The sequence below is a fragment of the Motacilla alba genome, chromosome 2 (assembly GCF_015832195.1).
Source record: "Motacilla alba alba isolate MOTALB_02 chromosome 2, Motacilla_alba_V1.0_pri, whole genome shotgun sequence".
NCBI lineage: Eukaryota > Metazoa > Chordata > Aves > Passeriformes > Motacillidae > Motacilla > Motacilla alba.
This window is the reverse complement of record NC_052017.1, coordinates 55823755-55967933: the sequence shown is the minus strand read 5'-3', so window position 1 is coordinate 55967933 and position 144179 is coordinate 55823755. Positions and strand designations below refer to the sequence as shown.

Genomic DNA, 144179 nt, shown 5'->3' with positions numbered 1-144179 from the left:
ACACAGTAGCTTTGTGCCTGGACTTCTGGTATTTACAGGGCAACAGAAAAGAAGACAAAGAGTACTGTTTGAATACACAGGGAGGGGAACTCCAGGACAAATTCCTCACTCTTATTACTGGAATGAGAGAACAGACATTTGCACTCAATTAGCAATCCTATGAAATTCTTTAGTTTTGCTGCCATGGGTAGCAAACCTAGTAACCATGCAGTATAGGCTACAACAGTGGTCTGGGCCATCTTGAGGCTGAAAAGCCAGACTGTCACACAAGGAGAGCTGTATGTTTTACAGAAATCGTTATGAGACCTGAAGGGCTTCTCATAAAATGCCACATGAGCTGGGGCCATGAAACTGAATTTCAAGTTTCATTCTGAGAATGTTGGTTGTGGGGAAGCATCCTTTACACACAGCTGTAGGGGAGATGACAGCTTGTAGGACTAATAATAGTTGCGTTGGAAGCTTGTGATTTTGTTTGATGTTTCAAATGAAAAGACTAAGAAGACTAAGAGGGAAATAAAGACTGTACTGTTAGACCATAATTACTAATTATCACAGCATAATTACCGTGGAAGCAGCAGGACCAAGGCTCTGGGTTGCAGTCTACAGACACATGGTCTGGAGACTACAGTTACAGCTGAAAACCCGAAGGTGCCAAAAAAAATAGTGGTGTCTTTGTAGAGCTGAAGATCATGGTTGTTACTGGGTATGGAGGAGTAGCAGGCAAGGCAGAAGGCATAAAAAGGCTAGTGTTGCAAATTCTCTTGGCCCAGCAAAACATTGTTACAACAAAGACTACTGATTAGTTAAGGCTAAAAAAATCTGCATCTTGAAAGAGAGAGTTTATGGCAACTGTAAGTCCCAGAAGTGTCAACTGCTTTTCTGAGTCTGCTGGGCAGTGGACGTGTGTCCTTCTAGGAAAGGAGTTCCTGGAAGGAACACCCTGGATACAATGCTCATCTTATAGAATAGGGGGCTATACCCACAAGTTTACAATGACTATATGTCTGCCAGGAGAGTGTATGTCTGGCAGCATACACTATTTCTGAGGGGGTATTTAAAAGCTCAATTTTACTCTTATACCCAAATGTACCAGAAGAGGTAGAGCAGGAGGCATCTGTGGCAGATATACAGCAATGTGAATGGCACATCCAGGTGTTTGGAGCTAGGCAATATGTAGAAGAATACAGATTTGTACATTTAGGCTATCATTTAGGTGTCATTATTGGAATTATATGAAATATTTTAACCACTCATGCCATCTGTTCAAACCTGGTGATTATGTTCAGCTTCATCTTGAAGCTCTCAACATCCTCCGTATTCTTCCACTACTAATTTAAGCAATATGAAAGCAGAGAGAGTTTTAGACTGCATCAGTACCTCTCCTACAGAGTAAATGAGTTGTGGTTTTGATCAGATTTTCCTCTCTCAGGTTCTCTGTGGTCAGAGTGACCTTGAGAGTCCTTTTTCCCAGCCTGATGGTCGAAGGAAGAGTCAGAGTTCTTCGGCTCTGGTTCTCAAGGTTGTTTATTATTTCTTTATTTCTTATCTCTTACATTCTTTCTCTGGCCTGCCATGATCTGTTCAGCAGGTCAGTCTGAGGTACACTGCCTGCCTCCTGGGCTGGTGTTGTCTTTTATACTAAAAACTACGTGTACTATATTTATACTTATGTTCCAATACCTATCACCTATGTTAGACAGTCAGTCTGTACTCTAAACCAATCTAAAAGTGCCAACATCACCCAAATCATGAAGGTTAGAAGGAATAAAGAAGAAGGACAGGGCATGCCCAATTCCCTCCATCCTGGGACCTCAAACCTCCATTCTAAAAATCCCCAAAATTCTATTTTTCACCCTGTCACAACTACTGTTATGCTACTTACACTTTTGTGACTTGTAATTATTCATACAAAGTTGGTAATTTGCTCCATGGGCTAAGATCAAAATTCTAGATGTCTTTGGCTTCCTGCCAGGATCTCAGAGTCCCCTGCCAGGGGCTTGGGCCATCCAGGGCACCCAGAGGGGTGTCCTGGGTTCTGACATTCCTCTTGGCTATCATTACTATAAAGGAAGCTGGAAGTATAGGATGCAGGACTGTAGTTCATCTGCCACTTTAACCATAGACAAAAAGAGGTACTTTTTAATTGAGTTAATAATGGTAACAATAACCTTTGTTTTGCTGAGAGTCTCACAGGACTTAGAGAAGTGACAAATCTGATGTACACATGTAAATTTGTGCAAAAGAACTGCCTCACAAATTGGGGTCGACTGTGCATAGGATGGTCATATTGATTGATATCTCCTTGCCTGAAGCCCCACTGCATGTTATATCATAGTGGGGGGAAGTGTTGGGGTATTTTTAAGCCAAACAATCACCATAAATCTCCCAAGACCTCCTTCCTCCTTTCACATGATGAAAATTATCACAGGGTTATGGATGTCAGAAAGTCACTTAGGGCAGGAAATTTTTGTGCTGTATTTGTATTACAGGTGGTAACTGTCTCTGAAGACATATTGCCAGCTGTGCTTATCACATGACTCTGCAGCTAATGTAAATGTGACAGTACTTTGCCCAAGCTGCAGATTGATGTCTGGGAATGTTTGCAGAAGAACAAGGCCCTGGCTGTTAAAAAACAAACTGTTAATTTGGCTATGATTTTTTTTCATGAGAAATGAAAAAAGCAAGGAAAACATCAAAGATAAAAATGCTAAAAAAGTGAAACATATTATGGGTTGATCTGTAACCTAAACAAAACCTGTGCTTCGTTCCTGTGTCAAAATAAACGAGAGGCAGAGAAGTGCTATGTTTTTGATGACATAAAGTGTATGCAGAAAACTGGGACTTCCAACTCTTATTTAGTACCATTTACATCATACTCAAGTTCACACTATTCCCTACAATCTTATTAACCACTTTCCTCTTTCCATTCTTTGATATAATATGGAGATATTATTCCCTTAGTCTATAGACCACCCTGGCAAAATGTCTATAAAATATGTTTAAAATGTCTGTTGAATTAATTTAGTCCATTACTTTGGGCTCTATTTCTTGCTGCTTGTTACTGGGCACCAAAGCCAACTCAGGTCAAGTCACTGCTTCCTGTAAGGCTTTTCCTCCATTGTCTCAGGTGGTTTCTGCTGTACTAATTCCTGTACCACACAATTCAAATCATAGTTTACATCAATTTAAAAGTATATCCATTACAATCTCCATCCCTAGTCCTTTTGGGCCAGTTTATAGTGTTTTTAACATTGCCATGAACTCCTCCCCTTGTCCCCAGCCTGGCTAACAACAAAGGGTTCCCACAAGAGTCCGCTGTTAATGTAGTCCACCTCACAGTCCTGCATGTGCTGCAGGAGATAACTGCTTCACCATGATCTTCATCATGCGCTGTGAGGGAATTTCTGCTGCCCTTGCTCCAATGTGGGACCACACCCATGGGAGACAGTCCTTGAACTTCTCCAGTGTACGGCCTTTGCACAGGTTCCAGTTCTTCATTAACTCCTCCAGCAGGGTCCCCCATGAGGTCACAAGGCCTTGTCAGCAAACCTGCTCCAATCACAGCTTCTCATGGGGTACAGCCTTCTTCAGGCATTCACCTACTCAGGCATAGGGTCCTCCATGGGCTGCAGGTGGGTCTCTGCTCCATCTAGACTGATTCATGTCATAGTCTATTCAGCTGGAGTTCACACTGGAATTCCACCTGTCCAGTACAGCAACATAGAAACAGCAGCAACAACACCCTAGCCGTCTGCCAGCCCAGTATATCACTAAGGCTGTTATCAAAATGTTCCCAGGTACAATACTGGGAGATGATAAGCAGTACAGCAATACAGGAAGCAGCAAAAGCAAAAAACAACCATTAGTGAGCACTCGACTAATATACAGTCATGGAAGGGAGCCCCATGGCAAGCACAGAATCCTGCTGATTACCAGCTAAACAGCACTAATAGTTATAAATTCAATTTAGCACATCCCAGTCAAATTTGTCTTTATCTTAAACACCTTGTGCTTCACTGGGAGCCAAAAAGGACTGTTGTGGCTTAACCCCAGCCAGCAACCAAGCCCCACACAGCTGCTTACTCACTCCCCTACCAGGGAGATAAAGGAGGGAACTGGACAGGTAAAAGCTAGAAAACTCATGGGTTGACAAAAAGACATTTTAATATGGAAAGCAAAAGCCACCTACACAAGCAAAACCGTGGAAACCCAGAGCACTGGGAATATTACTCTGTCTGCTCTGGGGTGTCCTGATCCCCAAGGGAGCACTGACTTTGACCCTCATTCATGGAGAAATTTTCCTAGACTTCAAGATAGACTAGAATCCACAAAAGTGTGAAACAGATTTAGAGAGTAGTGTAGGTCTATCACTTGGTGAGAAATTTATGTTTGGGGATTTTTAGTATGTTGTGGATGGAAGCAAGATGGAGGGCACAGGATGTTGTCCTGGGTTTCTTCTTCATGCTTCTTCTTCCTTCTTCTTCATGGGTTTGGGTGGCATTTTGTAATTGGGCAGAAAAGTCCGCATTGCAGGCTCTTTGGGATCAGTATTTGGGTTAAATGGGAAAATAATCTAGGTGTCAGTTCTTAATTGGATAGTTTAGTCTTAAAAGAGCTTGTAACAAGAGACTGTTAGCCATTTTGTGCTTTCTAATGAAAAGCTATTTAACTCATGGTTGTGAGACTGTTTTACTGATAAGAAGTAATAAACACCTGAGTCCAAATATGAACTACCATCTCAAGTGTCTTCAATCCAGACCCAGAGAAACTGATACAAAACAAAACAAGTAATTAATTCACTGCTTCCCAAGGGCAGGAAGGTGTTCAGCCATCTCCAGGTGAGCAGGGTCCCATCATGCATAACAGTTACTTGGGAATACAAACATTATCATTCTGAACATCCCACTCTCCTCCTCCTTCCCCTACTTTATATACTAAGCATTATGTCATATGGTCTGGAATATCCCTTTGATCAGATTGGGTCACCTGTTCTGGCTATGTCTCCTCCCAATTTCCCATGCACTTCCAACTTCCTTGCCAGCATGTCAGTAAAAAAAGCAGAAAAGGCCTTGGCTCTGTGTGAGCACTGCTAAGCAATAACAAAAACATCTCTATTATCATCACTGTATTCAGCATAAATCTAAAACATAGTCCTATACCAGACACTGTGGAAAAAGTTAAGTCTATCCCAGACAAAGCAGCGCACAAGATGTGTGCTTTCATACTCATGTTAAAAGAAACTAGAGACGAGAAAGTGCTATGTTTGTAATGATATAAAGTGTATTCAGGGAAGTGGGATATATGTTCCAAATTATACTCTTTCAATGGAGTTAGCAACAGGACCACAGCAGGATGCTGTCCGCCCCTCTCTACCCCAGCTTTGAATCTGCTAAGAAACTTGCAAACTTCTTAGCCAGCACCAAAATGCCCATGGTCAGCATCTATACATTCTCCCAAAGTACGCATTTTTCTTCTGTTTTTCCATTGTATTGTGCAATGTGTCCTGTATCTTGCTGCCCCAGGAACTGCCACGATCATCCTGGCATCTTGGGTCAGGGTACACAGGATGTCTTGATCAGACCCAGAGGACTAGCCTCTTTGCATGGGGAAGAGCTTGCTTGGGGATTTCTTGGTGGTCTCCTAAGACTGGGGCATAGTCCTCTTGCATGTTCTAATTTGTTCTACACATTTCAGGAATACCAGAGGAAAGGCAACTCTACTCCCTGTCTTCCCTCCCCTCGCTTGGATCAATACTGCATCTGTTCCCTGGCTTGTCCAGGTTTTCCAGTGTCTCAGCTAGAGAGAAAGTCACTCATTTCTGTCCATTCAAGCCCAAATACATGCTATATAATTATGACAATTGGTTCCTCCCAGTCTAAATCTATGTAATCTTTCTTGTGCACACTTTATTTCACCTATGCTCTTTTATCCCATTGTAAGGCTATATCTTCTTCACAACGTTTGTGTTTAAATGGGGATCTTGCAGTGGTTTCCAAGCTAATTGTGCAATTTCTGACTCCTTTCCCTGATATGACTTGCCTGTTTCCCTGGGTTTGACAAGATGAACAACCGACTCTGACTAAAGAGGTATTTCAGACTCCTTATTCAAATCCTACAGGAATTATAACTAGATTAACTTTTCAGGTTGTGTATATACGCACTTTACACACTTCATATATTATAAATTATATACATATATATCAGGTGATGAAGTCTACAGTAATTTTATATATTTAAGCCCTTAATATTTAAAGGAAAAATGTATTCTTACAGGCAACAAAATGTGTAGAGTGAGAGTGACTTAAGACATTTTTTTTCTCTCCAGTTATATGTTTTTTTATGTAGCGGAGTTATGAGCTGAAAGTTAACACATCCTAGTTGAAAATGATGCATAATTTCCTTGACTGGGGCCATTTTCTTGGCTCTAAACCAGGTCATATTTCATGAAGAGTTACAAGGCTTTTCTCAGCCCACAGCCTTTTCATACAGTTTCCCAAATTTCCATTTAGAAGACAGCTCAAAGTGTAATGCTTTAAAGGATGCTACTCAAATTAGGACTTTCCTTTGCATTACAGCATAAGCTTTATTCCTATAAGGCAAAACTGGCTGATGTTGAGAGCTTATCTCTAAAGAAAAGCTGAGAGAACAGGTTGTTGTAGAGATGTAGACAGTTTTTCTAAAATCAATCAGCATTTCTTAGTTAGCTTGCAGCACACAGTCTCTAGATAAGTGTGATCAAAGTCCATATAGCAGGCACAACCTAAGTTATTTTCCTGGGATCCACCACAGTTGTATGTCACTGAATGACAATTAAATAAAAAAAAAAATAAATTCTAAAGGCCTGCTCTAGTTCCTATGTTCTGTGGTCACCAAAAGATGCCAATTCCCCACCAGTTGCTTCTCTGCTTCAAACCTGGGTGAAAAGTTTCCCTTGGTTTTTAGTTGGAAAGGTGCTATTTTATGTATACTTTACTTCCTCAGGCTATTCTGAGAGGTACTGTCCAACTATATTGCACTGGGTGACAGTATCCAACAGTATGGAGACACTGAGGCATGATTAAAAAAAAAATCCACAGAGATTATGTATTCCCAAATATTGTGAAAATTGTGATTTTTAATAAGCAGTAAATCTAATACAACTTTTTACACTTATTTAGTTGAACAAAATTCTATAAAGAGAATAAAGTTATGCTGGTTAGTATTTCAGCATGACAAGGTGTATCATAATTTTAGTCAATATTCAAATTTGAAGCTGTAACTGTAGCTATTGCAGTTTACAGGAAGATTAGCAGTTTTCTATTGATTTTCAAGATCATTATGTTGGCTAGCTTCCCATACATAAAAGATATTTGCTCTCTTTATTGAGAAATAATTGGTCAGAATGAGCTTGTTTGTATAGACTCACTTCACTTCAGACAAAGCAAAGAAGATCCTAATTATGCCCATGTCCTCTGAGGGTCCTCACTCAGCAGACATATTAAAGAATATGCGATTTAACAGTCACCAGACAGTTAATTAAAAAGAGAATGTGAAGAGCCTAGTTTTAGCATAATAACATGCTATTTGGAGTACTCCAGGAAGATTCCAAGTATTTATTGCCTAAAGGGATTCAACTATGCTATTTGCCATGTCCCAAAATAACATCCTTAATGAGTATGCAAGAAACTACTCCCCACCCTTTCTACTGAAAATGTAACACTCAGTGAGAGAACTCACTCTTCCAAGGAGTGCATATCAGTTTTACTGCTCAGTGATGAGGGCTCTCACCGGGCAGAGACTAGCATTGAGTTGAGCATAATTTCCCTTTGGAAGAAAAGCAGTGTAATTGGATTTTGCAGGGGTTTTTCTGCCAATTACTCTATGTCAGCAGAATAATAACTGTGTTAATATTAAAGCAAAGTAATATTAAAGCAAAAATATTATTACCTTCTACTGTGTCATCTTAGTGGTTTTACCTGCCACTCATATGAAAAAGTATTGTTCTTTAAGCAACTCTTTACATTTTAAAATTATGATTCTATGTTTTCCTCACTTATTTGGCATTATGAAACTAGTTTCATAATTCATTTAAATCTTGGCAATGATTAACCTACAGCGCTTATGTTGCAAGTCAGCTCAATTGTGTATGCTAGCAGATGCCATTGGAGGATGGACAGGGCATTCATTTCGTCAGAGAACAACTTCAAGAGATACAAGTGTTTTAAACACTTTCATTATGTTTTCCCTCCCTCAGTTTTCCCTCCCTCAGAGTAGTGGTTCCGCAATGATGAAGAGGAACAGGTATATGTGAAAGTTATGTTGGTGTAAGCAAATTTTTTTTCTACTTCAGTCTGTAGAGAGGTTTGCACTGCAGTCTTTTTTAGTCAGTAAAAGTGGTTTATTTTGTCACTTCTGTAACTAATGAAATTTGCTCCAGCTGGCAGAGACTCTGCAAGTGAGAAAAATTGACTATGTGTATTCTAAGGGTGCATCTCCATAGTTTTGGCATCTTCTCCACGCAACAACCTCTCAGCTCAAGGAGTAAGTGAAATGGTATATCAAGTGGACAGAGAGGGAAAGGATAGAAAAGTTAATTCTGCAAGTGAAGTTGAACAATGCAGCAAGAATGAACAGAAATTAGAGCTCACAGAGCTCTAAGACAGCAGAGCTGTTATAGGCACCATAACACAGGCTTAGCCTTTTTCATAGCGAGAGATGACTTTCATTCTGTTTTATCTCCAGGGAAGATAGAACCTGTTTTTATTAATATTCTATTAGTGTTTCCTATATCACATGGCAAACTACAGGAGCTAGGCTTCATGATGTCCCCATACCACACAATACTGACACAGTGATCCAAAAGTAGAAAAGAGAGAGTGGAAGTAGAGGCTGGAGGCAACAGATATTTTATCAAGATTTCTAGTTTCCTTCTATTTTTCTTCTTTGTTAAAAAGCAATTTCTGTTGCACTTAGTTGGTGTGGGCTAGTGGTTGCATTTTTACAAGATCAGAAAGAAGTAGTGTGTGAAGAACCTTTGGAGGTCATTTAGTGCAGCCTCTTACACTAAGGGCGAACTTCAAGAGTAGAGCAAGCTATTCAGGGTCTCATTCAGAAAAACATCAAGGAACACTCAGGCCTGTCTGCTCCCTTTGGGAGAAGAGCTAAACCACAGTAAAAAAAAGCTAGTACAGTAGGAGGTTTTCCAGCCACAGTTTCCACAGTGCCCAAATGAGACAAGCAGGCCAGCCTCTGGATAACAAAGCTCATGATGAAGCAGAGCTGTAATGGAACTTAAGGCAAATACATCCATACTATATATCACACAGAAACAGAAGGCCCAAGCCTAAATTTAAAGGGAGTTCCTAGATCCAGGGACAGAGAATGTGAAGGTAGAAGTGTCTCAGGTGAGGCTGGTCAGTGCAACTTTGGCCAATTAGTACATTTAGGGTCTTTGAGAACATATCACAAAGACAGAGAAGGATAGAAACAATACCTTTCTTTGCTAGGTTTCCTCTTAAATGAGGATACTAAATCACATAAGATCGCTCTCCAAATAGAGGAAATTCAGCTCTGCTGGATGGAACAAATCAATCTGAAGTCGCAAAAGAAATTTGCCTACTGTGGCCCTTTCAATGATCCTGCTGGACAATTAAGCAACATCATAGGGCATTCCTGGAATTAAAATACATAATGTGGTTTCTTTGCATCTATTTTGTCTGTAATTTCTAGTCATTCACTGTTGGTACTGGTCCTTGAGACAATCTTTATTCTTCACTTTTTGGAAAGTTTGTCAGCTTCTCTGCCAGCTATTTTGCACTTCTGTTGACCACTGTAAGTTACTGTCTAGAAAGGCAGAATGCCTATTCCAGGTGCCAGTGTCAAAGAGGCCCATGAACACACCTTTTTGCTTTGTTCTTTATCCATCTCATCTTTAAAATAGATATATGCAGGTTTTCATAAAGTAAACAGAAGCCACAAATTTAGGAAATGCAGCTATCTGTCACAGCACCTTAATAGTCTACCCAACCTCATGGACTAAAAAGCACCACAAACTATCACCATGTAAACTTATTACAGGCTCAACTCTGTGTGAGGATTTCTACAAAGCTCAGCCATGAGTTTTTCCCTTTAGCAAACCAATACAACTCTTGAGTTTCACTCTTTTTACAGAAGCCACAGGGGTTTACTGAAAGAGGAAATTGTCATGCAAAGGCTGCCCATGAGCCAATAGCATTACTCTGCTAGCAACTCAAGTACAACCAAGTATGGGCATTTAATGAAAAGTGGCTCATTAAAGGATTACAAAGCAAATCTCAATCTCGTTAGAAACCTGTGTGGTGATATCAGCACATGCTCTGGTGTATCATTCCTCAGTAAACATGCTATATTGTAAATATATGTGCCACCCCCTCTAGTTTCCTCTGCCTTTTGTTAGCAAAGATTTATATATCTGCTGAATGGAAGAATAGTTGTTGAATCCAGTTGTGTTTTACTTATAAAAATAAGTAAAAAATACTTGCCGCTAATTTTGCAAATATTGTTCAATAACTATACATACACAGGTTTTGATTTTGTGATGGTATCATAACATGCTTCATATTGTAGTGGATACAACATCCTAAATAACCCATCAAAGGATCCTCCACTGTTCTCTTGTCAATGTATTTATTATTTATCAAAGAGTCAACCACGCTGCTTGATGTTATCATTTCAGTAGCATTCCACCCTCATAGCAGTTTGTGCTTGACTATCAGCATGCTCTAATCCTGGAAGACTGAACCAATTTCTTTAATAATGGAGAGGTTATACAGTGTTTCTGGATCTGCTGCTGGGTATTCCATCTTCACAAAGCGGTGTGAATATACCACTATGCTCTTGTTCAACCTGCCTAAAAAGTAACAGTGAATTGACTGTGTTGGCAATGACTAATTTCATCAGTTTTTCATAGAAATCTATTTCCATGTGCTCTGAATGCAAGACAGATATGCAATCTGATACTTTGCTTCAGGTGTGTCTTAATCACCATAGATATGAAAAGGCACTGCAGCATCTCTGCATGCCTTAGGCATGAACACTTGGGCAATTGACACTCTGTAGCACTCACAAAGTTAGTCCATTGCAATGTGTTAAGATGAACTGTGTTCTAGAAGACAGAAATAACAGACTGTAAGGAGTCTGGTAGTGGGAGGTTATGATGCCACTCTTTTCACATTGAGGAGGCACAAATATGTAACAAACTAAGTCTTAAAACAGTATCACTTGGCATGGTGCACGGGACTCCGAAAAACACTTGTTAGACAGGAAATAAAAAGCACAATGCAGCTGGCTTGCATTTTTGTCATAGTAATAAACATTAATTCCTGAAGAATCCGGAAGATCTGGCAAATGTCAAACTAAAAAGGTATCAGACTCAATTTGGGTTACACTGTATTCTTTTTGGAGTTACTGCTTCCCAAGATGAATTTTCACCTCTTGTAGTCCTGAACCTCAGATGTATTTATGACTGCATTATAAAGCGTTTATCTCTTCAATTCATATTACAAACATTTTCTGCCATTACTTACTGCAATCATTTGTGAACCACAGACTTTATTAGAAAATCTAAATGGCAGATGAAAAATGGGTCGGAGGAAATCCTAATCCTAATCTTCCTTGCTCCCTGTGTTTTATGTTTTTTCTGCTTCTGCTAAGAAGCTTGAGATCTTCCAGAAACAAGTTTTGAAATACATGGGAAGTATATGCAGTTAATTCCATAGAAATTACCAAGCAATTTTCCATTGGTACTAAATCAAATGCCTTGGCTATTTCTTATGTGGACTGTAACACTTTAACTGTTCATACACATTATCTTGTCCCCAAAATATACAGATCATTATCATATTTCCTCAAAAAAAAAATTATCATTAAGTTAGTTAGCTCAACTTTCCTCAGCCACTCTTTTTCTTCTTTTTAAGTATTGATGATTGTAGTTATGATATTTTATGAAAATCCTTTTGTCAGGATTTTCTTCTCCTGAGAAGCTGAGGGCCTCAGCTTCAAGATGTAAACAAATTACTACCTGCTGCTGTGGAATGCAACAGGTTCTTTCTTGATTGGTCGATGTTAGATGTTTCTACTTAATAACCAATCAAGGAGGCAGCTGGCTCAGACTCTCTGGGAGTCACAAGCCTTTGTTATTCACTCCTTTCTATTCCTGTCTTTCTTTCTGATGCTTCTTTCTCTCTGTTCTTTTAGTAGATTTTTAGTGTAGTTCTTTTAAATATAATATATATCATAATATAATAAACCAGCCTTCTGAAACATGGAGTCAAGATTTTTCCAACTCTTCACCCTTGTCCTAGCTGCCCTGAAGACCACAATGACTCAATACTGACAAGGACAGTCATTCCCTCTCTTGGAATTTTCCCAATTTCCTGAGATTTCTAAAGACTCTGAGGTATTTAAAAATGCAACATTCCTGAGTCCAAGAAGTCAATGGCTAGTTTATTTTCAGTTTCACATGCCTAAACTGCATTAGTCCCAATGATGTGAAAATTTGTAATATTAGAGATTTTTTTCACTCATATAGACTGTTAAGCATTCTTCTTTCCTGCTTTGCAATTTCTGACTCTACATTTATCTTTGACAATAAATATATTTTTTTCCTTTCTAGTGATTTACTTCTAATATCTTGATAACATCAAAGACAGTACCAGTTTTTAAGGTGTTGGTGTCTTAGTGACATCAGTAACTTCCTTAGACAGATGTCTGGTTTTAAATCACAACCTTATTGTTAGCATTAATTTTTATCCTTTTATTCTTGGTATATAAACTAGTTTCCTGTACAGATCTTCATGTGGTCCAGTTTTTAGTTTCTTTATGGACCGTATTTTAGAAAGTTTATCAAAATCCATTTTTGTTAACAAGAGGAATGGCTTCTAAAGGTCCATCTGGATATTTCTGTTTGAATTGGTGCTGTCCTGCTGCATTCTTACCTTTCCAAACAGAAAGACAGTAATGGTGCAGAGCTCTGTGTTTTCAGTTAAAATTAACTTTAACATTAAAAGTGCCCCAAAACATCCTTACCTCTGCAGATAACATTAATATTGGAGATCTGCTGTCATTAGCAATGAAACTATTCCAGTTGCTTTTTTAAGCTTGGAAAAAGGCTGAGGGAGGATGAAGAAACTCTTTTTTTCATGCAGCCTCTATTCTTGTTACTGTAGTGACACCATGATTTGAATGGGAAGCCCATTACCGCATATCAAAATGTTACAATGCATGTCTCCGTGCCCTTGCTGCCCAACTGTGAAAAATGACCAGATAATAATGGCTTTCACATTTATGTATTAGCTTATGCATATTGTTAGTGATTATAAGTATTTAGAAATAGTGTCAATTATAACTTTTTAGCTGCTTGTTAATATAATCTATCAGTTAATATAATCTATCATCTTAAGTATGCACTGTGTTGCTCATAGAAATAGTAGTGTAATGAATATAATATCTATGTATCACTTATGGAAATAATGTGTGGTGAATATATGGTATTATAGACCTTAGTAAAACAGAAGATATACAAAAAAGGCTTTTGTGTGACTAAAAATAATGTAAGGCTATCCACTTGGACCAATGTGTCCATGTGATAAGATAACCGTGACTCAAACCAGAGCACCGGAGGATAATTAGTGAATACCAAGCTAAATTTAAGGAGGACATACTAAATCCTTATCAGAGGATGTGAAACAGCAGGATGAAGACACAAGAAGAACTAAAATATATTGATCTGACACACAGGATGTAATGCATATAAGCTGGAGTGTGAAGAAGTCAAACAAAGGAGTTCCCAACACATCAGAAAGTACACAAGAATGTTTGAAAAACACATGAAATACATGAATATGCATGTATCTCAGCAATGTTACAGTATAAAGGCAACATTGTCTGTATACACTGGTGTGATCTTTGGCTGTTGGCTAGGAGCACCCCAGTGCTGGAAATATTGTCCTTTTTATCCTATTATTAAACTTTTAAATATTCTAAGCAATGAATTCTGGCTTTCACAATTTGGAGGTTTCACCAAGATATACCTCAAGTCTCTGTGGCTCTGGGGGTCTGGGGCAGGAGGAACCCCGCTTAAAATTACAGCGGCCCACCTGGGCTTTTTCTGCTGCTATGATAGACCTCAGGTTAACACTTGGTTGGTAGGATAAAAAGGACAAAAAGAGAAAGGGGAGTAAAACTCTCGAAGAAATCACGGCAACTACTAAATCAGTGCATGAAGAACCTAGACGAGTGAGTATATCACAAAAAGGGGATCACGAAAAATCTGGGAGTCTGGGTGCATGTGCGTGAGATGTGGACAGTGCAGTCCCCGATCTGCCACATGAGTGTGGAATCTTTTTAACTGTGTTTCTGTCTCCCCGCAAGGGGCCCAGCCTGTGACAAGACAATGCGAATGTCGGAGGCTGAGATCCTGGAATAAGGGAAACTTTAAGCACTTTAGGGTTAAAACAGGGATTAAGGGGTTGAAGAGGAGAGGAATATCCTGTAATTTTGACTGCAGAAATCCTATTTCCGAGGTAGTACTGCACTCGACTCATGTCCGACAGCCTATAGGAATCTAGGTTATAATGGGGGGTCAGGATAATTAAAAAGTTAACATAGAGCCTTCAAAGGCAAGGGGCAAGGCCTAGGCCCCAATATATCCTTGAGACATGACTGATTTGGCTGATCTGGAGTGTTTAGCTGCTAAGTAGAGAAACACAGCCTGAGAGATTGAGAAATTGATTAGGTCTGCTTGACAACAAGGCTTTTGAGAACCTTGTAGCAGGACCTTTGAAGTTTGTTTATGTATTGGGGTTTTTATAAAAAAGTTTTAAGTTAGGGGAATCTTAGAAGAGTTTAAGACGATTTTAAAGCAAAGGGCATTGTGTAACTAATTAGCATTGGTACAGGAATATCAGAACCTAACTCAACAATAAGAATATGTTATTATGGTGTAAATGTGTGTGAGATGTATGTGTATGTCCCTCATTTTGTGTGACTCGCTGGAGAAAGGCAGAGTGCTTGTTGTATTGTTTTATAATAAAATTTTTGTGTCATTTCAATGAGTGCAATTTTGTGTTTGAGTTGTGGACCTGGGTGTGAGCCTTGGATCTTGTGTGAGTGTAAAACCTGTCATAAGAGGTGGCATTGTACCACCTCTTGCAGGAGTGCCTGGTGTCAGGAGTGCCATAGGGCAGAATTGAGAACCAGATTTCAGGCAATAAATGTCTTAATTTCTATAGGACATGAAGAAGTGGGTAGCCCAAGGATAGGAGAAGCCTAGAGTAAAGCAGAAGCTGAGTCACAACAGGCAGAGATCATTAAAGTAGTGTGTGGAAGACAGTATATAGTTCCTAGGATTTGGACTTAATCCAAGGAGAACTGGGAAAAAAACTGTAAAGAGTGTGTAGTTAGATTCACTTGGAAGCTAAGAAAGAAGGCCACCAGGGTGGTGCAGGAGGTGCTGAGACAAACGAATCAGAATGGGATACAAAGCAAGCAAAAAGAAAACACCCATGGATATACCACCCCATAGTCCCTTTGGTATAAAGGTGGCACAGTGGGAGCAGAACCCTGACACAAAGAATAACAATAAGCTCAAAATGATACATTATTGTATGATTTAGTGAACTAAAGAAGAAATAATATCAGACCATTTATTCTGGCCCCTACATGGGTCTTTTGAAAGGGAAATATGCCAAGCCTTAAATACTTATGTAAATGACATGAAAGCTGTCAGCCAAGGAGAAAAGGATTATGCCACTTGCTCAGGGAAGGTAAACTCTCTGGGAGAGGTGAAGGTGTTTAAATTAGAAGAAGACAAGAAGAGGGACCCCTTAGACTGTCTTCCCCCCCCATATCTGTCAACACCTAATGCACCCCCTCAGCCCCCTGTTGGCCCTAGTCAGAATACCTGGGGAAGAGCTGCTCAGCAGGATGAATTAAAAAAGGAAGACCAAGCAACATCACTATACCCCCTCCGGGAAGTTCCACTGGGAGGGACAACAAGGGGGGATTGGGTTTGTCATTGTCCCACTCAATTCCTCCAAAGTAAGAGCATTCAAAAAGGAATTGAGAGGTCTACTTGAAGACCCTATTGGATTAGCAGAACAAGTAGACCAGTTTTTAGGGCCTAATATTTATATGTGGGAAGAAACACAATTTATACTAAACCTTTTATTTACATTTGAAGAAAGATAGATGATTCGAGCTGCTAGTATGTGAATGTGGGAGAGAGAACATGTAAACGGACACCCTGGGGAGGATAAAATGCCACTACAGCACAGGATGTGGGACCATAATGACCCCAGGGGAAGGCAAAACATGGAAGAATACAGAGCATTGATTATCAGGGGAATCAGGGAAACAGCTCCCCGTAATCAGAATGCCCACACAGCATTTGCAGAGCAACAAAAAAAGGATGAAACCCGAACTGAATGGCTGTAGAGGTTAAAAAGTAATATGAGGCAGTACTCAAGAATGGATACTGATAATTAGACAGGACAAATGCTGCTAAAAGTGACCTTTGACACATATGCCTGGCCGGATATAAGAAAGAAGCTAGAAGGATTAGAGGATTGGCAAGACAGAGGGTGGAATGACCTGCTAAAAGAAACCCAAAAGGTATATATACGAAGAGATGAAGAAAAAGAAAAGGCAAAGGCTAAGCTAATGGCAGCTGCTATTGCTGAAGGAAACCACCGGGCAAAGACTCATTCCTATAGGGAGGTGAGACCCCAATGAGGCCACAGCAAGGTGGGCTAGGATGGGCAAAGACTCACTCCTACAGAGAGGTGAGGCCCCAGTCAGGCCACAGCAAGGGGGGCTGGGAGAAAATTAAGGGGAATAGAGCTCCCTTGGGGAGAGGCCCTAGAAGGGAAAAAGGGAATTTAATAATCAGGGCCCAATCTGCCATTTTTGCAAGAAAATTGGACACTTAGGATGAAACTGCCCACAGAGAGAAAAGGATCTGAAAGTTTTCAAGGAGGTTCAAGAAATAGACGAGTAGGGGGGTCAGGGGCTCTCTCTCCAGGGGGCAAAATACCAACAGGAGGCCTTAATAACTTTAAAAGTAGGCCCCCAGGAGGAGGAATTCGAGTTTTTAGTGGATACAGGGGAGGAGAGGACATGTGTGTGTAAAATCCCAACAGGGTATGAGAAAAGCCAAGATACAATTCAAGTAGTAGGGGCAAAAGGGGAAGGATTTAGAGAGCCAGTCAAAAAACATGGTATTTGAAGGAACCAACAAGATAGGAATGGGGGATGTCTCATTTGTACCACGGGCAGGATGTAATCTGCTGGGAAGGAACTTGAAAGTACAGTTAGGCATAGGAGTCCTTCCAGAGGGGGATAAAATGGGAATTTTATCAGGTTAAAAGAGGAGGATGAAAAGCAAATTGAAGTAGCTTGGGCCAAACCTGGAAATAAGGGTAAGTTAAACATAACCCCTATAGTAGTTTAACCCCAAGAAAGGATACAGCAATATCCACTCTATCTCAAAGGAAGAAAAAGGTTGAAAACTGTAAATCATGAATTAATCAAAGATGAAACTTTGGAGTTGTGCATGTCTCCCCTCAATACCCCCATATTACCAGTAAAAAAATCAAATGGGACATGCAGGCTCATCCAAGACCTGAGAGAAGTAAACAAAAAAACTATAGAATGATATCCAGTAGTACCAAATCCCTATACATTGTTAAGTAGAATTCCTCCATCACACTGATGGTTCAGTTGAGATAGATCTCAAAGATGCCTTTGGGCCTGTCCCCTCGCAGAGGAAAGCAGAAATATATTTGCTTTCAAATGGGAAAATCCTGATACAGGGAGAGGACTAAATTGCCCCAAGGACTTACTGAATCCCCTAATTTATTTGGACAAGGCCTAGAAGAGGTACTGCAATATTTCCCCATAATACTGGAGGTAAAACTTATCTAGTATGTTGATGACTTACTTCTCTCAGGGAAGAATGAGGAAAAGGTCAGAGAATGCACCATATCATTACTAAACTTTTTGGAGAACCAGGGGCTTTAGATATAAAAAGAAAAGCTTCAATTTGTAGAGAATGAAGTAAAATACTTAGTACTTACTCATTAGTAAAATAATGAGCCTGGGGAGCTAGCTTATTAAATCCTGAAAGGATCGCAGCAATAACTTCACTTCCCCAACCAAAAAGTAAAAAGGAAATCAGAAAATTATTGGAGTTGTTAGGATATTGTACAATTTGGATTGAAGGATACACTCAAGCTGTTAAATTCCTATATGAAATACTGGTAAAGGAAGAGATTACGTGGGAAAAAGATGAGCAGAGATTTGAAAGTTTAAAACAGAAGTTAACTAGGGTCCCTGCTTTAAGTCTTCCTGAACTAGATAAGGCTTTTTACCTATTTGTAGATGTGGAAAATGGGGTAGCCCATGGAGTTCTAGCCCAAGAATGCAGGGGGTCCAAGAGACCAGTAGCATATCTATCAAAATTGTTAGACCCTGTAGTAGAGGGTGGCTAACCTGTATCCAGGCAGTAGCCTCCATTGTCTTATTAGTAGAAGAAAGTAGACTTTTGGGGGGAAATTAAAAGCGCACACCCCACATACAGTTAGAAATATTCTGAACAAGAAAGCTGAAAAGTGGTTCACTGCTTCTTGAGTGCTAAAACATGAAGCAATTTTGATAAAGATGACTTAGAACTAATTACAGATAAGCACTTCAATCCTGCCCAGTTTTTTTTATGGGGAACTAGTAGAAAAACTAGTGCATGATTGCTTAGAAGTGACTAACTACCAGAACAAAGTGAGAGAGGATTTGACAGACCACCTCCATCAGGGGGCGAAACAATTATACATCGACAGATCCTCGAGGGTGATTCAGGGGATGAGAATGTCAGGATAGTTATAGTAGGTGAAGGATTAGTGACCACAGAAAAGAGAAGGCTACCCCCCAGTTGGTCAGCTCAAGCATGTGAATTCTAAGTCTTGAAATGAGCCCTCGAGATATTGACACAAGGGAGGGGGACTGTATATACTGACTCCAAGTACGCCTTTGGGGTAGTGCATACATTTGGGAAAATATGGGAAGAAAGAGGATTGTTAAATTCTAACGGGAAAGAACTAATTCATGAAAGACTCATCTCAGATGTTTTAGAGGCCTTACAGTTGCCAGAGGAAATTGCTATTGTGCATATTCAGGGGTATCAGAAAGGGACCACTTCAGAAATAAGAGGGAATAACTTAGCAGATTTAGAAGCTAAAAATACAGCCGAGGCCAGGGAAGACAAAGTGATGATGGTACTAACTCCTACTGGAGAAATTCAGGACGTACCAGTATTCAGTATAACCGAAGAAGAGGCTCTCCTTAGAATAGGAGCAAAAAAGGACAATGAAGGGAAGTGGGTGTTATCTGATGGGAGCTTTTAAAGAAACCATTGGCCAGGAAAATATTAGAAATGCATGACAAAACTCACTGGGGTACCCAAGCACTGAGTGATCAGTTCTTGAGAAACTGGGGCTGCATAGGAATTTATGGAATAGCTAAACAAGTAACTGAAAAATGTGCAATATCCCAGAAGGTAAACAGAAAAGTCATGAGGAAATCTTGCCAAGGAGGGTGAGAATTAGCCTTATGACCTTTTCAAAGCATCTGAGTAGATTTCACTGAACTCCCCCAGGTGAAACGGTGGAAATTTTTGTTGGTAATAGTAGATCATTTAACCCATTGGGTAGAGGGGGTGCCAGTAGTTAAAGCTACTGCCAATGTGGTATGCAAAACTCTTCTAGAATTAATCATTCCCCGGTATGGAATGGTAAATCACATTGACTCAGATAGAGGGACACATTTTACTTCAAAAATACTACAGTAATCTTTAGGTATAAAGTGGGAATTACATACTCCATGGCATCCACAGAGTTCAGGGTGGGTTGAAAGGATGAATCAAACTCTCAAGAGAACTCTAACAAAGTTTACGATTGAAGCCCAAATGTCAAGGATCAAGTGCCTACCCCTAGCCTTGTTAAGAGTTAGAGCATAGTCTAGAACAGACTTAAAAGTTTCACCTTCTGAATTTATGTTTGGTCTTCCCTTTTTGACTTCATCCAATAGCATGGCCACTTATGAGGAAGGGGAGGATGGTGTCAAGAAATATGTCCTGTCCATAGCACAAACTTTAGAGGAACTCTGGGAAAAGGGAAGAATCCTTCAGACTGCTGCCCTAGATTTCAAAATTCATAGTGTTATTCCTGGGGACTGGGGAATGGTAAAATCATGGAAAGACCAACCTTTAACCCCCAACTGGGAAGGACCTTTTCAGGTGCTTCTAACCACTGAAGCAGCTGTATGAACTGCAGAACAAGGATGGACTCACGCTAGCAGGATAAAAGGACCAGTAAGGGAACCCTGTGACTGGAAAGTTGTCACTTCCACAGAAGGACTGAAAATGACTTTAAAATGGAATGCACAAGCTCAATGTGGTAAGTAAACCATGAGCAACCACTCATCAATAGAGACCGGGAGGGAGTTCCCCATGAGCTTTATCGATTCTTTTGTATTCCCAAAGGCCAGAAGCTTTCCAAACTCCAGGGCAGTGGTTTGCTATCTCCCCAATTGAGGGTATCAGGTAAATACAAACTAACAAACACCGGGTGTATAGGTGAGCCTAGAATTTTCACTTTTGCCTGTGACTGCAGAAGTACAATCATTAGCCTTCTCTGCTGAGACACCTCCCAGATTTATTCCTGACCACATACCCTGCTTAAAGCACCCTGGAATGAGACACTCAAGTTGGGTACAATGTCAGTGTGAAAATTGTGGCCAGCTCTGGCACTGTAGCTCACCCAGGCAGCAAGCATGTTACAAAATTTGTCAAGATAAAGGGAAAAGTTCCAACACTAATGGAGGGCGGGTACCAATTCTAACACTTTGTTGTGGAGTTGAGTGGATGATCCCTGATATTCACAAGCTATTAGAAGCTGAGTGGGAGGCTGTAGTAAATCAAAAACAGAGACCATATTTTGAATGCAGGCAACTACTTTATATGATGGGGAGATAATAAGACCCTATTCCGAGAGTGAACTTAATAAGGGCTGACTATTTAAGGAACTACAGAGAATCACAGTATGAGAAAAGCAGGTGACATAGGTAATTTTGGGTTAAGGAGACCAGAAGGCAAGACCAGATAAACCACTATTCTTGCCACCACTCACGTCCACATGCTGGGGGCAGCAACCTCATCAGGCATGGTAGGTGAGGGTACACATTATACTGGGCTTCTGTAACTCCTTATTAGTCATGTCACCTTTGGGAATTCGGATGATCCCTGCCACAAATGCTATAGACCACTATACCATGGGAAAACCCAAAGTTCTTGCTTTAGCTTTCATACCTTCATTAGCCACCACCACTATAAATCCTCTCATGTAGACACCTGCATACAAAGTGACCAAATGTATAAAGTTACCAAAACTGTAGGGTCAAACCAGGGGTGCCCATGAGGAGACAAATGGGTTTGTTTCCCCATTCTTGAGTCAAACCCGAGAATGGAAAAGGATCGAGATTTGATACAAGGTTGAATATGGGAATGAATAAGGATAAACAAACAAAGAAAACAGACACAGCAACCCACCACTCCAAAGCCAACTCCACGTGGAGGTTTATACACAAAACTCAGACAACAACTGGAAAATGAAATAGAAATACCAAAGTTAGGGGAAAACGTCTTTGTAGATCTGGGAGAAAGGATCAGCAGGGAGCTAAATGTTACCAGCTGCTGGGTTTGTGGGGGAGCTTTAACATCTGAAGAATGGTGGTAGAAGGGTAGTAGCCTAGGCCCAGTTGAACTTCTCAAATGGAACAGAACCAAAATAAGAGGGGAAAATTGGACAGAGGGGTGGATATTAAGTTCAGAAATAATTGGAGAGGAGTGCCTCTGGCCTATGGGAAGGGAATTTTCAGACAATGTAGGACAGACCTCTTGTAAAAGATATAAAGTTTATAATGGAACTTTCACATGGTGGATCCCTGGACCAATATCCGAATATTGGACCCAGGAGAGGAAAAAAGAATTGTAAATATGAAAAGGAAAATAAACTTTTCCAGTGCAATGACTCTGGGAAAAATCCCTATTATGGGATCCCTGAAATATCTAAATTTTGGGAAAATATGAATAACCAAAGGAACAAATACTGGAAAGCACCAGATAGCTTATTTTGGATATGTGGGAAATGGGCTTATTCAGAACTTCCTCCCCTATGGAAAGGAAGTTGCACTCTGGGAATTATACAACCAGGATTTTTCCTGTTGCCAAGCCAAGATGGGGCTGATCTGAGAATACTGGTGTACAATGCCCTAAAAAGAAAGAAGAGAGAACTAATTGGAGAAATTATGGGATACCAAAAGTGGGGTGATGAAGAGTGGCCACCTGAATGGATAATACAGACATATGGTCCAGCTACCTGGGCATAAGATGGGAGTTGGAGATATCGAACCCCAATTTGTATGTTGGATTGCATCATAAGACAACAAGCAGTTGTAGAAATCATATCTAATGAAACAGCAGGGGCCATGGAATTAATAATCAAACAGCAAAGGCAAACCAGAGCCGCAGTGCATCAAAATCGGTTAGCACTAGACTATTTGTTAACTGAAGAGGGAGGGCTTTGCAGAAAGTTTAACACATCTGATTGGTGTCTACAAACTGATGATAATGGGGATGCAGTTTTGGATATAGCCAGAAACATCTGGAAAATAGCCCATCTGCCAGTCCAAAAATGGGAATCTATAATGAATAAATGATAATTGGAAGAATTTTTTTTATATATACTGGTGGAAGAGGGCTGGATTTGTAGTGCTATGCAGAATAACAGGTCTAATCTTTCTTCCATGTTTGATCCCATGCTTTATTCAATTAATCACTTATGTAGTCCAAGACATGCAAATAATGACAGTAACCACCAATCCAAAGTTGGGAACCACAGGATGAAAGCAGAAAATTATGGTATTGAGAAAAGAAAAAGATGATGAAAACAAGGCATCTATGAAAAGTATCAGTATGCCAAAAGTGCAGAAGTGCAAAAGTTGTAGCTCAAGCCAAATACACTAAGAAAAAAAAATGGGGAAGGATTGTGAATTCTGTTTTTCAGTAAATTCTGTTTTTCACACCAATCATCTCTACATCTGCCAGCTCACTGCCACCTTTGACGGCCAGAATAATTTTGCCTACCCCCTTCTCTGAAGACATTTATGCTGTGGGACAGACTGTAGCGTTACATATACATCTTCCATCCCAATGAAGTATAGGAGCCATAAAACTACCAGTCCTCTTCCAAAAGACACAGATACAGAATGAATGAATAGTCTTTCTGATTTATTCTAGCACTTTGGTAGAAGAACAAGAAACAAGAAAAATGCCCTTGGCTTCTAAATCTGTTTTCCCTATTTTTGGAGTGGAGATGCTACAACCTCCTTTGAGATGGAAGTTGGAGGTAACCAAGAGCTATATCTCGTCACTAGTGCTACATCATTAATATTTAATGTTATAGATGAACAGCCCAATTATGCTGAATTAAATAATTTCGCAAGAGCCAAATTACGGGGCAACAAAAATATAATCTATTTAGCGGATTGGATCGTAAATTTTGCCAGCCACGAATCAAAGGAACAGGGCTGAGCCCGGGTCTCGACTCTGGGCAAACGCAGCTCTGACCCCCTGGCACATCAAAACTGGTGAGTTCACAAAGTCCATCCAAGTGAGTCCAGTTTTTATACTCTTTTTCTTGCCTGAAGCTACTTTTCCTTTGTCCTTTTCTTTGTTTGACGAGCTTTTCGATGTTTCTCCGTGTTGAAGAATCCTATCAGATGGGTAAACAGTGCCAAAGAATCCAGAGTCTTCTGGAATATTCATGTAGTCCTCTTGTTGGCTGTAGACTTCTGTCTCTTGCTCTGATAGTGCAGTCGCAGAATACATATTGCACATCCAAGAACACATACATGTGTAATGGAGTTTACAGGAATCCCCTTTTACATGCTAGTTACATTTTACAGGAATCCTTTTTACATGCTGGTAGGTTTACAGGAATTCAGAATACACATAACTCAGTTTATGGGAACTACCTGGTCTCTGGTTTATCGATGATGGCTAAGGGCCATGATGGCTCCGATGTTCCTGAGATCTGCTTGGAACTTCTACAGGAGAAGTTCCTCTTTACTTGCTAATTAGAGATTCTATTCAGTGGACACCTGTGTGAGCCACATGCTGATGAGGAAACCGATGTCTCAATTCCTGTGTAGGATTTTTAGGATTCCAAGTGCCACTGTCATGTTAAACCCCGAAACATAACTTTAATCTATATATATTTTGTATATCCCTTTTAGTGTTATATTTCATTTTTGCACGAATTTTAATATATCTATAACATTTAATTTGATACACTGCTCATCCACTGACCCTGAATCTGCTTCACTGCTGGTCAGAGTTTAAATGCTGACTCTGGCCTGAATCCCAGCACCTTCACCTGCCTACTGCAAACCATGGCTGCTGCATAGGGGAGCAGATTTCTGGGAGCCATCTTTTATGTCCTGGTAGTCCAAAGGCACACAGTGAACTTTCTCCACTCGTCCAAAAAGTGATCATAAATCCCCTGCCTAGGACTTCTGGATAGCATCATCCCTTCAGTGATCTGGAGGATTAAGGTCCTACAGCCTGGCTCTGGTTTCGTTTGGAAGGCAGTTTCTGTCTGGTGGGATCAGAGGAGCAGCAGCCTGGTGGTCTTAGCGCTGCAAGGATAACTGTAAGCTAAGGTTTGAGGAAGAGGGGATGCCCCAGGGCCTGTGCCCCTCCCTTCGGAGTTACGGTCGCAGCGCCATCAGTCAAGAGTTGAGGGGGAAGTGGCGCGGTGCCGGCCACCGCCCCCCCCGCTGCGTGAGGAAATGGTTCTCACGTGAGGGAGGCGGCAGCGCCCGGCTCACCCTGTCCGCTGCCCTAGGAGGAGGCGCCAGCGAGTCTGGGGCCGGCTGCAGCATGCCAACGAGCTTCACGGTGGTGCCGGTGGAGGCGCAGGGCGAGGAGCGGCAGCGGGGTGGGCAGCAGCGAGAGGAGGAAGATGAAGGCGACGAGAGGGACCGGGGCACTGGTGAGAGAGTGGCGAAGCGCTGGTGGTGAACGCGTAAAGAGAGCGTAGGCTCTTTGCGTGCGGAGGAGCGGGTCTGTGGCGGGCCGGCGGGCCGACGGAGAGTCCCCGAATACTGTGGAGGGGCCGCATCGCCTTTCTGCAGCGAGCGATGCCGGGGCTACCTGTCCAGGTGTAGAAGTGCGCTTCGCGAAAGGGCGAAAGTCTGGCGCCTGGGGTGGCTAAGAGCCTGTTTGTCTTTGTTTCCATTAGTCAGCGCCGCTGGCCGAAAGGAGGAAGTATCATGGGCGGCTCCAGCCAGGGGAGCAGAGCAGCCCGCGGTCGGGCGCGGCGCCTGCCCGGGGCGGTGTGGGGCGGTCAGTCCGACTCCCGTCTGCGACGGGAAGCGGGCGGAAGCAGCGCCGTCCACGGCGGTTTAACAAACGGGGAAAATACGTAGAATCAATCGTTTAGATTGGAAGAGACCTTGAAGATTAGATCATCAAATCCAACCATTAGGCTGTCTTAAAAGCTAACTGCTGTTGGAGCACACTGGAGAGAGTGTTAAGAGGCAAGATTCAGACCGTACAGAAGAGCACAATTTTACCTGCCTTGCTCCAGGCGTTTGTCCAGCTACGTGCTTTTGCATCAGACATAGCCTCTAGGGTTAAAGTAGGTGTTTGCTACGAGATGCCGTCGCGTTCGGAGCCTTGCTACTTGCTAGGCCTTGTTCCTGAAGCCTCCTGGGGGAGCAGAATCAAACAGGAGGTGGAGCTCGCATCGTGAGTGAGGGTCTGCTCAGGACAGCCCCTTATGCAGTGGCAGTAGTATTTCCTTGCCAGCGTTGCTGGGGAAATGAGTGATTCTTCACTTGCATGACAAGGCACTGCTGGGAAAGCAGTAATTCTTGTGTCTCTTAACACTTCCTTTTTCTGAAGCGTGTTGCAGCAGCAATGCCAAGTATGGTGTGTGAATCACTGCTAGCACTTCGAGAGCTAGTTCACATCTTGCACTTTATTCTGGATGCTTTATTCTGTAAAGGTTTGGGTGGGGGGATTAACTTTGTTAGATGACACAAGGTGAATAAATGGGGGTTTGTAAAAGGCATCTTATTTTTGTGGTACAGGTGACAGATAAATAAGGCTAATTCTGTATGATGTGGGATATGAATGTAAAGAGATAAAAACAGATATTTGACAAACTTAATATATTTACATTATTTTAGGAAGCTAATATAGTAAACCACCAAGCTGATACAGTTGGGTTATTTTCTTCCAAAGCTTTCTACTCTAAAATCTTACTTAGCCATTAAAGATATATAATACATATACTTGCCTTTCCCTTAGTATATTCAAATGATCACTAGGTATTCTAATAACTGCCTCTTCTTTTTCCAAACTAAATGCGATAGAAAAACCAAAACAATATAAGCTGTGACAGTTTAACGGTTTGTTTCTGACAATAAGCAACAACAACAAACAACTGTTTCTGTGACATCTGTTTGTACTAGATGGATGACTAGTAGTACAGCATTCATCGGGACAAATTTTGGTAGAAGAGCTAGTCAGAGAGGCATGGTGTATGGTGTTTACTCAGATGGCATGTCAAAATATTGAGTATATATACAGGCAAAGTTAGACAGGATTTGTTAAACTGCATGTATATATGAAGTACCTGAAAGGCTTGGAACATTTTTAAATCATGGGAAGGTGAGAGGAAGAGTGGAACTGCTACTTTCACAGTGGTTTATCACAATCCTAAAGGCCAGAGATTAAAAAAAAAAAAGTGATTTGCTAGTGTTACACTTGCAAGATATATTTAAATACTGTTATGGATCTGTATCAGTCAAGTGGATGAATTTATGTATGACTTCCTGTGTGTTTGTAAAATTGGAAGTTTAGAGCAAAACACTGAATAGGGAAGGCATTGATTTGTATATAAATTATAGGCAAAGAGCTCTGACTTCATGAAGATATTAAATGCTACCCTCTGACAGAGAGTTTTGGGAAGTGAAAGATGTACTACTTACTGTTGCTTTGGGTATTGTATGAAATTGTTAAGTTAATGCTCTATAATCAAATAATTGTTCTTGAGTTATTCTTCTGAAAACAAAAGAATTCTGAAATGTTCGTACTGCTAAAAGCTGCTGTAGTTAAGTCCATCTAAAAGCTTGCTGCTCAGAGAAGGACTCCTTGCCCTTCTCACTGCTCCAGCCTTGAGAAAAAGGCTAAGAAGTAAATGATTTCTTTCCTTATCCTCCTCTGTGCCTGGGTTTGCTTCCTTTTTCCTGCGCTTGACCATCAGACGCTTCACTAGTCTGGTTCAGCGTGCTAAACTGTGAGTAAACTAAACTGCTGCAGAGGTAAAAATCATGCTTCCCGTGTTTTTGGGTTGAGGTGAGTACTGCAGAAAGTGAGAATGGCTAGGGTTGTGTCAAGGTGAGAGGTGGGTGTCCTGGTTAAGGGCAAATTTGGGAGAGAACCGCCCCAAAGAGGCTCCTCTAGAAAAGCAGATTCAATTGCACCCCGCCCCCCCCCCCGACCCCCCCAACTGGTTTGGGAGAAAAACCTCCTTGGAGAAAAGTGGAAAAAACTGTATTAAACAATAAAACCTAAACAATATTAAACAATAAAACCTCTTGCTGCTCCAAAGAAGGTGACAAATTCTGAAAAAGTCCCCTCCCCGAGTTGCAGCTTGGCTCACTCAGTCTCTTATCTGTCCCTCTGGTGCTGGAAATGCCCGGCCCAGGGCTGGCCCTGTGAGCCACAGGTGTGAGCTGCCGGTGCTCTGCTGGGTGTTCGGTCCAGAGCAGGTTTAAACAGGTCCAAAGAAAAGGGAAAAAACCACAGTCCAGGGAACTCCTCTGCCTCAGCTAGCTAAAACTAACTAAAACAAAGGAGAGCTATGTCCCACTGTCTGTCCATCTGCAGACAACACAGTCCAGGAGCAGGAATGTGGAGGAGTGAGAGCAGTGTCTGAAAACAAGCTGCGTGCTTCTTCTCTCCCCGCTCCACTCTCTGGAACAAGTCTTAAAGGTGCAAAACTTATTATTCACCATAAACAGAACAGGACGATTTGGGATAAAAGCATCATATAGTCAACCTAGGACAGTGGGTAAAGCTGAGAGCAGAGGTGAATGTAAAAAAGAGGAGAATGGGAACTTCCTATTTGACTTATCGTTAGCCTATATAGCTCAACATGGTTTCTTGTTCTAGTTGTTTAGAAATCTAGCATGTTGTCAGTTTTGATTGAATTGTCTGTCTTAAAAACCAAGTAGTTTTTCCTTGACTGCACTAGTACCCTTTTTTTAAAAAACCCCAACCTACCAAATACATGGAAACCTGACAAACCTGTCCCATCAAATTCTGTGCTAATTTTTTTGAGGCAATCTGCTGTATGCTGTCTAGTCATTAGATCAACAGTATAGTAGTTTTGATTTTTATTAGCAAGGCACTTATCAATTAGTGCACAATTTTGTGCATTTATCCCCTTTCACACATTCTTACCTGATAATCATCTGTGTGGTAAAGGAATAACCTGGGATATTCTTGTTCTATGATCTGCACTCCTTCTTAGTAATCTGAAATTCCATAGCTTTGTATTTTCTGACTATATGATACTTTGATGTATGTGAAAGGAGGAGAAGACATTTGTGACTCCCTATGGGGCTGGACTGTAGCACAGTAGTACTTCAGAAAAGGCAGAATACTTCAAGTTAATGTGGTTAAGGGTGCAGCCTGCTGACTCAAATTCACAAAGTAGCAGAAAGAAGATGTGCCTGTGTCTTTTAATGTGTTTATAATATACTACAAAGAAAGGGTAGTCAGGAGATAGTAAATGGTTGAAGAGGAGTAGAAAATATGAGTCTGCAGACTATAAGGTATGAAGTTTTATAAGAAATTCTGGGCTTGATTTGTTTTGGGTGTTTTGTTTTTTTTCTTCACACATAGTTGTAGTGACTGTGTAGACAGACCTGCACACATTTTGTGAAGTTGATCAGTTTTATGTTCCTTAGGAGCTCTGTTTATCAGGTGTTTCAAGGCATTGCTAGTATTTTTAGCATCCTGTCACAATAGGACATGAAGTGACGACATGGACACTGCTGCTCTCCAGGTGAACAAAAAACAGGGACCTTTATTTTCTGACTCAAACATTTATAGTTTTCCAACAGTGACAGTGGTTTGCAGGGTGACAGTGCCGCCTCTCCAATGACACTGGACAGACCAACAGTCCATCAATTCTCTCCTCCTCCATAAAAGAATGCAAAACATCAGTTATTTACAGAATTGTGTGTGAGAAAGTTTGTTACAAGAATACAAAGATCAGAAGGCTTAGCAAAGTCTTAAAAAATCAAGGCGACAGCATCCCATAGTATTATTTACCTTTAAGCAGTTTCTTATTTAGAAACTAATGTGAGAACTAACTCCTGCAAATTGTTTTAAAATTGAAGACCCTCAAATACAAGGAATAGCAATAAAAAACCTGATCATCTACAAAGAAGCCATCATATAACTAATGAAGCATGGATGCTGTGAATTTCTGTAAAATGTTATTTATTGGAAAACCAGGGAATAGTCAACACAGCTCTGTGTGTGTGTATATATATGTGCAATGGAGGAAGATAGTTAATCTCACTGAGAAGTCCAGTGTATTTTCAGTCAGCTCTTCAACCTTAACAGCCACAGTTGACCATGCTTGCAGCATAGATGTTATGATCAGAGAAAAGTAGATTTTAGATGTTATTCAAATATTTGATCCCAGGAACTAGTCTGTTCCTATCACTGGCATCCATTTAACAGAATTGGAACACTTTTTATGAGTTTAAGGCTGGTACAATATGTGTAATACATTCATGCATAAACTAGAAAACAGTGACATATTTAATTTGAAAGAGAATGAACAAATTATGCTGCCAGTCTAAAAAGAAACCTTTATAATTTAAAAATATTTGTTTTTAAAAAGAGCTTACAAAATTACTAGAACTATATTTTAAAGTGTTTATCGGCTACATCTTAAGTAGAATAAATGCCAACAATTTCTACATAAAATCAGTGTTTAAAAACTAACTGACTTGCTTAAGGTCTGCTAATACATACAGATATCTTTTGGTGTGTAAAAGGTTTTTTAATAGTAGATAGGTCTTTGGAATAGGTTAATACTACTTGTTGCTAATCTCTACTGGTCTGTTTAGTGGATATATTTTTAAGTGAATTTATTTGATAGAAATAAAACTTTTAAAGTACTTATTAGATAGGGACTTGGGATGTTTCAGTGACCTGATCCTTCCCATATCACTAAGCAGGGTGTTTATTGCTGACAAAAATCCTTCAGCTTAATTCTCTTCAGAGAGTTCTGTGACTGTCATGTAGTTCGTATCACGTGCATGCCTCATGCTGCCTGAAGCCTTAATGACTTGTTTCAGGATTAATCCAATGCTAGTAAGAAACAGGATTTGAGGTCTTACACTAAGCTGGGAGGAAGGAACTGTCAGTTTCCTGTTTCAATTCTTGATACCTGAAGAATCATCAGAGGAGACTGACTTAATTTTCCTTAATCATGAGTGAGCAAGATTATGAAGAAAACGGGCCAAATCCAAGTGAGTCTCTTTACAAGACAATACTGTGGTTCTAATGTCTTTCTTACTGAAATAGGAGGTTCCTGTGCTTCCAGCCATATTTTAATGAATTTATAAAGAGCTTTTGCAGTGTTTTCATTAGAACTAAGTTGTGCTTGATGAAAATAGTAGCCTAAGTAAAGAAAAATCTAAGATTTAGCAATGTTGATAACATAGGTGATGGGTGCAATATTAGAATCATCCATTATGTAAAGAGGTTTATTTACACACTTTGTTCTGCATATCACTATAACATATAAATTGTGCTAATCATTAATAAAAATACTGCAAGAAATTTGTGATGTAGTAAATATATTTAGACATTAAATTACTAGAAAGAACCCAATAACATGAAACTTTGAGTTAGATTGCACTGAATTCTTAAGCCAATGTGACACAAAAATTGAGGCAAAGTGTGTTCAAACAAGTTTATGGATGCCTTTTTCATAATTTGCATTATAGCAAGATAGTGGCTTTTAAAAATTTTACTGTATTGTAGAACTCCAAGGTGGCTTTTAAAAACTTGACTATGTTTTAGAGCTCTAAGGAGTCCTCCAATATGTGGATTTGGATTAGAAGTGTTAAGACATCTAATTTATAAGATGCTATGACCTCTTTAGTTGCCTGCCAATCAAAAACTTGAACATACAGGAAGGAAATATGTATGATAGAGAAGATAGAATTACAGGTTTTGCCACAGGCAGCTTTCTTGGATGCGATGGTCATATACATCAGTTTTATTTACTTTTAAACTTTATGTATTTTTACCTTAAAAAGTTTTGTTACAGTAGCATTAAATGTTTTCTGTCGCTTGTGCCAACAGGATCTCATTTTCATACTCTCAGTTTGCAGTGACTTGTTCTTAATGTGACCAAATACTATCTGAATGAAAATGTTACTATTGTTTTTATTTAAAACTGTTACATTTCACCTGTATATGGCTAACCAGAACCTACCTCAAGGTACATGGACTGTGATTAAGAGTTGCCCTTTTTAAACTGTGAAGAGTTAGGACTTTTTTGTTAAGGGTTATTCCCCAACTGCAGTTCTGCTTTAGATAACAACATATAAAATTAGCAATTTCTAGTGGGAATCAAAGCTTTTCTAGTTTAACACATGTACTTGTTTGGAGAACAGTTATACATTATCATAGCCGAGCTACAGTATTTAAGGTCATGTTGTTCAAAAGTTTATGTAATTCTCACTCCTTTGAACAACACCTGTGCTCTTTTACCATATGAAAGCTATCTACCTTTATTTTTCAGATAGATGTTAAACTCTTACAGCATGTCAGGAGATAAAGGTGCTTGCTTTTTTGGACAAAACATGTTTGAATACAAAGGTAAACAGGACCATTAGGAGCATTACTTGGATATGAATCATGATGGCAGACATAGTGTGGGACAGTGAGGAAGCAGTGAATCTGGAAAGGATTTAGGGGTCAGACTGGAATAGAATATCATGAGCTTGGTTTAATGTTGTGGTAAAGAGGGCTAGCCTTATCCTTGGAGTAGAGGTGACGATTATACTTCTGTAAATAGCATTGACTGAGACTGGTGTTACAATGCTGTATTTAATTTTCAGAGTTTGATTTTTTTTTTTTTTTGGTTTTGTGTAACTTAAAACCTGTACAGAACGTTTCCATAAAAATAATTTGAAAGTTAGAAAAATGTTTTAGGAACTTTTTTGATTTTTCAATAGATAGGTTGAGATGATTTGAATAAGTATAGTTACTTTCACAGAGAGAAATTACTTGAAGTTGTTAAATTTGGAAGCAGTTACTAGGATGTTATACCTAGAAGTTTGAAATAACCAAATTTAAATAGAAATATGGAACAATTTGAGATTTTTTCAGTATTAAAAAATCCTTAAGCTTTACATAAATTAATAGGGTTTTTTCTTATTTCAGTTCTGAAAACATCAAGAGATGCACTGCTTGAATTTCAATATGATTTTTTTTAAGTTATAGAGCTTAGTGATCAAATGAAATTCATGAGCCTGCAGAAAGATGGGAAATTAGATTAGATAGTCAAATATTTTTGTTCTAATCTCTTGAACAGGCATTGCAGTGCAAGTTTAGGATCACTTAAATGATTGTTTCCTTGTCTACCTCGAGCCTTTCTCTGCCACTTTCTCTATAACAAGACAGCTGTAACATACATTTTTAATACTCTACTACTTGTGATTCAGGAGTGGGGAAGGAAGCAGAGGTGGAATTGTCATGAATGCTAAGGAAGTTGTTTCTGTTTGAGTAATTGCTCATTCCTACACTGATTGTCTCTGATGACAGCATATGCATTTATGTTCAATAGTTCAATTCCTGTGAGGAGCAGTAGTATATGGGGATGCAGAGGGGTGAGTAATAAGCATGAGAGGGGAATTGCAAAATTGTTACGGTTTGAAGTGACTTCTGGAGATCATGTAGTCCAGCCCCTTAATAAGAGGGCCACCTTATTGGTGAAGGTGGCATCTGCATGCTTAACCTCTACTGTTGGGTTCTGGTTTACACTGTATAAAATGGGCCAGTTTGGATCAGCTTAGAAATTTTCATCCGTTAACATACCTTAAAAGTAATCTACATGTTGGTGTTTGTGAGGATCACTACTCTGAAACTTCTAAAGAATATGAATTTGCATACCGTGCTGCCTTTTGTGTCTGTGACCAGCACTGAATTGTGATGCGCAAAAATTTTTACCTAAGATTTGTTTGGTGTGGGGAAGTGTTAATAAAAAATCATCTGATGACATTGTCAGAACATGTAAAGCTAGAACAGCTCTGGTATAGTTTGTGATAATTTTTGTGGGTTACACTGCATTGGCATTTGGGGGACTGGTGTGTATGGCCACAATGCAAATTGTGATGATCTGCATCAACACAATGAATATTACCTTGAGACATATCTCCTACCTTCTCTACTTGTAGCTTTATGTCTTGTTTACAAAAGAAAATGTCGTTGCAGCTAATTTCCATTCAGATATAATCACTCATCACAGTGCTTGAGTATCTGTAGAAATCAAGAGTAGGGTTTTTTGCATGTCCCATCAACATAGCAAATACCACACAGGCTTTTAGGAAAGGTATATTAGTGTGAGAGACAACTGCTCACTTTAAAAATTTAAAAAGGCTTATTAAACTTTAACAAAAATACAACAGAAGGACTAAATAAAGAAAAAGTTGCCGTGCTGGAAACTGCCTTCATGGCTGCCTACCATGTGGCCAGTTCATCTTCAAGATGGGTGCCCCGTCTTTAATACCCCTGGGGGTTGCATCATCCAGGCCTGGCCCCTCCCAAAGTCTGTCAGTCAGCTCTTCTTTGCTGTTTATTGGTGGAGACTGCTTTTTGTAACTTGATTGGAAGGTCAGGTGTTGTCATGCCATGCCCCCTTAGCAACAAGTGTTTCTGTTCTCAACTGCCCCATGTAAAGGGCACATGTGCACGCCTTCCTTCTGCCTGTCCTAGACAACCCAGGCTGTCTGATGGCAACAATACAGAGTAGGGAGAACAGAGGTCATCTAAACTACAATAACATAACTATAGGTTAACAAAGCTTCTCTTAATTTTCACACAATATTAATCTCCTAATTTCAAGAGCCAATCATCTCATTATCTATCTATAACAATTAGTTATGGCTTTAGTTTGTCTACTGGTCCAGCAGTAAGCACAGAATTGTGCTAGGCTATATGAACATTCTGTATCAGATTAAAAATTGTTATAATAATTTTGAAAGTAGGTACAAGGGTAGAAAGATAATTTTTAAAACTTAGGCTGTGATGACTTAGTTGAGTGACATGGAGTATGACGTCAACAGGCAAATTTTTTCTGTGTCAGAAGACACATGAAACATACCATAAGCAGACCCAAATAAGGTGTATTTTGGTTATTCTATTTTGCCTTTTTTGTGGTCCAAAATGAAATACTAGTCTAGATTTAAGATTTTTGCCTGTAAAACCTCATAAACTGAGATACTTTCAGAAATCAAGCAACAGAAAGTAAAGATTTTTGGAGTGCTTCGATTGCCAAAACTGGATTTCAGAAGAAATGCAGCTTAATGATATGTCTGAAACTACATTGGAAGTTCTAATTTTTATTTTATGCTTCACTCAGCTCACACTTGAGAAGTGTTTAAGCAGACATAATTTCAAAGAGACCTAAGGAAAAGGTAACTTGCTTGTCAAGCATTGGAATGGGCTGCCCAAGGAAGTGTCTGAGTCACTGTCCCTGGTGGTGTTTGAAATATGTGTAGGTGTGGTGCTTAAGGACACTGTTTAGTGGTGAGTTTGGCAGTGTTTAATGTGTGGTTGGGCTCAAGGCTCTTTTCCAACCTACATGATTCTGTGATTTGACTATCTTAAAGCTTCCTCATAGAGTTCAAGGGGATAAGGTTAAGATAAACCATAGATGACTTAAGACTTAATAGTGAAATGAAGTACTTACTTCTTTTGTGTTCCATGTTACCTCAGTAGAACTAACTGAAATAGCTTTTTCTATTGTCCACTTGATGCATGAGGGCAAGATTTACAGCATTTGTGCAAAGTGTTAATCGTGTCTTAATTTAGTTCTGGTTTTCTTATGAATCATTTCTTTTCTATTAAATCTTCTTTTGAAGAAAGAATGAGCTAAAGATTGAAATAGTTTGTTTGGTTAATTTCACCACAGATGTTTGTGTGTTGAGATTCTGAAACTAGTTCTTTCTGCTGAATGGTGTAATACATGTCAATTTGACTTACATGTTAATAAAATTTACTGTATATCTAGACATAATAAATAAGCATGCTTCAAAAGGTGGTGGTTTTTAATTTGAAATAAAGGTGATTTTGTTGACAGCAATGATGAAAACTCAAAGGTGTTCATAGGTGTTTTAATGAATATATTAACAAAAAGAGGACCAAGGAAAATCTATCCTTTATTGGATGTGAAGGGTAACATTGTAACAATGGATGAGGAAATCTGAGGTGCCTTTTTTGCCTCAGTCTTCAACAGAAAGACCAGTTATCCTCATGGTAACCATCCCTTGGAGCTGATAGAAAGAGATGGGGAGCAGAACTGACCCCCTATGATCGAGAAAAAGTAGTCAGTGATCCATTGAGCCACTTAGACACTCACAAGTGTATGGGGCTGGATGGAGCCCACTAGAGTGTACTGGGGGAGCTGGCAGAAGAGCTTGCCAAGGTGTTCTCTGTCATTATTGTTAGTCCTGATAAACTGGGGACGTTCCAGACAACTTGAAGTTAGCCACTATGATACATGTATGAGGTTCAGTAAGGCAAAGTGCCAGGTCATGCATGACAGCCCCATGCAACTTTGCAGGCTGGGAGAAGAGTGGCTTGAAATTGGCTCATCAAAATAGGACCTCAGAGTGCAGGTCAACCGCAGATTGAATGGCCAGTGGTGTGCCCAGGTGGACAAGAAGGCCAATGGCATCCTGGCCTCTATTGAAAATACCGTGGCCAGCAGGACTAGGGAAGTGATTGTTGCTCTGTACTTTGCACTGTTGAGGCCACACCTTGAGTTTTGTGTCCAGTTTTGGGCCCCTCTCTTCAAGAAAGATATTGAGTTGCTGAGTGTCCAGAGAAGGGCAGTGAAACTGGCAAAAGGTCTGGAGCACAGGTCTGATGACAAGTGGCTGAGGGAGCTGGGGTCATTCAGCCTGAAGAAAAGGAAGCTCTAGAGGTACCTTATCACCCTCTATAACTACCTGGAAGGAGTTGTAGTAGGGTAGGGGTTGGCCTCTTCTCCCAGGCAACTGGCAGTATCGCTAGAGGAAATGGACCAAACTACACCAGGGGAGGCTCAGGCTGGACGTGACGAAGAATTTTTTTACTGAAAAGTTGGTTAAACATTGGAATGGACTGGCCAGGGGGGTGGTAAAGCCACCATCCTTGGGGTTCAAGAAATGTCTGCATGTTGCACTTAGTACTATATTAAGTTGGCATGGTAGTGTTCAGTCAAAGTTTGGACTTTATCTTAGGGCTCTTTTCCAGCCTTAAGGCTTTTATGATTCTATGGTCCTTATGATTTTGTGATAATTGTAGAAGTAGTCAACAAACTGCAGATGACAGAGTACTTGTCAGTTTGCTTTTTGGGTCACTTTTTCAGTGTTGATTCTCTTTCAAGTGAAGCTAAAATAATATTTGGCATGATCAGCATTACCTATCAAATTGCTGTGCCAAACATACACAAATACAAAAAGAGAACTGTGTTAGAAAAACAGGAGTCTATTGCAGTCTGTCACTGCCAGACTGTTTTGAAGACTATCATGAGAAGGCTTTAAAATAGGCAGAATATTGGTTGTAAGCACTGAAATAGGTTTCCTGTTCTTCAGATCCTAAGTTCTGTATTTTCCCATTTGAAGCCTGTTAGGTGCGTTTAATAAGACATGTTTGTTAGAGATGCTGTGCTCTTTTTCATATTGGAGTAAAGCCAAGTAACTCTGTTCAGAAATAGAAATACATAAAGGACAGTTTCACGATTCTCCTACCTACAATTTAAAATACTATGTAGTGCTGAGATACTGATTTTTATGTCCAGAACTGGTTAGTGAAAACTCTAGTCTTCACCTTCAGAATTATGAATACTGATTGACATTATTTTTTTGCTACCCTTTTTGGTGTTTAGATTAATGATACCCACTGAAGGAGTAACTCCAGTGACATTATCCTCTATATGAATGCAAAACAATAATTGAAATTTCCCAGCTCACTTTTTGAAGAGTAATCCTTTCTGAAGGGATTGGAAGTACCCTGAAAGGAGTACTAATATTTAGTTAATAATTACAGGTACCAGATGTCAGTTGGTGAGAAAGTCAATAGAAGTGTGGTTCCAGCAAGACACTAAAATCAAGCAACCTTATTTTTATTTTAACTTGGGAACGTACCTTTTAATGAATGGCTTATAAAAACTTCAGCAGAAATAACGGGGTGATTTCAGGAATGGAGCTAAAAGAAAAACAATGTTCCAAAAATCTTGGAAACAAAATGCAGTGTCTTAAGCAGGAAATCCTAGTGCTCATATGCTTTAACAAAATGGTAAGAGAAATCAGGATGTATTTGTTTCAGGGCAGAGTTGCACTTTTGTTGTCTGTGAAAAAGCTAATTGAATCTTTCTCTTAAGTATAGTGGGGCCCATAAATGCCAATTTCTCAGATAATCTTGTGCAAAACCAGCATGTTCTATATACTGCAAAACATCTTAAGGTATTAGTTCATGAGGGAGATTCTTTTGTGTTGACAGTGTTCCTTCTGCTGACCTTGCAAATTAACCTTTGTTGGAAGAGGGGCACCTAACCAGGCTGTCGGACTTGAAGTAGTGGGAGACCAAATATACACTGTAGAGAAACAGAAAAATGAAAGTTGGAGGATGTGGATAGAAGGAGATATATTGGATGTGTGAATTCATCACCATTTCTTCTCTGGACTGAGGAACTAATTTTAGAGCCCTAATTTTTAGGACAGCTGTTATCTTCTGTGTCTCTTATGATAGTATGTGGTTTCTATGTCATGATACCAATAACTATAGCGATACTGTGCAGAGTGGTAGGAAATTAGTGGTGGGAAATCCATAGTCCTTCTTATGTTTGAGGGACTGAGATATATTTCTGTCTGGTTTACAACCAAGATAATATGATGTGCTGAGACTAGTGTACACATTTGCCAGAGCTTTCTTCTGGGATTTCATGTAGGGAGCAGAGGGAGGAGACAGGGGAAAAGAGTACAGCTTGTTCTCCAACTGTTCCTTAATTCTGTAGTGAAGGGATTGTAGGTGCTATTGCTGTAATCGGTGCATATAAGGACAAAAGGGCGCACAGGCAAAGTGGTGCAGGCAAGGACTTGAGATTATTTGGAAGTGTTGTGACAGTGTTGTGACAGTATCAGCATGTAATAGTTTTGGTAGTTTGTGGGCTGAAAGGCAGTGAAAGTAATGCTGTATTTTTTGAGAGGTGTGCCAGAGCAGGTCAGTAGAGCTACAGGTTAATGCAATTTATATTTCAGTAAGAAATAGATTAAGTATAATACGTCATGGAAGGGTCCCCACAACCTTTACAAAGTAATTCCTTTTGCATTGCATTTCATAAATTCCTGCCTCAACTACTGGAGATTTTTTGAGGGAGTCAGTGAAGTAACAAAAAGGTTAGCTGGACGATTATTTTATTCTATACTCATAACCTTTATATGTAGTTCAATTATCAAGTGTTTTTAAGGAAGCTAGAAAGGGTAGGGGAGAAATAAGTATGTGTGTTAAAGAGTAATAGTTAAGAGATGGAACACTATACCAAGATTAGACTGTTAAACTAAATCTCCTTAAATGTTTAACATCCACATGTCTGAGATGAAAACTGGGTTTGCAGCAACCTATGGTGTTATTTAGACCCAGCTCTTAACAGAGTCTTCTGACTATTCCTTTTATAGTATAATGTATCTTTTTTTGCCCTCTTGTTTGTAATTGTGTTACTTTTCCACTAGGGGATGGGATTGCCAGGGAAAGTAGTCCATTTATTAACTGTGCAGAATTGGGCAGAGGAAACATGTATGAAGGAAAGAATATGGCTCTCTTTGAGGTAAGTTAAATACTCCAAAAACATATTTTACCTTTAATGGAGATGAGCAATAACCTGTTTTCTTTCTGTCTTAAAATTTAGTGGGGCGGGGGAAATGAGTTTTAATAACTTTTTCATAGTTTGATTCCTGCTAATAGTCCATTTCAGTGGATTTGAATGGTATATAGGCAAGAACAGTAAATATTTGTGTCCATTAATGTGAAGATATGAAATAAGTCTTTGTGCATTTAAATTTTTTGGGCTAGGATCTAGACATTGTTAGACAAAGCTACTGGAAGTTAAATCTATTTTTTAAAGAAAGCAGTATTCAGTTTTAAAAGGATTAGCAAAATAATTTGTTCAACAGGGGAATTACAGAGTTTTTGTTAAGCAGCAAAGCTATAAAATGAATTTACAAGCCATGATTTAGTTGTACTGTCCAACTACAATGTAGAGCACACCATAGCAATTTCTAATGTAAATATCTCTTTTATAATGGATGTTTCATACATTTTTAATCAACTGAATTATTACAATCAAATTACTGAAAAAAGTGTATTAATTGAGTACTTTTAAGGGCCACTTTTGCAATTAAGTACTATTTCTAGTAAAAACCTTAGTTGCTCTGCTCTAGCAGCATCAACTAGTCTTGCTCTGATGCTTGCTGTTAACAAAAACAAGGTGCTTCCAACATTGTTTAGCCACCTTACTGTTGCATTCTTCTCAGTATTTACTTGTTGTTCTCTTACATTTCTCTCTTCTTCCTTTCAAATATCTTTGCACAGAGGACATGGTCTTTCATCTCACTTGTGCAGGACCCAAATTATGTATATTTACTATTTTTTCCCTGTTTTAGAGAAAATTTTGCTAAGGATCAAAGTAATGTTGATCATATAATTGTCCTTTTGTCATGTATGCAGTATCTTAGTATTTTTTTGACAGGAATGATGGTATTAAAGTTTTGTCATTGAATTTTTCTCCTTCAAACTCTATTCCATAAAGCCATTTCCAAAACTTTATGTGGTTCAAATTAGTTGCTATATTCCTCAATGATGATAATTTGGACATAGCTGCTTTTTGTCCCAGATCTGTTATTTTGAAACTTGGCTTACATTAAATCAACTGATATAAAACCATTATTTTTACATACCTGAAGTTATAGATATTGCTGTTAACAGTATCGTGTTGAAAGCCTTTTAGTGACTTCATCACTGCTGGTGTTGTTGAGGTGAAATTTTTTGATACTATGTATGTATCAGAGTAAGTTTCCTATAATCTTGTTTTTCTCATGTTTTCAGATGTGAGAGTTGTATAAACTGTTAAAAAGAAGTTCGACTATTATGACCATTATCATTACCTAATCTTCCAGGCAGAGATACTTCTTGTCTGTGTTTGTTGCCCTGATCTCTTCTTTCCAATGTTCAGTTTTTTGTATTTAATTGAATTCTCTTGGATCCATTTTTCTTGCAATTATTGTGTTGTATATTCTTCTGGATTGTATGATTTGTTTTAGCATGCTTTTGTTTTGTAGCAGTAAAGAAAGATGGGCTGACTTCTGTGTCAGGTGCTATTACATATGTCCAATTATATGTAGTATGCATATGTGTGGGTATTTTCAACAAGTTAACACTCTGTAAGTAGTATGCCTGGTGTAAGATAAAATATGTAAGCCTGCAGCTCCAGACTTCAGAGAGCTACTTAAGTACTTTAGTGCTTGAGAAATCATTTGAAGTCACTTTCTAAACACAAGCAAGATGCTGGAAAAACACCCTAATGACTCAACCCTACCAGTACAATCCACTAAAGACTGTGCTGTGATAAAAATAGATTTTTAAAATCACAGTGGAATTTCTCTAGATTTTCCTTATATTCGAGCTGTGTATTGTAAGGTAGCATAAAAATATTAAAGAAATGGTGCAACATAGCCATGTAGAGTTAAACTTCCAGAAATAATAGAACTTTCTTGTTGATTGAAAGCTGACTGGTATTCTGTCATGCTGATTTTTTTATTTGGCTGAATCAGGGCTGACCTGTTGAGTATGTTTGAAGCAGTATCATAAAATGATGACTTAAAAAGAAAATTTATTTATTAAATGCAGTATTCTTCAAAATCCAACAGGAAGAAATGGATAGTAACCCCATGGTGTCATCTCTTCTGAATAAACTAGCAAATTACACTAATCTGACTCAAGGAGTGGTGGAACATGAAGCAGATGAAGACAGCAAACGAAAGGAAGTCAAGGTATTTAGATTTCTAATAATTTATTGAGATAAAGCTACCTGTAAGAGGTGCATTTTTCAACCTGAAAAGAGAATATGTGGACACCTAAAAATGGGAGTGAGGTTTGTAATAACATGTTTAGAACTGAAGCATTTGCAGCAGGACTTGTGTTAATTTGATGTTCTTGTTAGCATGTTTTAGCAAAACTCTGCTGTAAAACCCCTAGGAAAAATATGTGCAAAGCTAGGATCTGAAACATGGAGTATACCCAGTATTTTCTTCCTTTCTTTTCTTCTTCCTTGTGAACTTGTGCAAGCATCAGTACCTGTTACCTAACTCTAGTAAGCGTACAGTAGGACTTTTTGCAGGTTTAATAATATATTTTAACTGCCTAGGTTTTTAAATAGTTATATTAAGGTAAATTTGAGATGAAACATGTCACTCTTATAATTCTATAAGCATATTTGCACCTCTTAACATGGTAGTAGTTTTTTTGAGTAGCTGTCTTGGTTTTGTGTGTTGGAGTAAGTATTTTTAAAACTTAATGGATGCATTCCAAGAAAACACTTTGTTGCAAACATCAAAAATATTATCATATATATTTGGGGGAAGTCATACGCTCTGTTTGACACATTGCTAAATACACTTGCTAGAAGTGAACTGAATTCATCAAGGGCTGTTTGTCTACTGGATACCCAAAATGCGTATCTGTGTCTGTAGAAATGGAATGTATGCAATAGTTGGAGTCTGCAGTGGCATGTTGGATTGATCCCTCTGTTAGCAGAGGCTGATTTTGAAGGAGAAAGCTTGGATTAAAGCATGTGACCTGACAGAGTCAGAACCTATAGGCAAAGGAGGAATGATGAGCTGCTTGGTGAGCATGATGACTGAAACTAAGAAAATTAAGGTAGTTGCTGGGAGGACACAGTGCTGGGAGTCACCTGTCTTTGTGTAGGAGAAGGGTTCTGCTACTGAATTTATATGCTGAGCTATGAAGAAAAGAGGAGAAGTATGTGAGAATGAGAAAAAGGAAAATGAGCACAGAGCAGAAAAGATAGAGATGAAAATACATTTGGAAATAAGCTTAGAACAGCAGCTCATTTGACTGGAAGGGAACTTTTGAGTGGAAGTTGGTACCAGGACAGTGGGCAAGGGTCAGGGATAAAGTCCAGCTGTTTGTTTAACTTTTTGCTTATCCTGCATTTGTTCATGAGTGTGTTTTCTTTCTGTTTGTGTAGTTGTGCTTGATCTATATTTGTTTCGTCTCATCTGAAGATAAACTTCAGATGTGAGAAAAATAACACTGATCTTCTGTAACACTTCTGAAAAGTAACACTTTCCTTACTGTAACACTTTCTTCTGAAAAGTAACACTTTCCTTACTGTGAACCCTGTTGTTTGTTCAGCTGCTAGGTAGAGGTTTTTGTTAATGCAGCACCGCATTACCCCCTCTGGAGCTGACTATGAACAAATGAACATCATGTCCTCACTTGCACTTGATCTTGTTTCTCCTCCATGTGGTGGCCTGATAACACAATTTTTATGTATGTGCCTTAATTTAATTTCGGAAATAGTGATAGTTAAGTAGTAGCCTGTCAGAGAAGCATTTTTATTGGTGTGAGTGAGACAGTGGAGTTGATGCTGCACTTGGATATCGCCCAAGATGCTAAAAATAAAAAATATAGTCTAAATGGCATTCTATGGTTTCTTATAAATACTTGGAAATTTAGTGTTTTCTTAATATTTTTGATAACTTCTATAGCATCAATGATTGCTTATTTATTTATTTAAATCATTTGCCATTTTTCACAGCCCAAGTTGTGATTTAAGACCATCTTGTGTAACTGGAAAGCTACTATGTATAACTGTTGATTTTAACTAGAGTATTTCAAAGCCTGATTTCTCTTCATAAGTGTAGAAGACTGAAACTTCAGTGATGAAGCCTGAATGCTTTGTATGTGTCTTGACCTATGATGGTCACTAGCAAATAAAAAGTACACATATACTATGTTATGACAGGTTTTACAATTTTTGAAAAAAAGAGATTGTAGTCAGCTCTGCATTACTTCATGCTCTGTCTTAATACCTTGTCTGTCTTTTTTTAAAATTAAAATTTCTACTGAATATAATTTTTTTGTGCCAGCTGTGTGGCAATTTGTGATCAACTTTTTGAAGAATATAAATGATATTTTGGTTATGGCAGCAATTTATCTTTAACCTCTAACTTTAGCCTGTAACTGGTATTTCAGAAAAAGTTTGTAAAGTGTTATGATTAACAGATAAAGGGCCATCCTGTCCCTATCAAGGTGTCATCCTAATTCCTGTGGAACAGGAGAGTTTGTTATCACAAATAGTTTTCTCTTTTTTCAGGAATTTTTCTTTATAAATAGCCCGTGAATATTTGCAAAGCTGGACACTCCGAAGCTACCATTCAGTTTCACTTGGCATTTGTTCATGGAGCATTTGTGATAAGTGTTTGTGGAATAAAACACATTTTGTGTTCATGGATTTAAATTTTTTAATGCAAGAGAATTGATGTTCTCACTTTGTTTCCAGGGTCCACGAATGGGCACTTTTATTGGCGTATATCTTCCCTGTTTGCAAAACATCTTGGGAGTTATCCTTTTCCTGCGTTTAACATGGATTGTAGGAACAGCTGGAGTTCTTGAGTCTTTCATCATTGTGTTCATGTGTTGTGCTTGTGTAAGTTAACCTTATTTTATTTCTTTTTTAAACTCTTATCCAAATCCTCTGTTGAAAGAGTACTGACACCTTCTAATGTATGAGTGTCAGGGAAAAAATAACCATATTTAATCATACTGGTAAAACTGTACTGATATTTAACCAATATGGTTGAATTGAGAGAAATGGGTTATATATATAAGCAGTGAGTGTCACGTGTCAGTCTAACCTGTATAGACATTCTTTTGAGTTGATCAAAGTAAGCTTTTGATTGAAGTTTTATATGAGTTTTATTAAATCAGCCTTTAGCAAATATTTCATTATTTACTTATAATAAACTACAAATCAAACCCCCCAGCATTGCATCCAAAAAGTAATTTTTTAGAGTATGAGACCACTACTAGATGTTGTCATAATAATGTTACAATTAGTTTTCACTACTTTTTTTAATTCACATAATGAACATACTATTTTAAGTATATGCCATGGTCTGTATGCTTCCAGTTCTTTTTTAAAGACTGTGTCAAGTATAACTTCACTAAATGTTCTGCTGAAAAGTTGAGTTGCCTGGATATCCCAAATTAAACATCTTTGCAGGGGGAAAAAAAATCTAGTTCCATATGATTACTGTTTTGCCCAATCTTTAAAAAAAAAAACACCTCCAACACTGGTATTTTAAATTTCCTCTATTTCATCTTTCCACAGACTATGCTAACTGCAATTTCAATGAGTGCTATAGCAACAAATGGCGTAGTTCCAGGTAATGAAGAATTTTATCTTACATGGCAGATTCTTAAATAATGGAAATTTAAATCTGGGATAAGAAATTCTTACCATTCTCAAATATCAGAAGTAATGCTTTTGTATGAAATGCATTTTTTTCTTTTAATTGATTTTATAAATAACTTTTTAATGTGAGATGCAGTCTTTAAGACTGAGTCTTCTGGGAATTACAATCTACAGCACATCTTTGTCATTAGTCATTTGATCCTGTTTTAATCAAAGATAAGATGTTATAAATTGAATTAATGGAGACTGGTATTCACACAAAGCAAATTTCTTTACAAATAAGGGTACTACTTTTCTCTCTCCTGAATTTTCCTACATTCCAGCTAAACACTGGAGTTAGTTGTCTTGTTTTCTGCAAGAATAGAAACTGGTCTCATGGCAAAAATATTTCTCTGTAGAAATACTCTAGGTTCTGCCCATCTCCTTAAATTTTCAGGATAGATTGATACATTGATTCGGCTTCATAAAGCAAGAGGATTTTTTTTTTAGTTGCAAAATCAGTTAGCTCTTGAAGCTCTTATCCTTTTTAGTTTTGCGGCACAATAATTGATAGTTCTGGTGTTCAGATTTTGGCATGAGCTCTGAACTTAAACTGAAGTTGTTGGACTGTAATAAAAGTAAAAGCTATAATTTGTGTAGTATGTAGAATAATTGTATTATAAGTGTATTTCATGGATACAGTACCATATATGAAATAAAAAATCAATAGACAATTTTGTTTAAAATATTTGGGTTTTGGAGTTATTAAAATGGAGTTATTAAAATCAGTGCGCAGATAACTAACATGTTCTGCTCTCTTCCCCCTCATATTTTTAAAGTTCATTGTAATGGTTTTGTTTAACATCTCCCACAGACTTTGAAGCCTGCAGTTCCTACATAAGATAGGTCTTAATTTTCACTTTTTTTGTTGTTGGTGCCAGTTTCTTATAGAAATTATGCTTGTCCTGGAATATATGGAGAAGGCAGAAAGCACAGATAAGAACCTAGGACTGAAGGAGATCTGAGCAGCGGGATCCTTTATTTTGCCTTTATATGCAAGAGCATTCATTATATTTAGTAAAAGGATTGGTGATGCAGCATAATATCTTTCTTAGTTTCTCATTCATTCATATTGAAAACACTGAAGTCTGTGGAACAGGCTGCCCAGGTGAATGGTGGAATCACCATCCTTGGAAGTGTTCAAAAAACAAGGAGATGTGGTGCTTAGGGACAGGGTGTAGTGGTGGATCCGATAGTGTTAGGTGAATGATAGGACTTAATGATCTTGGAGGTCTTTTCCAACTTTAATGATTCTATGAAAAACTGCTTCAGACTCTGCATATTGATATATCTTATTTAAAATTTTACACATCTTTCCTCTGTCTCTTTCTTCCCACAATCAGGACAAAAATAATGAATTTAAGAGCAGATGGAGAGGGAACCAGAGAGAAGAGTTTGCCTTGAGGGAGTTGGTTGACATTCTAAAAGAAAGAGATGAGCTTGAAATATAGAACCTTATTAAAAGGCAAATAGTGCAATGGAAATAGGATGGTGGTGGTGTAGTTTATGACTTAGAGAAAGCTGATGCTTACATATGGGAAATAAGAGTGAGAAGAATTGAAGAACTCAGGGTAAAAGTGAATATTATAGAAGTGGACAAGAAAAAGCAATTCCTACCCAACACTTTTAAACAGTACTAAAAAAATGTGATCTGAAGTGAAAGTGGCAATGGTTTAGTATACAGAAAATGAAAGAATCAGTAGAAAACAATCTGTTTTGTCCTTGTCTCATAAAGCAATTATTTTGGAAATTTATTGTTTGATGGGGAACAGCGTAAGGTTAGAAGCTAAAAATTCAATCATATCTATTTATACCTGTATATCCTTTTCTAATTTACTTCTGTTTAGCTTGTGGAGATTTTCCTCTTCTTTCTTTGGTCTTCACTTTCTGTTCCACAGACAATGCACATGGGGATATTAATCTTGAAATGTACATTCTAACTATCTAGATGGTACAGACATTGATTGACATGAGCATGTCAGTGGAGACACATGCAGTGGTTATCTTGATAATGTTGACTGAATGATTCAAATTTTTGTTCTCTACTGCCATCCTTAATCTGAAGTCCTGGAGGTGTGTTGTGTTTTTGTTTGTTTGTTTTGGTTTTTTATTTTTGTTTGGTTTTTGTTTTGTTTTGTTTTGTTAAATTCACAGCTGGAGGCTCTTACTACATGATTTCAAGATCTTTAGGGCCAGAGTTTGGTGGAGCAGTGGGACTTTGTTTCTACTTAGGCACAACCTTTGCAGGAGCAATGTACATTCTTGGTACCATTGAAATTTTATTGGTAAGTACTAGTCTCTGTTAAGACTAAATGTATTTGGGCTGTTTCCAGAAATTGCTGATGAATTTTCTTAATGGTCTAAAATGCATTGTAGTTTGGTGGTCGTTAATGTTTTGATGCTACATTTTCAGGATGTTGATATTTATTCCAACTCTACTTGTGACTATTTGAGGAAGTTAAATTCTTATCAGTAATACAAAAATAAATTAAATGCTATTTGATGTATGTTTATTTTATATAATGTGGGAACCAAGCAGAAATCTTCTCTTTCCAAATAATAGTTGGAAAGCATTACCAGGGTAACTCACTGCTGCTCAGTGAAAAGTTGTGGAGAACATGAAAGACATATCATGATGAGGCAATAATAATCCATCACACATGATGAGGCAATAATAATTTGTCACACTTCCTCATTTCCAAACTACTGGCTTTGAATTGTCATATATTTGCAAAGATGCTGTTGAAGTCTGCCTGTGTGGCAATGGCCCAGCTACTATTGCTTTGCTTCATCCAAGAGGGGCCAGTAATTGGTCATCAAATCAGAAACTGAAGATATGCACAGGGAATACTTAAAAATTCTTTCTTGTTACTTACTATGATCCATGTCAAATCCAGGCTTTTTTACATTTAAATTAGAGATAATATCCACTAATGCTTGTTGTCTGATCTATAGTAGTAACACAAGCACATGTTGAATTGTGGATTGAATTTGGTGCACTGTTCTCCCTATTAGAGGGTCACGCTGGGTTTGTGTTGCTAATACAAATGTACAGGATACAGCTACAGAATCTGAAGTAAAATGCTGCCCAGGATATCTGTCAAAGACCTCAGAATAGACCCCTGACATAGCCACAAGGCATGAGTGTTGCTTTTTTTTTCCTTCACTGGGGCATGGATTATTTGGAGAAACAGAAATCAGTCGTCTGCCTGTGCTTTTCCCTGGCAAAGGCTTTGAACAGCAGGGCAACAAAATCCACTAGAAAATCTTCTGGAATACCTCCATAGAGAGCCTGAAACTTTGGCAATGTCACAGTGTAGGGTTTTCTAACAATATATACTTTATCTGTAATAATTTTTTAGTTTGCTTTCTTTTTCTTCCATGATGATGTGACAATTTTCATATCTTCCAGCATTCTAGTAAATAGTAATTTACTAAACTTAAATTTAATCTAAGAAAATTCTGGTAAATAATTGTCTATGTCTATTTTTGGATTTTGTTTATAAATGCATCACGGTAGTCTCCTGTTCAAAGTTTCTTCCTGCCTTTAGAAATTATATCATTGAGCAGTTTTTTGGAAGGACTGGAGTTGCCTCAAGCCCTAATATTCAAGCCCTGGTAGCTGAGCAGAGAGGGGTGTTTTTAGGGTGCTAGAAGAAGGCATATCGATATTGTGTAGAGTAGTACACCGATGTCTCAGAACTACAGATCAGTTTGTCTTCTCACACGCATTTATCAGTATAAGTGCTATTAACAGTTTCCAACTTCTTTTCAGGTAGAACACACCAAAATTTAAGAAAGAAAGATCTGTAAGAGAATCTTGTTTAAAATTGCAGTAGTTTGAAAGGTCTAGTTTAGCACATGACTAAGCTTATTCACAATAATCTTAAATTGTGCTGTTGCAACTTTAGATTAAAATTTTATGAAGTATTATATAGGGTCCATGATACTGAAAACATTTTTAGTTTATTATACTTTTGTTTGATTCTTCATATTTTGTTTCAATCAACGGAAGTCCTGTTTATGGTTTGGATTTTTTCTTTTATTTTTGTCGTGTTCTACTTCCTTCCATCACCAAATTCCTTAGCCATTTTTCCCATTTGGCAGACATATGAATTTGAGGAGTGGAAGATCTTTAACAGGATATAAGAAGCTGGAGCAGAAGTTGTATCCTATTTTTAAACCTTGTTTTTCTTCACCCTCACCCTTTTCCTTCCTTTATCTCTACAGTTTCTCGATCCCCAGATTGTATGGCTAAACTTATTTGTGAAAGCAAAACTGGTATAGAAGGTTAGATTTTATAGTTGAAGTAAATGATTTAATAAAATGTTCATTGTTACATGTATGATAGTTGCCATATCTCTTGCAGACCTATATTTCTCCAAGTGCTGCTATATTTAAAGTGGCAGATGTTGGTGAAGAAACAGAGGCTATGCTGAACAATATGAGAGTCTATGGAACATGTATTGTCATTCTGATGGCCATAGTAGTTTTTGTGGGAGTAAAGTATGTCAACAAACTTGCACTGGTCTTCCTTGCCTGTGTGATTCTTTCCATCATTGCCATATATGCTGGAGTTATTAAGACTGCTTTTGACCCACCTCACTTTCCGTAAGTGCGATATCGAAGTTATGTGGGTTATTTAAAAGAAAAAGAAGTGTGGGGTGGGAATAGCTACTGTAACCATTTCATGTTTTAAGCCAAGTTTCAAAATACAAACACATTGGTTTCAGTGGTAGGTTTATGTAGTTTAAATACCAATGTGTTCATTTGTTATTCTGAGTTACATATCTGAAGATTTCTCTCATTTTTCATAAGTTATGGTAACTCAAGAAAATGTTCTCTGTTGCTTAAAATTTGGCTGTTATTTCATCCACACCCAAGGAGCAAGAAGGTACGTTTTGCTGACAGTAAATGTAACCGCTTTATCTAAAGATTTAAACTAAAAGCCTATAGAATAAAGTAAAAAGATCAAGAAACCATTGTAGCTATTAAGCAGAGTTATAAAAACCCCATAAATTTAAACTTTCTGTTATGAAGAAATTTTAGAAACTTCCATTTCTGCCTACTTAAAAATGATACATTGAAGTGTTTAAATTCACTTGTGTTTGTGAAGGCTTTCCCATTAATAAAATAAAATGTTATTGTTATGCATGACACATTGCTTCTCGATGTCCTTGATGTGCTTAATTCTTAGCTCAATAGGAGTTACTTCTTTACTCCAGTTATTAGCTGCATTTTACTTTACCCAGTTATATGAGTTGCACTTTTGTGCATATTTTTCTGTTGAAAGAGGAAACAAAATTACATTGCTTAAGACATGATCAGAATAGGCTGATAACTTCAATCTTGCGTGGCACTTCATAGTAAGAGTTATCCTTTGCTGTATGATTGTTACAAATTCAATATTACTTTGAAGTGTTGGTAATTACATTACAAATTGACCATTAGAGCAGTACTTGTGGATTGTTCTGTAACATTATTTTACATGTAATATGTAAAACGTTGACATATTTCTGAATAAAACTTATGTTTCTTACAGTAACTTCAGTGGGGAAATAGCAATATCTTTTTGTCACCTGTATAGGTAAAAAAGAGTGTGGATATGTAGCATAGGTAAGACTCATTACCAAGTCCCTGGAGACTTTATATATGGCTGCTACTGTAATATTATTGTACTGGGGGGAAAATATAAAAAGAGTTTGTTTTCTACTAAATATAATGGTTTACATTTTGAGTCTGCCTCAAAATGAGAAACTCAAGTATGGTTTTATGTGATGGTAAGACTGATCTGGTGGTGGTTGTTAAAAAAACCCAAACAAAAAGCTTCTACTTAGCTGGTTAGTTAGGTCATTATCACTAACTCTGTTAAGTTTGTCCATTGAGTAGATGGTAAAATAGTTTACCTCAAGATCTCCCAGTTGCATCAAACTGAGAGATGTTTCCATTGCTTGTATCATTTGACCCTGCTGCTATTGAGTCATCAAATCAGTAGCAATTAAAAAGAAAAATAAGCAAGGCAAGTGACAAGATGATCTCTTTAGCAACAGTGCTCTGTTAAATCTGCTCAAATTCCTTGAGATGCAATACCTTGAAACTGCGCTGGTGTATGTGCCTAACCGCCATGTTATATTTGATGTTCCTTCTTTTGTCTTCAAAGATCTGTATCATTCAATTTTAAAGCAAGCCTGGAATCTTAAACATCTTTTATATAGTTTAACAAAAAAATATACCTAGATCCTTAATGTTCTCTGCTGGTAGAAATTTGCTTTTGGCAGCTGTTCAGACTTTTCTAATTCTCTTTCATTCCTGAAAAAAAATTTGCTTCCCAACACATGATTCTTTAATTTGTACTCCCATCACTGTTGTTAAATTTTTCGGTTTAACCTTCCTGGCTTATTTCCTGCCTTTTGGATTGTAATGTTTTTGAGGATCCTCCAAAGTTTTCAGTTGCTTGAAAAGGAAGGGAGTGGTCTACTTGCTTAATCTCACTTTTATATTTTCTTCATCAGACTCATCTTTTAATTAAGTTTATAAAGTATTACTTAATTTTACTTCTTTCTTGTAGGACTGAATGCATCATAATTGCTGTTATTTAGTAGTCAAGCTGTTTAAATTGATTGTACTTTCTGAAGAACAAATCAGAAGGCAAAATAGCTGTCAATACCATAAAGAAGAAATATTTAATCCATATTTTAAAGACTATTGATGATAGTTTTAGATGTAGAAACTATATACTGTTTTAGTAGATGTAGTATAGGCCTTAAGATTGATAGTGTAAATAACAGGTTTCTGAAGAAGTCTAATGGACAAAAACTGGCTTAATTCACAGCCTTGTATTAAAGGAACACTGATTTTATTTTTCTTGTTTTTAGTATCTGTCTCCTTGGAAACCGTACATTGTCAAAACGCAGCTTTGATGTCTGTGCCAAATTTACTGAAAGCAATAATGAAACAAAGACTACACCTTTGTGGCACCTGTTCTGTGATAGTTCTTTGCTTAATGCTACATGTGATGACTACTTTAGTCTCAATAATGTAACAGAAATTCAAGGAATTCCAGGAATAATGAGTGGAGTTCTAACTGGTAAGTTGGGAAACACAGTGATTTAAAACATTTTGGACATTATTAATTTGGCCAATGGCTGGTCAGTAATATAGTGGTCTAGTCTGTCACTGTTTCTTTACCCCTAGTCTGTGTGAAAGATTGCTACCTTGAGCATGCTTCTTCCTATAAAAGAACCTGGTTTTAGAATCTTAGTATCAAGTGCTTTAGTTTGGGCGTAATTGGAGTTTTATAGGTACTCTTTCAAAAGCTACTGTTCAATCAAAAAGGTGATAAAGTGCTCATCATAGCTTTTTTTTAAATGTGTATGCCAAACACACATTTCAATATGCCATTCATTAATATCTTTTCAAACTCTCCGGAGGGAGAACTTGTTTCCAGTTCACAGGTGGTGCAGTGAGAATGAAGTTCTGTGGATTGTCCAATGTGTACAAGTTAGTGATTGAATTAGAGAAGAGCAGTCTACAAAGTGTATAGACTTTATTCTCTTTACAGATCTGTATGGTTGTGGCAGCTTGGAATTCAGATTGCATCAAGTCATAGAATTCATCTTAAATGTGTAATAATTTGTATTGTACACACACAAATAATGTTTCTGGAAATTAAATGGATACTCTCCTTTGCATTCCCTTAAAATAAAGTTTGATTTATATAAATAGGCTACATAGGGATACAAGACAGTCACTGCTGCCATAGTACTCTAGTTTAAAATATCACATATAAAGTGTACATATACATTAAAAGATACTGAGTGAAACAAAGGCTTCTCTGAATCTAAATTTGTGGTTTAAAAAAATAATTTTCTCATTGAAAAAGGAAATTATTTACTTGTTACAAGAAATGTAACTTAGAGTTGGTTCTGAGTTTTAGGATTTACCATATGCATATCTACAATTTTTTATGGATAAGTTTGCACTTCCTGCCCCAGCTCACAAGTTAGCTGTATGTAACATTTTTTTTTGCTACCCTGTAAGATTTAAATTGTTCTTTTACTTTTTGGAGGTTTCAGGACGAGTACTATTTTTTTCCTTTGTTCCATTCACTGTTTAATGTTTCATTCAACAAGCAATCCTGTATAAAAGTATATTTTGCTAATTTATTCTCACATAATGTTAAGATCTGTAAAGACCAGGAGTCTGCTGAAAGCTCATTGTGAGCAACATGCTTTTCGGTATTCACTGCTCTTTGCTTACCTGTAGTGCATTTCATCAATTCCATTATGTTTACTCACAAAATAGTGTTATTTTTTGTTTGGTTTTGGTTTTTTTTAAGTTCCTTGCAGTTGTTTTTCCTTCTACAACTTTGAATTAACTGAGAATTATCTAGCTAGCTCTCATCTTGGTGCTAGCTCCTATTTTTGGGCTTTTTGAGTGTTCTGGATAGCACTGGTTACATCCTGATGGTCATTCTTGTAGAACTTTCCTGGTGGCTCTTCTGATTTACAAAGCTGTATTTCCATTTACTTTTACCTGTTGTTTTCTGTCTTTGAACTGTTTTTTTTTAATCCATGTGAGGAGATTACCTCTTATCCACTGTCTAGTGTAGATTACTTGGGTGAGGAATATTTTGATGATGTGGGCAATATAGATGGACTGATCCAAGTGGATTGCCTTCATTTATGTTTCCCTCAAGGAATATGAATACTTCTGACAATTTTCTTTTGCAAAAGCTAAGTTGAGGCTTCCCCAGTTTTTCAAAATTAAAGAAAAACTGTGAATAACTACTAAGTTTTGTCAGAAATAAAAAAATAACTTCCCTGTTTATTGCCTCTATCAACTGCTATTGTTGCTATTGACTGTTCCTGTAGAGATGCTACTCATGAGTCCTTTGTTTCTGTGTCTCTCTGAACACTTTTAAATTAAAGAAACGGCCTTCCATTTGTCCTTGGATATCAATACTATTTCACATTAACCTCAGATATTTCAGTGTTCTTGGAGATTTCAGGCTGAGTACTACTTTTCCTGCTTTTGAAAATATGTGCTCTACTTCTGTTCACTGATTAACATTTCTCTGAACAAGAGCTACTCCATAACAATGGATTTCACTATCCTAGTTACATCTAATGCTAAAACTAGGTGTCTTACTTGCTGAGTGTGAGCACACATTCTGATACCTAGCATAAGCTTGAGCTCTCATGGCAGAGATTTCTCAAGGAGAGTTTTCTTCCACTTGATGAATTTTCTGCCTTGTGTGAAGACTTCAGAGCTGCAGGCTCTGCACATTTAAGTTTCTTGAGCTGTGACTGGGAATATTTAGATGCCATGACTGGGTGTCTCAGGACGTGTGCTAAGTCCTCACACCATCTATTGGGCACTCATATAGAGTAAGTATTCATCTCTTACATACCTTCTGTGAGTGTTGTCCAAGCAATAATAAATCATTCTGCAAGTGGCTGACTAAATAGGCCACTATAACCTTAACAGAAATTATACAGTTCTGCTACTAGCTTTATCAACATTATTCTGATGGTGGTAGCATGTTGGTCTGATACACTGAGCCTGTTCTTGTGTATGTACCCTAAATGTTAGCTGCTAGAGGAGCCTTAGCAATCAAGGAATGGTCCTAGAAGGGCCAAATATCTGGACTTTTCTGAAAAGTTATTCTTTTTTCTCACCCTTTCGAGGAGGGTGAGAAACTTTCTAGTCCACTTGGATTATCACTTTTGGGAAAATGAGCACAGGAAAGCTCTGTGTGACATGTTATGAAATAGGAAGGTGATTTCTATTCAAGAAAATATCTAATCCAATTTTACCCATGTGCTGGCATGAACACTTCCACAGTTAGGTTGTATGCATTGCAGTGCTCAGGTCATTGTCACTCCTGCGTCATGCTGAATAAAGGACACAAGTTGTTGAGTGTGTTATAAACGTAATTGCCAATTAAGCCAGATTAATAGTTTACGAGAGTCAAATTATTATAAAGTAACAAAGTATAAAATTTATTTCGTGTTTGAATTTCACAATTTAAGCAAGCCACGAATTAAAACGGACAGAGTCAAGCCTGGGACTTTGGCTCTGGGTGACACACACACTCAGCTCTGGGCCCCTGTCGCTCCAGAGTGGCTGTGGCATGATTTGCTTGAGTTTGAGTCCAGTTCTTATACTCTTTTTCTTGCTGAAGGCGAGGATGTCCTTTGTCCTTTTCATAATCAAGCGAGTTTCCAAAGCTGCTCTGGTCCAGGGATAATACTATCAGATGGAAGACAGTCCAGGTCCTGGTGTCTCGGGAATAATTCACGGGTTACTTGTTCCTTGCTAGATGAGTCCTTGATGACTGTGTTCACAATACACAAACCCATGTCCGGGAAGATATACAGTTTAAACAGTCTTTTACCGGTAGCTCTTTATACGTTAACGGATTTCCCAGAAACGGACTATAGGCTAAGTGAATTATCATCAAATATGCTATCTCTCTAGCTATCTGTGGCCAGGTGTGCCACAGATAGCTTATTCCTGACTTAGTCAAGATTCCCCAGTTCCTGTGCTGCTTCTGCCTTCTTCACATGTAAATGTAGCAGGACTGTGTGTGGTATGTGTGAGACAACAGCTTCTCCCAACCTCCGAGAGCTGCTATATCAATCTTTATTCGTTAGCTCTAGTAACTAGCCTGGACATGTTTCCCCTAGCAGTCTTTATATGTAGTTTTAAACCTCTAATATTCTTCTAATAAATCTGAGTTCTTATAGTAAAATCATATTTCATTATACTCATAATGATAATAACATCACACCCAGTACCTTTAATTGTATAATACTATTTTATCTACCTATGAATTTTTGACATATCTGTAACAATTGCTTATTAAGAATTTAAGTGCTTTTGATTGGCAATTCAAACTGTATTGGAATTTACCTATATTGCTGATGGGACATGCCTTGGCTTGCCTGGCCCCTGTGTCTGAACCAAATAGTGGCAGCGGTGGTGTTTCACCCTAGAGACACTACTGGCTAGCTGGGTGTTGCAGTTAGGCACGTGAGAACAAGTCCAGGCATGCTGTGCTCCGGTAGTGGCGGGATGGAGTTTTGCTCTCGCAGAGGTCTGCTCTTCAGGTTCCCTCTGACGGAGAAGCTTTAGGGCAAGGTGAAGAAAAGGAGTCAGTTCTGATAAAGGGTTTAAATCCAGAGTTTGTGTTGTAGACCACAGGCCTCTGAATGTAGCAACAGCTCTAACAGAACTCCCGCCTGCGTGGTCTGCTTGCCCTTTTACCTGGGGGACAGGGGGAAGGGACGGAGAGGAAACCCACCAACCCAGGTACAGGAGAGGAGGTCCCAAGGAGCAAAGGACACCTGGATTGTGCAATGCCCTCCCAAGGTGGAGGGCATCTTTTGAATCTGCCCAATCACTCAACGCCCTTCTGGAATTCCAGGATTGATAGACAGTGCTTAGCAGGGGTCAGGGTGGGGAAAGGAGAGGTGATTGACACACCTGGGGAAGGAATCTTCAGTGAGAAACCCAGGGTATCTGAGGCAAACTATGACATCACACCGCAACAAAACTGATTTTTGGATTTTCTTCTTATGTTTCACAGGGGGTAGATAGATGCTAATTTGGAGATGCTAATTTGCTAGGCTTATTTTACATCACTCATCAAACCTCTGCTAAAATTCCTGAAATTTAAAATTCTCGTTTCATTAACTTCATATGGCTTCAATCTTATCTCTAGATCAGTCTGTTACTCCTCTTCATTTGATTGTAGTAATACACATAGCATTCCTTAGCAAATAATACTTATTTTTAATCTTTATTCTGCTTTCTTTTCTCCTTCTCATACATACTTCCATATATGCTTACCAATTGTAAGTTTTTTTTAAAAAATCTGGGTATGAGTACCCTCTCTTTGGCCACTTATGGTTCAAAGTCCATCTTCTGTTGTGCTCAAGGTTACTTTTTGCTATTATAAAGGGTTAGAATACTGTACTTGAATTCCCTAGAGTTGTTCAGGATGTCTGAAAATCAGCTATTTAATCATCCTGGCAGTCCATGGGAATTGCTTATTTCCTTGCTATAAAATCCTTTGCCTTCTTGACAGGCCAGAAGAGTATCTACTTTGTTTTTTTCACATATAATAGGACACATTGTCTCATTTTCAAATAAGAATCAGTGTGGTCTGTTCTCACAGTCTTATCAACACAACCAGTGTTTTCCACAAATGTAAGCTCTCAAATTTATTCCTTGACCCATCACTTTTCAAACAAATATGCTTAGTTTGCTGGGGAATTTGAGCCATATTCTGCTGGGGGTTTTTTGCTTATCAGTGATCTTCTGGAGTCTGGTTATGCTGCTTTTGTCACCATATGGAAATCTTTTGCCATTGACAGCTGAATCCTGAACTGTTATGCAGGATTATTCTGTACAGGAGGTGTCAAAGAACTCAAATTCTACTGTTAAGTAGCATTTCTTTTTCATACTGCTCCTCAAAATACAAGAACAAGAAGTATTAGTGTATATACTAAGATTCCTTGAACCTGGAGATAAGTTTCCTTATTTTTTCACAATAGAACATCTGTGTGCCTGTGCAATGTTAAGTGTACACTCTACAAATACATTAGAATTTAATTCTATAACTATATTTTGCTTTAGAGGAAGAGAAAATTTTTCAGGACACATCTCACACGCTACTGCATTTTTACTAGAATGGACTGGAGTGTCCACCCATTAAAATTGGTATTAATCATACTGGGAAACGTCTGATTTTTGTGTAAGAAAAAGGTATCTGATTCCTAGGATTACTGCATTCTCACTAGTTGATATCTTGAAACAGAGAGATGACATTGATTTTGTTTTTTCCCCCACCTTCTAGATAATCTCTGGAGTGCCTATTCAGAAAAAGGATCAATCGTTGAGAAAAAAGATCAGCCATCAGTTGCTGGATCAGAAGAATCAAAAATGGGTGGACTTCCTTATGTTTTTACAGACATCACGACCTACTTCACAATGCTTGTAGGGATTTATTTCCCATCTGTGACAGGTAGACACAATTATTTTTCTTGCATAAGGATGTGTACTTATATCTGGGGAAAAATATTCATGTGAAATTTTTTCATTTTCATCAATCTTATAGGTGACTCATGCTGTTGCAAGTTTCTGTGTCTGAGGTTCTGTACCTAAAACCTTCTGGTACTAGGGAGACATAGATCGTGGCTGATGACTTTTGGAGTTATAGGACTTAAACAAGAAATCTGTTTAAGGGCCATTTCTATGTCTGCAAAGAAAGCAAAACCCTCATGTGTTACTAAATGTTTATTCAAAATAAGGTGCCTTTATAACACTTTAATCTTAAAGGCTTGAGAGAACAGTTTAATATTAAAATTATTCTTCCAGTGTCCAAGCTGCCTGGTTAACTGCCTGGGATTTGTTCACATGTCCAATATTTTGCCACATTAACTGTGTAGACTTTTTTGTTAAGCCCAGACTAGTTGTATTTCACTTGCCTCAGCTCATGCTTGAATGAAAAAAAAACAGACATGTTTTTCTTCAAAAGTCCCAGCTGAAGTAATTGTAATATCAAGTAACAGACTAGAACTCCAATAAGAAGTTGCTGCATTGTTTGCTAGTTTATTATGAAGTGGAATCATCCCTTTGTATTCAGTTTGAACCCCACTGCTCCCATTTCTTTACTTCAGACTCTTACCAACATTTCATCATATCTGAACCCATGGTTTTATTCCATGGAGTTTGACTATGTTTTTGCACTGGAACACCTTGACATTAGCTTCCATATTTTTGCTTCCAGTGGTCAGGTCAATTCTAGGAGAGATAGCAGAATTAGTTATTGTATAGGTTTCTTTCCGTCCTGTCACTGTAAGTGCTACAAAGTAATTCTGTTCTCTTTTTAGATTCACACGCATGTGATTTTTCTAACCATTATTTTTCTTGCCTGCTCCTTTCTTTTTTGCTTCTAAGGTTTTATTTGTTAGTTTACTGATTTGCTTGCTTACATTTGCTTGTTATTAAGTTGGTCTGTTTAGTAGAAAGTTAGTGCATTAGCTCATACTGGCTAAAATTGCTAAGTCCTTATTAATTTATAACATCCATCCCTAGTAGCAAAATTGCTCCTCTTTGTATTTCTTCATTGCAAGAATGATTTTGAGGTAATGCTTGAAAAATATTTTTTTTAATTTCTCTTTTTACTGACCTTTATAGGATTTGCTTACTCAAGTGAGTAGTAACACAGATCTCTGAATGAAATGAAGGTATAAATTGAGAATTTGTGTGGGATTATAATATGCTTCTGTAGCCTGCTCCATTGGTAATCCTTGAGTTAAATTTGGCTTAAAATTAAATGTTCTTATTTTCTTAGTTATTATCATGGAGTTATTATTATTGTTTTTATGACATTAATTTTGTTTCTTTTTAAGGTATTATGGCAGGTTCAAATAGATCTGGAGATCTAAAGGATGCTCAGAAATCTATTCCTACTGGAACAATTTTGGCTATTTCAACTACATCTTTTATTTGTATCCTTTATACTGTGGCTGTTTTCTTAGTCTACATTCTGTAGCTATAGCAGGTTTTTCACTGGAAAATCAATAGAGTTTCCTGAGTAGGAAATGAATGAAATCTAAACTGAAAAGAAATCTTTCATATTTGTCTAAAATACCAGTATAATTTATAAATATTATTAAAATATGTCAAATTTTATGAACAAATATATATATATATATCCTACTAATGCTTCAAATTCCAATATATAATTGATGGTTTTAGTCAAGTGGTCTGAAGGTTTTTAGCATTAGGCTTCAGTTGGCAGATTGTTGTCATACTCAGTACAACCAGATATTAAACCAACCAGTAATAGTAGTTGTCAGTCCTTCAAAACCTAGACGACACAAGTACTTGCTTATTTGTATGAGAAAATACCTGTTCTATTGCATGATATATGAGCTGGCTACTTCCAGTACTTCACAAATCACTGTGAAATACAGTCATAAAGAACACAAACTAAAAAATCGTAGCAGGGAACAACTGAGAAAAAAAACAAACAAAAAAGCAGCCAGGAAACACACACACATGCTGCATCGTCATGGACATTTTCATTTCATACCTTGGTGAAAAAAAGTGGGGTTTCCTTTATATGATTTTTTAGAGAGTAATCTTCCTTCAGTCTCAGTAACAGATCTCTCCTGTATAGTGTTATTTGGTGCCTGTATAGAAGGTGTAATATTAAGAGATAAGTAAGTAATATTCAGCTTCTAATATTACATGGAGTATATGTAATCATATGTTATATTAATAGGACTTATTAATGGCTCTTGTGTGAAATATCTATGTCATATATATTTCTTTTGCTTAGTTTAAAACTGCAGGGAAAGTGTGTCTGTTAAACTGAGATGGCTGTAAAAACTGGTCAGGTTATTAGACTGTATGCCGTCAAGAATCGGAAGCAGAATCTAAGATAAATGTTTGAAGTTGAACCAGCCTAACGAAATGTTCTTGATGAAGAAAATCATAATTAGTATTTGCAGAGCTGATGGATAAGGGGATATTACTTTGAGAGAAGTAATGGGTTTTTGAGGAACAAATTTAAAAATTTGACAGTTACATGACAAGGGGAGTTTGTAAGAAGACTGCAGTGCACCATCAGACCCATGATTTTCACTAGACATATGACTATTTTTTGTTTTAAAATCTCAGTAATACATCAGGAGTCATGTCTATTTTCAGCCATGTAATTGTCTGATTAATTTAAGGCATAATATGAAGAATGAAGGGAATAAATGTGATGGACATGAGTATGAAGAGAATCTCCATATTTTGATCAATTTCTCCACTAGGAGAAGTTGGTTAATATGAAACTTTTGTCAGGTTTCACAATTGTTTTCTTGCTGGTGTGTGGTTCTCTTTTCTACTGAGGCCCATGTTTGCTTATGGTGATAAAACAGTGTCATTGGGGTATTGTTTAAAAGGTGGTGAAATTGATGCTGAGACAACTTATTTCATAAGTCTAGAAGGAAAACCGTAAGTTAAAATCTGGATTCTAACCAAACTAATACAAGAAGCAGAAGGCGGTCCATGGAAGGCTTTTGACACTCTCTCACAGCATCCTCATGGGCAAACTCAAGAACTGTGGACAGTGAGGTGGATTGAGAAGTGGCTGACTGGCAAATCCCAGAGGGTCATGATCAGTGGCAGAGTCTAGTTGGACGCCTGTAACTAGTGGTGTCCCCTAGGGTTCTATATTGGACCAGTGGTATGCCCTTGTGGCCAAGAAGACCAGTGTAATCCTACAGGAATAAATAATGCACACTCCATTTTCTTCATGGTGGAAAAGCCATTTCTTTATTCACATAACTTCTTTTTATACAGTGTTACAGACCTCGTGTGTGACTCCAGTTGGTTAGTATCACTGGCCAGGGGTCTATGTACAAATCACGAACAGGATGGGACTGCTAAGGAATACGTCTCGAGCCATTTTATTATCCAGCATCAGTCTTATTACATGCTTATGACAATGGGAAGATGCCAGCAGCTCACATCCCAGGCAGCAGACAAAGAACTTCATGTTACAACTTACTTTAAAAGCTTTTTTGACCAATCACACAAAGCAAAAGCATATTGACAGTAGTTCTATCCAACCACTATAAGCACACGTACCTTCGGTTAAAAATGCTTGCTTATTTCAAATACAGTACCTGCTTGTAAGCCTTAAAACACAATGCACAGAGCTCCATTACTAAGCTTAGAACTTCCTAATGTCTTGCTAGATAGACTTTTCTGCAGCTTAGGGAGTTGTTCTATCCAAGCGTTAATACACAGACCATAGTTATATTTGTCCTTTTCTGCTTCTTATATAATTTTTCTGGTGACAACTCTTATGGCTAGTGCTTAGCTCTCTAATCGCAGTTCTGCTGTCTCTGAGGCCTATCTTTTGCAGCTTTCCCAAAACCCTCTGATTTTAAGGATTCCCACAAGTAGCTTTCTCGCCAATTACTTTATTGGTTAGTAACAAGTTGTTATCCTGTATTGACTGGTCACTGAAACCCCCGGTGTGTATGTGCAGGAAACGTTGCTTGTGAGAGATAGTTTTCATTTTTCTATCTAATGGTGTAAAAACAGTTTATACAGGTGCTAGTTGTTTTTCACCCAGAAATAGATTGTTATGTTAACAAACTGCTCACACCAGGATTGCTTTCACATGGGAATTTGTAAAGTGCTACCTTGACAAGGCCTGCCACTGATTCCAGGAGAGCAGGTCTGATCTTATGAGGCCTTTCTTTTATGATTTTTCTACCTTAATGCAACATAATCCTGGTTTGCATTAGGAGGAAGAGCATTGCCAGTAGGTCAAGGGAGATCATTCTGCCCCTCTACTCAGCCCTGGTGAGACTGCATTTGGACTGCTGTGTCCATTTCTGGGCTCCTCAGTACATGAGTGACATGGAGCCTCTGGAGGTCCAATGGAGGGCTATGAAGATGATAAAGGGATTGGAGCATCCCTCTTATGAGGAAAGGCTGAGGGAACTGGGACTGCTCAGCCTTAAGAAGAGACAACTGAGAGGGGACCTCATCAATGTATTTAAGTAACTAAAGTAGGGGTGCTAAGAAGATGGACCTGGGCTCTTGTCAGTGGTGTCAACCAACAGGACAAGAAGCAATGGGCAGAAACTGATGCACAGGAAATTCCACCTGAATATGAGGAAGAAGTTCTCTACTGTGCAAGTGATTGTGCACTGGAACAGATTGCCCAGAGAGCTTTTGGAGTCTCCGTCACTGGAGATATTCAGGAACTGTCTGGACACAATCCTGTGCATTGCACTCTGCTTGAGCAAGGAGGTTGGATCAGACTGTGGTTCCTTCCAACATTACTAGTTCTGTGATTCTGTGATTTTTACTTTACAGTGATATTGCTGCATCAGTGAAAATATCTGTTAGTTTTTTCTTCATGATAAATAAATAAATAAATAAAAGCCAAATCAAACTGCCTAGGAAATAGTAAATGAGTTCTGAAATAAGAAATTAAAGCAGAGCTAAACTCATATTTTTGACATTTACAGGGCAAGGGGGGAAGAGGGAATTTTGTAAGCTCTTAGCTGTCGTTAAGAGAAGGTTGCATTGTAGCAAGAACCTTGAGTCCATGAACTTTCATTTACTTTGCTGCCAGTTCTTATTTGGCTGAAATTCAGCTGAACAGTCAAGTGTGTGGATTTTCAGTCTGGTCTAAAAACTGTGTTCTGAGGCTTTTTTCATTATGATGGTCATATCTGCAATGGGGAAAAGTAGGTTGTACATTTTTCTGTTTCTTGCATCTCTTGAAGTTATTCCTATCCTGTGTTTAGTTGAAAAATAGGCATTAGAATTTGAACTAAGAATAAATGTGCAGTTACAGAAATCTTGTTATACAAGCACATTATGGGTTTTATCCTATAATTTTGAGGAGTGTGATTTCCCTTTTTTTTTTTCATCTGCTGAAAATAGTACGTAGTCGTACTTCCAAACTTGGGCATAAGCAAGCATTTGAACACTGACATATTATATTCACTTCATTGCTGTGTTTCTTGACCCTATTTTAAAAGCAGGTCTGAAAAGACAAAAAACATTTAATTTTCCTTAGTTTTTCTCTTCTCCTATTTCTGTAGACTTTTCCTTTTATTTAGAAAAAACTGAACTTATCAGGAAAAAATAATGGTGGTATCACAGTAGAGATAGCCTTAAAATTAATTTTAGCTGCTTACTAACAACAGTAAGATGAACTACAAGAACCTTACTTGCTTTTAAATCAAAACTGCAAGTTCGAAGGAGGGGGTAGGGTGGAATAACATTTTTGTAGTTTATTCAAATCATGCCTAAATTAACACAAAGTTAGGTAATCTAAAAAAAAAAGTGGAGGTGGTATTGGATGGGACACTCAGGACTGTAATGAGAGCACCTCTTCCTGACTTCTACCCACTTGTTTGCTCTAGTAAATTAGAAGTTGCATCAAGTTGCACAGTAGCCAGAAGATGTGGAAAATTCAAAATGGTTGTGTCTGGTAATTTCTCTATTTACTTATTGTATGTCAGTGTCACACTTTTAAAAGGAAATTTGTGAATTTGTGATTTGTGAATCTCCTGCTTATGCCCCAGGCTATCTCTCACAAGGATCCGTAAGATACAAATGTACATACTCGTGCTATTGTTTTAATTCAGAAACGTTTGCCAAGATATCTGATAATTGCTTCATATCTGCTCAGAGGCAGCACTTATTGTGATTATAATGTCTTCTTTAAAACAGCACAATAAAGAGAGATTGCTTGGTTGGGAAATCCTATGGTGCGTACTGTAACACAGTGTTTATTGTCAAAAAGTGCTGTTGTCCAAAAAGATTGAAATGTGGGTTTTGAAGCTATAGTAAAAGTTATTTGAATGCTTACTGATTCTTTTTTTGTTTTGTTTTAGTTATTTTTTTCCCTTTTCTTTCCTAAGGTTTGGAGAAGCAGTTAATGGAAATCTGGTGGTTGGTACACTGGCTTGGCCTTCTCCATGGGTTATTGTGATTGGTTCATTCTTTTCAACATGTGGTGCTGGTCTCCAGAGTCTCACTGGTGCACCCCGGCTATTGCAGGCCATTGCAAGAGATGGCATTGTACCGTTTATTCAAGTGAGATTTTTTTTTGTTCATGTAATTACAGTATTTTGAAAAAAAAAAATTGACGCCTTATTTCTGCTGTTCCTGTAGAATGTGAAGAAAAGATTTGGAGCTCAGTTCTATTTCTGTACAATAACAGATCAGGCTATTGTAGAACAAAGTGTGAGCTTCAATGTTTTTGTGCAGTGCAATTTAATTATATTTGATTTTACACATAAAAGTTAGTGGTTCCAAACTGAGAATGTAGTGTTCTATAAATGGAAATAAATGACTAAGAAGCAACTCATAACTGAACTTCTAGACTCTAGGCTGTGTTTACTGCTTGCATTTGTGAACAGAGTTATTTAATCTGACTATGGAACTGCATAAAACTTCTTATATTATGGAGATGAAATTCTAATTTTTATTCATTTTTGTAAGGTAAATTAAGTCAGTAAAGATGTAACAATAGAATTGTATCCCATGACTCCAAAGAGTCATGAAGATTTCTTCCAAGATCTCTGTGCATGTTTTAAGAAGTAAATCAGATTTTTCTCAAAGTAAGGGAGCTGGAAAACAGAAGATGATGAGAGAATTCTTGCTGGGCTGTTTCTGCAAAACCTAGACGACTGCACTTGAGTTAAAAATAAGTAAATAAAACTCCAAAAGTTTATACTGTCTGGAGAGCAAAGCTGTGATCGGTATGGTGAAGTTTGGAGTTTGAAAGCTTACCTCAAGACTTGCAAGACTCTCTGTAACAGGAAATAAATATGCCAAGTATGCTAGGGTGGAGGGACTGAGTAGTGGTGGAGTTTGACTTGTCAGGGGAAAGGGGCTGTAATGCAGTAAGTTTTAAGTTCTGGATAGTATAGAGAAAAAGAAACAAGAAAAATTTACTTTTGCCTGAAGCAAAAATTTGGTAGAGAAAAGGTGACATTATGATTATATGTCCCGAGAGTTAGACTTGAAAGGAATGAAGAATCAAAAGGAAAGATTTGTGGTTCAGGAAGTGAGAGAAAGAGAATTGAAGAGAAGCAGGATATTTAGAGAGGAATTTGACACTTCAGGATGCACTTGTTGTTTTGGAGTGATATGGTTACTGCATGGACAATCAAGAAAATGCAAGGAGATTATTATAGAAGCAAAACTATGACATATTTAAGAAAAAAAACCCAAAATACTTGAAACTGGAGTAGGAAAAAAAAGGTATTTTAATATAATAGTAGGGAAATTGATGGAGGACAGGAAGCTAAAAGAAGAGAACAGCATGGAGAATGAATGAGGTCTTAATTTCTTAATTGCTGTATTTGAATGGAGGGATATGGAGGAGAATAAATACCACTGGAACCTCAGGCATTCCATCTGTCACCAGTATGACTGTATAGAATTCTCCACAAAGGAAATTACCACATGCAAAATATTTTTGGTAGGGCTCTGTGCAGGATCATAGTCTTGTCTAATTTCTCTTTAAGGGTTAATATTATGTTGATAAGTACTGAATTGACGCCTAATTTCTATGTTACAAAAAGTACTGGCCTAAACTATATTAGCTTTTTACTAGGCATAAATCTCTTATGCATATGGTTTTTAATTTTCTTAAGAATATTTCAGTAAGAGCTGCCTTAGGACTTCAATGTTATGTAGTCATTGCTTACTTTAGTAAGCATATTTCATATTGGAAATGTGTGTTTTGCAATTTTAATTTTGGCTTTTCATAGGATAGACTGCATAATTTTCCTTTGTAACTAATACCTTTAGTTTGAGTTAGAACTAAATAAGTTAGTTCATGATTTGCACCATAGTTTATTACTGTATAATGAACAGCTTTCCCTAATCTTACTGTGAACTTGAATTGAACTAGATATTTGGTCATGGAAAAGCAAACGGAGAACCAACTTGGGCTCTGCTCCTCACTGTTGGTATTTGTGAAATAGGAATTTTGATAGCCTCATTGGACAGTGTAGCACCGATTCTTTCAATGTAAGTATGAGTGTGATGTTATATGTTCTTAAGTTAAATAGTGTTTTCTTTTAAAATTAACTAGGTAATTGTTTTTCTTTTTGAAATAATACACGTTACACTTCGTTTACTATCAAATTATATTCCTATTTGATCCTGGAGATAATATGAAACAATAAAATGTTTTGGCTGAACTAATTTCTAGGCACAAAGAAGTTTTTCCATGACAGAGGTCTGGAATGCTAATAAAAATACGTTCAACTTTTAAAAAACTTGGATTTTAAAATAATAATTACTGCTATTTTAGGTCAAGTGCATCTAACAGAGACAGACAAAATTCAGTCTTTTAGAATATGAATAGAATTTTTAAATTGATTTTGTACAGAACATGATACCATCTAAGCTACTATAGAAAAAGAAAAAATTTAACTCTGTCCCAGCCAAAAATAATACACTATGATTGTCAGTTATTTGCCACGTTTGTCTTCAAAATATGTGTTTGAGGCTCTATATTATAATAATATGATATTTTGAGGCCTAATACTCTGTAAGCAGTCTTAATATGTGTCTTGTGTTCTCTTGACCACTGTGAACATAGTATACAGAAAACTGTATAATAGTATACAGGAAACTGGACACCTTCCTTCCCTTTTTTGGATTGTGATTGTATTTTAATGCACATCTGTCTAGTATGTTTCTCATTAGAAAATGCTCTTTCCTTCTCAACAGGTTTTTCCTTATGTGCTATATGTTTGTGAATCTGGCTTGTGCAGTTCAGACACTTTTGCGAACTCCCAACTGGAGACCTCGTTTCAAGTATTACCACTGGTAGGGAATATTTCTTCATTCAGAAGAGTTAAAACGAACTATACAGCCCTAAATTGTTAATTTTATTGCAATAATAAAGCAAAATCTCCTTTCTGACTTAAATGAGTTATGATTCATGCACTCAATAAGAGCGATAATTTGTTTTCATGTTTTTAGAATAGCAGCATACTCACAACAGTGATCATGAAAATGTGTAGCCACAAGTAATATAGATGGTTTGGAAAAGGTTACAGGATAACATTTTATTCTGCTTAGAAGCCAAGAGATCCTCTGTGGGAAAATGAGGATGAAAAACCATGAAATCTCCCTTGTATATATACTTAAGGAGAACTGGTAAAAATGTTCAGGGAAGGTTAGGACAATTTTCATTTTGGTTATGCAAAAAATACACAAACCTAAAATTTGTACAGAAAAAAAGTCTCATTCAATATACATCAGTTGGTTCACTGATGATATGATGACTGGTTTTAAAATATGCTTTGGACATTGCATTTAATAACTGAAGTAAACCCTTTAAAAAGTGAGTAATAATACAGAAGGTGAAAGTGTGTTTTTTTGGTTTAATCTTTTTTAATGGGTTAAGAGTTTCAACATCTCAAACTAAGATTGGGAAAGTTCTTGATTGTTTTCTAACTGTATGTTAAAAGTACATAACTTAATTAAAAATAATTCTGTTGAGAAATTTTACTGCTGAAATAACCTTAAATACTAGAGCATTTAGTAGATAAACTGGCATGATTCTAGGATGTAAGAGTTACTTATGATTTTTCCTTTTAAAGAGTTGAGTGAAAAGAAAATGTTGCAGTTTTAGCTTTGAAAAAACTTGTTGAATCTGCTCTGCAGTTACATAGTAGTTTGACACCTGACCCTCCAAATACATTTGTCAACAATTCATTTTTCTGAGACATCAGTGAGGCAGCTGACTCACTGTGTGACTACTTCTAGCCAAAGTAGGTGTGGGAATGTTCAGCAGGAATTGGGATGCCATTTTCTTTTCTGAGTGAAAGTAGAGTCATAGATTAATTCAGGCATGAAAGAGCAGCTGTTGTTCTTTTACACAAACTACAAGACTGATGTCCTCAGAACTTGCAGAAAGTGAGCTTCATTGAGCTTGTAGAAAGCATTCCCTTAGTTTAAAATTGAACTCAGTGCACTAAAGTACCTAACTAAAGGTACCAAACCAAAGTTAACTATGTTGACACCCCATCAATATAGTCAAAGTTAGCTCTGATTTGGAAATTGGGTGAAAACTAATTTGGGAGGTTGTATATGACTAAAAATATACACAAAACTGTGAATTTTGAGATGATTTACAACTAAATTTGATAAATATGGGCAAACCAGGCATATAGACTTGAGTTTTGAAATGCTTTTGTAATTTTTTCAACTTACATTCTTTCTTCTTCGTAACCTTTCGAAGATTGTTTTCTGTATTCTACTGACTTGTGTTATTGGCCAAGAGACAGACCACAGCAGAAGTGAAGAACAGAACTGATGAGTCAAATTGAATTTAAACTAATCAACAGTTTTTGCTGGAAGTAACAGACTTGTTTTTCACTGTTTGAATTTTTTAGCTTAAATTCAAATCATCAGTAATATGTGATAATGTGTTTTGAAACTGAGCTTACTTGGAGGTACTGAAGTTTCAATACTGTATATACTACAAATGTAGTAAATCTATTGTTATATTTAATTTAGATGCATTATTTATTTCATGCAAAGGTTCTGAATGCAATTTTTTCATATAAGCTAAAATTAGGACAATGTATTTTTTATTTTATAATATCTAAAAAAAATAGCCTTTGAAGGTGAAAGGCCTTTCTGGAAGTTAAATAAAAATTACTTTGTGGAATATTTGCATGCCTATTTAAAAAAATGGAAAAAAATGGTTTCTTTTAGGACTCTTTCATTCCTGGGGATGAGTTTATGTCTTGCCTTGATGTTCATTTGCTCTTGGTACTATGCTTTGATTGCCATGCTAATCGCAGGATGTATATACAAATACATAGAATATAGAGGGTAAGACCATATATCTTATTTATTCTATATTTAATATCTTTACCATTCAGCAGAAAGCTCTTTTGTATAAAATAGATACAATTGAAGTAACAATGTTCAGAGTATTCTTTAAAGCAAGCTAAGATCCCATCTCTGTTAAGGGTTGTAAGTTTTCCGATTTGAATTTCTCTGGAAGATCTATTACATACTTTTCATCAGTGAGAACTGACGGAAGTAAGAACAAGCAAGTCTGGGAAACTCTTGCTGAAGAAGAGATGATGGTGTAAACTTTTGGTACTTCAGGAACATTACCTTTCAATGTCAAGCAGCAGCTATTACAAAACTGTAAATTATTATTATCTTGTGCAGAAGCTCAAACTCAGATTTTTGTGTTTGTGGACTTGATTACTTTCTAGACTTAATCTTTAAATTTCAGCATACTTTGCACTGAATGCATTTGTCAAGAGATAGTCATACCTGTAGGACATGCTGAGCAACTATGAGTCTTAAAGTGTTCATAAAAAAACTCCAAAAACAAAACCCAGCAAAGACCCCAATTAAACAACATATAGAAACACTACAGGTAATTATGATCAGTAAAGGTGCATGGTGTCCCTTTCTAAGGATAGATAACCTATGCTGAAAGAAAACAGTCATATCTTGGAGCAGGAAATTGAAGCTAGGCCACTGTTTTGATGAGTGATTAAGCACAGCTCTTAAGTGGATCAGCTGGTATAAACTGTCCCACCCTGTGGATCATCCATCTTTTAATATCTCCATTTCCAGATTAGAGGCTTTCCTGGTTTATAACATCTCCATTTACTGGGCTAATGATAAGGAAATTAATTTCCCAATTTTAATGAGGTAGTCAGATCAGATGGTAACAGAACAATTCAGTATGCATGTGTGTGTGTGTGTGTGTGTATATATATATATATATATGTTCATACAAAAAATTATTCATAAGTTCTACAAATGTTGGCACATGCCAGGACATTTACCTTGTTGAAGGAGATGCATTACTAGAGGTAGCTTAGTTCAGAGAAAATTCATGAGTAAAAATCAGAGGGAGGGAGGGTGGGCAAGGGAGATGGACCCTTTGCCATTATAGAATCCATTCTCCTGACCACTTTCAATATTCATATTCTATACTGGAATTAAAACAACTGGAAAATGCAGGGAGACTGAAAATGGACAAGAGAATGGATTGAGCTTTAGGCTTTCTGGGAGAGAAGGTGGGAATAAAAGAAAGTGGAGAAGGCCATAGTGGTGGTGTTGAGGGCAAGATAGGTTATACTAATCCATGTGAAGTCAAGTTTCACTTACTAATTTTGCTGCTTTAAAAGAATTCCTTTTAAGTATCCTTCATTTATTCATTCTAGTGCTAAAAAGCAACTTAAGTAGCTCTCACCATTACAAAAATGCTTCTGAAGTATAAATAAAATAGACCATAGTAAATACTTATAAATATGGAAAAAAATTACCTTGAAGGGGTCTGGTACTGCTTCACCTTGGTTAGTCTTCAATCTTGATTTAAGTCTACAAGACAAGGTTTTTTCATGCATTCATGCAAAAAGAGAGTCATCATTTTTTACATCCATTATCCCCCACATGAGAAAAAGTACATGATTTGTATAAATAAATGGGACCCTGTTAATTGAATCACTTTTGTATCCTGAAGAGCGGAAAAAGAATGGGGTGATGGAATCAGAGGACTGTCTCTGAATGCAGCTCGCTATGCTTTGCTTCGTGTTGAAGACGGTCCTCCTCACACCAAGAACTGGAGGTAGAGTCCTGTGTTTTTCAGCGTCACTTAATTCTTGAAATATGGAAATATATTTGAATACTGCTGGTAAGGCAGTGAAGTAAAGATAAATTGAGATCCACCTTTAAAATAATGTTTTAACTTGGGCATGGCAATGATGTCATTGAGATACTACTATTTTACTGAAACTGAATGTGACTTTTGGTCATCAACTTTGTGGCAAACTAACTCAAACTTAAATCCATATAGTGTTGACATGGTTTTCAAAAGTGCAGAAGAATTGTAATGTTTGATTATTTATAGATTTTTCAGATTCAAAGAAACAGTTACCCTTGAATCTCACTGTGTCTACAGAAGAAACACTGCAATACCATAAGTGCAAATATTTTTGTTTGTATATGTGTTCCCTCTGAAATACATTTTACAGATCTGCAGAGGACCCCTTTTTTTTAAATTCTTTTTTGTGGTATTCTTTTTATATAGCTTCTATCAATAGTAGCACTTTCAAAATTGCTTAGATGCCATTAAAACAAAATCTCACATTTTACTGTAATGGAGTTAGATGTCCACTACTATTTTTGCTATATATTTTTTTACTTGTTAAATTTAATTTTCCTCAAAGCCAACTTTAAAAGTCACTTAACATTTAAAAATGAAGGATGTTTGTATGTTGTCACTTCTGATGAATGTAATGTGATACTTTAATTCTAGTCACTGCTCAGTGATAGTATCATGGGATGCTTACACATGCAGTGTTCTGTTGTCCTTCAGTATAATGGCATTACTTTACCATTTTTCTTGGGACTGATGAACTTGGCATCTCAGAGATACCAATGTAATGTACTGTTGACAATCCTGTTGAATATTTGACTGCTTCAGTTCCAAAGGTGTATTTCTATTGTGTCAATACAATTGCTAGAACTGAATGATCTTGTTACATCTTAAACTGTGCTAATTTTGAGGTGGGAGGTATGATCCAACTTGTCATCAGTCTTTTGAATTTGTAGCAATGACAGGAAAATTATAAAATGTTGATTTGGGAAAAGTAAGTAGATTCAAGATTGATTAAAGGAAATAGAGTGCATCTAGTATGCAGTTGAAACTGAACTTTGGGTACTCTTGGTATGATTAAGGGGTTGACTGTCCTTTTGTAAGGACCTATGCAGGCAGAGGGGTGGGTCATTAGAGAACATAATGAGAATCCAGAAGGATAACTGCAAGTTATCCTTCTGTCCGTACCTGAATATGCCTGGTACAGGCATATTCAGAGCAGTGATACAAGACTGGGAAGCTGCTTTGGTAAAGAGGACCTGTGGTTCCCAGTAGATAGTAATCCAGCAGTGTGTCTTGGCAATGGCATGCTGGACAGGAGGACAAGTAGTACATTGAGAAGTAAATATATTGGGAGATATTTATTTTTGTTTAGCACTCATTAGAATACACTTAGAATATTTCTTCCATGTTTATGTACCATGATGTAGGAATGACAAACTCAAGTGGATACAACCACAGATGATGGCTGGAGCACAGGGGCATCTCTCTTGGGGGGAGGGGTTGAGGGACTATGGTTATTCAGCTTGGAGGAGGCTGAAGAGGAGCCTAAAAGTTAGTTATAACTAACTTATAAACATGCAAAACCTAAAAGAAGGTTACTAAGGAGATGAAGTCAGATTTCTTAGAGCAGATTAGGATAGGTGTCATGGTTTGAAAAGGAAGTGAGTTTTTTGGGAGGCTGTGGTCAAACCAATGGGTGCTCAGATTGGAATATTGGCACCTGGTGTGGCCACTGAGGACATGGATACGCCTCGGAGAACACAGGGCTTAAAAGCAGAGGACTCCCAGAGGAAAGCTCTCTCTGGGTTCCGGTGGGTGAAGAGGTCCGACCTCCCCTGCCCAGCTGGGGAGGGGGAGGGGGAAGCCATGTGGCCTGAGTGAGGTAGGCCGGAGCCTTGCACAGAGAAGGGGGGTGAAAGTCTCTGCAGGATGGAAGGGTGGACGGACAGTGAGAGGCATCAGGCAGCACCCCCCCCCCCCATCCCGGGAGAGAGAGAGAGACTGTCCCTGTGCTTTTGCCGCCTTGAAATTTGATATCCTGTGCCAGCAGCACAGCTGAAGAAGAAGGGGGGGTGCGGCGAGAAGATGCCTGGTAGCCAGCAGTCATGGGAATTCTGGGCAGACAGAGCCCAAGCTTTTAACTCTTTTCTTGGATGGTGAAAACCTTTCAAATACTGATCCTCCTGGACCTGAAGGGGAAGAGAGGAGGAAATAAAATTGAGGAAAATGGGCAAGTGTGACGAAAGTTTGTGCAAGTGAAGGATGTCAGAAGACCTTGGGAAGAATCCTACGTGGGAGGTGATGATGGAGTGGCCTATGGCTGGACTCTTTTCTTGTATAGCCATGGACAGACCCATTTTCTTCCTGTGACACACAGACTGCATTTAGGGGGAGGCAATGGCTTGGAGCCAAGAGAGGGCAGTGAAGAAGTGGTGTGAACAGAGATGGAGAGGAAGATCTCTGTTCTCAAGACCCCTCGGCCCCGGGGGGTGAAACTGCTGTCCCAAAACAGGGAGACTGTCACTTTTTTGGAACTGACCAAAGCATCCTTAAAAAGAGGAACCCTAAAAGCAGTTCTGGTCCATGCACAGTGGTGAGAGCACTGGTGTCATGGTTTGGCGCTGGCCCAATGCCAGTGCCCCCATGAAAACATATTCTCCCTGGTATCAGCTGTGAGATGCAATCAGAAACAGAGCAAATCAGGCCTCTACTTGTGAACAAAGGAAGGAAAAAAAACTTTATTATCATATAACTACAATAAAATGAACACACAGAGCAAAATGGAAACCTTTCAAATATTTCTCCTCCCCCCACTCAATTTCCCACAGCATAAAACAAAACCTTAGATTTTTACCAGTCCATCACCCTTCAAATAATCAACTCAGTCCATCTCCACCCTTCCGACAATCACCTCTCATTTCATCAAGGAGAGAGGAGTCCCTCTTGCACCACAGGCTTCCCCTGGAAACACAGCAGAGTCCAGTTGTGTTTCCACGTCACTCAGCAACACCTTCGTGACTTCTTCCTTCCATGTCCAGTGCTCTCACCACTGCACATGGATCAGGGCTGCTCTTAGGGTTCCCTTTTCAAGGATGCTTCGCCCAGTTCCAGGAGAAAACTACAGTCTCTCACCTTTTCGGGACACTAGTCCCCCCCAATATTTCACCCCCTGGGGCCGAGGGATCTCGAGAGCACCATCACCTCATCACCCGTCGTCTCCGCTCACATCAGTCCTTTGGCACCAAGCCATCGCCTCCCCCTAAAATGCAGTCTCTGTATTACAGGAAAGATTCTGTCCATGGCCATACAAGAAAAGTCCAGCCAAAAGCCACTCCATCATCTCCTCCCACCTAAAATTCTTCTCAACTTCTCTCGGTCCTTCTTCACCTTCACAACTTGCACCACACTTGCGCATTTCCTCCTACTTTATCCCCGTCTCTCTTCTCCTTCAACTCCCGGAGGATCAGCATTTGCAAGGTTTCCATCATCCCACAGAAGGGTTAAAATCACAGTCACTACTCGTCCCAAACTCCCAGGCTGGCTCTGCCGGGCACTCTTCTCGCCGCCCCCCCTTCTCCTTCTCGGCCAGGCCAGTGCTATCAAATTTCAAGGTAGCACTGGCACCTCTATCTCTCCCTCCTGAGAAAGGGGGGCTGCCCGATGCCTCGCAGAGTTCTTCCACCCTTCCATCTCTGTAGAGAACTCACTCTTGTCCTACAGGGGCCTTCACCTCCCGTCTCTGCCCAAGGCTCCAGCCTACCTCACTCCGGCCTCGTGGCCTCCCCTCCCCCGCCCAGCCCGCAGCTGGGCAGGGGAGGTCTGACCTCTCCATCCACCGGAACCAAGAGAGAGTTCTCCTGGGAGTTCCTTGCTTTTAACCCCTGTGTTCTCAGAGGCATATCCACATCCTCAATGGCCAAACCAGGTGCCAATATTCACATCTGAGCACCTATTGGTTTGACCACCACCACCTCCCAAAAACTCACTTCCTCTCAAACCACGACAACTGGACATGGAAGGAAGAGGTCACGATATGGTACAAGAGGTACTCCTTGATGAAATGAGAGTTGATTACCTGAAGGGTGGTGATGGACTGAGAATTGAATATCTGAGAGGTGGTAACCTGACTGGAAGTCCAAGGTGGTCTCACTGTATTGTGTTAGGAATTTGAGTGGGGGGTTGAGAAATTATTTGGAAGGTTTTCATTTTGAATTCTGTGTGTTCATATAGTTGTAAGTTAATAAAGTTTGTTTTTTTCCTTTATTCCTAAGTTGAAGCCTGCTTTGCTCTATTTCTGGTCACATCTCACAGCAGACACCAGGGAGAATATATTTTCATGGGGGCACTGGCATTGTGCCAGCACCAAACCATGACAATAGGAGAATAAGAGAACATGATAAAATAATTAAGCACTGAAGAGGTGACCCAGAGGTTTGTTTCTAGAGGTTTTCCAAATCTTAACTGAATGAAGCAGTAAACAATGTTCAGTGTTTAGTCATTTCAAGCAGCAGGTTGCACCAGAGGACATTGGAAGAGTGATTTTATAATTTTCTAGGGGAAACTGCTTTTTAAGGGAGCTTTTCAAAATGACATTGTGATGATTTATGTATTCCGTACCTGGAATACAGGTTTGTAATTGCAAATTATGGCTTACCTACTTAGGAGTTGGCTGTTTTCCATTGAGTTATGCAATTAATCTGCATTTTATTAATTTTTTATTTTAATTTTCCAGTTCTTCTAGTGAATATGTATGTGTGTGCACTAAACTTCTTTTCCCTTTGTTTGGCAGGCCTCAACTTTTGGTCTTGTTAAACTTGGATAATGAGCAATTAGTCAAACACCCTAGATTGCTTTCTTTTACCTCTCAGTTGAAGGCTGGTAAAGGACTGACTATTGTGGGTTCTGTGCTTCAGGGAATCTACTTAGATAAATGTACAGAAACGCAGAAAGCTGAAGAGGTATGTAAAAGAGAGCTTGCAAATACTTGTAATTTACATTAGTATTTAAATGTTGAATCTGGATAGCTCATATATTTAATAAGAACAGACTGTTGTAAAATGTTGAATAAAACATCTATTTTTGCTTTCAGCACAATCAGTGATTATATAAAAAGAATGGATTGGTGTATGTAGCAAAATGTTCTATAAAATTTTCTAATAGGATGAGGCAACACTGATACTTCCTAGCCTTTTTTTTTAATATTGAGAGTCCTGGGCTTACAATCAAATTACATTTAAAAAAAGGTAACACCCCCCTCCAAAAAAACCCCAAAAAACCAAAACAAACAAAAACCCCAAAAGCAACAACAAAAAAACCCACCAAAACCCAGCAAGCTTTAACAAATTACCTTATAAAAAAAACAACATATATTTAACAAAAAATTTAATGTTTAACTGACGAATGCAAATGTTTTGCACAGTGTCATCCTCATGATGTGATTTTCTACATCCTTCTAGAAATACATATGAGAATTAGGATTAGGAGTACTCTTTGCTGGAAAACTGAACAGGATCCTTTTTGGGATCCTTTATTTTATTTTTCTATTTACCATATCTCCAGAAATTGTAGGATAGGTAGGAAAAAATAGTAAGTGGTCATATAATTTAAAATTATATCCAACTATACCTACGAACACAAATAAATTTAGTTTCAAATCAATTTCTTTAATAGTAATACTTGTATTTACTTGCCTATGCAAACTCTCCTGTCTTTATAGAGTGGGGAAAGATTTGGAGAAAGTATCATGTTTCCTGTACTTTATTGAACTGTCCAAATGTAGGTTTTGATTGCCATTATGTCTTCCATATTGGTTAATTTCTGCAGTGGTGCTCAAAAGACTACCAGTTGATATGTCTACTGTTTTGATCCAAGTAGCCTTCAAAGCTGTGTAAAAACCCCTGTGATTTTTTCAGACCTGGTATCTCTTAAATAGATGAGCATTTAAAATCTTGAAATGGGCTAGCTAACATAGCTAACTGCTCATTTCCTCACAGTTTTCCTTTTTCTTCCTCTTGCTTTTCAGGCTTATCCATAGTGGTTTTTAAAATTACAAAGTATGCAGATAGATGACCTATTTGATATGGAAATATGAACAGGAAAAGGTTCCAAGAGACCAATTAACTTGAAAACAAGCTGAAAAGTCCAACCATGCTATATTGTGGAAGTAGTTGTTACTAAGCTGTTGCCATCAACATGTATGAGTAGAAAACAAGATGAAGAATACAAAACTAGGCCTATGAAATAAAACAGGAAAAAACCTTTGAACAGAGACTGTTTACCCACAAGAATTTGAAATGTTATTTGTAGACAGCCTAACTTAGCTGTTTTTCTGAGAGATGGAAAATGAATGAGTTTAAGGGAGGCCTAATCCATGAATTTTCTGGAAAGTCAGACCTGATGTTAAGATTTAGGAAACTATTGCTTTTAAAATGAAAATGAAGATGAATTGTAAAAGTTTCGGCATCTGGAGGCCTCATTGGTTCTGGAGAAATTAAACTAGAAAGTGTTTCTAGGAGACCTGTAGAAAATAAAAATTTTCTGTCTGTCATTAAAAAAACCCCATCTATTTAAACTGATAAACCCTCACAGATATTATTTGTACAGATATACTTGTTTTCTTTGTTAGCAAATTCTCTGAAGACTTTTTTCTCTTCTTACATGGAGTTTCTGATGTGAAGCTACACTGAGGCAGTGCCTGGCACTGTGTGATCTAATCTGTTCCTGATGATTTTTGACAAATTTCAGTTTTTTGTAAAATTCAAAATATTTATGTATTAGTTCTTCCTTCAGAAGCATGTTGATCTCCCTCTCAAGTCACTGATGATGATGGGGGGTTTTAAAGTTATTTAATCAGAAAATAATAATTGCCAAAGCTCATGTTCCCTGGTCAATCTTGATACTGGTTTGGATGCTTCTTTTAAATTACCTGGTTATGTGTCTTCATGTTTGTCAGTGACTAAATGGAGGAGAGCTATTCTGAAATTTAAGGGGTGTGGGATATTTAATCTGGTCAGTTTATCTTGTCATTATTTGGACAGTTCTTCCAAAGTTCTCCTGCACATCTGTTTTTCCATGTTGGGAGCTGATAAATAATCAGCCTCTTAATGTCAAAGGTATTTAGGGAACTTTGGCAGCCTCTTCTTTTTAAGTACTTGGCGTCACACTTCTAGACTCTTCCAATTCCAAAAGAAATGACTGATCATTCCAACCATATGTTGCTTTGTCAGTCAGTAGTTTTGACTTTACCTGAAGCAGTATTTCTTTATTTATCTATGTGGTTTTATTCATGTCCTGTTCATTCTTCTTTGGAAGTAAAAGGCTGAATAACTAAAATAATGAAAAAACTGTGTGTGGTGTCTTTTGGGGTGGTAGCAATTTGGGGTCTAGTTTTCATAGAATCATGTTCACTCTTTTGGAATTAGGGATTTCTTCATGTTGGTTTACATACATTGTTGATAAAGTTTTACTATTATTTAATGCTGTTACTCCTTCTGGTGTTAATTATCAGTGTTGATGGTTTGTATTTCCCTATGTGTAATTTTCCTATTGCAGAATGTTAAGGCCTTAATGGGTGTAGAAAAGACTAAAGGATTTTGCCAGATTGTGGTATCTCCTAACTTCAGAGATGGAATATCATATTTGATTCAGTCAGCTGGTCTAGGAGGGATGAAGCACAACACAGTCCTGATGGCATGGCCACAGTCATGGAAGCAGACAGAAAATCGTTTCTCATGGAAAAATTTTGTTGGTATGTGTTTATTGACTTTCTCATTTGTATTTGCAATTCGACTGTGTCACTAATGTATTTGCTGTGTGGAGGAAATGTGCTACTGAACATCTGGTAGACAATTGAATCTGTATCTGATTTAATCTGGAGTGGGTTTTCTCAGCCCTCTTCAACCACAGGTTTGCTTTTTCTTCTAAGCAGGTTGGTCACTAAAATCAGTGTCATGATTTAGTGTGGCGGTGTCTGAGAGTCCCAGGACGAGGGAAGAGATGAGAATCTTGACTCCATGTTTCGGAAGGCTGATTTATTATTTTATGGTATTATATTATATTAAAAATGCTATACTAAAACTATACTAAAAGAACAGAAGAAAGGATTTAATCAGAAAGCTAGAAAGGAATGAAAAAAAAATAACAAAAACTCTTGACTGGTCAGAGCCTCGATACAGATGGACCATGATTGGTCATCAAGTAAGAACAATCCACATAAGACCAATCAAAGATGCACCTGTTGGTAAACCATCTCCAGACCACATTCCACAGCCATCCGATAGTTACTGTTTACATTTCTTTTCTGAGGCTTCTCAGGAGAAAAAATCCTGGCAAAGGGATTTTCCTAAAATATGACAGTGACAGTTTAGGAATGTTAGGAATGTTAGGAATTTAGTGCTCCCAGTGAGACTTTCCAAATCATACTGCTGCTTGCTGCCCCCCTTCATCTTCCCCCACCCCCCCTTGGCTGGGTTGGAGAGAAAAACTGGAGGCACAAAAGGTAAAGACCACAGATTGATACAAGAACAATTTACTGGAAATGGCAATGAGTTAAGAAAATGAGCAGCAAGAGCAACAGTGTTAATAACAGAAAGTATACAAAAGAGAGTGATTCTCATGCAAAAATGTCCACCACGGAGCTTGACCCAACCACAGCCATGTCACTCCAACCACTCCCTCTGGCTCAGAACTGGTGCCACTCGGCCATTCCTTCTGGCTTTAAACCGGGCCCATGCTTATTCTACCAGAAGAAACCCCTTCTCCTTGGAAGAGACTGCCTTAGCCTAGCCCCTAGCAATGACCTTGAGTGGTATAGAGTAACCTCTGGGTCTTAGCCATGCCCCCTCCTGGCTGTTCCAAAAATTAACCGTGTCCTGGCCAAAAGCAAAACATTATTCACCCCATATTTTTTATATATATATATACAAACAGGTATCATTTCCACAGTTGATATCCATTCCTCAGAAATGTCTCTTGAGCCCATTTAGTCCATGACTGCTGGTTTTAAGTGTTTTCGAGAGCAGGAGGGCTGGTTGCAAGCTGCATCAGGAGCTCAAAACTGGTGCATCTGTTGTAGTCCATGCTCATTGTCCATGGTTAAGTCCACTTCTCCATCACAAGCCCATCACTGTGTTCCATCTCTTTTCCGATGACCTAAGATATCATTGGCCCACTGAGCCAGAAATAATTATAACAGCCTATGTTGCCACCTTCAGAGAGACTTCATTCTTGGCTGCCCAATGCACCTGTCCATTGTTGCAATGTACTTCAAAAGCCTGACTTTTGGGTAGGTGTGCATCTACATGGCCTGCTTTTACAGTCAACTTCTCTACCTAAGCAGCAATGTCCTGCCACAATTCAGCAGCCAAGGTGGCTTTACCTCTGTGTTGCCAGTAGGTCTTCAATAGTTCTAGCCATTCCCACAGAGCATTTGCTACTGTACACAAATCAGCGTGCAGCTAGAGTGTTGGCCATTTCTTTTGTTCAGTGATACTTTAAGTCAGCTGGATGCCATTCAGCTCCACAAACTGATTTGATCCACCTTGTCCCTCAATAGCTTCTGTGACTCACCACATAGGAGTCCATACAGCAGCCTTCTATTTTCCATGTATCCCTAAAATATGACAGGAACTATCAGTAAAGACAGCATAACACTTTCCTTTTTCAGGTAGCTGATTATATGGTGGGGCCTCCTCAGCATGTATCACCTTTTCCTCCTCTGATTTTAGTACAAAATTTTCACTTTTGGTCTGGTTTGTCATGACTTCCAAGATGCCTGTGTAATCAGGGTTTCCTGTTCAAGCTCACTCTGTGATCAACATGACCCATTTACTCCACATAACATCAGTATAGCATGATGTGTGGAAGGGATTTTCCCTTTGAACATCCAGCTCAGCACTGGCAGTTGGGATGCCAGGAGGAGCTGTGTTTTGGTGCTATTCACTTCTGAAGATGCTTGAACCTCTTTATAATAAGCTGTTATAATGCCGCTAGCCCTTTTTAAGGAGGATTGTAACAGGCATCAGATCCTGTGTATGCTAGATTCCTGAATCCTAGGAATCATTGTTGAGTCTCCCCAGGTACTGGGTTTTTTTGCCTGAAACTCCAGGAAGAACTAATCTTCCCAGCTGCGGTATAGAGCACATTTTTCACATCTTGTCCTGTCCTGACTTGCCCAGGGCTACTGCATGAACAGTCTTTTGTTTCATTTATTCAAAAGCCTTTTGTTGTTCAGGACTGCACTTAAAATCATTCTTCTTCTGAGTCATATAATAGAGAGAACTTCTGATTTGACTGTGTTCTGGAATATGCATCTTCCAAAAACCCACACTGCCTAGGAAAGCCTGTGCTTCCTTCCTGCTGGTTGGTGAGAACGTAGCTGCTGTTCTGTTGACCACATCCATGGTAATCTGATGATGTCCATGTTGCCATTTTATTCCTAAAATCTGAGTTTCCTGGGCAGGTCCCTTGACCTTACTTTGCTTTATGGCAAAACTGGCCTCCAAGATGATTTGGGTTATCTTCTCCCCTTTCTCAAAAACGTCTGCTGCATTGCCCCACTAGATGATGTAATCAATATATTCTAGGTGTTCTGGAACTTCACCCTTTTCCAGTGCAACCTTGCTTTCTTGTAGCAGTGACTATGTTCCATACTGGCAGAGCATGGGATATCTTGAGCTTTTCAAATCTGTCTGCAGTTTTGGACAGCCAAGGCATAGGCTATTAGGGAGGGAAAAAGATGATCTTCATATTGTTGTAGTCAGATAGTTGCCTGAAGCATTGTTTGTTCTCATTTCATTGACATCAGTCCCAATGAGTTGGCATACAATGATGGCACATGCTATACAAATTTCTCCCGTATGGATTGTGTACAATGGACCTCGTTTGGTTCTACAGAGGACTGTTTTTTATTTGAATCCCTATAGATTACCTTCAGCACAGCTAATTCTCTCATATTCTGGATACCTTTCTCCATGGTGTTCTACCTGCATGGGTGCAGTACTAGATCATCCTTGAGAAAATACCTTTCCTTCATGCTTGACAGGACTTGGCTCCAGAGGCTGAGAGTTTCTGTTTTCTTCCAGTCCCCTTGCCAATGCTGACATCTCAGGTCAGGGATCTCTTCACTACCATCTAGTTTCATATCACAGGCAGCAATATCTCAGTATCAGAGCAATTAAGTCAGTAGGGGCTCACCTGACTGGTGGCTGAAATTTTTTTTGCATATCTCACAGCTCACCTGGAGATAAGGACTGGGTGATTATCTCTGGCCCTGTTTGTTTGTCCTGATGCAAGGTCTCTCCTTCCTTTTCATCCTTCATTAAGTGAACTGATTTTGTCTTTGATTTCTTTTTCTATATAGAGGTGACTGCTACTGGCACAGGTTGTTCCTCTGATTCAGCTGCAGTTTGAGTGACCACAGTGCCTGTCAGTCTGCCTTCCTCCTCTTTCCCCTGAGACTAGTGTCTGGTATTGTGGAGTGTCCAATAAATAGTAGCCAAGGCCCAGCATGTTGCAAAACTTCACACCTCCCTGGAATTGCCACAGCATTTTTCTGTCAAGTATTCTGTTACTTTATCATGGTCCTGTAGTTGTTCAGGAGTGAAGTTCCAAACTACTGGAGCAGAATAATCCTTCAAAAGCCTGGCCCATTTTCTCCCACTTGCCATGTTACTCATGATTATACACCCTTGGGACAGATCTCTGAGCAAACTCCTAAGAAAACTCTTGTCACTCTAAACGTGGTGTAAATTGAGGAGACCTGGTAGACTTAGCACGAAGAATATGATTTCCTTAACATCCAAATGGAATTCAGAATTCTCTGAATATAACAGGCTGAAGGGGGTATAAAAGGCCAAGAAAAGGGGATGGAAAGCTGGGGAAAATTATCCTCCCCCATTCCCCCCACAGAGCGTGTATGGTTAGTAAACATGCAAAGGTAGTACCCAAGGTAAGAGTAGGAGAGCAACAGTCAATAGATATCCTAAATGATCATCATTGTCTTTGATGTTTTCATGTCATAAACTGACATCCCTCAGTATATCAGCAAAGAAATCCTGATCCTTCTTCCTACTCTGAAAAATATTCTGAGGAGCACATACAGGAACATATACAGGATTAGGTACCACTCCTACTTGAAGAGACCAAGCAACATTGCAACCAGTGGCTCCATACCTAAACCAAAAAATGCCCAGATCAAATTTGTTTCCAACCTGCTCTGGGCAGTCTGTTGTTATCTCAATCCACTGTGCCTCACCTCAGACACCAAATAAAGATTGTTGTGGCTCAGGAATTGTACTTCCCTAATTCAGTGTTCGCACTGGCACACTCCAAATCATGCTGCTGCTTGATCACTTTTCCTTTTTCCCTGAGGCTGGTTTGAGAGGAGGATTGGAGGCAAAGGTAAAGATCACAGATTAAGAACAATTTACTGGAAACAGCAACAATGTTAATAGCAAAAAGTGTACAAAAGAGAGAATGATGCATATGCAAAAATGCTCACCATGAAGCTCCACCTGATCGCAGTCATGCCACCTCAACCTCTCCCTCTGTCTTGGAACTGGTACCACCCAACCACTCCCTCCAGCTCAGAACCAGCACCATGCTTATTAGACCAGAAGGAACCCCTTCTCTTTGGAAGATAATCCCCCGCTTTCAGCAATGGCATTAAGTAGAGTAGAGTAACTTCTGGGTCCTAGCCACACCCCTCTTTGCTATTTAACAATTAGCCTTGGCCCAGCTGGAGCCAAGACACCTGGCATATTCCTCTTTTGCCTCAGCAGAATCTGGGAGGGTTTACTCTTTTGAATTTAAAACAAAAGCAAAATCTGTGCATGAAAGCTAGGAGTTCTTGATTAAATGTCTTGTTTTCCCTTACAGATACTGTACGAGAAACAACTTCAGCTCAACAAGCACTTTTGGTGGCTAAAAACATTGACTTATTTCCAACAAATCAAGAACGTTTTACTGAAGGAAATATAGATGTGTGGTGGATTGTTCATGATGGTGGTATGCTGATGTTGCTGCCTTTTCTCCTTCGACAGCACAAGGCAAGGACAACAAAAATGGCTGGGATTTAATCTTCTAGCACTAAATGGTTCTAAGCATGTCTAATTAAACACTCCTTCACCTTGTTCAAATTATGCATGGTAATAGCAATCACAGTGTTACAAACTGTTATTATATATCTTTTTGGTAGGTTTGGAGAAAATGTAAAATGCGTATCTTCACCGTTGCTCAAATGGATGATAATAGCATTCAAATGAAGAAGGACCTTCAGATGTTCTTGTACCACCTTAGACTAAATGCTCAAGTGGAAGTTGTTGAAATGGTTTGTTACTATATATTTTTAAGGTGCAACTGGGACTAAACTTGTGAAAACAGATTTAGCTTTTTTCAAATAAAGAGATACTAGCCCAAATACAGAAATTAAAAAATTGCAGTCTCACAAAAAATAAGAAGTTAAGCATCATTATCTTACCATGTTACAATGCTGCTGTATGTGGTGGTGAGTTTAATGGGTGTGTCAAGTAGAGTTTGAGATGTTTTATGTGTTAATTCTTACCTTATTGATGACTGCTAGTCCATTGAGCTGGTTCATTCAGAAGGAAAAGCTTGAATTTTTAGCAAGCAGTTAAATGGAAGGCTGAATGTGCTTAATCTAATAAGCTAAGACATATGGTATGAGACAGGATGAACTTGTCTGTGTCTCCAACTGCTGTAAGAATACCTCTCTGGAATAAGGAATCCCTAGGCTCAACTGAGAGTTGTTCTTAGCATCTCCAGCCTCAGCCAGTACTGAAAGCAGGAACTACAGTTTCACAAGTCAAGGTAGTGACAAAATGAAATTTTAATTTTTTCCTTTTCAAAATATGGGTCATAAACTGTTTAGGAGAAAGGACAAAAGCTATACTCTGTCTCGGCCCACTTTTTTTGGAAACTAAGGATGTAACTTCCAGTACTAAAAGGTGACTAGCATGATGTCCAAAGTAAGACTCATGGGGAAAAAAAAAACCCAACCAAAACTTTTACTCATTCTGAAGTGAGATGAAGATGAGTAAACTGGTTGAAAACTTCTACTATCACTAGTTTCTAGAATCACCAGAACTTATTAAAAGGTTTGTCGTGCTAATTATGCATAAAACAATTTAAAGAATTGTTTTAATTACTTAGGAAAAAAATTTGTGAAACTTGTGAAAAAATTTGTGAAACTTGTGAAAAAATTTACTGTTCTTTGCTTAGAGTACTAAATATGAAAGTCTCAAATGGTGTAGCATATACAGTTGAAAGAACACAGAGTTCCATGAAATGGCTCAGCCTTGGTTGAATTTTGAGCAGAAGACAGTATAGAAAGTTGTGCTTGTTTCAGCTGGGGTAGAGTTAATTTTCTTCATGGCAGCTGGTATGGGGCTGTGTTTTGGATATGTACTGAGCACAGGATTGATAATATCAGGATGTTGTTATTATTGTGAAGCAGAGCTTACACAGAACCAAGATCTTTTCTGTTTTTTGTACTGCCACACCAGCAAGGAAGTTGGGGGAGTTTGGGAGAAGACACAGTTGGGAGACGTGTCCCAAACTGACCAAAGGGCTGTTCCAGACCATATGACATCATGCTCAGTATATAAGTTGGGGAGAAGAGGGAAGAAGGGGGGAATGTTTGGAGTGATGCCGTTTGTCTTCTCAAGTAACCATTATACGTGATGGGGAACCTGCCCACGGGAAGCAGTGAATTAATTCCTTGTTTTGCTTGCTTGTGTGCACAATTTTGCTTTTCCTATTAAACTGTCTATCTTAGCCCATGAGTTCTCTAGCTTTTATCTTTCTGATTCTCTCCTAAATCCACTTGTGGGGGAGTTAGAGTCTGCATGGGCCTTGGTTGCTGGCTGGGGTTAAACTACTACAGAAATACAATTTATTTTTTTCTTCTGTGGGTAATATTTAATTCTGAGAATCTTCCAGAGGATAAGAGATATGTTACAAGTCTGTGACAATACAGGTGAACTGCTGAAAATTTTTATGTTGTATTTTAGTTCTCAGCCAGTATGAGAATGCATACCAGAATTTCATGCTATGGCAAGAAATGGCTTTGTTTATGAACATTTCTCACTGATGAAAGGATAATGTGTTATTTGTGCCTAACAGTTGCAGTTACATTTTTTAAGGAAACAAGGGTCAGCACATGTTCAGGTAGCAGCAACGCATACCCAGTTTAAATGAGTGCTTTCAACTCTCACTTCTGCAGCTCAGTTGGAACAGAATAGTGCAAAGTCTGTTCCAAGTACCTAAAATTCAGATAAAATCACTATAATATTGTTACAGTAGGATAGTTCACTGTATGAAATTGCTTTTTGGAGAGAAGTGATTGATCAATTATATGCTTAGGATTACTGTAATGCCATGAATACATCCACCAAATGAATACACGTATGAGAGATACACTATCTAAATGTTGTTCTTCTAAATAGTACTTACCTTCTGGTGTTACTAATGCCAATTTCTTTTGCAGTTTGAAAATGACATTTCTGCGTTCACATACGAGAAGACACTTATGATGGAACAGCGATCTCAGATGCTAAAACAGATGCAGCTGTCAAAGAATGAAAGAGAAAGGGAGGTAGGATCTTCAACTTGACAGGATGTTCCATGAAAAATCTGAAAGTACAATCTTCTGGCTGTAGCTTCTAATCAGTTTTTAACAAGTCAAAAACTTTCATAACTGCATTGTGTTTCTCTACAACCAGTTTTAACTTGCAAGGTTAGAGTTACGTGGGGATTTTTTTTTTAAATTAAACAAATTTTTAAGAGTTTTCTTGTTCTTGTTGAGTGCAAGTGTCGAATAGCAAAATATTTGAGCATCAGTGTGGAATACATTCAGAGCCTTTCCAAACTTGACATCAGTAGCTAAGATTCATGATTATGCAACTGGACTGATTATCTTTGATTGTGATTTGGTCTTAGAGTCATAGAATCATTTACGTTGAAAAAGACCTTTACGTCAAGTCTGACCACTAACTTAACGCTGCGAAGTCCACCACTAAACCACGTCCCTAAGTGCCATATCTACATGTTGTTTAAATACCTCCAGGGACTCAACTTCAGCCACCTCCCTGGACAGTCCATTCAAATGCTTGATAACTCTATCCATGAAGAAATTTTCCCTAATGTTCAATCTAAACATCCTCTGGTACTACTTAAGGCCATTTCCTCTTGTCACTTGTTACCAGGGAAAAGAGACCAATCCCCACCTCACTGCAACTCTCTTCCAGGTAGTTTAATAGAGTGAGAAAGTCCTTCCTAGTCTTCCATGCTAGAGAGCCCTCCCTCCTTCAGCCACTCCTCATATGACTTACAAATACACCATATTACACAATATGATACAAATATGTTCAAATCACACTGACTATGTTTTAGTTTCTGCATTATTTTGAATGTTTTATGAATCAACTTTTTTTTTTGAAACAAAAACTAGCCCAACAAATTATAATCCTAAAATATCAAGATGGAAATGCTGATTTTGCTGCTCCCCATCCTTACTGTTTTGCATATTGTAGCAAAGCTACATTTTCAGCTGTATTTTTATGATTATTCAGCTGTATTTTTATGATTATTTGTAACTTGCAAGTCCTTTCCTTTTGGCTTGTGCTTTTACTCCCTTATCTATTCTGCTAACTCATTCAGTATTATCAAGACTTTTTAGAGACATAGAAGATAGTGAATGCTCTGGCTTTGGCATCATATAAATTATTTCCATCCCATAGCAGACAAGAGGACTCTACTGTGTTTAATTGCTCATTTGTATAACAGCTAGATTATTTTTCTTATGGCTTTTCTTTTGTGGTGTTAATCATGCAAGTCCAAGCAGTTTGGGGTTTTTGTGTTTTTTTCCTTTTTGTCCTCTGTATTTATTTTTTCGTCTCACAGGATTTTTTTTAAGGTTCCTAAAGATGCCTGCTATTGTTACAGTTTATTGCTGTAAAATGTCTTTCTTATCCATGTCATGGTAATTTTCTTTCAATTTGAGCCAGCCTAACATCCTTCCAGTAAAAAAACCCAAACTTTTCTGTACAACTTATTCAGTCTTACTGTTTCTTTACTGAACAGTAGTATTTTTCCAGTGGAGTTTGAGTAATTTATCTGTTGTAGATTTTGAAGGATTTTGAAGGATTTAACTTCCGCATGATCAGTAGAAGCTATTGCTCTGTATTCTATAGCACATAAATTGCAGAGGAGATGAAAGAATTTTTTCTCAGTTCTGAGCTGGTTGGAATCTGGACTATATACTTCAGAGTACTGTTTGTTTGGAAGTTTTTATTTCCTTCTATTCCCTCTATATAATTTTCTTTCTTTATTACTCACTTTTATCTGAACTTAACCATCACCATTATAGCATCAGTTTCTTCCTTCATATCAGGCAGGGTAAAATCAGAGACATTCAAAACACCACTGAATTTATTTCAGGGTCTGAAGCAAAACCCTTGATAACTCCAGGAACCTCTAGTATTTACTGCTTTGTCCAAAAATAAAAGTCATATCCATCTATTGTTTCTGATTAAGATATCTAAATCTACCTTGTTCTTTTGTATTTTCATAAGAAAATGTGGTTTATTCAAGTGACTGCTGGAACCTGGGCTAACTCTTAGAACTCCAGGAATGGGGAACTGCCTCGGTATGGGGATTTACCAGAGGCAGAACCTTCACAATCACTTACTCAAGCCACAACAGAGACCAGGTAGAGGAGAAGGGAGAAGGCTCTCTGTCTTGATGTTCTACAAGAACAGTTTATTTTACGTGAAAGGAGCAGGACAAAAAGCCCCTAGCTCTTTTGTGCAAGGGGTTTTGTTCACATGCAGGTCAGGAGGTGGATACAAACAGCTAACCAATAGGGAATCATCAGGGGAGGAGTGAGGGGATTACATCAAGTGTCTGGGGCCAGTTGGGTGGATAAGATGGGTCACATGGGCCAATGGGGCTTTGAGGAGTCGGGGAATTCCAAAGGGGTGTTGCAGACAGGGATTGGCCCAAGGTTTAAGTGGCAGAGAAGGTTCGGGAATCGAGGGCTGGAATGCCTTGACAGGCAGGGGAAAGAGCTGGAACAAGGAGTGGGGAATGGTGTGAGGGCTAGCTTTGAGGGAGAGTAAAACCCAGAGGTAAACCAGGTTGGGGAGAACATGGGGGTATAACCGCATGAACCATTTAACAAGGAATAAATAAAATAAATTTGAACCGCAACAGTTTATTTATGTCTTCACTTCCTCTGGAGCTACAAGATTAGTGTATGCACTCAGAGTGCCTGGCCCATTCTTACTCTCATAATCTTTAATTAGCTGAGCCATTCTTTTCAATTCTTTGCTGACATCCAAAACATTTTTTTTATTAGTATCACTAGTTCAAATTAGCATTGCTTTTTGTTTTAATAGCTGACTCCAGGCATTCAAATATAACCTAGTATTCCAGTTTTGAATAGTGAGTGTAGTTTGGTTTCCTGTTACCACCAATATTAGTACTTTGACCTCACTTCTGTGCATGAAGTGCCTTCAAATGAGGCTTAGACCTTTCCAAAGCGGAGATTTTCGTTTTGTACAGTGTTTATTTGCTGTTTTAGTCCTAAGCATGCTTTTACCCCTGAGCAATCACCTTCATCCTCCCTTCTCCTGTCACTTTTTTAAAACAGAATTGATTTGGTCTTGCCTCTGGGTTTTCTTGTAGAACTGGGGATCGAGCACTCACCAGATTTTTGTTTACTTTTTTGGAAAACTTGGTCAATTTGTTTCTATTTGGGTATAAATAGAATATGTGCCTACAAAGCATAACACAGGCAACTTAGATGTAACTGGTAAACATTTATTTATTTGACTTAGTCAATAGTGCTACAAAGGGGAAAGAAAATATAGAGCCTCATTCCCTTTCTTGCTTCCATTTTTGGTGGTTGTTGGCTTCTTTCTTGGGTTAATCCTCACTAAGGACTCTTGGGCAAGGCAGTGATAATGGCACCTGTGAGAAGGTAATAATACTTTGTACCAACAAATTGTCTTGGGTTGTACTGTTAGGGAAGATTGGCAGAAATTTGGGTGCATGCAGGTAAGTGATGCACAGACAGATGACTCTTCAACTAATTAAATTTGAAAAGAGGGGTATTTATTGCAGTGCTGTCGACACATGTGGAATCATTTCCAAATACATGTGCAAGGAGTCGAAGACTCCTGCTCTCTATTTTGATCTGCTGGTCACAATCCAAGCTTCTCCTAACTGTTGATTATTCTTAAGGCAAGGTATTTCTATGGTCTCTGCTCCTTAGCAATTGCTACACCTATCCCTATCACTCCTATCTTCTCTTTCCTAATGTATTTGTTACTTTTTAACTAAGGTACTCAATTCTTGCCAACTATATTACTAACTTAGCTTCTTAACTAATTTTAAAATCTTAACTAAAATATGCAATCTTCTACTATCCCAAATATATTCCCACCTCACGCCTCAACTCATCTACAGTGTTCAGTTATCCTAAATACATTTCCAGCTGACCCCTTGATTCATGAGGAGCACAATTATAGTTTGTGAATGATTCAATTTTTAGGTTTTTACAGTTGAAAAGTAGCTCTCTCACATGCTTTAATTTTTTTCATGCTTTTGATTGTAATTGAATGAAAAATTTCACCTGAATATATACATAGATGAAAGGATGTGACCCTCAAAAACAAGTGAATATTTGAGCTTCCCGTTGAGACTGAAGGACTCAATTGGCTTCCTGTTTACACAAATGTCTGTAAAGGGACTTCATAACTAAACTAAACATTTAAAAATGGTCCCCCCTTTATCCAAGAGGAGGTAATCAGAGAACTGCTGAGCCACTTGGATTATTTATGGATATCCATGGTCCCATGGATATTCATAAATCCATGGGACAGATGGGATCCATTCCAGGGTGATGAGGGAGCTGGCAGATGAGCTTGCAAAGCCACTCTCCATCATTATCAGCAGTCCTGGCTCACTGACAAGGTTCCAGATGACTGGAAGCTGGCCAACGTGACGCCCATTCATAAAAAGGACGGGAAGGAGGATCCTGGTAATTATAGGCTGGTTAGGTTATAGAACAGTTTATACTGAGTCTCATCACACAGAACTTACAGGATGGCCAGGGTACCAGACCCAGCCAGCATGGGTTTAGGAGGGGTAGGTCATGTTTGACCAACCTGGTCTCCTTTTATGACCAAGTGACCCGCCTGGTGGATGTAGGAAAGGCTGTTGATGTTGTGTACCTGGACTTCAGCAAGGCCTTTGACACTGTCTCCCACAGCATAATCCTGGCACAGCTGGCAGCCCACAGCTTGGATAGGGGCACTCTTTGCTGGGTTAAGAACTGGCTGGATGGCCGGGCCCAGAGAGTGGTGGTGAACAGTGCTGCATCTGGCTGGTGGCCAGTCACCAGTGGTGTCCCTCAAGGATCTGTGCTGAGGCCAGTTCTGTTCAATATCTTCATTGATGACATGGATGAAGGGACTGAGTCTTTCATTAGTACATTTGCGGATGACACTAAGCTAGGAGCGTGTGTTGATCTGTTGGAAGGTAGGAGGGCTCTGCAGAGAGACTTGGAATGGTTGAATGGATGGGCAAAGTCCAATAGGATGAAGTTTATTAAATCCAAGTGCTGAGTTCTGCATTTTGGCCCCTGTAAATAACTTTCTGCAATGTTATAGGCTGGGGATGGTGTGGCTGGAGAGTGCTCATCGGTACTGGTTAACAGCTGGTTGAACATGAGCCAGCAGTGTGCCCTGGTGGCCAAGAAGGCCAGTGGTATCCTGGCCTGTATCAGGAATAGTGTGGCCAGCAGAACAGGGAGGTAAATTTCCCCTGTACTTGGCACTGGTGAGGCTGCATCCAGAGTGCTGTGTCCAGTTCTGGGCCCCTCAGCTTAGGAAGGACATTGAGATGCTTGAGCGCATCCAGAGGAGGGCAGCTAGGTTGGGGAGGGGCTTGGAACACAAGCCCTATGAGGAATGACTGAGGGAGCTGGGGTTGTTTAGCCTGGAGAAAAGGAGGCTCAGAGGTGACCTTGTCACTCTCTGCAACTCCCTGAAAGAGACTCCCTGGTCTCTTTCACCAGGCAGCAACTGCCAGTATGACAGGACGCAGTCTCAAGCTGCATCAAGGGAAATACAGATTGGATATTAGGAAAAAGTTTTTCATGGAAAGAATGATGAAGTTCTGGAATGGTCTGCCTGTGGAGGTGGTAAAGTCACCATCCCTGGATGTGTTTAAAGAAAGGCTGGATATGGCACTTGATGCCATGGTTTAGTTGAGGTGTTAGGGCATGGTCAATTGATCTTGAAGGTCTCTTCCAACCTAGTCATTCTGTGAATTCTGTGAAAAAGAGCCTTATGAGCTGATGCCACATCCCATCTATTAAAATGAAGAATAATATGATATCTGCTTTTTTTTTTCTGTAGACTTTATTTTTTTTGTCATTGGTAACCTTTTTGTCCCAGATTCAGAGCATCACAGATGAGTCTCAAGACTCAATTAGAAGAAAAAGCTACTCCAGTCCATTGTCCATTGTCCAAGATGCTCAGGCACTGCTGACTAATGATTATCAAGAGGAAGAGGTAGCTGGACTATGAGTAGACATATTTTCCATTGCAACACTTCAAGTACCATTATTGCAAACTGAACTACACATTAGCTACAATTTTTTCTAAATTAATTATGTTGCCTTGTATTTCTTGTCTTTAGATGATGCCTCTGTGACATGAACTATATTCTCTTTCTCACACATTTCTGACACTGCCTGTTTTCTTAAGAGCCAGAAGCAGGGTGTTACATTAATAAACATATTTCATGCTTTCACAAACCATTGACTTCCTTTATAGTTCCTCTGTTGAAGTACTGAAGATTCTTGGAGGCTGTATTGATATACTAGACCTTTTAAGGAGTACAAGCTATTTTTATTTGCAGGCTATTATTAACCCATATATGTCATTACTGTATTCTGTGGGGTGACATTGAAAGGAAATGGACTGATGTAATCAATGAGTTTAGTGTGCACTTGAAGTGTTGCTCATATATAAAATGTGTAGCCTAGTTTGTAGAAGTGCTGTATACCTTTGTACTACCCTTTCATCATGGAGTGAGAGAACAACCTGTTGTATTTCATTAATTGAATTTAGTATCAAAATAGCACTAACAAAAATGTGCTTGTGTTGTGTTTGCATTTTTATAAACATGTAATATAGGTCCAGAATTTCTCTTGGTCTCACTGTCTTTCTAAAATTGGCCAATTTTCTTCCATTGAAGCATAGTTGTACTGAACTCATCTTACAGTTCTTCCACTGAAATTTTAGTACATTGGATACTGCTGCATGGTATTTACAATATTGCTGCATGGTATTTACAATATTGGCATGTATTTGTTAGCTTTTTTGATTCCCATGATAGAACTGTATTCACAGTCACTTCTGGTTTGTGGTCTTGACTCATAATTTGATCATCTGTGAATGTAGGAAGACCATCACACTAAGAGATATTTATGTGAACCTCACAACTGAACTCCAGAATTTGGGAATCCTGAAGGATAGGGACTAGGAAATAATTTGGGGAGTATACCGAAGCTCAAAGGCATTTAAAACCGCATGCAGTTACAGTTTGTGAACCATTAGAGGAATTGCTTTTTTGAGAACAAAAGTAGACTTCTCATCTGCTTGGATTTTATTAATGGTTTTTATTGATCTGCAAGGAATTCTTGTATGTGGAGAGACCATGACTATGTCTAACATGTGAATTATTGAGGTTCCCAAATGGAACAGGAGCTTCAACTCATGATTTAACAAGTCTCTGAATAGCTTTCAGAACTATTAAATATCTTAAACAAAAAGCAAACAAACAAACAATCACAGGATAAAAGAAATACCACCTCCAAAATAGAAAATTTCTAAGCACAAAAAGAATCCTGCCCCCAATTGCCAATTCACTTGTAATTTTTAGAGTCTGAGATGTTGTATTTGATGGAAATAGAGAAGCCTATGGACAAAGTATTATGAGGGAAAGTAAGTAAATAATGTGTTAAATATTTAATCTTCTTTTCCTCCAAAGAAGCAAGGAGAATCGAAAATAGAAAACACAATATTCTTCCCACATGCATATGCGCTTTTTTGTTCTTGAAGTTGATTAGAGTTTCTACTTTTAAAAGGGAAGAGAAGACCCCTTCATAGCTACATTGGTTAGATTTGTTATGTAATATGCTCTTGTAGGCATAAATAATCTAAATCTATAACTAGACTTCAAATTAGCCAGTCCCATACTGGCATCAGAGATTCATGTTGTAGTTCAGCTAAAGGCATGTGAAATGGACAATGTTTACAACAGTAGCTGAGAAAATAACATAACTTTTGAACAATGAGAATACTGGCTTTAAAGTTTTTCATTGGCAAAACACCCTGATGCTAATGAAGTACTCTCTAGTGGAATTCAACCTCACTTTAGTTTGTTACAAAAGTATCATTCCATGGAAGATATAGTCTTGCAAATATAAACAAATATGAACATTTTTACTAGTAATTTCACTTCATGCTGAAGTCACAATAGTCTCATATTTGTTCACAAATTAAAGGTGCATTTTTCTTCAGCATCTTTGGTTCTTGCGCTGTGAAACTCCTTTTCAAAATTATAATAACATGTAATTTACAAATGCTGAATTTTGGCTGAATTTTGGGGTGATTATTTGTTTTGTGGCCAGGCTCAGCTGATCCATGATAAAAACACTGCCTCACGCTCTGCTCCAGCAGTTGAAGCAAGTGTGGCTGCTGCTGTGCCAGAGAAAGTGCAAATGACATGGACTAAAGAAAAGTTTGTAGCGGAAAAGCATAAAAACAAGGATTCCAATGTGTCTGGCTTTAAAGATATTTTCAACATGAAGCCGTGAGTATGCATGTGGTATTTGGAGCTTTTTATTTCATTGTGTGTATTTTAAAGGGGGGGGGGGGGGGGTCTAGTTTGTTGTTTTATCTGGGTTTTGCTTTTTAAGAGATTGTGTTTTATTTAAAATTGGATACAAAAATGAGCTTTTCATGCACTTTACTTAAATGACTTATAAAAATAGCATAGACTTGGGTGGAATGACTGTAAAGAGTAATTCACAAGAATCTTGTAAGTGAAGTTTAAATATGACAGCCTTTAAGCTGTTTACTCAACTTCTGGATTGTACCAGAAAGCGTAAGTGTTAAAAAGCTTAATGATAACTTTTTATTTCTTCCTGTGGGTGAAAAATTAGTGTATATGTCCTTGTATTTTTATTGTGTTTGGTATTAGAGGGAGTTCCAAAGAAGCAATAGTCTTTCAAGACATTAGCTTATGTTTTTGATTTCAGGTGCATGATTTTGTGTGTGGGGGGGTGTTTTCTTGGGAAGAGAGGGGAGTGGGGTGTTTTTGTTTGTTCTGATGGACATTCAGCCCTCATACTGTAAACTAAAGAAATACAAAACATGTGCAAATATGTATGTATTGCTATATTAAGTATTTCCTGTTTAAATATTCCTTAATGTCTTTTTCTTAAATAGATAAGAGCTACTCCCTGAGTCAAACCAATGTAGTAGACACAAAAACAATGATAGAGGAAAATCGGCTTGTTTGTTTCCTCATGTTGTGATTTTAAGCCTGCACATGCATCTTTTCTTAGTTCTGCAAGAAGACTGCACTTAGAAGCATAGCTTAAATTATTTTCTGCACATGACCAAACCAAAACTGATGTCAAGGGAAATCTTAATACCAAAATGAAACACATCTTAAATCTGGGACTTGTAGGCAATGTAGTTAGAAAGTGTATTTAAAATTAGTACCTTGAAGTCCTAAATCCTGAGTCCTAGATTTGCTTTGAGCTCTTTAGAAACAGCTTGCCTTCTGCTCGTTCCAAAAATTATTGTGCTCATGCTTTAAAGCATTGTCCTAGGCTACATTATACTCTAATTATTAGAGGGTTTTTAAATTTATATCTTTGAAACATTTCTTATTACTACTTTGGAATTGTGCAAAACACTGATTTCAGATATTATTATTTTAAGACTATTATGTATAGTTGGGTAGAAATTACGGCTCAAACTTGGTGTGTCTGTAGAGTATATTAATATTGTTGACTTTAAAATGTACTTGTTGGCTTAATTTTTTTTCCTATGCATTTGCTTCCCTTTCACATAGAGAATGGGAAAATCTGTAAGTCTAAATTTCACTTCACCTAAAAAACATAGGCTGGCTTCTCTGGTTCTTGTGATCTTATACATTATATGCATGCTTCTAAATTGTTATTTGCAATGCATGTATTTTTTTGTTCCTTGTTTAATATACTGTGATTTAGCGCATCACTGAAAAAATATCATTGTGGCTTTTTAATGTTCTCTTAAATATTATCAACTTTCTGTTCAAGGTAAGTCACAAAACATGTGTTATAGTTTCTGTAAGAATATAAAACTTAACAGGACTTCTCTGCACCAGCATAATATTTAGTGTTCTAATTAACTACATTAAAAAATGAATATATTTTTTTCTGGAAGAATAGCCTCCCATTGTGCTGTAACTACTTGGACAACAGGAAATATTTGCTCACAAAGGGAACTTTCATGTTTCATCAAAAGTCAGTTCTTGCCTGCCTTCTCCTAACCCCATGAATATGTAGAAATAACATAAGTTCGGACATACATTGGGTATGACAGCACACAAAAATGGAATACTACATCTCTTGAGTGGAACTCACTTGACTACTCTGCTTTTTTTTCAGAGTTCAGCATTTTCCTAATTTTATCTGCTTAACAAATTGAGCTTCTTATAAAAATTTTGGAAGCTTACTTTGTCTACCGTGTATAATTTCAGTTCTACCAGTGCTTGAAGGTTAAGTGATGTTAGCCTCAGTTCACATTTTACACTCCACAAGCCTTTATTTCAGTGCTGAATTTTTGCCCACTCTGTCACAAAGTTACACCCTGAATTTTATTTTAACAATGTTTCAGTTTCAATATTTATGCATCTCAGTTATACAGTTTTGCCACTCTTCATAGTTCTTTTTAGTCTTCTCAAAATGAAGTTCTGCTTCCAAAAAATGTAACTTTAAGCTTTCCTTTGTTCCATATATCGTTTTTGTACAGTTGGTTTTTGGGATAGCTGGCCACCGTGATAGAAAATCCCCCAGGAGGGACTGGTGAACTCAGTTTTAGAAATATCATTCTCTTATAGCAGGGAAAATGGGAGGTGACAGAGCATGAAGAATCAATTTAATTGATAGGGTTGGTTTCCACTGGTGACTAAATTTCAGGTCAAATGACTTTTAACTATTTATTTGGGGGGAAAAAAACCAAACAAACAAACCCCAAAACAAACCTACATTTAGGCAGCAGATCTTTTAGATAAATGGACTAAGATAGAATTTGAAAATTTTTGGTGAACTGTAGCATATGACTCATTTCCAGCCTTGGCTAACTCTACACACAGCTGTTTCTCAGGAACTGTAAGGAAACTGTTCTTTTGTTGTGAAAAACCACTGTACCATACAAAAGAGATACCAAAATAAGGACATTTTAAAAACTAGCAGTTTTTTCTTCTTGTGCACAGATTGACAACAATTATTTGTAGGTGAAACAAGGAAAAATATTAGGTAATGTTGATAATGTAAAGAGATAAGCTGTATTTCAGTTCACTACTTACTGCCATACTGTTACAACATAAGAAGTTAGTATTTTTTTAAAAATTCTGTGGTGTTTCTGAATTTTCTTTTCCAGCTGGTAGAATTTTGTAATGTTTCCAATGGAGCATGAGTAAAATGTTTTACTGTACAACATAAATATTGTGATCTTTCCATTGCATTCTTGTAATTTCATTGTTTCAAAATTCTTCTATAAATCCAGTTACTTTTTTATGTAAGTCAGTAAATGAGATTCTTAGTGGTTCTTGTCTGACCTGTAAGGTCTATTGAAACCAAGTTTTTGATTCATCTTGGTAAAAGATAATTGACAACTGGAAGATTTGTGCGTTTTGACAATTTACTTACAACTGCTTGAATTTCAGAGTTAAATGTTCTTGTCAAAGATACTGCATTTCATTTATTTTGAATATATACATATACTAGTATCCATGAAAATAGCTTGGTTTACATACTTATAATTTCAAATAAATATTGTATGATTCAATTGTGTAAGTGTTATAACAGTGCTTAAAAATGTTTCTTTGCATGCTAGGAATCAGTCAAATGTGAGAAGAATGCACACTGCTGTGAAGCTCAATGGAGTAGTGCTTAATAAATCACAGCATGCTCAGCTAGTTCTCCTGAATATGCCTGGACCTCCTAAAAACAGAAAAGGGGATGAAAACTGTATCCTCCACTGTATTGATTCCATATTTCTTGAAACTGAGAATTTAATTTTTTTGATTCTGCCATTACCTGTTGGGATAACCATTACTAAGTATGGTAAGCATAAGTCTGTCTATAAGAAAATTACATAAAGAGAATTAAAAAATAAAAGATAAAAAATCTTGATTGGGTGGGTGGTTTAGTGATACAAAGGATTTCCTTAATTTTGAAATCATTTTAAAGTTTCCTGTTCTTATCTTTTTTTGTGGGTGAGTAGGGCAAAACTAGGAATGTCCCCCTAGTTAGGCTTTACTTCCACTTGAATAACCCGGTAACAGGACAGTGAAGGGTGACACAGAAAAACTGATGAAATTGTTGAACTCTATTTTTGCATTGTATGTCAGACTTTCTGCGAGATTACTAGATATTTTGTTTCTCTTCTGAGTAAATTCCTTGACCAAATGATATTTCAGACATGGAATTTCTGGAAGTTCTGACAGAAGGTCTAGATAGAGTTCTCCTAGTCCGAGGCAGTGGACGTGAAGTGATCACCATTTATTCTTAATCTGTTTGCATGTGTTTTTCAAACACAACACACCCCCACCATAAGAAAACAAAAGTTTTTTTGCCATAATTTGAGCAGCTTCATTGTCTTCTAGTGCATTGAAAATTAGCTTCAAGCTGAATCTTCTGATGATATGTTCTTTTTTTTCCTAGTAAGATGTTCTATTTAAATAATATTTTAAGCAGATTTATGTAGAAAATTAATAAATGGTGGATGGCTTAGGATATTTATATGTAGCATATTCTGATACTTCTTAAGCTGTGGTAAAACAAAAAAATTGGTAATGCAATCATATTTTTAAAGATATAGAAATGTCACTAACTTTTGATTATTTTAATATTTGCTTTGCGTCTAAATAAAAGGGAAGGGTTTTAGAAAAAGTTGTCTTTTTTTCTTACCAAAATGCTGCTATGTTTCTTCTTTTGGAATTAGTCGTGGTTCAGGAACCTTCCTTCAGAGATGTTAACAGCCAGTCAAATTTGTTTATGAAGTGCATTAAGTGTTTCCCAGAAGTTCGTTATTTGCCATACCTGTAAAAAATAACATTTCCGTATATAAAATACTTAAGTAGGCAAAACCTCCAGATGATAGTAAACAGACAAGCTGTGTGAGCTCTTTTCTATGAGGCTCTGGCAGTTACTGTTATTTTGCATGATTATAGCAATAATGAAACATGACAGCATCCAACTTATAGGAAGGCTACAGTGTAGGAACTCCAACTGGTTCCAAATATAATTCAACAGTTGATAAAACACAACAAGGTGGTTAATGAAATGCAGTCTCTTGTTTTCAAATATTTATATTTTGAAAATGTTGTATGGATATGCTGCTGTTTGAAATAAAATCTGCTTTTCTGAACTGAACGAGCTCCTAAATGTTTTTCATTTGAAATTGTTGAGTAGTTTAGTTTGGGTGCTCAATGAAACCTTTTGCTCCTGTTACAATTCTGTTCCTTTTTAGGCAGTCTTTAGTTTTGTAAATGTTGTTTTAGATCTAAAGTGTATCAGAAGATTGTTCTGCTCTAAAAAGAATAGGTCTGTTTAAACATATAAACAGACCTATTTTTTTTTTAATTTTTCATTCTAAAATTAAAAAAAAAAATTAATTCCTTTATAATACAGTCAAGATGTCTTGCTCAGACTATAACAATGTGATGCAGTGCCCAAGTGCCTGGCTAGGCTCAAGACCAGTGTTTTTATCATGACACTCGGGTGAAGTAAGACAAAGCTATAAACAGCAAAAGCTGAAAGCAGCCATTACCTGTTCCTGTAGTTTGATGCACAGGAATAGATGGAATAAGAAGGTAATCAGGTGGCCCAGTGAACTCCTGATGAGTCAAAAGTACTGCTGGGATACTTCAAAAGGCAATTGGAAAGGCATGCTGCACACCAGAATGTCCCCATATACCACTCAGTGTGACTGCAGCTGTATGCCTTTGATTAGGAATAGGTTTATGCATAGGCACTCAGAGGTACCTTGGGGGCACACCAAAGATACTCCACAGGCTTTAAGGTACAATGAAAGGCACATGGAGGTCCTGTGGACGGATCAGGAGGCATGTGAAGGTTCTAGATTTGCACAGTATATCAATTTAATTAAAAAACATTCTCAGGCCAAGAGAAGAAAAACATCAGCAGATGTCCCTACTGCACTCCAGGTGGCTCTAAGCTTTTCATGGGATGTATTAAAAGGCACTCCGTGGGCTGCGGTGCAGGGCCATCAGCAGTCATTTATAGAACTGATTTGTGGGGTTGTGGGTTGGAGACAGACACACGACACCACACCAGTGGGTCATCAGCAAACAGCAATGAGTTTAATATGTCTGCCCCTTTTATAGGTGTTTTGGATTTCCCAGCCTCAGATAGTTGATTGAATGACCCCTCTCTGCCCAGCACTCTGGCCAGTGGTGTATCAGCATCTAAGCTAGAGCAGGGTTGGCTGAGGTCTTTACTTGGGTTTGAATCCAACCTATCTGTGCCTTATCCAGGGACTTGTTTTCTTCTAGGTTGGTTGAGTTTAGGGGGCAGCTTTGGATCAGCTGCAATGTGCCAACAGACAACTGCAGACGGCTTGTAGTAAAAGGAATTAAAAAAATTTAATTTAGAGATAGGCTTTTAGAGGCATCTGGGACCTACCAAAAGCTCTATGAGTTGCCTTAGATGCAAGGCAAGACTGACCAAGATTTCTGTGGGCATACCAGCGGGCATTTGATAAGCTTGTGGAAGTGGTAGAGAACAAACTTTCAAGATGAAAAGTACAAAACATTAACTTAGACAGGAAGCTTTTGAAGATCCAACTTCATAAGAAGATAGGCTTCTGAGACTCTTATATGGGCTTGTGTGTTACAGGGACCACCCATGCTGCGATGGAGGAAGACATACAAACACATGCCAGCTTCATTTTTTTGAGATTTGTTTGTAGATGCACAGTATTAAGAATTACGAGCTACGAGTTATCAAACACTATGATTTAAAGTGGTGGAGTGGTGAGATAGTCACGTGCAAGACTAGTCAGGGCAAAATGCCATTGAGGTCTTTTTTCTGGTGATTGTTATATTTCCTACTGATCTCATAAGAAAGAGCTACAGGACAATTTTGCACCTACTCTCACCTGCAAATCTGACTCCTGCAACCTTTAAATATTAAATACTTAAATATTAATTACTTAATAATTAATAAATACTTAAATAAAATTTAAATACTTAATAAATTAAGTGAGGTAAGAATCCATTAACTTATGGCAGTAAACATAGATCATGGATACTATCAGCAATAGTTATTCATCAATGGGTTAATCATCACATAAACAAACATACATTTTACAACATCTCTTGCTTGCAGTTTTGATGTCATTTTCTTTTCTGATAAGTAAGTCTGATTTAATCTTATTGCAATCTTCAAAGCTGTTTGTTCTTGCCAAGCCATTTTGATTATCAAATCTCATATGCTAACCAGGTCCAAAGTTCATAATCTGCCTTATGTGTCCCAATATCTCCCTCTTTTCAACCAAAACCACTCCTTTAATGGCCTTATTAATTAATCTCTGCATACATTGAAACAAGGGAGGTATCATGATTAATACAATTATTATCAGAAATTATCACATACCCATCTTAAAAAGAATCTTTTAGCTAAAAACCTTAGCCATTAAAGGCTCAGGCTTGATCTTTAAAAACATTCCCGATGACAGTCGCAAGGGGAACATTACTGGATTTAGAAAATCTGCCAGAAGTATAATTGCACCAAAAGGTTTGATTCTTGTACACAAGATGATAGGGAGAAACATCCCAAGCTTTGGAATTATTTCTTCCTGTGTATTTAAAATTTACACAAAAATCCAATTTCACAGAACCCAGGGGCTCTAATTCTTGGGGTTCTGAGGGTGTTTCAGGAGGGTAAGGGATCAAATTTTATTTTATTTTATTTTATTTCAAAATTTTTAGTGTATATATTAGTATAAAGTTCTGGAGGAGCTATATTCCACCCTATTTTTTTTTGTTTTTTAATAACGTGTGTTTCTCGTTATGAACATGAAGGCAACATAAAAGCAAAACAATAAAAACAATAAACTTATACTAAGTAAATATAAATTAGATAATATATACAATTAGTAGTACATGAAAAATAGAATGGTGGTTTAAAACAATGCATTATCGATTTCTTAAATATTGTACTGTTACTTAGAGTTTGTAGTAATTGGCAAGCTTCCTTTTAAACTGAGAGCTTGGAAAACCATTCCTGGGTAAGATTTCCAAGTTCACTTCAAAAGGAGGTATAGCCAGGTCTAAATTTGGGAAGTCAAAATTACTTGAGTACAGTTTTGGTGTAGAAAATACTTGGGTTTATTGGTATATTTCCCTACTAGTTAAGGCCAGGACTTGGCCAGGGTCCAGGCTTTAACTGGAAGAGTCTTTTTAATATATTTTAGGAACCTCTAAGTAACAGTAGTTAGAAAATTTCTTTAAAATAATACATGTCTTATAAATAGCTATATAACAGTATGTGGAGGTTTGTAAATCAGCTGGCTTTGTCATTTATCTTTAGCTAAATATTAGTAAAAAAAGGCATTAAACAGCTTACAGCTGATAGAAGATATGAATATGATATGATATGAAATTGTTACTCATTCTTTAGTACTACTTATAAACAATAAAATAGCAAAAACTGTATTTCTATAACAAAATAGCTGTATCTTGCAATTTGAATGAGCAAATTCTGACAAAATTAATTTAGGCTTTATGTCATTCACTTGTATAGCAAGCGGGCATACCTGTGGGTGGTGTGAACAGTGCCGAAACTCGGGGGGAGGTTCCTTGCCTGGCCCTTGCTGTAGAGCGGGGGCAGTGGATGGGAAGATGGCTCTGGCCATCTGGTGCTTGGCCAGGTGATCATTAACCGCAAACTGGCAACAGTAAGTGCTCTCACTGAAATGTATGTGTTCCTTTCTGATTGGTAAAGTCATGTTCACATTATTGCCTGAGAAATTTGTCTGTGTACTAACAGCAGTAGTGTGCAAAGAAACTTCCTTAATATTTATATTTTTGTGTCTAATTTTTTTTTTTTTACCGTTGACTGTGGCAGTTACTTTTTGCCATCACAATGTTAAGGGGTTTGTTCTAGAAATGTGTACACTCTATAAAAAGTCTCTTGGCTTTGTTTACAGAGCTTGTGAACAAATGCATAGGTTCAGACATTCATATTGTAATGAAGAATGATTAAAATATTGTTGGAACATTTCTCGGATTTGATGACTTTGTCAGTATCCTTTAATGGAAACAGTTAAGGTCATCCACTTTATGCTTTGGCTCAAGTCATTAACTGCCTTTGAGATATTTGAATTCATTAGCTAGAACCGTTTTCTATTGTTTAACTGTGAGAGGAATGAGGGATTTGTCTTTACAAAGAAGCTGTGGATCTGCTGGTAGATAAAACTAGCACTGGGAGATAAAAGAAACGATGGGAAGGATTCCACTGATTGATGAATGGAAGAATGTATTTGCTTTTACAAATAAACTTTAGGTTTGCTGATAAATTAAATTGGACATTGAAAGATGAAAGAAACAATGGGGAAAACCCCTGAATTACATACGAATTAAAAATTAAAAGGGAGGGTTATACATTAGAGGGAAATCTTTGTATCAGATGTTTTGGGAAATCTGTACTTCTCAAGTACCTCAGCCAATGGGGAAAGAGAGAAAGGAAATGTGGCTGGGAAATTAGGATAAAAAGGGAGGCTGCATCCTCCAAAAATTTGAGAGAGCCCAGGGGAATGTCCCATGGCCTCTTGCGTTATTCAGATAAAGTAAAAGGACTCCTCTGTCTGCTTTTTGGACATAAACCTCTGAGGTTTGTGGATTAATTTTCCTGACAGTTATAATTATCTGATATCTTTATTCTATGGAAAAATTCATTGTGCAATTTAAAATTAAAATAACTAAATGTTTTAACTTTAAAGAGCTGGGCCTTATTTTCTTTGAAACTGGATTTTCTATGGTGATAGAAGATGTTACAGAATTTTAAGTATTACTTCTGCCTCATGATGCTGTTTCATGCTTGATTTGCTGAGGAAAATGATTGTGTCAGAGCTATAAAAAAGGTGGACTTACATTTTTTTTAATACTTGATAGCTGAAGAGTTTGTGCTTTGAACATAAATTATGGAGGGAGATCTGTTCAGCCATGCCGTAGAGTCATAGAGTACCTTTTGCATCATTTATATGTGTAATCAGCTTCCTAATTTGTACCCTTTATTTTGCATGGGTTGTGTGTTGAATTTTCTAGAAGTTTGCTTTTGACACTTTCCTTACAGTCTAGGCAAAGATTTAAATGGTAGCAGACTTGAAGAGTATTTATTACCTTGGTAAGTCATGTTGCTATTGAAAATGTATTTTGAGTATCATTAGTATTCAATAAATTTCCAAGATTTAGAGGGTGAGTCTGTATGTTTGTGTACTAAGTAGAAGAATGCTTGTTAATTGCCAGGTAGCTTTTAGACCACTCAAGTGGTCTATTTATCAATACTGTGCTTCAGTATGGCTAATTTATTTGTTAGTTCCAACAGCTGTCATCTCAGAAATTTGTTTTACTTCTGTAATACAAACTTTGTCCCTGATTATGTGTTCTTACTTTTTCTAATGCTACTTCAGTGAATCTCACCTAAGGGCAGAAGAATCACAAAGCTAGACCAGATTTTCCTAAATGGAAATAGCATAACAATGGTAAGTCATCGTTGTTAAAAGGCTGAGTGCATTTCTTTTCTGTACCTCTAAATTGAACAGAAACTGAGTTTAACTGCTTCAAGCTGAGCTTTCCATACAGTTTTGTGAAATAAGCTGTTGTAGTGTGTTTCTGTACTTTGTAATACTTTGTAATAGTTTTGTTCTTGTATCCCCTTATTTTTCCAAAATGGTTTCCCCCAGATTGTACCCCCTCCTTCTACCTGTGTATTCCCTCTCCTTTGTTGAGATCATTCCTAAATCCCCACCCTGACTCTCTGTCAGTTACTCAGCATCCCATCCTCTCTATCTAGAACTTTCAGTCCAGATCGTCGAGTGATTAGTCAGAGGCCAGGGGTCAGCCCCCAAGTGCTACCCCATACGCTGTCCCAAATGTTCATCCCCTAAATTTCTGTCGGTGAAGTGTTGTTATTGGTCAGCAAATGTATATACCTTTGGTTTCCACCCTTCCTTTAAATGTAACCTTGGCACCTCTCCCGGGGCTCTGAGCAGGAGGCCCCCTGAGGTGTGGGAGCTCCCAGGAGCTCCGAATAAAACCTTGGATTAACCCCTGCTAAGAGTCGGCCTTTTTATCCTCTACCGAAGTCTCTAGCATCTCTTCTGCTGCAAAGGCGACTAGCCTAGCTGCCTTCAGTACCCTCGACAGTGCCAACACCCCCCCCCCCTCCCCCGCCAACTGTCGGCCGTTTCGGGGCTGGCCAGGGTTCCTGAGGGGCTCCCAGAGAGACAGAGACAATAAGCTATTTTTAAGTAGCTTCCAGGGTGTATAATTCTATGAATTATCCTGAAAAAAGTGATCTTATTGCCTTACTTGGTACATTTACAGTTAAAACAAAAAAGAAGAAGAAAATAAAGGAGCACAGCCCTGATTTCATTTCATTGAGTGTTTTTCAGGTTTTCAGTTGTTCAGGGAATCATTGATCTCACCCACTCTGTAGGGTGCTTCATACAGCAGCTTCTAACTGCTGAGCGTTTGCCTGCATAAGTATTGTTATGAATGAAATTGCCAATCTAATTTTATCAATAATTTGCAAGAGCCAAATTATGATATAAAAACAAAGTACAAAATTTATTTCGCGCAAATTGACAGAATTTTGGTAAGCCACGGATCGGACAGGGTCTAGCCCAGGAATAGACCCTGGGTGACACGCTGAGCAACCCCAAGCACTGGCAGCTTCGGAGTGCGGTGGCACACCTAGGTCTCCTTCCACTCAGGTTTTTATCCTATTTTTCTTGCCTCGGGCTAGGAAGTCCATTGTCCTTTTCATAATCAAACAAGTTCCAAAGGTTTCTCCGGTCCAGTAGAATGCTGTCTGATGGAAGGTGGTCCGGTCCTCAATGGCTTCGGGAATAATTCATCGGCTTCTGGTCTTGTGCTAGACAGGACTAAGCTTAACAATACACACAGTCCCATCCCGAGAGAGATATCCTTGTTATCACCCTGAATACCCGATACTCAGTCCTTACTGGAAATCTCTTTTACAAACCAAGAGATTTCCCAGAAGTAGTTTAAAATGTTTAAAATTCTAAATAATGTGTGTTCTTCCCGCCCCCACCCCCCCCCCCCCCCACCCCCCCCCCCCCCCCCCGTCGGGAGTATCCAGATGTGCTGCTGATGGCGTAATTCCCTGCGCAGCTGAAACCTCGAAACCGAGGGTTCCTGCTGTGTTTCACATGCAAATGTGGTCTATTTGGGTGGTATGTGTGTTGGTTCCTCGCTGCTGCTGCTGGCTGCTTTCCTGGCTTTTTCCTTGAGAACATGTCCAGACGTAACCCCTGTGTCACCCACTTACTTAATATCTATCTACCTTACTATTTTATACTATCTTGAATCTATTTTTCTATTCTAATAAATATGAATTTTGACATCCATTCATAACAAGTATGTAGATGGAATACGTCTACATTTCATTTGTTATCTTATGTATAATGTGTTTTTTAGCAGTTTGGGCGCTTACAAACTCATCAAGTCATTTGGTGATTATGATACCATGTGATGCCCAGAGAGCTGAATCTCTAAATACTCTGGAAAAAAAAATTAAAGTTCTGTTGATTATACCAAAGCATTAAGCATTATGATTTTAGTTTATCATGTGCTGCTGTATGTAGATCGGTACTGAAACATTGATTAAATATTGGAATTTTGCAATTTTGAATTCTGCAGTTTCCGAAATACCACAGAAGCAAACCCACAGTAGTTTTTGTTTGTTTGTTTGCACAGATGGCTTAAAGTCTGGACTTCTAAGTAATAGCATTCCTGATTTGTAGGCGGAGGAAAATTGTTTTGATTCAAAGTCAGCTCTGTGTGAATGACTTTGTTCTCTTACCTACTTTGTACCTCCTCATCTTGCACCTCCTCACTATGTCTGAGCAAGAGCCATCTAAACTTAATTTCCAAGCAATTTTCTGCTTTGTTTATTGTTCCTCATCCATAAAGGATAACACATGTTATGGTTTCTTGTATGGAGTAAAATTGCATTAGACTTTTTCTAACTTTGGTCCCAAAAGCAGCAAAACTTTACCTTGAAATGTTCAGCTGATTATTAAAAATGTGTCAGTAAAAGGAATGGTTATCTTTTTTCCCCTATTCATAGTTTTCCTTTTGTATTTCTGTTCTTTACTTTCTTCACTGGAAAAGTTTGTGCTTACTGCCTGCTGCCTGTAGAAGGGTTCAGGCTCTTTCTTCATTTTTGGGCCTTGCTTTGCAATACAAGTTGGAAAGAAGAAACCAGCTTCTCAGTAGAGCAAGCTGGGGAAAAGTCAGCAGTTCGAGAAATTCTTTGTGAAAGGAAGTGTGTTCTTTGTTGTTTTGAAAATGATCTGTGGTGTTTCCAGATACAATTGTCTCCTTAGAGTGAATAGCAAAGAGAAAAACAAAAATATGTGTTACCTAGGATCTCCTTTGTGGTTTTGTTAAGCTTTGTCTTTTGAAGATTCTTTTAGGCATGTGCTTTTCTGGAAATAACTGACTTCCTCTATTGTGATAAGAAGATAATACGGTGTAGCAGGCACAGGGCCTGCCAGGCCTCCCTGGTGGTCAGTTGCCTAAAATAAGAAATGCCTAGTCATGATGACTGGACCTAAGAAGCCCCTCTTCTGCCTTCGGACCCTTGCTATCTCTCTGTCAAACGATAGGTCATTTTCGCCTCAACCCTTACTATTGGACTGTTTCCCAAAACTCCCGTACCCTATATAAACCCCTATTTCTGCCCTGCTCAGGAGAAGAGCTGTCACTGGGACCCTTTGCAGAAGATCTCAATAAAGATACCTCTGTGGAACCACATACAGCACTTCTCCTCCCTCTCCCTGCATCTGCCGAGGCACTTAGCAAACAAAGAGCTGAAATCACTAATGAGCTGAGAATCACCGAAGAGCTGATCTCACTTAAGAGCTGAGCTTGCTAAGATTGCCTAAGGCTCTGGAGCCTGCCTGAGGGGCGTGGACAGGTTGTGCTTAACTGGACTTCGCTGTCTGGGACACCCAAGGCAGCCGGGGTCGGGGAGACCCTGAAAAAAACATAAAACCCACTTCTGTGGTCCACACTAGTCTTCCTCTGTGAAAATATTGTAAAGCAAGAATGTATGGGTTTGTAAAGCTCAAATCTATGGCACTTACGTAAAATTGTCTTTTTCTTTTATAGTTGGTTCCTGGAGGAGAAGTACCTGAAGTATAAATTGATAGAATTGCCATTCATGAAGACGTGTTTTAATATTTATATATTTATATATTTTAATATATAAATCTAAATAGAGCTTTTGAGGTGTGAGTTTTGGTGCGGATTGTTTATTTTATTTACACAGACTTGCTGTTGACATATGATAAAAGACAAGTATTTCCTCTTCAGAAGGGTGCATTGCTAATGATAATGCTAACATTTTAAGTTGACATTCTGACTTTCTTGGAAAGACACATTAATCTGTTCTGAATAAAAGACTTTATTAGTTACTTCCTGTGTTCTGTTGTGTAAGTGCACAAGTTGGATAGTTTTATAACTGGTGTATGGAAAGGAAAAATGATAAGTTATGCTTCAGTTGCTGTCGGTTTTCAATTTTTCTACATCTGTTGTGAGTAGAAAAGTTGTCCGGTTTTTTTTGCTGCCAAGTTGGAGTTTTAACTATTTGTTGTTAATAATTTCATGTTGTAATCACCTGTTGTTAATAGTTTTTCTTTAATTGCCTGTTGTTGATGGTTAGAAATCGTTGGGTATCCCCCCTGCTCCCTGCTGCACCCGGGACTGAGGAGGAGGTGAAATCGGAGCTGGTATGCAAGTGTGGGGAGCTGGTATGCAAATGTGGAAACACCTCACCAAATCTAGCAGGAAAAACCCCCTAAAACAATGAGCCTCCATGGAATTAAGAGATCTAAGTGATGTCTAAAGGTGAGGAACTGAGTCCAGTGTCTGTTAAGATCCTTTTTATCCTTCACCCTAACCTCAAAGGATGTCGGCTAGAAAGAGACCCTAGAACATCAAGCTGTAAAACTGGAATCTCCTGATGCTCTTGTGGGGATGGAAGCCCTGGCTCTGCCTGCATACCAGCGGTCACAACTGCTATCTCCTTCTTTCTCTGTGCCACTTCCCGGGAGCAGCGGCGGCGTGTGTGCGACTTGTCGGTTCTCCCCACCCGAGCTGATTTCCTTTAATAAAGGCATTAAAAAAGAGAAAGATCTCCTGCCCTATTTATTTCACCATCAGTAACTGTTCTTATCAGAATTTTCTGAGGGCACTGTGGAATTCATTAAGGTTACTAAGACATAAACTGTGCCAAAATAAGAATGAAGAAGCTGAGCAACTGCATACCAGGATCGCAAGAACTAGATAATAGAGGACTGTAGAACACCTTCACGGTAACCAATTATGGACACTGAGAAATGGACGCAGAGAACAAGGGAACATGACAAAGACACCAATCAAGAAGTGTGATCTTAGTAGTTTGTAGAATATATAAGTGTGTGTAATGTAAACAATAAAGGGCTTCTGCTTGATCATATTGGTCAGTCGTTCAGAAGTCCTGGTTTACCAGCAATATATTGGTGACAAACCATGTGATAGTGAATGTGTTAATGAAGTAGATTGAAACTTTTAGACTCTAAAAAAGGGAGTTCTTAGAGCCTTTGGACTCTGAAGGTGATCGTACTGAGTGAAAAGGCAGGGGCCTTGGTCAGAGACCACCACAGCTGGGTGACAGGGGTGGGAATCGGAGGACGACTCCAATGGAGCAAGGGGAACATGCCAGGAAAACGGCTCTGGGAAGAATTAGTTTAAGCTGCAACTATTAGGACAGGTGAGCGACCAGGGACTGGAGGATGGGAAAGGCACTGTCAAAGGAAGAGCAGGCTGCTCTAAAAGTCCTCCAGCATATCCTCTATAAGAGAGAGGTTAGATATGACCCTGAAGTTTTGAAAAAATTGGTAAAGTGGGGTCAGGAGAATGGGATTTTTACTAACCCTAAAAGCTTATTCGATACCTCTGAGTAGGAAAAGCTCAGGATGGCCCTTCGGGATGCAATCAGCAATGGGTTCAAAAGCACTAAGGGATTGAGTACAACATGGAAATTAATGATAACAGTTTTAAAACAATTCAAAGCAGAAAGGACAGCTGCAGCCCTAGAACCAGATGATCCCGCAATGGCTTTTCCAGCATATACCCCAGAGTTCTTTGCATGGGAGGACCCAGTAATACCCCTTTCTGCACCCGCGGAGCTGGAGCTGCAGGTGCAACAGGCAATCTCAGACAGTAACAATGCAGTCCTACATTCCACACTGGGTCCGCAGTCTGCATGGGAACCGGAGGGGGTGGAGATGGATCTGCTGCTCCTTCCCCCGGCACCGATTTTACGCACGGAGTGTCCTGTGGTAACCCCTCGTAGCAGGCGCAGGCCCTGCAAACCTGCCTTTGCGTTCGGAAGCCTAAGATAGGCAAAATGCTGAGTCATGATGACTGGACCTTAGGAGCCCCTCTCTCCCACTCTTGGACCCTTCCGTATCTCTCTGTAAGGCTATAGGTCACTTTCCTTTAACCCTTACCATTGGACAATTCTCAATCCCCTTTTGCCTGATATAAACCCCTGTTTCTGCACGGCTCATTAGAGAAGAGCTGTCACTGAACCCCTTTGCAGAAAAGAAGATTATAAAAGACATCGCTGAGGAATATTTCACACAGCCTCTCTCCTCTCTTCTCTTCCCACGTCTACCGAATGCCTGCTGCATGCCCCAGCCGAGCCTAGCAAGCCCAAGAGCTGAAATCACTAATGAGCTGAAAATCACAAAAGCTGAATATCACTTAAAGGCTAGCTAAGGCGAAGGTTGGAAGGCACTACTAGGAGCTGGGCAGGCAGCTCTTATCAGGGCTGAACTATCCGGCTTTTAATGCAGCTATCTGGGAAGACCCCGCAACCCAGCAAGCAGCATTTAAAACACCTGAGGAGTTAATAATAGCTATGGGAGTGGGGGGAGTGAATCTTTCCCCTGCTAGACCCTTCGCTGTCTGACTCAGCGCCTCCCAGCCACCGGGGTGGGTTTTTGAATGCGAATCGCAGGTATACAAATGCAAAAAGCTTGTGCCGCTTTGAGAAGGAGAGAGTGCGACGACGACGGAAGAGGCAGCCCCCGCTGGCTGCGCAGCCCGGGTAGCTCAGGCACGGGTTGAAGTGTGTCAGAACGAAGAGGCGTTTATACTAAACTAAAGACTCTGCTAAGATTAAATTCTCGATTTGAAGATTTACTACTCTGGGCAATAAATTCCCTTTTGAAACAAGTGATACCAATCCAGGGAATCCAATTATTATGCCCAATTCAGTAGCAAGCTCTAAGATACAGCTGGTCAGATACTGTTCATCCCTTATGCACTTTGTTACTTTCTTTTAGCCAGTTTCCAGGCAAATAGTTTTTGACACTCCTTAACTGTGGTTTCCCACAATTCCTCAGGCATTTCCCATTTAACAGGGACTAATAATTCCCATCCACAAAATAAAGTTATTTTGGCTGCTTCAAGTTCTACCTGGATAGGGGACCCACTTGTCCCCTGACACTTCCTGCAACAGAAGTGTCTATTATGTATACTACAATACCAATTTTTCTCACAATTTAAGCATTTACATTTAACCCAACTAGCACGTCTAGTATTTGGGTGGATCAAACAGGGTATATTATGAAGCACTGATCTAGATTGTCACTCACCCTACAGCACAAACTTAAAAATTAGAGACAAATAGGGACTGGTTCAACACATATTAATTATAAACCACAACACACTTTGGACTTAAAACATACAAATTTGACTGGTTTACTTTTAGAGCCATCATCTTCATTAAACTTTTTGTCTAAACTTTTAGAACGCCATATAATTTATAGACTTGAGCAGACACTTAAAGGTTGTAAAATCAAGACCCCTATTCAATAACAGTGATCTTAAAAGTTTTCTCTTGCTTTTATTACTATTTTATTTTTAATTTTAAGCACTCAATTCTTTTTTAAAACACCAGAATTAAATTATTCTTCCTTAGCATTTCATAATTACATTTAATGTCCCTAAAAAAACCTCTAAAATTTTCCAAAATTCCTTAAAACTTCTCAAGACTTTAAAACAAACTTCCAGAAATAAAAACCTTAAAAAACCTTCAAAGAACTTCCGAAAGTTCTTAGGAATAAGCCTTCTTTAAATTTTAAAACTGTGTTAATCCTTCTCAAACAGTCTCTTCTTAAAACTCTTTTAAAATTGTATACCATTTCCAAAAGTATGCATCTAATCAGGAAAACACACTTCCCAATACTACTTTCTTTACAAGACGTTTTCACAAACCATCAACACATATCTTTAGGGTGATTTTTTCTCTGGTAAAAATTCTCTATATCCTACATTTAACCTTTCCAGATCATTTTCTAATTTCATCAAACACGAAAATCATCATAACCTTCATGATTCCAAACCACTAAGACATTTCCTTTTTATTTCTGAAGCTATTTTCTGTGTGTCCTAGGGTGACGTTATGATGCTTGTATCCCCATTTGTGTGTTCTGTTTATGCTGGATATTATGTTCTGTGCCTTCAAGACTGGCTCTGAAGAGTGAATGTTTTGTTTTGGGTTTTGTTATCTGCCCGCTCCCCCACGGCTGGCGGGACACAGGGACAGGGAGTACATAGTGCGGCTTTTGCTTTTTGCTGGGCTTTTTGCTTTGCTCTTGCTCTGGCTTCTGCTTGCTCCTGCTTTGCTCTTGCTTTTGCTTCTGCTTCTGCTCATTAGCTAGTTTAGCTAAGCAGTCCATTTTTTTTTTCCCCTGGACTGTTTTTTTTTTCCTTTTTTCCTTTTTTTCTTTTTTTTTCCCTTTTTTTTTCTCCCCTTTTTGGAACTACTTGAACCTGCTCTGGACTGGGACCTGGAAACACCGAGAGCTTGCACCTCGTGGCTTGTAGCAGCCATCTCCAGCGCCAGAGGGACTGACAACAGAGCAACCACCCCCCAAGAGAGACTTTCTGAATTTGTCATCCTTTTCAGAGTGGTGAAGGAGTGTTATCATCTGGTATTGTTCATTCTGTGTGCTGGGGGGTGCTGTGCCTGTTAAATAAACAGGTTCTTTCCACTTCTCTCCGAGGAATCCTTCCCGAACCGGTTGGAGGGAGGGGCTGTGTGGGTTTGCTTTCTGGAGGGGCCTCCTTTTGCAGATTTTCTCCCAAATTTGCCCTAAACTAGGACAAAATTTGGCGCCCAACGTGTGGGGCAGTGTGAGAGAGTGGAAAAAACCCTGTTTTGAGTGCATTTTGGTTGCCATTACTCTGTGTTGTCATATAGTAGTTAATAGCCATGTTTTTTGAATTCATAATGTCTCTTGGGGTGAGGGCTTGCATGCATTTCTGGTCCCTAGGGTTTTTTGAGATCTTAATACCTCTATGGTCCCTAGGTTTATTTTCTTATCCAGAAATAGCTCTGGTATTGTCCCTAATACGTAGTTTTTATAGCAGAGGGGCTGTGACTAGAATAGCTATCCTGCTGGGCTTGGTGGCAATGATTTGTAAGAAGTTTATAAACATGCTGGGGTCTGTTCCAGGTATGAATGGTTCATGGCTATGGTTATGCATCCAGTTTGTTAAAGGAGGGGCAGAGAATGAGGCTTTTCAGCCTTTGCTTTCCTTCTTCTCCTCTGAATCTGTTACATCATTATTGAAGAATGTTCAGTTTCCTCTGAATGTTAAAGAGACCATCTTTCTGGTATTTAATTTGGTAAGCTTCCTCTATACAGTCTGCAGCTTTTCTAGAATGAGGGCTGAGATTTCTAGACGGGGTGATGAAACCCCTGACCCAGGAGTAGACCCAGGCATGGAAAATCCTGAGTGGGGTGGGAAATGGGAGGACATGGGCCAAATCCTGAAGGAATTCTCTGACCCTATAGTGTGGGACTTTCCCCATCAACACATTCAGGACCCAGCTGAGGTGGGGAAATACCTGAGAGAGAAGTACCATGATGACCCTAAAGAGAAAAAGATCATTGCAGTGTGCTGGGCCCTGGCATATGCTTATCGCACGCTGCTAGATACTGTAGGGCAGCAGTCAGAGGCAGGGGGGCAGAGAGATAAATCAACAGCTATCCCAGTCACCCAGGCTGCAGCCAACACCCCAGGCTCGAAGCCAGCAGCTAAACCAGACAATAAGCCTCAACCAATGGCTGTTGCTACTAGCACTAGAAGTGGAAAGTGCACAGACAAGACCGATCGACCAGTGGATGATGATGACGATGCAGGAGAAGGACCTTCAACACCTCCTGACATAAAATCAGGAGTCAGAGCAACAGGCGCAAGGTCGGAAGCCAATATTGAGTCCTTTTCCCTGAAGGACCTCCGTGGCCTAAGGAAGGATTACACCCGACGATCTGATGAATCCATAATTAGCTGGCTAGTCCGTCTTTGGGATGCTGCAGGTGAGGCTACAATTCTGGATGGCACTGAGGCGAGGCATTTGGGATCCCTGTCACATGATCCTGTCATCGACCAAGGAATGATGAGGGGGGCTGACCCTCACAGCCTCTGGGCACGGGTCTTGGATAGTGTTGCACAAAGGTACCTGTGTGCAGATGATCTCTATATGCAACAAACCCAGTGGAAGACTATAGAACAAGGGATCCAACGCCTGAGAGAAATGGCAGTGGCAGAGATTATCTTCTCAGATGACATAACAACTAGGAATCCAGACTTGGTACCATGCACATCTGTGATGTGGCGAAAACTCGTACGACTTGGGCCACATGAATATGCTTCTGCTTTGGCCATAATGAAGCGGGATGACAGGGATGAGACCGTGCTCAATATGGCAAGGAAGCTCCGAGCATATGCAGATGCTGTACATGGCCCAACACACGCCAGAATCGCAGCGGTGGAGACACGTCTACAGAAGTTGGAGGACAAGATAGAGGAGAATCATAAGAAGCTCAGAGATGAGATTAAAGAAGACCTTCTCCAAATCTCGGCAGTGCAGATCAGAGGTTCTGGTACCCAACACAGACGTTCCCCAGATGGAGAGAGAAGGTACACCCCACGAACTGAGCTGTGGTTCTTCCTGCGGGATTGCGGGGAAAACATGAGGAGATGGGATGGAAGATCTACTGCTGCTCTGGCCCAACGGGTGCGTGAATTGAAGGAAGACAGGGCTCAGAGAGGAAGTCCCACCAGAAGGAAAGCAGCTCCAGTTGCCCATAGCCGAACTGCCAGATATGATGATGATGACATGTCCGATCCCCTTGAAGGAACTTCCAAGACATACGTCCAAGGAAAGAAGGATAGCCAGGCTTAGAGGGGCCCTGCCAGGTAGAGGCTAGCCAGGTAGAGGCTAGGGAAAATCGTGTTTTCTGGACTGTGTGGATTCGTTGGCCTGGCACATCAGAACCACAGGAGTATAAGGCTTTGGTTGACACTGGTGCCCAGTGCACATTGATCCCATCAAGATATGTGGGGACAGAATCCGTTTCTATTGCTGGTGTGACAGGGGGATCACAGGATTTCACTTTGGTGGAAGCTGATGTGAGCCTGACGGGAAATGAGTGGAAGAAACACCCTATTGTGACTGGCCCAGAGGCCCCATGTATTTTGGGCATAGATTATCTCCGAAGTGGGTATTTCAAAGACCCAAAAGGACTCAAGTGGGCATTTGGGATAGCAGCTGTAGCGACAGAGGGTGTCCAGCAATTGAACACCTTGCCTGGACTGTCCGAGAATCCATGTGCAGTAGGACTTCTAAAGGGAGAAGAGCAACAGGTACCAATTGCCACCTCCATAGTGCATCATCGACAGTATAGAACCACTCGAGATGCTGTGATTCCCATCCATAAGATGATCCGAGAGCTGGAGAGCCAAGGGGTGGTCAGCAAGACCCACTCACCCTTTAATAGCCCTATTTGGCCTGTGCGTAAATCTGAAGGAGAATGGAGATTGACGGTGGACTACCGTGCATTGAATGAAGTGACTCCACCACTGAGTGCTGCCGTGCCAGACATATTAGAGCTCCAGTACGAGCTGGAGTCCAAGACAGCGAAGTGGTATGCCACTATCGATATTGCCAATGCATTTTTCTCCATTCCTCTGGCAGCAGAATGCAGGCCTCAGTTTGCCTTCACGTGGAGGGGAGTGCAGTACACCTGGAACCGACTGCCCCAGGGGTGGAAGCACAGTCCTACTATCTGCCATGGACTGATCCAGACTGCACTAGAAAAGGGTGAGGCTCCAGAACATCTACAGTATATTGATGACATCATTGTATGGGGGAACACAGCTGCAGAAGTGTTTGAGAAAGGAGAGAAAATCATCCGAATCCTCCTGGGAGCTGGTTTTGCCATCAAAAAGAGCAAAGTAAAGGGACCAGCTCGTGAGATTCAGTTCCTAGGAGTAAAGTGGCAAGATGGTCGGCGTCAGATTCCTATGGATGTTATCAACAAGATCACAGCTATGTCTCCACCGACCAATAAGAAGGAGGCACAAGCTTTCTTAGGTGCCATAGGCTTTTGGAGAATGCACGTTCCCGAGTACAGTCAGATTGTGAGCCCTCTTTACCTGGTCACCCGGAAGAAGAACAATTTCCACTGGGGCCCTGAGCAGCAACAAGCCTTTGTCCAGATCAAGCAGGAGATTGCTCATGCAGTAGCCCTTGGCCCGGTCAGGACAGGACCAGAGGTGAGAAACATGCTCTACTCTGCAGCCGGGAACCATGGTCTGTCTTGGAGTCTTTGGCAGAAGGTGCCTGGGGAGACTCGGGGTCGACCACTGGGATTTTGGAGTCGAAGCTACAGAGGGTCTGAATCTAACTACACTCCAATAGAGAAAGAGATCTTGGCTGCCTATGAAGGAGTCCAAGCTGCCTCAGAAGTGATTGGTATAGAAGCACAACTCCTCCTGGCACCCCGACTACCGGTGCTGGGGTGGATGTTCAAAGGGAAGGTTCCTTCCACCCACCATGCCACCAGTGCTACATGGAGCAAGTGGATTGCTCTTATCACACAGCGCGCCCGTATAGGTAAACTGAATCGCCCTGGGATTTTGGAGGTAATTACAAATTGGCCCGAAGGTGAAAGTTTTGGTGTCACAGACGAAGAACAAGAACCAGTGACACGGGCTGAAGAAGCTCCACCATATAACCAACTGCCCCCAGAGGAAACACGCTATGCTCTTTTCACTGATGGGTCCTGTCGCATCGTTGGAATGAATCGGAAGTGGAAAGCAGCCGTATGGAGCCCCACACGACAGGTTGCACAAGCTATCGAAGGAGAAGGTGGATCGAGCCAATTTGCGGAACTCAAAGCTATACAGCTGGCCCTGGACATTGCTGAAAGAGAGAAGTGGCCAAAGCTCTACCTCTACACTGACTCATGGATGGTAGCCAATGCTCTGTGGGGTTGGCTGGAAAGGTGGAAAAAGACTAATTGGCAGCGTAGAGGGAAACCAATTTGGGCTGCTGAAGAGTGGAAAGACATCGCTACCAGGGTAGGGAGGCTACCTGTGAAGGTCCGCCATGTGGATGCCCATGTCCCCAAGAGCAGAGCGAATGAGGAGCACCAAAACAATGAGCAGGTAGACCAGGCTTCAAAGATAGGAGTGTCCAAGATAGATCTAGATTGGGAACATAAGGGAGAGTTATTCCTAGCTCGATGGGCCCATGATGCCTCAGGTCATCAGGGTAGAGATGCCACCTATAAGTGGGCGCGAGACCGAGGGGTGGATTTAACCATGGACAGTATTTCACAGGTCATCCATGACTGTGAGACGTGTGCTGCCATCAAACAGGCCAAGCGAGTGAAGCCCCTGTGGTATGGTGGGCGGTGGTCCAAGTATAAGTATGGAGAGGCCTGGCAGATTGACTACATCACACTGCCCCAGACACGCCAAGGCAAGCGCTACGTGCTGACCATGGTAGAAGCCACTACAGGATGGTTGGAAACCTACCCTGTGTCTCATGCTACAGCCCGTAACACCATCCTGGGCCTTGAAAAGCAGGTCCTTTGGAGGCATGGTACCCCTGAGAGGATTGAGTCAGACAACGGGACTCATTTTAAGAACAGCCTTATCAACACCTGGGCCAGAGAACATGGCATTGAGTGGGTGTACCATATCCCCTACCATGCACCAGCTGCAGGCAAAGTGGAGAGGTACAATGGACTGTTAAAAACCCAGTTGAAAGCCTTGGGTGGGGGATCTTTCAAAAATTGGGAGCAGCATTTAGCAAAGGCCACCTGGTTAGTTAACACCCGAGGTTCCACCAACCGAGCAGGTCCTGCCCAATCTGAGTCCCTGAATATAACAGATGGAGATAAAGTCCCGGTGGTACATGTCAGGGGTTTGTTAGGGAAGACCGTGTGGATCAATCCTGCCTCAAGTACAGACAAACCCATTTGTGGGGTTGTCTTCGCTCAGGGACCAGGTTGCACATGGTGGATAATGCAGAGAGATGGAACAACACGATGTGTACCTCAGGGAGATCTGATTGTGGGGTGAGAATGATATGCAAATATTACTGTTTGTTGGATGTTACTGCCATTGTCTGTACATTAAACCATACAGACATGAGATAGAAAGAAATGTGTAAGTGTGAAAGGTCTGAGCAAGTGAAAGATGGAGAAGGAAATGGGTAGGTGTTGAAGGTTTGAGCAAGTGAAAGATGGAGTTTTGAGTGAGTAAAATGAAAGTGGGGAATCCTGCAGCTCTGTGGTATGGGGCCTGGATTCAGTGGTCCGGTGTGGGGATGCGATGAGGGCATGATGGGTATAGCTTGTAATTTTTGGGGGTAATGGATGAAAGTTTTACTTGAATAAAATGCATGATGTGTGGTATGTTGATGATATGGGGATAAGGGGTGGAATGTCCTAGGGTGACGTTATGATGCTTGTATCCCCATTTGTGTGTTCTGTTTATGCTGGATATTATGTTCTGTGCCTTCAAGACTGGCTCTGAAGAGTGAATGTTTTGTTTTGGGTTTTGTTATCTGCCCGCTCCCCCACGGCTGGCGGGACACAGGGACAGGGAGTACATAGTGCGGCTTTTGCTTTTTGCTGGGCTTTTTGCTTTGCTCTTGCTCTGGCTTCTGCTTGCTCCTGCTTTGCTCTTGCTTTTGCTTCTGCTTCTGCTCATTAGCTAGTTTAGCTAAGCAGTCCATTTTTTTTTTCCCCTGGACTGTTTTTTTTTTCCTTTTTTCCTTTTTTTCTTTTTTTTTCCCTTTTTTTTTCTCCCCTTTTTGGAACTACTTGAACCTGCTCTGGACTGGGACCTGGAAACACCGAGAGCTTGCACCTCGTGGCTTGTAGCAGCCATCTCCAGCGCCAGAGGGACTGACAACAGAGCAACCACCCCCCAAGAGAGACTTTCTGAATTTGTCATCCTTTTCAGAGTGGTGAAGGAGTGTTATCATCTGGTATTGTTCATTCTGTGTGCTGGGGGGTGCTGTGCCTGTTAAATAAACAGGTTCTTTCCACTTCTCTCCGAGGAATCCTTCCCGAACCGGTTGGAGGGAGGGGCTGTGTGGGTTTGCTTTCTGGAGGGGCCTCCTTTTGCAGATTTTCTCCCAAATTTGCCCTAAACTAGGACACTGTGGTATCTCACACAAACTCCTAAAAGCTCTTAAAAATTAATCTTTTGGCAATTTTATACATTTCCCAATTACTTGCTTTTGTTATCCTAAAAATCTTAATATACCCACAGTTTCTAAGAAAATGATCACACAAAACTTGAGTACTCCAGTGGGTTTTCTGATGCATGTTTCCCTAATATTCTCCTAGAAATTTTGATTTTTTTTCTTCTCACTATACACCCCCTTAACCCACTGGTTACAATATCCCAGACATCCCAGTAGTTGTCTGATCTCCCCTCCTTGATTGTGGAGGACGCCGGGCTATAATTTCTGCCACGCATAGTCTGGATCTAACTTCTTATTAATATTACAAATTCGTACATTCATTAGTTTGATTTTACACAAAGTTCTGCACAACACGGGCATTGTGTGCGCAGCTTTCTAACTGCTGCAAGACGGTGGTTTGCCACTCGCCTGCCTTTTCAATTCACATTAGCATTTGAATAGGAGACGTTCTTAGACAATTTTGTTGTGCATCTTGCTAGCGCTCCTGCAACACTCTGTGGAAACTCTTGCGCTTCTCTTTGTGATCCAAGATGCAAAGAACTGGGTACATTCGTAAAGCAAGATCGGGAGATGTTTGCTGTGCTGGAACAGGTTTTCTCTTCATGAGAAGTCATGGAAAAGCTTTTTGCTAAGATGGGGACTACAAGAGACGCGAAGATGGAGATCCGGGGCTGTCCAGAGGTAAGTGCCGGTCCCGGGCGTCTTTCAGCCAAAGCAGCGCTCCGGAGCACACCATGACCAGCACAACCATCTGTGTGCGAAGAAGCTGCTTCTTCGCCTCTGGGAGTCGGAGAGCGAGGCAGCTTGCAGGAGGTGAAGAAGCAAGCAGCACAACAGAGCCATTTTTATGTCTTTTTTGAAAAACATCATCAGCCAGAAGTGACGAATTCTGACCAGCAAGAGCAGATCAAAATCTATTTAGATCAAGCAATATACCTGGTGTGGCCAGGACAGAACCATAGAGTCGTAGAATCAGTTGAATTGGAAGGGCCCCATCTGGATCATCAAGTCCAACCCCTGGCCCTGCATGGGACCATCCTCGAGAATCACACCATATGCTTGAGAGCAATGTCCAAAAGATTCTTGAACTCAGACAGGCGTGATGCTGTGACCACTCCCTGGAGAGACTCTTCCAGAGCCCAGCCATCCTCTGGTAAAAAAACGTTCCTGATATCCGACCTAAACCTCCTCTGCCTCAGCTGCATGCCATTTCCTCGAGTCCTGTCCTTGTAGATCTCATTTGAGTACTTTCTAATACCTTAATGTCTTTTTTTTCTTGTGGCACCCAAAACTGCCCCCAAGCACTCAAGGTGAGGCCGCCTCAGAGCAGAGCAGAGCAGAGCAGAGTAGAGCAGGAAAATCCCTTCCCTCACCCTGCTGGCGATGCTGTGCCTGATGCATCACAGGAAAGGCCTAGCCCTCCTGGCTGCCAGGGCACTGCTGACTCCCATTTAGCTTGTCATTGGCTAGGACCCTGGGTCTCTTTCTGCAGGGCTTCTCTCCAGCCTCTTGCTTCCTAGTCTATACACACACCAGGATTGCCCTGTCCCAGGTGCTGAATGCAACACTGGCCTTTGTTCAACTCCGTATGGTTGGTGAGTGCCAGTGGGAATCCTTAAAATTTGAGGTTTCTGGGAAAGCTGCAAAAGGCAGGCCTTAGAGACAGTAGAACTGTGATTGGAGCAAAGCAGTAGTAGTAAGATTTGTCAGCAGAAAAATGATATAAGAAGTAGAAAAGACAAATAGAGCAATGGTCTGTGTAGAAAGCCTTGTCTAGAATAACCATAAAAGCAATTGTGAATATCCATTCTCCTCCAGGCCATTTTTACTAGAATGTATGAGACAAACACTCAAATTGACTGTTCTAATGCATAGATGGAATATACCATCACTAATAAATGGGGACTCTGGACAAAGGAACAAATGCAGATGATTTTCAGGGAAGGAAATGATGGGAGACCTAACTGCAGTCCCTCGACTTTACAAGAAATTATATCCAGTAATCCCAACCAGGAACAAATAAAAGTCCTTACTGAAATGGGTTGCATTTCTTATCCTCTGTTCCTCCTACAGAAAGGGACTGTGTTTTGAATCAATCTTCAAAACAGCATGGAGAAAGACCTTAGATGCCTCCAATATTTTTTCCCCAGAGTTTGCAGCACTTGTGAGGTCAGTATTGGCCTATTCATGTCCTTAGGACAACTCCTCCTTTTATGGCAGACCAATTTCTTGTTGACACTACATGTCTGAAATTTCTGGTTTTTGGGGATATTTTCTTAAGTGCATTCCATTTGATCATATCTCATTTCCAGAGTGTTTGTGAGTCTTCCTTTTTGGTTTTGCAAGAGTTCTTTTCCCTTCCCAAAAGGAAATCCTTTTGGGAAGGGAAACAAAATATTTCTATTTCAATGGCGATCAGTTGGGCAAGCTTTTGTCCATGTCCCTGCACTTCATGGCATCCTGTGCCATTTGTTGCCTTTCACTTGGAAGAAAATTTTATTTGGTCTTTTTTTTTTTCTTCACTATCTATGCCATGTCTCTCATCTCTTCCCCTCTAACTTGTGTCTTGCTCCTTGATTTTTTCTCTTGATGTTGCACCCTCTGAGAGGTCAGTTTTGGCCTGTTCATTTCATTTGTACTGCACCTCATGCAGTCGCAGACCAATTCCTTGTTGACACTACATGTCTGAAATTTCTGGGTTTTTTATCTGGGGATATTTTTTCAATTGCATTGCATTTGATCATATCTCCTTTCCAGAGTGATTGTGAATCTTTCTATACTGTGTCACACATTTCATTTCCCTTCCCGGAAGTGTTTCCTTTCTGGAACCGAAATCTTGCGATTACAGTCAGGATCAATTGGGCAAGCTTTGGCCCATGTCCCTGCACTTAATGGCCTCCCAGACTTTTGATAACTTTAACATCAAAGACTTTTTTTTTTTCTCCCACTATCTATGCCATATCTCTCATCTCTTTCCCACTAACTTGTGTCATACTCCTTGATTTTTTCCCCTGATTTTGCAGCATCTGTGTGGTCAGTTTTGGCCTGTTCATGTCCTTTGCACTTTTCCTCCATTTATCGCAGACCAATTTCCTGTTGACACTACATGCCAAAAATTTCTGGGTTTTGGTGTTATTTTCTCAATTGCATTTCATTTGATCATATGTCTCGGCCGGAGTGTTTGTGAGTCTTTCTTTTCTGTTTCGCCAGATTTCTTTTCCCTTCCTGAAAGGATTGCATTTTGGCAAGGGAAACTAAATCTTGCGATTTCAGTTGGGATCAATTGGGCAACCTTTGGTCCATGTCCCTACACTTCATGGCATCCTATGCCTTCTGGTGCCTTTCAATATGGAGAAGATTTTATGGTGTGTTTATTTTTTCTACTATCTATGCCATGCCTCTCATCTCTTACCCTCTCACTTCTGTATTGCTCCTTGATTTTTTCTCTTGATTTTGCATCCTCTGAGAGGTCAGTTTTGGCCTGTTCAGTTCATTTGCACTACTCCTCCATTTATTGCAGACCAATTTCTTGTTGACACTACATGTCTGCAATTTCTGATTTTTGGGGATATTTATTGAATTACATTTCATTTGATCATATCTCCTTTCCAGAGTGATTGTGAGACTTTTTTTCTGTTTCACAAGATTTTGTTTCCCTTCCCGAATAGATTTCCTTAGGGAAAGGGAATCGATATTATGCTTTTTCAATGGGAATCAATTGGGTAAGCTTTGCTCCATGTCCCTGCACTTCATGGCATCTCATGCCATTTGATGCCTTTCAATGTGGAGAAGATTTTATGGAGGTATTTTTTTCCACTATCTATGCCATGTCTCTCATTTCTTCCCCTGTAACTTGTGTCTTGCTCCTGGATTTTCCCCCGTAATTTCGCAGCATCTGCGTAGTCATTTTTAGCCTGTTCATGTCCATTGCACTACTTCTCCATTTTTCGCAGACCAATTCATTGTTGACGGTACATGCCTAAAATTTCTGGGTTTTGATGCTATTTTCTCAATTGCATTCCATTTGATCATATGTCTCGGCCGGAGTGTTTGTGAGATTTTCTTTTCTGTTTCGCACATTTTGTTTTCCCTTCCTGAAAAGATTTCCTTTTGGGAAGGGAAACTAAATTTTGCTATTTGATTTGGGATTCATTCGGCAAGCTTTGGTCCATGTCCCTGCACTTCATGGCATCCCATGTCTTTTGATGCCTTTCACTTGGGATAAGATTTCTTTTTATTTTCACTATCTCTGCCAAGTCTCTAAACTCTTTCCCTCTAACTTTTGTCACAGTCCTTGATGATTTCCCTTGATTTTGCAGCCTTTGTGTGCAAAGTTTTGGCCGGTTCATGTCCTTTGCACTAGTCCTCCATTTATTGCAGAACAATATCTTGTTGACACTACATGTCTGAAATTTCTGGTTTTTGGTGTTATTTTCTTAATTGCATTTCATTTGATCCTATCTCTTGTCCAGAGGGTTTTGGAGTCTATCTCTTCTGTTTCACAGGATTTCATTTCCCTTCCAGAAAAGATTTCCTTCTGGGAAGGGAAATGTAACCTTGAGATTTCAATGGGAATCAATTCAGCAAGCTTTGGCCCATGTCCCTGCACCTCATGGCTACCCATGCATTTTGATGCCTTTAATTATGTCAAAGAAATATTTTGTCTTAATATCTATGCCATGTCTCTGATCTCTTCCCCTCTTACTTGCATCTTGCTCCTTGATAATTTCCCCTGATTTTGCCGCATATCGGTGGTCCGTTATGGTCTGATTTGGTCCTTTGCCCTGCACCTCATGTTATGCCAGACCATTTTGTTGTCGTCAATACATGCCCCAATGTTCTGGTTTTCAGGTTTTATTTTTCCAATTGCATTTCATTCGATCATATGTGCTTTCAGAGGGCTTTGTGAGTCTTTCTTTTCGGTTTCGCAAGATTTTGTGTCCCTCCCCGAAAGTATTTTGTTAAGGGAAGGGAATGGAAATCTTGCAATTTAGAGGGGAATCATCAGGGCAATCTTTGCTCCATGTCCCAGAACTTCATGATGTCCCAAGCCTTTGGATGCCTTTCACTGTGGAAAAAAGAGATTTTGTTTTCCTCTATCTATGCCCTGTCCATCATATCTTCCCCATTACTTTGCATCTTGCTCCTTGATTATTACCCCCTGATTTGCAGTATCTGTCAGGTCAGTTTTGGCCTTGTTTGTCCCTCTGCACTGCACCTCCACTCATTGCAGACCGATACCTTGTAATCAATACATGTCTGAAATATCTGGGTTTTGGGATTTGTTTTTCAATTGCACTGCATTTGAGGATATCTCCTTTCCTGAGTGTTTTGTGAGTCTCTCTTTTCTCTTTCGCAAGATTTTGTTTCCCTTCCCGAAAAGAAATCTTTTCGGGAAGGGAAACGAAATGTGATTTCAAAGGGAATCAACTGGGCAAGCTTTGCTCCATGTCCCACCACTTCATGGCATTTCATGCCATTGGATGCCATTTATCTGGGAGATGTTTCTTGTTCTTTTTCCACCATCTATGTCATGTCTCTCATCTCTTACCCTCTCACTTCTGTCTTGCTCCTTGATGATTTCCCCTGCTTTCGCATTGTCTTTGAAGTCAGTTCTGGCCCCTTTCGTCTTCTGCACTGCACCTCATGTAATGGCAGACCAATTGCTTGTAGTCCCTACATGTCTGAAATGTCTGGGTTTTGGGATTTGTTTTTCAATTGCACTGCATTTGATGATATCTCCTTTCCTGAGTGTTTTGTGAGTCTTTCTTTTCTCTTTCGCAAGATTTCGCGTCCCTTCCAGAAAAGATTTCCTTTTGGGAAGGGAATCAATTGGGCAAGCTTTGCTCCATGTCCCTGCACCTCATGGCATCTCATGCCATTTGATGCCATTCATTTGGGAGATGTTTCTTGTTCTTTTTTCACTATCTCTGCCATGTCTCTCCTCTCTTACCCTCTCACTTCTGTCTTGCTCCTTGATGATTTCCCCTGCATTCGCATTGTCTCTGAAGTCAGTTCTGGCCTCTTTTGGTCTTTTGCACTGCACCTCATGTAATGGCCGAACAATTGCTTGCAGTCCCCACATGTCTAAAATGTCTAGGTTTTGGCTTCTATTTTTCAATTGCACTGCATTTGATGATATCTCCTTTCCTGAGCATTTGTGAGTCTTCCACTTTTGCAAGATTTCATGTCCCTTCCCGAAAGGACTTTCTTAAGGGAAGGGAATGGAAAGCTTGCGATTTCAAAGGGAATCAGTGGGCAAATCTTTGCTCCATGCCCCTACACCTCATGGCATTCCATGCCATTTGATGCCTTTCAAAGTGAAGAAGAAATATTTGTTTTCATTCTCTATGCCAAGTCCATCATTTCTTTTCCTCTGAGTTGCATCTTGCTCCTTGATTTTCCCCCCTGATTTTGCAGTATCTCTCAGGTCAGTTTTGGCCTTTTTTTGCCCACTGCCCTGCACCTCTATTAATCGCAGACCAATTGCTTGTAGTCCGTACATGTCCGAAATGTCTGGGTTTTGGGTTTTATTTTTCAATTGCACTGCATTTGATCATATCTCCTTTCCTGAGTGTTTCAGGAGTCTCTTTTTCCCCTTTGCAAGATTTTTTTCCCTTCCAGAAGAGATTTCCTATTGGGAAAGGAATCGAAAGCTGGCGATTTCAATGGGAATCAATTGGGCAAGCTTTGGCCCATGTCCCTGCACTTCATGGTGTCCCAAGCCATTGGATGCCATTTATTTGGGAGATGTTTCTTGTTCTTTTTCCACCATCTATGTCATGTCTCTCATCTCTTACCCTCTCACTTCTGTCTTGCTCCTTGATGATTTCCCCTGCTTTCACATTGTCTTTGAAGTCAGTTCTGGCCCCTTTCGTCTTCTGCACTGCACCTCATGTAATGGCAGACCAATTGCTTGTAGTCCCTACATGTCTGAAATGTCTGGGTTTTGGGATTTGTTTTTCAATTGCACTGCATTTGATGATATCTCCTTTCCTGAGTGTTTTGTGAGTCTTTCTTTTCTCTTTCGCAAGATTTCGCGTCCCTCCCCGAAAAGATTTCCTTTTGGGAAGGGAATCAATTGAGCAAGTTTTGCTCCATGTCCCTGCACCTCATGGCGTTCCATGCCATTTGATGCCTTTCAATGTGAAGAAGAAATATTTGTTTTTACTCTCTATGCCAAGTACTTCATTTCTTTTCCTCTGAGTTGCGTCTTGCTCCTTGAATTTTACGCCGTGATTTTGCTGCATTTGTCAGGTCCGTTTTGGCCTTGTCGGACCCTCTGCACTGCACCTCCATTGATCGCATACCAATTGCTTGTAGTCCGTACATATCTGAAATTTCTGGGTTTTGGGATTTATTTCTCAATTGCATTGCATTTGATCATATCTCCTTTCCTGAGTGTTTTGTGAGTCTTTCTTTTCTCTTTCGCAAGATTTTTCATTTCCAGAAAAGATTTCCTTTTGGGAATGGAATGGAAATCCTGCGATTTCAATGGGAATCAATTGGGCAAGCTTTGCTCCATGTCCCACCTCTTCATGGAATCTCCCGCCATTTGATGCCATTCATTTGGGAGATCTTCCTTGTTCTTTTTTCACTATCTCTGCCATGTCTCTCCTCTCTTACCCTCTCACTTCTGTCCTGCCCCTTGATGATTTCCCCTGCATTCGCATTGTCTCTGAAATCAGTTCTGGCCTCTTTTGGTCTGTTGCACTGCACCTCATGTAATGGCCGAACAATTGCTTGTAGTCCCTACATGCCCGAAAGGTCTGGGTTTTGGGTTTTATTTTTCAATTGCGTTGCATTTGATCCTATCTTGTTTCCTGAACATTTGGGAGTCTTCCTTTACTCTTTTGCAAGATTTTGTGTCCCTTCCCGAAAGAACTTTGTCATAGGAAGGGAATGGAAAGCTTGCGATTTCAAAGGGAATCAATTGGGCAAGCTTTGCTCCATGTCCCTGAACCTCATAGCATTCCATGCCATTTGATGCCTTTCAATGTGAAGAAGAAATATTTGTTTTCACTCTCTATGCCAAGTCCATTATATCTTCCCCTCTTCTTTGCGTCTTGCTCCTTGATTTTTACCCGCTGATTTTGCAGTATCTCTCAGGTCAGTTCAGGCCTTGTTTCGCCATTTGCACCTCATGTAATGGCCGACCAATTGCTTGTAGTCCGTACATGCCCGAAATGTCTGGGTTTTGGCTTTTATTTTTCAATTGCATTGCATTTGATCATATCCCCTTTCTTGAGTATTTTGTGTTTTTCTTTTCTCTTTTGCTAGATTTTTTTTCATTTCCAGAAAAGATTTCCTTTTGGGAAGGGAATGGAAATCTTATGATTTCAATGGGAATCAATTGGGCAAGCTTTGGCCCATGTCCCTACACTTCATGGTGTCACAAGCCTTAAGATGCCTTTCACTGTGGAGAAAATATTTCTTGTTTTCCTCTATCTATGCCAAGTCCCTTATATCTTCCCCTCTACTTTGCATCTTGCTCCTTGATTTTTTTCCCGCTGATTTTGCAGCATCTGTCATGTCAGGTTTGGCTTTGTTTGGCCCACTGCACTGCACCTCCATTGATCGCCCACCAAATCCTTGTAGTCCCTTCATGTCTGAAATGTCTGGGTTTTGGGATTTGTTTTTCAATTGCACTGCATTTGATGATATCTCCTTTCCTGAGTGTTTGTGTATCTTTCTTTTCTCTTTCGCAAGAATTCTTTCCAATCCAGAAAATATTTCATTTAGGAAATGGAATGGAAATCTTGCGATTTCAATGGGATTTAATGGGGCAAGCTTTGGCCCATGTCCCTGCAATTCATGGTGTCCCAAGCTTTTGAATTCTTTTCACTGTAGAGAAAATATTTCCTTTTCCCTCCATCAACGCCTACTCAACTGAATCTTCACCTCAACATATTCATCTTGCTCCTTGATTTATTCCCAATGAAATTACAGCATCTTGAGGTGCAGGGACATGGAGCAAAGCTTTGCCCATTCATTCCCTTTGAAATCGCAAGCTTTTCATTCCCTTCCCCTAACAAAGTCCTTTCGGGAAGGGACACGAAATCTTGCAAAAGTGGAAGACACCCAAATGCTCAGGAAAGGAGTTATGATCAAATGCAATGCAATTGAAAAGTAAAAGCCAAAACCCAGACATTTTGGGCTTGTAGGGACTACAAGCAATTGTTCGGCCATTACATGAGGTGCAGTGCAAAAGACCAAAAGAGGCCAGAACTGACTTCAGAGACAATGCGAAAGCAGGAGAAATCATCAAGGAGCAAGACAGAAGTGAGAGGGTAAGAGAGGAGAAACATGGCAGAGATAGTGAGAAAAGAACAAGAAACATCTCCCAAATGAATGGCATCAAATGGCATGAGATGCCATGAGGTGCAGGGACATGGAGCAAAGCTTGCCCAATTGATTCCCTTCCCAAAGGGAAATCTTTTCTGGGAGGGATTCAAAATCTTGCGCAAGAGTAAAGAAAGACTCACAAAACACTCAGGAAAGGACATATCATCAAATGCAATGCAATTGAAAAATAAAATCCAAACCCCAGACTTTTCAGACATGTACGGACTACAAGCAATTGGTCTGCGATTAATAGAGGCGCAGTGCAAAGGGCAAAACCAGGCCAGAACTGACCTGACAGATGCTGCAATATCAGCGGGTAAAATACAAGGAGAAAGACGCCACTCAGAGCAGAAGAAAGGATGGACTTGGCATAGAGAGAAAAAAGAAATATTACTTCTCCCCATTGAATCAAATGGCATGGAATGCCATGAGGTGCAGGAACATGGAGCAAAGCTTGCCCAATTGATTCCCTTAGAAATCGCAAGATTTCCATTCCATTCCCAAAAGGAAATCTTTTCTGGAAAAGAGACGAAATCTTGCGAAAGAGAAAAGAAAGACCAACAAAAAACTCATAGAAAGGAGATATCATCAAATGCAGTGCAATTGAAAAATAAATCCCAAAACCCACACATTTCAAACATGTAGGGACTACAAACAATTGGTGTGCGATCAGTGGAGGTGCAGTGGAGAGGGCCAAACAAGGCCAGAACTGACCTGACAGATGCTGCAATATCAGGGGGAAAAATCAAGGAGCAAGACACAAAGAAGAGGAGAAGCAACAATGGACTAGGCATAGAGAGTGAAAACAAATATTTCTACTCCCCATTGAAAGGCATCCAATGGCATGGAATGCCATGAGGTGCAGGGACATGGAGCAAAGCTTGCACAATTGATTCCCATTGAAATCCCTACCTTTCCCTTCCCTTCCCAAAAGGAAATCTTTTCTGGAAGGGAAATTATCTTGGAAAAGAGAAAAGAAAGACTCACAAAACACACAGGAAAGGAGATATTATCAAATACAATACACTTGAAAAGTAAAACACAAAACCCAGTAATTTCAGACATGTAAGGACTACAAACAATTGGTCTGCGATTAATAGAGGCGCAGTGGAAAGGGCGAAACCAGGCCAGAACTGACCTGACAGAAGCTGAAAAATCAGCAGGTAAAAATTCAAGGAGCAAGATGCAAAGTAGAGGGGAAGATATAATGGACTTGGCATAGATACAGAAAAACAAGAAATATTTTCTCGCCATTGAATGGCATCAAATGGCATGAGATGCCATGAGGTGCAGGGACATGGAGCAATGCTGGTCCAATTGATTCCCATTGAAATTGCAAGCTTTCCATTCCCTTCCCATAAGAAAGACTTTTGGGGACGGATACAACATCTTGAGCAAGAGGAAGGCTCAGAAATGCTCAGGAAACAAGATACGATCAAATGCAATGCAATTGAAAAGTAAAAGCCAAAACCCAGACATTTTGGGCTTGTAGGGACTACAAGCAATTGGTCAGCCATTACATGAGGTGCAGTGCAAAAGACCAAAAGAGGCCAGAACTGACTTCAGAGACAATGCGAATGCAGGGGAAATCATCAAGGAGCAAGACAGAAGTGAGAGGGTAAGAGAGGAGAGACATGGCAGAGATAGTGAAAAAAGAACAAGAAACATCTCCCAAATGAATGGCATCAAATGGCATGAGATGCCATGAGGTGCAGGGACATGGAGCAAAGCTTGCCCAATTGATTCCCTTCCCAAAGGGAAATCTTTTCTGGGAGGGATTCAAAATCTTGCGCAAGAGTAAAGAAAGACTCACAAAACACTCAGGAAAGGACATATCATCAAATGCAATGCAATTGAAAAATAAAAGCCAAACCCCAGGCATTTCAGACATGTACGGACTACAAGCAATTGGTCTGCGATTAATAGAGGCGCAGTGCAAAGGGCAAAACCAGGCCAGAACTGACCTGACAGATGCTGCAATATCAGCGGGTAAAATACAAGGAGAAAGACGCCACTCAGAGCAGAAGAAAGGATGGACTTGGCATAGAGAGAAAAAAGAAATATTACTTCTCCCCATTGAATCAAATGGCATGGAATGCCATGAGGTGCAGGGACATGGAGCAAAGCTTGCCCAATTGATTCCCTTAGAAATCGCAAGATTTCCATTCCATTCCCAAAAGGAAGTCTTTTCTGGAAATGAAAAAAATCTTGCGAAAGAGAAAAGAAAGTCGCACAACACTCAGGAAAGGAGATATCCTCAAATGCAGTGCAATTAAAACATAAAAGCCAAAACCCAGAAATTTCACACATGTGAGGACTGCAAGCAATTGGTGTGCGATCAATGGAGGTGCAGTGCAGAGGGCCAAACAAGGCAAAACTGACCTGACAGATGCTGCAAAATCAGGGGGACAAATTCAAGGACCAAGACGCAAAGTAGAGGAGAAGATCTAATTGAGTTGGCTTAGATAGAGGAAAACAAGAAATATTTTCTCCACAGTGAAAGGCATGCAAAAGCTTGGGACACCATGAAGTGCACGGACATGGAGCAAAGCCTGCCTCATTTATTCCCTTCCCAAAGGGAAATCTTTTCTGGAAGTGAAGAAAATCTTGCAAAAGAGTAAAAATAGACTCCCAAAACATTTGGGAAAGGAGATATGATCAAATGAAATACAATTGAATATATGCCCAAAAACCAGAAATTTGCTATTTTAAAATTGTAGCCACCTGTAGTGGCTACAATATATGGATAAGTTTGGCATTGGTGTTCAAGGACCTGTTGCCCTGAGTGGCCAGCTGCCTGCTGAGTTTCCACATGGCTCCTAAATTGCAAAGCCAGCATTTTCCGTAGGAAGAAAGGCTCAACAGCCCAGGGTCTTGGTGTCAGTTTGCAGGAGGCATTGGTGCGCCTAACTCAGTTTGATTTGCCGTGGTGGCAGCTTGGGTCTGGGAGGAATCCTGCACCGTGCAGAACCTCATCAGGCAGTCAGCCACTCAGGGCTGCAGCTTTCTGAAAATCATATCCGGCCTTTGTTAAAACACCATTTCCTACAAATGGCCAGGCTAAACTACAGCAAATAATGTCCTGAATGATATTTTGCCTACTTCTTTGGCACTTCATGAAATCCTAACATGATCAAGTGTTGAAATTCAGAGATTTTCTCTTCGATCGTGTCCCATGTTGAAACCTACGCCATGTATTTTATGTTGTAATTCTTATGTATTTTAAAATTTGACATCTTCTGCATAGTTTTCATTAAACTTTCTGTTACAGTGGTGGAAATCACTGATAAATGCAATTTTGTCCTTACGTTTCTACTTCTTTTCTCATTTTTCTGCTGACAAAAATTGAGTGCTCACCCTGAGGGTTTGGGGGCAGTTTTGGGCCCCACGAGGAAAAAAGACAAGGTATTGGAAAACACTCAAATGAGATCTACAAGGACAGGACGCGTGGAAACCGCATGCAGTTGATTCAGGGGAGGTTTAGGTCCTACTTTTTTTCAGGATAGTTTCTTTTTACAGAGGATACCTGAGAGTTAGAACAGTCTCTCCAGGCAGTGGTCTAAGTAACACGCCTTTCTCAGTTCAAGAAGTCTTTGGATACGGATCTCAGGTATATGATGTGATTCTCGAGGATGACACCATGTAGGGTAATGAGATACACTTGTTGACTTTGAAAGGACCTCTCCAGTTAAACGGATTCTACGACTCTATGGTTCTGTCCAGGGAAAAAAAAAAGTATACGGCATGGACCACAATAAAATAATTTGCTGTTGCTGCTCAGAATGTGTCACTACGGGACATTATTATCTATCAAAAAAGAAAAACATGCACTTGTGGTGTGGCTTGCTTCTGCGCCGCCTGCAAGCCGCCACGCTCTCCGGCGGCCGGAGGCAAAACAGCGGCGTCTTCGCACACGGATGTTAGTTGCCGGTGGCGGTGTGCTGGGGAGCGCTGCTTCGACCAAAACATGCCGGCAAGCGGCACTTACCTCTGGCCAGTCCCAGATCTCCGTCTGCTGCGTCTCTTGTCGTCCGCAGCCCAGCCAAAAGCTTTGCCATGGCATCTCGTGAAGAGAAACCCGGCTCCAGCAGAGCCAACGCCTCGAGATTTTGCTTTCCCAGTGTAGCCAGTGCTTTGCATCTCGGAGCACAAAGAAGAGCACGATTTTCCACGGCGTGTTGCAGGAGCACTAGGAAGATGCACAGAAGAGTTGTCGAAGAACTTCTTCCATTCGCATATTGAGGTGAATTGAAAAGGCTTGCGAGCGGTAAAAGAGCGTCTTGCAGCATTTAGATAGCTGCGCAGACAGTGTCCCTGTGGTGCGGCTTGCTTCTTCGCCTCCTGCAAGCCGCCGCGCTCTCCGGCTGCTGGAGGCGAAACAGCAGCGTCTTCGCGCACGGATGTTAGTTGCCGGTGGCGGTGCGCTTCGGAGCGCTTTTTCTGCCGAAAGATGCCGGCAAGCGGCACTTACCTCCGGGCACTCCCTGATCTCCGTCTGCTGCGTCTCTTGTCGTCCGCAGCCAAGCCAAAAGCTTTGCCATGGCATCTCGTGAAAAGAAAACCTAACTCCAGCAGAGCCAACGCCTCGAGATTTTGCTTTCCCAGTGCAGCCAATGCTTTGCATTTCGGAGCAGAAAGAAGAGCACGATTTTCCACGGAGTGTTGCAGGAGCACTAGCAAGATGCACAGCAAAGTTGTAGAAGAACTTCTTCCATTCGCATGTTGAGGTGAATTGAAAAGGATTGCTGCAGGATTGCTGTCTCTTCTTGGGCCGGTGCGGCCAGGCCACATTTAGCTGCGAGAGCGTCTCCCCCACGAAGCTGTCTGGTACTGCCCTCAGCCCACCTTCCGCCCAAGCCCGGATGTTGTAATGAAAAAGCCTCACCACTGAATGAAAGGCAGGAGGGCTTCTTGCTTGCTTGATCCAGAGAGATTTATTGAGGGAAAGCAGTAGGGAGCAGCAGGGACACAACCTTCTCTGAAGGGGAGCAGAGGCAAAAAGCAGTGACAGTGGGTGGGGTCTGGGTATATAAACTCAGAGGGAGGTAGGAGGGGTTTAAGGAGGAGTCAGGGTGGGGTGACACAACGTGAACCAATAGGGAAAAGAGGTAGGAGTGGATACAACCTTGGAACCAATGGGGAACAGAAAACCAGGGAACTTTCTAGAACAGGGGAGTGAGAAGTGGATGACTGACATGATGACTGACATGGGAGCCTGCACTATACATTTGTGGACTCCCAAGGCATTCTCCAGCTTTCTTCCTTCAGGCCACCTCCCACAGATTGCGAGCGGTAAAACAGCGTCCTGCAGCATTTAGATCGCTGCGCACACAGTGCCCGTGTGGTGCGGCTTGCTTCTTCGCCGCCTGCAAGCCGCCGCACTCTCCGGTGGTCGGAGGCGAAACAGCGGCATCTTCGCGCATGGATTTTAGTTGCCGGTGGCGGTGCGCTTCGGAGCGCTTTTTCTGCCGAAAGATGCCCCCAAGCGGCACTTACCTTCGGGCACTCCCGGATCTCCGTCTGCTGCGTCTCTTGTCATCTGCAGCCCAGCCAAAAGATTTGCCATGACATCTCGTGAAGAGAAAACATGCTCCAGCAGAGCCAACGCCTCGAGATTTTGCTTTCCCAGTGTAGCCAGTGCTTTGCATTTTGGAGCAGAAAAAAGAGCACGATTTTCCACGGAGTGTTGCAGGAACACTAGTAAGATGCACAGAAGAGTTGTCGAAGAACTTTTTCCATTCGCATGTTGAGGTGATTTAAAAAGGATTGCGAGCGGTAAAAGAGTGTCCTGCAGCATTTAGATAGCTGCGCCGACAGTGTCCCTGTGGTGCTGCTTGCTTCTTAGCCTCCTGCAAGCCGCCGGGCTGTCCGGCTGCCGGAGGCGAAACAGCGGCGTCTTCGTGCACGGATGTTAGTTGCCGGTGGCGGTGCGCTTCGGAGTGCTTTTTCTGCCGAAAGATGCCGGCAAGCGGCACTTACCTCCGGGCACTCCCAGATCTCCATCTGCTGCGTCTCTTGTCGTCCGCAGCCAAGCCAAAAGCTTTGCCATGACATCTCGTGAAGAGGAAACCAGCTCCAGCAGAGCCAACGCCTCGAGATTTTGCTTTCCCAGTGCAGCCACTGCTGTGCATTTCGGAGCAGAAAGAAGAGCACGATTTTCCACAGAGTGTTGCAGGAGTGTTGCCTTTCTGATTGCAAAGGCGTGCGACCTGGTTCCGATGAATCAGCACGAGGACCTACTCCTCACGGTCGCTCGGGCCATTAACAAGACGCTAACACCAATGTGGTGGATGGTTAAAGGCCCTTATTGCTTCATCTCGTGGGGTTATATACTCTAGGGTACTTCACTACGTCAGGATGGGGTCTTGCAACACTTCCTGGGTTAGTAGAGTGGAAAGTTACTAGCCATGTTAGTGGGGGCTACACATTCCAAGGGTGATGGCTTATCTTAGGGGATTAGGGAAGAGACATTCCTGTAACTTTCCGTAACAGCCCGAAATCTTCCGAGCGCCTTTCCCTACCTACTACATCCCCCCCCCCTCTTTCACAAAAGAATGAGGTAGAAAGAATCATATACATAGGCATTAAAATGAGGTAGAAGATTGGGGTTCAACAAGGGAAAAAGGGTTTGGAAACCTGAGTAAGTTTTTGCCAGGCAAGTTTAGAAATCTTGTGACTGGCAGTGTTCCCTGATGAATTCACAGCATTTGATGTTGGCCTACGAACAGGATGTTAGTCCGTTCTAGGCGGGTTTGAACGAATGAGACTATCTTGTTCAGCAGGCATGGTCCGAAGGTAATAGCTAAAAGTAGCATTGCCAATGGGCCTATCAAAGTAGAAATTCGGGTGGTTAACCATGGTGATTGGTTGAACCAGGATTCGAACCTGCCCTGCTGAGCTTCCCTGTCTTTCTGTCTCTGAGCCAGTCTGTTTCGGAGTTCTGCCATGGAGTCTCTGACGACTCCCGTGTGGTCCGCGTAGAAGCAGCATTCCTCTTTCAAGGCGGCGCACAGGCCTCCTTGCTGCATGAACAGGAGGTCCAGTCCTCGCCTGTTCTGCAGGACCACTTCTGAGAGCGAGGAGACTGACTTCTCTAGGTAGGAAATGGATTTCTCAATCCTCTGCAAGTCCTCATCAATGGTCATCTGTAGCTGAGACAGACCTTGATGTTGCATTGTTAGGGCTGAGACACCCGTTGCCGTTCCAGCTGCTCCTAGGCCGAGCAGCATTGCGATAGTTATTCCCGTTATTATTTCTCTTTTGTGGAGCCGGCTGGGTTCCTCGAAAAGGTTGTACACCTCTTCGTCTGAGTGGTACAGGACCCTAGGAACAATCAGAACTTGGACACAGAAGTCGTTAGAATCATTGAATTTGGGAAGGAATACACAAGGACTTACTCCAGATCTCTGACAAACCCACATTGCTGATGTGGATGGAACTACCCACTTATTGTTTTTCCGGCCGGGCTTTACAACTTTGGTGCAGACATTGCCTTTTCGCTTGGCTAGGGCTGCATTTCCAAAGCATTTGCCTCGACCTGTGACTTGACTTAGGGTAATACCTCTGCGGGGTGTGTCCCATCTGCACTGGTGAGGTGCATCAGCTGTGGAGTAACTGAATGGAGTGTTTAAAGCAACTCCTTCATAGAAAGGGGGTTTGACATCATAACAAAGCCAGCAGGAATCGGTTAGGTTAGGGTTAGATTCGTTCAGGGATAGAAAGGTAGCTTCTAGCATGCGAAGGATTGGGTCCGAGTCCGATCCGGCTGGACGGCCTACGTGGAAGGCTTCCGCATCGCTGGTCAGGACGTCGGTGACCTTTGTGGGTAAGGTTTTGGGGTAAGTTATGTTTCTCCCTGTCTGCGTGCTTTTAATTACCTTGTTGGGTCCAACCACTCGGGGTGCTGATGGTTGGAACCTGGTAATTCGCACGTTCACCCACTCTTTCGACCCTTGAAGGACCACTGTCCATGCTTTGCCCACTGCCCAACTAGGGTGATTGGGCTGCAAGACTGTCATGTTATAGTGTGTGCATTTCCGAATTCTAGGGATTTTATAGCTGTTTCGATGGAAGTTTCCGGGTACAAAGAGAGGTGTTTTGCAACCTGCGGGTGCCCAGGTGAACTGTAGGAACTTGTTGGGCTCTTGTGGGTCCCACCCAGGCCCTGACGGCCTGGCATCTGTAACTATGGTTTCGCAGCCCCAGTACCCACAGTATCCCCACCCAGGATAATCACAGTAACTTTTTCCTGGGTTTGAAGCTGGGCACCAGTAGGATAGGTACATGTGTGTGGAGTGTGAGGAATAGGGGTCTACCTTTGGTTGTCCTGGAAATAGATCGGTAACACGAAGCACGAAGGATGGGGTGTTCGGTGTGGTGATGTCTTTGAGCACCTTGTCGCTGGTAAGGTGTCGCATGACCCACCTGAATGGCTGATGTGGGTAGTGGTCTGGGCTGGCTTGTCCTCTGGCGACAAGCCCCAACAGCAGAATTGCACAGACATATCGTTGATGCTTGGGTCTCACCCGTGCGGGTTTCTCGGGTGCTGTCTGACGGCTTGGTGGTGTGTCTCGTTCCTCTGGAAGGGGCATGTACGCGTTACGTGGACGCCCCCTCAGCATGTCCTGTAAACATAAACTCACAATTCTCATTAGTCTCATCCTGCTCATTGTGAAGGTCAGGTTTGATTGACTTAAGTGGACACCACCTGATTTTGCCGTCCTTTTTGACAGCTGCGTACCCTCGTCCCGTGAGCATCAACCTCCAGCCCCGTTCCCATTCGCCTAGCTCATTTTTAATTACGACCTGTGGGCCCTCCTCTAGCGCTCGGGAGGCCTAGTGTTTTTGAACGGGACAGTTTGCTTCATTTCCTCTAGGAAATTGATTCAATGCTAACAACGCGATTGCCAGTATACGTGCCTGCTCTCCTGAGGGAATGGAGTTGGTAAAGCCTTCTGCTTTTGCCAACACCTCTATCTTGGTTTTCAGGGTTTGATTTGCTCGCTCAACTATGGCTTGCCCGGTGCTGTTGTATGGGATACCTTGCACTAATGTGATCCCCCATTTGGAGGCGAATTCCTGCACTGGTTTAGAAGTGAAATTGGAACCGTTGTCAGTTTTGATCTGTTTGGGGATACCAAGCCATGCCATGGCTGTCAGCCAGTGCTGAATTGTGGCTTTAGAGTTGGTTTTGTGATGCTGTGTGGCTACGATCGTTCCGCTGAACGTGTCCACTGTCACTGCAAGCCATGCTCGAGGCTTCAGCAGTTGACACAAGGTGAAGTCCGACTGCCAGATTTCTGAGGGCTTGAGACCTCTCGGGTTGACCCCGCTGGTCCACAGGGGTGACTTCTGGCAGTGAGGACAGGTAGCCACTACGTGTTTTGCGTCCGCTGTCGTGATTCCGCATCTCTTTGCCAGTCCTTTGGGTCCGATGTGGAGGGACTCGTGCAGTTGACGAGCTTCCTGCAACGTCCAGACGCCTTTTGCTGCGGCGTCCGCCTTGTCGTTGCCGGTCTGGAAGTAACCTTTGACTGGGTTGTGACTGTTGACGTGAATAACGGATACGGTGCCCTGTCGTGAGGAGAGTGCTTCTTCCAGCATTAGGGCTGCTGCTGATGTTGACACACCTGGTCCTGCCATGGCTAGGCAGAGCTTTGCCACGAATATAGAGTCTGTTACGATATTGACGTGTTCGTCTTGGAAGAGTCCGCACGCCAAGACTACTGCTGCTGCTTCCAGTTGCTGCACTGACAGTGTGGGATCACATGCTTTGATGCAATGCCATTGCTCTCCTGTCTGCCACACTGCTGTCGCGGTAGAAGTCGCGGAGGAAGCGTCTGTGAAGACCGTTGGTCCTGGCTGTGGTCTGTCCATGACCTTTGCCGGCATGTCTATGTCGACTGTGGTCAGCAACTGAGTCCAGGGTGGCTTGGCGGAGTAGGAGATTCCTCCTCCGAATCCGGTAAGAGCAAGGGCCAGGTGCTCCGAGATTGTGGTTGACTCTGTGGTCGTCTGCTTGCGGAAAGGAAGATGGATTCTTGTTGGCTCGGTTCCTAGGTGTTCCAAGGCGAGTTTCCTGCCTTTCATGATGAGGTTAGCAATGCATTCTACTCCTGGGGAAAATGCACGAGCAGGTCTTCCAAGGACTACCCATTGGATCGGTTGGGCCTTTTCAGAAAGTCCTTGGGCCAGTGCTCCCACTCCCCCCTTTGGCGTGAAATGCACGTATAAGTCCAGGGGCATTGCTGGGTTCCACCTGGCAAGTGTGCCAGTGGACATCTGCTGTTCGATGAAGTCGAGGGAGCTCGCTGCTTGCGGTGTCAGCTCTTTGGGTTCCCAGGGGTGCTTTCCTTTCAGGAGGTCATACAAAGGGTCCATGACCTCGGGAGGAATCAGGACGATGTTGCGAAGCCACTGCAGCGATCCTACCAGGCGTTGCACGTCATGGAGCGTCTTGATGTCTCGGTGGACCTTCACCTTGGGGGGTGTCACGTAGGCGTTTGTGATCCCCACTCCCAGGAAGATCACGCAGGGTCCTCTCTTGATCTTCGCGCTCGCGATCTCGAAGCCGTTGGCCTGGAGGATCTCTGTGATTGCGGATACCAGATGGTCCACTTGGCTCGCTGATGGTGCTGAGATTAGGATGTCGTCCATGTACTGGATGATGGTTGCGGTGGGATAGGAATGTCGGACTGGCGTCAGCGCTCTGTCCACGGTGATCTGGCAGATGCTTGGGCTGTCCACCATGCCTTGGGGTAATACTTTCCACTGGAAATGCAAGTTGGGCTGCTTGCCGTTTGGGAAGACCACGGAAAAGGCAAATCGTTCTCTGTCCTTGGGATGCAAGGGTATTGAAAAGAAACAGTCTTTAATGTCCAACACTGCACATGGCTGTCCTTCAGGGATGGCTGAGTTCATGGGTAGCAATGTCTGAACTGGACCTATGGGTCGGATTGTTTTGTTCACTTCTCTCAGGTCGTGGACTAGGCGATAGCCTTCTCCAGACCTTTTGGGAATTACAAACACAGGGGTATTCCATGGGCTTATTGAGGGTTCTATGTGACCCTTTTGCAGTTCGCGTTCAACCAGTTCTAATAATGCTGCCACTCGAGGCTCTGACAGGGGCCACTGCTCGACCCATACGGGGTCTGATGATTTCCAAGTCAATTTGATTGGCAGCATAGGGTGTACGGCAGTGGCCCTCATTATAAATTTGTGATCCTGACTCCGAGCATGGCCAGGACATCCCTTCCTATTAGGGGTGGAGAATTTTGCAAAATGTAGGGATAAATTGCTACTGTTTGTTCTGGTCCCTTTTTTGTGTGAAGCGTTATAGCTACTAGCTGGGTGCTTTTCCATGCCCTGGATTGTCCCCCCACCCCGTTCACTGGAGGGACTTCTTTAATTTGCCAATGTCTGGGCCAGTGTGATTGTTTCCCTACATTGTTAAAAGCTTTGCTCGGTTTCGCTGAAAACCTCCTTAATTCTGTTTCTGAGTCCATGTTGGACTCGGAGTTCTCCGTAGAGCTAGCCGCAGAGCTATCGCTCCACTCAGAGTCGGAAGCAGACTGCTGGTACACTTCCGGTTTGCTATGTCGTTTTGTGGGGCTCCGGCCCCGCCCCGCCTTTCGGGGGTGGAGTCGCTCCTCCCCTCGGGTTCGGCCCCTCTCCGCCTCCCGGCTCCGGCCCCTCCCGTCCTCCCAGGGGTGGCGCCGTCCCGCCTCTCGGGGATGGTCCCGTTCCCACCCCCTGGGCTCGCCCTGCCCCCCCCAGGGAGGAATCTCTCCCTTGTACGGTAGCATTGGGAGCAGTTCCCGATAGTGTGTCCGTCCCCTCTCGCTCCCCCGCGCGTGCGCGATCGCGGAGATCGGCAGGTCCGGACTGAGCATGCGCTCTCTGCCGGTCTCTCGCGCGTGCGCGTTCGCGCAGATTCGCACTTCCGCATTTGCCGCGCCGCATGGTTCCCCGGGTCGCCGGCGCCATTTTCAAACCCATACGGCGGCGGGAGAGCCGCCCCGGCCCGCGCATCCGCGCTGGCCGCTTTCTCGGTGTTCCTCGCGTCCTCCGCCAGCTCTCCCCAGACGGACTGCGCGCGCCGCTCTGCCTCCCGCGCTGGCTCGGCGGTCGGGGAAGGGGGGTGGGCGGGCAGAGAAGCCGCGTTTTTTTCGGGAGGTTCTGCGGGGGGGTTGGGACTCGGTGGGCTCCGCGGGAGGGTCGGGGGGTCCCCTGGGGGATTCCGGGGGATTTGGGCACGGGTTCGGGAAGGGATGGAACGCGCCCAGTCCCCGCATGTCCCCGTTTTTGATGTGATTGTTCCCGGAGGTGGTTTGCGCCGCGGCTCCCACCCCCGGCTGCGTAACGGTAAATAAACAAGTACGCGCCGCATTCCAAGTTTCCTGCTCTTCTACTGCCTTGCGTAGGGCTTCCTCAACCTTTCCCCACACTTTTAGGCTTTTTCCACTGCCGGAGGACTTGGTATCCTCTGCTAGAACGGCAGTGCATTTCTCCCACACCTCTGAATTTAATATATCAACGGGACGCTGTATCGCGCCCAATTCCAGGAGCCTTGCAATAGCAAGATATAAATTCCTGGATTCACATTTAATTCCCCATTGTTCATGCATCCAACTTACGACCTTCATTAGGGCGTTCATGCCTTTCACGGATCCAGGGGCGTCCCCCTTGGCTCGCGACAGTCAGTCCAGCTGCAGCCGCCACTGTCCTCGTCCAGGCGTAACCCCGTCACCCGAGTTTTTTCTTCTCCCGGGTTTCGGCACCACTTGTTGCCTCTCTGATTGCAAAGGCGTGCGACCTGGTTCCGATGAATCAGCACGAGGACCTACTCCTCACGGTCGCTCGGGCCATTAACAAGACGCTAACACCAATGTGGTGGACGGTTAAAGGCCTTTATTGCTTCATCTCGTGGGGTTATATACTCTAGGGTATTTCACTACGTCAGGAGAGGGTCTTGCAACACTTCCTGGGTTAGTAGAGTGGAAAGTTACTAGCCATGTCAGTGGGGGCTACACATTCCAAGGGTGATGGCTTATCTTAGGGGATTAGGGAAGAGACATTGCTCTAACTTTCCGTAACAGCCCGAAACCTTCCGAGCGCCTTTCCCTACCTACTACAAGGAGCACTAGCAAGATGCACAGCAAAGTTGTAGAAGAACTTCTTCCATTCGCATGTTGAGGTGAATTGAAAAGGATTGCTGCAGGATTGCTGTCTCTTCTTGGGCCGGTGCGGCCAGGCCACATTTAGCTGCGAGAGCGTCTCCCCCACGAAGCTGTGTGGTACTGCCCTCAGCCCACCTTCCGCCCAAGCCCGGATGTTGTAATGAAAAAGCCTCACCACTGAATGAAAGGCAGGAGGGCTTCTTGCTTGCTTGATCCAGAGAGATTTATTGAGGGAAAGCAGTAGGGAGCAGCAGGGACACAACCTTCTCTGAAGGGGAGCAGAGGCAAAAAGCAGTGACAGTGGGCGGGGTCCGGGTATATGAACTCAGAGGGAGGCAGGAGGGGTTTAAGGAGGAGTCAGGGTGGGGTGACACAACGTGAACCAATAGGGAAAAGAGGTAGGAGTGGATACAACCTTGGAACCAATGGGGAACAGAAAACCAGGGAACTTTCTAGAACAGGGGAGTGAGAAGTGGATGACTGACATGATGACTGACATGGGAGCCTGCACTATACATTTGTGGACTCCCAAGGCATTCTCCAGCTTTCTTCCTTCAGGCCGCCTCCCACAGATTGCGAGCGGTAAAACAGCGTCCTGCAGCATTTAGATAGCTGCGCACACAGTGCCCGTGTGGTGCGGCTTGCTTCTTCGCCTCCTGCAAGCCGCCGCACTCTCCGGCTGCCGGAGGCGAAACAGCGGCGTCTTCGCGCACGGATGTTAGTTGCCGGTGGCGGTGCGCTGCGGAGCGCTTTTTCTGCCGAAAGATGCCGGCAAGCGGCACTTACGTCCGGACAGTCCCGGATCTCCGTCTGCTACGTCTGACATCTGCAGCCCAGCCAAAAGCTTTGCCATGGCATCTCGTGAAAAGAAAACCTAACTCCAGCAGAGCAAACGACTCCCGATTCTGCTTATCACGTGCATCCACTTCTTTGCATCTCGGAGCACAAAGAGAAGCACCTGATTTCCACGGAGTGTTGCACGACCACTAGCAAGATGCACATGTGAGTTGTCGAAGAACTTTTTCCATTCGCATGTTGAGGTGATTTAAAAAGGATTGCGAGTGGTAAAACAGCGTCCTGCAGTACTTAGAAAGCTGCGCACACAGTGCCCGTGTGGTGCGGCATGCTTCTTCGCCTCCTGCAAGCCGCCGCGCTCTCCGGCTGCCGGAGGCGAAACAGCCGCTTCTTCGCGCACGGATGTTAGTTGCCCATGGCGGTGCGCTACAGAGCGCTTCTTCGGCCGAAAGATGCCA

General features: G+C 40.3%; 1 protein-coding gene across 8 annotated transcripts; it reads left to right on the top strand.

Moving 5' to 3' along the window:
- Positions 1 to 23045: 23045 nt before the first annotated feature.
- On the top strand, positions 23046 to 99931 carry LOC119697367 (solute carrier family 12 member 7-like). Of its 8 annotated transcripts, none has more exons than XM_038128073.1 (26): positions 23050 to 25118; positions 39169 to 39263; positions 41362 to 41484; positions 44019 to 44165; positions 44850 to 44904; positions 47127 to 47257; positions 49342 to 49583; positions 51848 to 52059; positions 57838 to 58005; positions 59396 to 59494; positions 60154 to 60211; positions 64439 to 64613; positions 66442 to 66560; positions 67269 to 67367; positions 69267 to 69386; positions 71047 to 71151; positions 75974 to 76142; positions 78736 to 78931; positions 84061 to 84230; positions 84380 to 84511; positions 86690 to 86797; positions 92667 to 92783; positions 94910 to 95091; positions 96364 to 96378; positions 98391 to 98524; positions 98977 to 99931. In XM_038128073.1, the coding sequence occupies exons 1-26, from the start codon at positions 24803 to 24805 to the stop codon at positions 99066 to 99068; spliced, it is 3579 nt and encodes a 1192-aa protein (XP_037984001.1). In that variant the 5' UTR covers positions 23050 to 24802; the 3' UTR covers positions 99069 to 99931. The 8 variants fall into 8 exon arrangements, with proteins under 8 accessions (XP_037984006.1, XP_037984001.1, XP_037984007.1 ...); XM_038128081.1 differs by lacking the exon at positions 23050 to 25118 and adding an exon at positions 27364 to 30690; XM_038128078.1 differs by lacking the exon at positions 84380 to 84511 and having other exon boundaries at positions 23046 to 25118.
- Positions 99932 to 144179: the final 44248 nt, after the last annotated feature.

What these genes read in the sequence shown, in the direction of transcription:
- LOC119697367 (XM_038128073.1), top strand. Translation starts at nt 24,803, where the DNA reads ATGCCCCAGGGCCTGTGCCCCTCCCTTCGGAGTTACGGTCGCAGCGCC. An exon ending in TTATTTCCCATCTGTGACAG is followed by an intron (nt 58,006 to 59,395) that starts GTAGACACAATT and finishes TTTCTTTTTAAG; the next exon opens with GTATTATGGCAGGTTCAAAT. An exon ending in CCTCACACCAAGAACTGGAG is followed by an intron (nt 71,152 to 75,973) that starts GTAGAGTCCTGT and finishes TTTGTTTGGCAG; the next exon opens with GCCTCAACTTTTGGTCTTGT.